General features: G+C 44.7%; 3 protein-coding genes and 2 non-coding genes across 7 annotated transcripts in view; 3 read left to right on the plus strand and 2 right to left on the minus strand.

The window, feature by feature from the left end:
- Positions 1-22,328: 22,328 nt before the first annotated feature.
- On the minus strand, positions 22,329-119,436 carry SLC25A30 (solute carrier family 25 member 30). Of its 3 annotated transcripts, none has more exons than XM_034665198.1 (11): positions 118,975-119,436; positions 118,377-118,475; positions 37,892-38,009; positions 36,108-36,255; positions 33,115-33,209; positions 31,791-31,876; positions 29,865-29,960; positions 29,077-29,201; positions 27,422-27,560; positions 25,987-26,067; positions 22,329-25,049 (listed from the first exon to the last, which is right to left on the minus strand). In XM_034665198.1, exons 3-11 carry the CDS (start codon positions 37,953-37,955, stop codon positions 25,008-25,010), a joined length of 876 nt encoding a protein of 291 aa, XP_034521089.1. In that variant the 5' UTR covers positions 37,956-38,009; positions 118,377-118,475; positions 118,975-119,436; the 3' UTR covers positions 22,329-25,007. The 3 variants fall into 3 exon arrangements, with proteins under 3 accessions (XP_034521089.1, XP_019650482.1, XP_034521088.1); XM_019794923.2 differs by having other exon boundaries at positions 118,771-119,436; XM_034665197.1 differs by lacking the exons at positions 118,377-118,475; positions 118,975-119,436 and adding an exon at positions 44,097-44,241.
- On the plus strand, positions 98,504-102,665 carry TPT1 (tumor protein, translationally-controlled 1). Its single transcript, XM_002914966.4, has 6 exons — positions 98,504-98,666; positions 98,939-99,012; positions 99,556-99,746; positions 100,154-100,259; positions 101,053-101,169; positions 102,129-102,665. The coding sequence occupies exons 1-6, from the start codon at positions 98,639-98,641 to the stop codon at positions 102,129-102,131; spliced, it is 519 nt and encodes a 172-aa protein (XP_002915012.1). The 5' UTR covers positions 98,504-98,638; the 3' UTR covers positions 102,132-102,665.
- LOC117803203 lies at positions 101,929-102,059 on the plus strand. The gene has a single exon (XR_004626895.1). It is a non-coding gene; the product is annotated as a small nucleolar RNA SNORA31 (small nucleolar RNA).
- LOC117803204 lies at positions 103,146-103,279 on the plus strand. Its single transcript, XR_004626897.1, has one exon. It is a non-coding gene; the product is annotated as a small nucleolar RNA SNORA31 (small nucleolar RNA).
- A 21,263-nt stretch (positions 119,437-140,699) lies between the features above and the next one.
- Positions 140,700-144,179, minus strand: part of GTF2F2 (general transcription factor IIF subunit 2) — a 148,457-nt gene continuing 144,977 nt past the window's right edge. Inside the window, exon 8 of the mRNA XM_002914964.4 lies at positions 140,700-141,878. Within this exon, the coding sequence (XP_002915010.1) occupies positions 141,759-141,878 (120 nt within the window). The 3' untranslated portion in view covers positions 140,700-141,758. The remainder of the gene's footprint in view (positions 141,879-144,179) is intronic.

A 144,179-nucleotide genomic window follows, 5' to 3' on the forward strand; every position in this document is an offset into this window, starting at 1 on the left:
ATTGAATAAGTAAATGGGGGAGAAGGGATAATTCTACAGAGAAATTCCAATCAATAAATATAGAACAAGGAAAACAGTAATAGACAGACAAAATCTAAGAATGGATTCTAAAATTAGTGGGTGAAAGTTTGAGGAGAAACAAATTTGCATTGTATCAAATGATCTCTCCCAAGATATCTATTAATAACAAGGAAGGGGACAGATATTAATTTTACAGTGGAGAAACCTAGCAAGTAGCACCTTAACCAAGCCACAGAGGTCCACGTCATCATCATGAAACTCCTGACATGGTAACTCGAGAAGGACACAGAATCACTTCTGTGGTATTCCTGCCAAAAATGCAAAACTACATTCTAATTATGAGAAAACATCAGACAAACTCAAATTGAGGGACACCCTGTAAAGCAACTGACCGGTATTCTTCAAAAGTGTTAAGATCATAAAGGACGAGGAAAACCCATGGAATTGTTACATAAGGAGATGAGGGAGGCACGATAGCTAGATGTAGTGTAGGAATCAGGATTAGATCCAGGGACAGAAAAAGGGAAAACTCTAGAATAAAATACAGATATTTGAATAAGGTCTGCAGTTTAGATTACAAGATTGTACCAATGTTAATTTCGCAGTTTTGACTATTGCGCATAGTTTTGTAAGAGGATATCATTGGGGGAAGCTGTATGAAGGGCACACCTGAAATCTGTACTACTTATGCAACTTTTCTGAAGTCTAAAATTACCTCAAAGTCAAGAGTTAAAACTCTTATGTTGTAGAAAACATTTATCTACATAAACATAGGTCGTTGGGATTACTAATTATGTGTTTTTTTTCTTTTCTTTTCTTTTTATCATTCAACCCAGCTTCAGAGCATTGTTTCCCCATCACACCACTCCACCATTTCCTAAAGAAAGTCATCTTGTGGATACATAGAGACATGTGCATCTACTTGTCAAAGTACCTAAAACACACCTTCTCTTCTTGCCAGACTGCTCTCTAGTTCCGAAAATCTCAGAAATAAAATTAATTCTGTTGAGTTTTGTGATGTCAATTCTTCACCAAACATCATCCTTTTATATTCATTCATCCAAATATAAGCATTTTTTTCTCCCAAATGTGTTTCTATTGCAGATTTTCCTAAATCCATGATCAGTCTACTTTCTTCTAAATATTATATTTAATTCCTTAAAATATGTTTAGTAACTGGTGATTCGTGATGCTCAAGTGTTGGAGGAGGTCATCAAGAAGACATGATCGCCAGTTGACCTGAGAGCTGGACTTGGGCCATCAAAGGCTCCTCACCTCTTCCCCTGTCCTTGGAATATAACTTTTGTCCACCGCTCCCACAGTGGGGGCTGTTTTCAAGGATGCAGCCTTGAGAGAGCAATATGTTTTTGAGACCATCTGGACTGAATACATGACTGAACTCAGTGAAGGCCCCTATATAAACTTTTAAGATTCTGGCAGGCAGGTGCAGAGATCTACTCATGTCACAGCTGCCTAAGACAAGCCTCATATGTAAGTTCCCTTGCTTATTGAGACAGCTACCGACCTGGAGTGGCCCGCCACCCTCTTCGGGCTCTCATTACCCTCCAGGTGTGGGTGCCAGTTTCTAATTTCACCCGCGGAATTTCTTAGGCTTCAAACCGACATAAAGGGATGTAATGCAGGTTATTACCCATGGAAAAGATTTGGGGCAAGGCTGAATGTTTAATCAGTTGCCGTGAGATCAAATGAGGGGAGAGGAAAATAGATATGCAACACAATAATGCCTGGTGTATTCATGAATCAAAGAACTGAGAGAGCTAAGGAAGCAGTGTCCTGGAAGACCCAGCAGTCCCCAGCTGGCCCTGCAAGGGTGGGAGGGAGACAAGAGCAAGGAAATAGAGTAACAGCAGTTTGCATAGGGTGTTTTAATTTTTCAGAGCACTAGCTCAGAAATATACACATGTAAACAAGGCAGTGGTTACTCAAACTATACTAGAAATGTGGTATACAATATTCTGAATTCGTCTGCTTCAGGCGATAGTGTTCTTTTCTGGATGGGCAAATATTGTCTAGGCCCCCACCCCCCAAAAGTATAAATTTCCTAAAATGAATCCACTTTTATACTCTGTATTACAAGTCATTTCCTGTTTTCAGCTGGTGATTAGCTTATTCCCAGAAGCACAAGAGGCCATGACAAATACAATCACAGTTTTAATTTTCTATTACAATTCTTACAATGTATTTAATTCAAGAATTGCTAATTGTTCCCGTAAAATCATTCAAATTGATATAGTGAATGCTCATAGTGCATATACCTGTACCTCTGTACCTATAAGATACACATATGTATTCACAGTGTGTGAGTGTGTGTGTGTGTGTGTGTGTGTGTGCAAGAAAAAAGAAGACAGGATTACATAGGCTTTCTTGGGAAAAGGACAAAGATGAGGTCAGACGAGTTTTACACCCAAAGGATCAAAATCCCATATCACAGTAGATGACATTATGTGTTATTCAGATTTCACTTTTGATCTCTTGATTGAAATCCTATGAATAAGGCAGCATAGGAGTTATTCTCCTTCATTTAGAGATACGCAAGAGAAACACAAGATGGTAAAGAAAGTTGTCAAAGACATTTGGGAGGGTAAAGGGAAAAGGCCACTTTCATATGCTCTTTCTGGAGGGAGATTTGCCAACCGCTATCAAAACAGAGGCTGAAGAAATAGAAAGAGAGAGAGAGAAGAGAACTCTTTTTAATTTTTTTAAAATTTATTTATTTATTTATTTGAGAGAGAGAGAGCACGCAGGTGAGCACAGGTGCCTATGAGTGGGGGAAGGGGCAGACTCCCCACTGAATGTGGAGCCCCATGCAGGGCTAACCCCACAACCCATGGGATCATGACCTGAGCTGAAATCAAGAGTTGGACCTTAACCGACTGAGCCACCCAGGTGCCCCAAGATAGCTCTTTGATCTAGCAATTCTATCTCTGAGAATCCATCCTGGAGAAATTCTTACATATGAAAAAAAAAGTACATATAGAGGATAATTGGTAGTGGAGAAAAAATGGACACAACCTAAATAATTTTCAATAAAGGAGTAGTTTTGTTCCTGTTATCTATAGCTACCTAGCAGACTAAATTTTTTAAAAAATCATACCCTAAAAAAAAAACCCACCATTTTCTAATCTTTCATAAGTGTATGCATCAGAAATGTCTACAGGCACATCAGAAAAGACCTATCTCTGCTCACCATGTCTGGAGCCATAGCTAGGGTGACTCCAATGGCTACGGGCTAGACCGCTGGGGACTGGCTACATGTCGCTACATCCTCATGTGTCTCTCCACAGGCCCTCTCCAGCATGAAGAGTATTTGGACTTCTTACAGCAGCTTGAAGCTTAGAGAGACAGTTCCCAGAGACTTCTGGCCTCACCTTAGAAGTCACAGGTCACTTCTGCTGCACACTGTGTCAGGAGAGTCTCGATGGGCAGGCCAGAGTTTAGGAGGCAAATGGACTCCCGCTTCTCAATGGAAGGAGTAGCAAAGAACAGACAGCATTTTTTAATCTACTACACGGGTCCAAATTTGGTAACCATTAAAAAGAATGAAATGTTTTATCAATTCTGCTTCTATGCAACCTATGGATTACCTAGGCGCATGAGGAAGCTTCTGAAAGTGATGAAAATGTCCTGGTTTAACCAAACGTTATCTTGTTATCTATTGTTAAATGTTCCATCTCTGTTGTGGTTGTGGTCTCACAACTGTATACATATGTCAGAATGGGTCAAATTGCACCATTTAAACGTGTTCTATACATATGCACATGCAATGTATTCATTACGCCTCAATAAAATTGGGGCAAGGGGGAATGAAGCAGATGTGTAAGTAATGACACAGAAGAAGATTCAGCATATATTGTTGAATTAAGAAAGCAAGCTGCTGGGACACCTGGGTGGCTCAGTCGATTAAGCTTCTGACTCTGAATTTCAGCTCAGGCCATGATCTCAAGGTTGTGAGATGGAGCCCCATGTTAGGCTCCACCCTGGGCGTGGAGTCGGCTTAAGATTCTCTCTCTCTCTCCCTCTGCCCCTCCCCACCCACTCTCTCTCTCCCTCTCTAAAAAAGAAAGAACGAATGAAAGAAAGAAAGAAAGAAGCTGAACAATATAAATATAATCTCACATTTAGTTAAAAAAATCACACACATACACACAGAAAAAAAAAAAGGTCTGAAAAGATATGTAGCAAATTCTTAGTAGTAGTCATCCCCTATGAGCTGGATTGGCAGAGCAGACAGAAGGGTATAGAACAAGGGCTTCATTATTTTAAGATTGTTTTTTAAAGATTTTATTTATTTGAGAGAGAGAGATCACAGAGGCAGAGGGAGAGAGAGAGGCAGACTCGCCGCTGAGCAGAGAGCCCAGTGCGGGGCTTGATCCCAGGACTCTGAGATCATGACCTGAGCCAAAGGCAGATGCTTAACCAACCTAGCCACCCAGGTGCCCCTTTAAGATTGTTTTTTGAAAAAGAGTTGTTACAGAATGAACATAGGCTGGGGATGAGACGAAGTGAATTCTAGTCCGAGCTCTGCTGCTAACTAGCTCTGAGTCCATATCTTAATTTCCTAGAACAACACGTACTTGTTCATAGCAATAGTCCATCGAGTCCCTACGCACACCTGCCCAAATCACAACTACTCCTCATGCCTCCAGTCACCGAGCCGGTGAGAGGAGGGCAGCTCTGGGCCAGAGAGCACAAGCAGTCACCCGCAGCTGGCCAGCTTTGAGCTGCTCCAGCCTGAGACAAGCACGCTAGGCAATGTGTGTTTTCCACTCCGCTGCGGCCGCTTTTTCGGCTACCTCATTTGCATTCCGGGGGATTGTTTTCATCCCTAATGTTCTACAAAATGTGTGCCACTATTATTGCAAAACTATCATAAAGAAACTGAAAGGATTCACTTGCTGGCTATTAAAAAATGTATTTTTTAGTGGTTTGAGGAGCCTTTCAGAAAAGGGTGGAGGAAAAGAGATTTATGACTACCCTCTGACATGAAGGACATTGGCAAAGACATCACAGCAGCCTGGGAACCGAGGGACAGCTGGGGAACTGGAGGGGAAAGACAGGAACTGCCGGCATGTTAGGCCTTCAGGGGATTGACGGAGTGCTGGAAACCCATCTCCAGTAGGCCTCTTGCTCCTGTTAATTCTGCACACAGTACTCCCTCAGCTTGCATTTCCACCTCCAGGGAGCCGAGCGGTTAGAGGTGCAAAATCCGTAAAAGTTGTTAACGTGCACCCATGGTAAACCTAAGATAAATGAGTCCCGGTCCAAGGTCTGACATGGGCGCCCTCTTCCCCCAACACTGGGGTGGTAGGTCTTGGTTATCTGTGAAGGATTCCTGTGGGTAGAGATAGGGTTTGGAGTGAAAAACTAACAGCCTGATATGTGAACTTTTCTGTGTGTGAATAAAAACAAAACAACAAAAAAAGCAAAAACATATGTGGTCTTTTTCGAATTCAAGAACTTTCATGATTACAGCATGACATAACATGCAGATACTCAACCAGCCTCATCTATATCCTGCATTTTTACATTTTCATCTGCAAATTTCATTACGTGTGGCGGGCATTTTGTTGTATACAACCGACAACCCTAAGCAGGGAAAGGAGGAGAAAAACATTTTTTAAACTTCTTACATATTTATTTTGACCGCCTTACTGGGATGTGAGCTTGCTGAAGCACAACTGTGGCCATCGGGGCCAGGGATGCGGCAGTTTCTGCGGTGCTGGGTCCTGGCTTCCCTTCCCCGCCCGCTCCTAAGCCCCGCCCGATTCCGCGCACTTGGGGTTCTTGGTCCGGGCAGAGACGGTGGCCGCTGCGCTCAGGGGCGCCCCCAGGTGGCGGCTGCTGGTCGGCGGGAGCCCGTGCTTGCGCGCCCTGGCCCACTGGCGGTTCCACTCGCGGCAGCCGCCGAGAAGGGCCGCGCTCTCCCCGCACCGGGCATGCGACTCCCGCCCAGGGCAACCCCGCCAACACTGGGTGAGGAGCGCCGAGACAGCCCTTGCACATCATTAATGGGCTGCTTGGGGACAGTTCTGTCCTCTCCTGGGGGATTCCAGGCAGCCAGGGCTCAGCTCCCTGCCAGAGAATGCAGGCCTAGGGGCTCTTTATTCCACAGCTGTAGCTTGAGCCCTACCATTCAGAGCTGCCAGCCTACCCCAGGATCTGTGGTCCAGGGTGTTGGTCAGCTTTTGCGTGTCCCTGCTTCTGTGCCCACACCGTGCTCCACAGCCCAGCCACCAACGGGTGTACCCGGATCTCTTGTGCACATGAACATGGGCAACTTGAACCTCTGCACCTCAGTGTCCTGGTAGGAAGATGTGCACTAAATAAAATAATAAAAGTACTTGCTGCATAGGGTGTGTGGTGAGGATAAAACAGAAGCCTTAGAATCAAACATGGGAGGTGCACAGTAAGGTTTAGCTTTTGAAGAAGGGACCGGAGAGGTGAAGGAAGAAGGAAGGAGAAGGAAGAAGAAAGTGGGGAGGAGGAGAGCAGGGAGGAGAAACTTTCAAGTTGTTTAGATTTTAATCCCTCTAAATTCCCCAGGCTGACCTTCCAAAGCCTCCAGGACTTGGTCACAGCTCTACCACTGCCTGTGAGCATCTTCCAGAAATGCATCGAGCACATTCCAAGGATAAATTCTCAGCTGCTTTCTAGCAGCCACACCCCAGAGAGATCTGATGCAGTCCCAACAGCAAAAGAGGGGGTCTCTTTCAACCTGGTTCTCAAGTGGGGTGGGGCTCCAGACAGGGAAGCTCACCGGAATGAGAAGCCCTGATTTTGATGACCACTACTCACCCCTCCCCACAAGTAATCATCGTCATAAACACGGGTGATCCAAGGTGTGTGTCTTGCACCTGAGTCAGCAACAGTCACGGAGGCCTCTTCCTTCCTCCATGGGGGTCGGGGCAGCCAGAAGCAGCCTCCTGGCAGTCTTGACAGTTTCTGGCTAAATGCACAGTGACTTCAGCCTGCATTCTCAGAGTACAAATAGCACCAGCCAGTACTTGGCCGCATTCCTGAATGAGGGGTTTGACCTCTTAAAGAATAGAATATAGAGCCGGAAGAGAGTCTAAAGATCATATCATCAAACCCCTCCATTCCACAGAGGAGCAAACTGAGGCGTACAGAGGAGAGAAGAGCAGCCCAAAGTCCTCCAGGTGATTAACGTCAAAGCCCAACTAGAACCTAGATAACCTGACTTCTGTGGCTGATGCTCTCCATTCTACCTCAGAGCTTCTCCAAGTTGAGCGATGTGCAGAGCCCTTTAAAAAAAATTAGATTCCTAACGTTGACGTAAATATTTGTATGATGTTTCTTAAGTATATAGAAGAAGAAAACATGACATGAGCTTTGTATGTTTACATCAAAAGAGACAAGTTTCTTTTAAAAAAAAAAATATTTCATTTATTTATTAGACAGAGAGAGGCACAGCGAGAGAGGGAACACCAGCAGGAGAAGTGGGAGAGGGAGAAGCAGACTCCCCTCTGAGCAGGGAGCCTAATGCGGGGCTCAATCCCAGGGTCCTGGGATCATGACCTGAGCTGAAGGCAGACACTTGACGACTGAGCCACCCAGGCACCCTGACTTATAAGTTTCATATCAATTAAAGTATAAAACCAGTAACAGTCCAAGTAACAACACTAATGAGATGGATGCTATTGTCTTGCTGGGAAACTAAGTTGCCACTGGCAACATGAAGACGGTGTCGACCGCTGCCACTCAGCTGTTTTGGGGTTCCCTGTGCTTACGTCATACCAGCACCATGCTCCATTCCCCTGCCATTTGAATCACCAAGAAGCCTTCAGTCAGGCTAGATTCCTAATATGTTGCTGTTAACTGTCTTATACCTACCATATGCATATGAAATCAATCCCTGTTCTTTTTTAGTAGTTTTTTAAAGATTTTATTTATTTATTTGAGAGAGAGAGAGCGCGTGTGCGCACAGAGGGAGAGTGAGAGGGTGAAGCTGAGGAGAGATCCCAACATGGTGCCCTATCCCAGGACCCTGAGATCATGACCTGAGCTGAAGGCAGCCGCTTAACCCACTGAGCCACCCGAGTCCCCCCTTTCTTAGTAGCTCAAATGTAATAGTCTATATATACAAACAAGGAGGGTGCAAGCTGAAATCACGTGGCAACACTAAGCTATACAATAGTCACGTTGATGATCCAGAATATGTATATATTTGTTAAAATATATGAAACAAGGGGCGCCTGGGTAGCGCAGTCGTTAAGCATTTGCCTTCGGCTCAGGGCGTGATCCCGGCGTTCCGGGATCGAGTCCCCCATCGGGCTCCTCCGCTGGGAGCCTGCTTCTTCCTCTCCCACTCCCCTGCTGTGTTCCCTCTCTCGTTGGCTGTCTCTCTGTCACATAAATAAATAAAATCTTTAAAAAAAATATGAAACAAAAACATGCATTTTAAACTTTTGTTCACAGGCTCTAGTTTGAGAAATGCTGCACCATGTCCTGCTGCCCTAAAGGCATAGACAGTGATGAAACTTCCCTGTCATCTGCTCCAAGAATCTGAAACTCCACACTCCAGAGCCATGCCTTTGCTTCTTAAGGCTTTTCATCAGTGTCTTAGAGTGGGCCGCTGGTAATGGAAAAACATCTAAGGGACAAGCGGCAGGGTTGTTCCAAGTCAGGGAAGGGGTGAGAAAGCAGAAGAGGTGGACGTAGGGATTCAAAAACCTCCTTAAAGTGGGTACTGTGAAGATCCACCTTGGTCAACCCCACTCAATTACTGAAATCTGAACACTGAAAAGGACCCCTGCTCATAATGCAACATTGCAAAATCAGCCCATGTTCTAGTTACAAAGTACCTCTCATCTGCTGTCACTTCAACTCCAGGAGAAAGTTGGTGGATGTCATCTCCAATGAATGAATGGAGAACGGAACCCCAGGGAGGTTTGTGACCTACTAAGCTGATTATTGGTAGAGGGCAGACCTATCACTGCAGCCAGGGCACCTGACAAGAACTTCTCTCTCCCCTCTACACGAACAGTATGAAAGTGAGTGACACGCGGACATGCATTTGAACTAGTTAGCCCTTTTCTGTAATGGGACATTTTAGCAAGGATGAGTCTTAAGCGTGAGCATTACAAGTTTGAAGAAACGCCTGCAAGAGGAAAAGGCTTGAAGCCTTGGTATGTTCTGTTCTATCTACTACAAGGCAGGACTAGTTCAAGTGCCCAAACACTAAATCATGAAGAGGGGGAGGGATAAAACACCAGGCTTCTCAGATCACGCTCCAGTTGACTTCTTCACTTACAATAAAGTTGCAAAGTGGAATCATTTAAAATAAAATATTCTTGGGGCGCCTGGTGGCACAGCGGTTAAGCGTCTGCCTTCGGCTCAGGGCGTGATCCCGGCGTTATGGGATCGAGCCCCACATCAGGCTCCTCTGCTATGAGCCTGCTTCTTCCTCTCCCACTCCCCCTGCTTGTGTTCCCTCTCTCGCTGGCTGTCTCTATCTCTGTCAAATAAATAAATAAATAAATAAATCTTTAAAAAAAAAATTTAAAAAAATAAAATAAAATAAAAATAAAATAAAATAAAATATTCTTATCATACCGGCAACTCCTTCCTGAATTTTCAGAGCACGTTAATTTGGAATTTCTTCATGTGTAATCCTCCAGCCTATTAGAATCACTTCTCTTGGGATGGTATTTATAGCTTTATCAAGTGTTTGATGATCTGTTTGCTTTTGCAAGTTATTTCTTTGCTTACTCACTTTATCAATTTCTCAGTCACACATCAGTGAACTGTATAAATCACCTCAAACTTTGACAATTTATTTAAACAGTAGCTAAGGCTTTATTTCATGTTAAAAGAAGAATTGCTGTCCTAGACCAGACGAACAATCCCCCAGCTTAGAATTTAGAATCAATAGAGTCAAGTCATATTTGAAGACAGACATAATTGCCTTCCAATATTTCAGCCTCAAAAACCTATAAGCTGCAACTTTGCTAGTCATAAAATTAAAACAAGTGCAATAAAATCATTATCACATGCTGGTGAGGAGAATAAAAATTGATAAAACATCTTTGAAAATATCTATCAGTGGTCTTTAAATTTTTTTAAACTACTTCTTCTGGGCTTTTTATTTTTATTTTTTTAAAAGATTTTATGTATTTATTTGCCAGAGAGAGGGACTGCACAAGCAGGGGGAGTGGCAGGCAGAGGGAGAAGCAGGCTCCCCACCAAGCAGGGAGCCCGGTGTGGGACTCGATCCCAGGACCCCAGGATCACAGCCCCAGACGAAGGCAGACACCCAGCCAACTGAGCCACCCAGGCGTCCCTCTTCTGGTCTTTTTAAAAAATTGGTAGTCTTAAATACTAAAAAAAAAAAATCTTTATGTACAAAGATGTTCATCATGGATACCAACAAACATTTGGTAGTAATTTAAGTCTAGAACCATGGTAAACTTGTTTGATGGCCTATTAGATAGTCATTTTAAATTGTTTCCATTTTACTTGTATTTTCTGTTTTTTAATATTTTTAAAAGAGCCTATATTATTTGTCACAGTGTGCATATATTAATTACTCCTACATACTTTTGTTATGTATGTGTGTTGTGTGTGTGAGTGTGTGTGTATGTGTGTGTGTGTGTGTGTGTTATGGTATTAGGGATCTCAAAACATAGCCAATTCATTCATGAACTCATCCACTTATTAAACATTCAGTGTGCACCTACTGTGTGTCAGGTGTTGTGCTAGCGAGTCTGAGTAGTCAATACTAAGTAAGAACATTCCTGCCTTCAAGGACCTTACACTCTAGTAAGAGAGACAGAGAAGGACTGGAAAGTACAATACAATACATGACTGTATAGACCATATGCTATTCCAGTATATCACTGAAGTAAGCACGAGATGATATTACATAAAGCGCAGAAGAAAAGCACTTAATCCATTCTTGGAAGATAAGGTTTATTTCCTGGAAGAAAGAACATCTAAGCACTGTTCTTGGCATACAGTAGATGCTCGATACATGTGTTTTGAATGAATTGGTATCAGAAGGGCAATGGGGCAAATAGAGAAGGAGAAACCCTTTCAAGACAAAGGAAACATCATGTGCTCATGCCTAGAAGCGAGAATATAGAACACTTTCAGAAGTCAAAAATTGTCCAATATGGCTGGAATTTGGAGGTGAGTTTAGAAAAGTGACAAGAGATGAAGCCCAAGAAGGGTGTAGAGAAAAATCTATGAAACCCTGGGTGCCACGCTAAGGAGTTTGGCCTCTACGCTGAAAAGAATGAGCAGGGAGGACATCGCCAGATGGGCCATGTAGAAAGGCCCTGGACAGAAGGACACATGCAATGACAGGAGGCCAGTCAGGAGGTGGGGACACAGCAGAGACCGTTTCAATTGTCCAGAAGGCCTGAATGCAGGAGAGTCTGCGGAGAAAAGAGGATGCCTGGAGGAGACAGTAGGATAAAATCCACAGGGCTTGAGGTTTAACTGTGAGAAGTAAAATGGACAGGAGGAGGAGGGGTGCCTGGCAGTGGAACGGGGTACGTGGGAGTGCTGTGGCTTATACAGGATCAAGCGCGGGCCCTTGCTGGAGGCATGAGGGGGTGGCTCAGACGCCCGTGCCATGGAGTTCTGCTGCACAGCTGCCTTGCCCTCAAGCCACACCCGTGGCATCGCTAGGATTTCCCTGCAGCCAGAGGACGAAAAGCCCTAGGCCTGTTTATAGATGGTTTTGGACAATACATAGGCACCAGCTAGAAGTGAACAGCTGCAGTGTGACGGTCCCAGTCAGGAGTGGTCCTGGAAAAGAACTGGGCAAGAAACTCTTCTGACCACTCAGACTTCCAACAGCACCCTCGTACTGCCGGGGCGGCAAGACTTGAATCCACGACCGCAGCCAAGGTGGTCTGTCTTTATTTGTGCTTCGTTTGTCCCCCGGATGTTCTCCATTCCTTGTCTCATGCTGTATTTGAAGAAATGTCTTTAAATCTGGTTTCCAGTGGACTAGTTCTCTCTTCAACTGTTTGCCTTCTATTTTAATTCCAATAATATTTTTTTCCATTTTAAGGATTCTATTTTTAAAGATTTATTTTTATTCATTTGAGAGAGAGCATGCACACATGAGCAGGGGTGGGGCACAGGGGAGGGAGAGAGGATTCTCAAGCAGACTCCGCACTGAGCTCAGAGCCCAATGTAGGGCTTGATCCCCTGACCCCAAGATCACGACCTGAGCCAGCTGGACTTCACCCAAGGTGCAGAGAAGCCCTCCTGGGGAAAGACGTCATAGCTGAGCACTGAGGGGCACCCTGTCACTTGGAGCTGTATCCAAACTGCCAGACCCTCTCCAGGCCCAACTGTAGCCCCACGGCATCTTCTGCCACCGCCGGATACAGAACATCTGATTGCCCCCCGCCCCCACCCCCGGTGTCGCTGTGAGGAGTAGAAGCTGCCTCCAGGACTTCGCAGCTCTTTCTACCCTGCTGTCTAACGTTAATAGGGCTTGGGGGTACTCTACGGTTGTTCCATTTTCTCCCACCATACTTAAAAAATGAGAGATTGCTTTCCTCTGTTCTCAGAACTTGCAGGAGCCATCCTCAGCCCTGCCACTTCCGGATGGGCAGCGCAAGCAACATGACCAAACGTTCCGTTTCTGGGGCGCCTGGCTGGCTCAGTCGGTGAAGCGCCTGCCTTCGGCTCAGGTCACAATCCCGGGGTCCTGGGGTCGAGCTCCGCATCGGGCTCCCTGCTCAGTGGAAAGCCCGCTTCTCCCTCTACTGCTCTCCCTGCTCATGCTCTGTCAAAAAAATAAATAAAATCTTTAAAGAAAAAAAAACCAAAACTTGCAGTTTCTGTTGGAGACCAGTAAAAATCAAGAGCTGTTTCACAAAGAAAAAAATAGTTATTTGCAAGAAAGGGTATGGCTTTGCCCCCAGACTCCAGGGGTGTGCACTGCAGTTCTCCTACTGGGGTTTCCTGAAGTCTCCACACAGCACCCCGTCTGCGCCAGACAGTCAGGCGCGTCCATGTGACAGAGCAGCACGTACTAAAGCCCGGACTTGCCGCAGACCTTCTCCTGCTCCGGGCCTCGCTCCAGACTGGCAGCCTTACAAGTTCTTCGGAAATAGGTCAGAGTAGTAAACTCAAATATGCTGGAGTTGCCTCCGAGGAAGCCCATGGTAATGGCCGTAGGTCTCTTGGGGTTTGAGGAAAGATTTCGAGTATATGCTTGGAGCAGTGTCAAAGGGTTCCAGGGCTGAAAACCAGCTCAGACCTTGGAACTGGGGGAGAGGCCATGACTCTACGATTGTGACCCAAATTAGATCTCTGCTTACCTGGCAAGTTCCAATTATGTAAATCAAATTATGTTTTTAGCAGGCTGACCATCTATTTCATTCCTAGGGACTCCATCCCTAGACGATCCTCACAAGTCAAAGCGTTCTATGTGCCACTGTGGGCCCACCGCCATAACCATGTCTAGTGTCTCTTGGCCTCTGAGATCAGAAGTTCGCTTCAGTGGCAGTATGGCTCATCGCCATTCTCAGCCTGCAGCAGAGACGCACTGCGAAGTTTCTGAAGGAAGCGGCTGCTCCCATCAGCACATTTCAGAATACTGCATTGAAGGGAGTATCTTCTGGGCCCTCCTCGGGGGACACAGTCAGGGGAAGTGTTTTTTACAATCTTGGTGTGGAGGCCCGCATAGGATGCAAGAGAACGAGAAGGGCCGCAGTAGATTGCATAAGAATCTCTTCAGCATTCCAGTTTCCTTGCCTACAATGGCCTTGTTTGGATGTTCCCGCCCCGGAAGGATAACACGTGCTTACCCTGTTGAACTCAAGAGTGGCTGTGTGACTTGCTTTGGCCAATAAAATGTGAGAAGCCATGTGTATCACTTCCACGGAGACACTGTGAGCCAGTATGTGCTTCACTATGACCTCTTTTCTCTGGGCCACAAACCAACCATATACCAAAAATAAGGTCCATCAGCTTGGGTCCACGGGAAGGCAATGTAGAGCGGAGCTGTAGTTGATCTCTGATGCGTGTGCGGTGTGTATAAGATCTACATGTTTGTTACAAGCCACTGAGACATTGGGGCTATTACTTACCGCAGCATCACCTCATCTATCCTGACCGATACAACTGCAAACACTTACATGGAGTTTTTCCTATGTGCTCTACCACTTTACATATGTTAACTCTTTTAATTTTCCCAAGGACTCTATGAGTTAAGACCTATTACTACCCAGTTTCCCAGAAGAGGAGATTGAGCACAGAGAGACTGAATAACTTGCCCAGAAACATGCAGCTAGTAAGTGGCAGCACTAAGATTTCAATCTGAGCAGTTGAGCTCCACAATCCATGTTCTTAATCTACTGCATCACAAAAACAGGGGGCCCTGGGTGGCTCAGTCGGTTAAGTGTCTGCCTTTGGCTCAAGTCATGATCTCAGAGTCCTGGGATGGAGCCCCAAGTTGGGCTCCTTGCTTGATGGGGAGTCCGCTTCTCCCTCTGCCCCTCACCCCGCTCATGCACTCACTGTCTCTCTCTCTCTCTCTCAAATAAATAAATAAATAAAGCTTTTAAAAAAATTAACTTGTATTTAATCCTTCTTTCTTATTCTCCAGATAAAAATATTGATTTCTAGCTGTAGAGAGTATGGTATATGGCATTCAACTATAATATCACACTAGTTGTCCTCCAAGTGAGGAATAACTGAAGATATTCCCAGATAAACAAAAACTGAGGGAGCCATGACCACTAGATCTGCCCTGCAAGAAATGCTCAAGAGAGTCCTGCAAGGTGAAATGAAAGGACACTAGACAGTAACTCAAAACCATATGGAAAAATAAAGATCTCAATAAAGGTAAATACATGAACAATAAAAAGTCAAGTGTTATTACTTAAAGAAAAATTTTAAATTATTAGTGTAAGAGCTAGTATTACTGTAACTTTCGTTTATAACTCCATATCATGTTTTACAAATCATTTCAGAAACTAAGGAATTTTTTAAAAGCTTTACTTTGGGATGCCTGGGTGGCTCAGTCAGTTAAGCATCTGCCTTTGGCTCAGGTCCTGGGATCAAGTCCTGCATCGGGCTCCTTGCTCAGCAGGGAACCTGCTTCTCCCTCTGCCTGCCACTCCCTCTGCTTGTGCTCTTTCTCTCCCTCTCTGACAAATAAATAAAATCTTTTTTAAAAATAGATTTTAAAAAAAGCTTTAGTTTGTTTTGGACACACAATGTATAAAGTAATTTGTGACATTAACAACGAAAAGGCTGGGGACAGAGTTGTAAAGAAGCGGATTTTTGTACATTATTGAAGTTAAGCTGGTACAAATTCATATTAAAGTGTTTTAATTTTAGAATGTTAAATGTAATCCTCATGGTAACCACAAAGAAAATTTCTATATACATAAAAGGAAATGAGAAAAGAATTTGAACATACTACTACAAAAAGTCAAGTAAACACAAACGAAGACAGTAAGGTGAGAAATGAGGGACAAAAAATTATAAGGCATAAAGAAAACAAGTAACGTAATGACAGAAGTCCTTCCTTATTAATAATCACTTTAAATGTAAATGGATCAAACTCTCTACTCAAAAGACAAAGATTGGAGAATGGATTAAAAACAAAAGATCTGGGATGCCTGGGTGGCTCAGTCAGTTAAGCATCTGCCTTTGGCTGAGGTCGTGATCCCAGGGTCCTGGGATCCAGCCCTGAATCAGGCTCCCAAGAAGCCTACTTCTCCCTCTGCCGCTCCCTCTGCTTGTACTCTTTCTCTGTCAAATAAATAAATAAAATCTTAAAAAATAAAAATAAAAACACAAGATCCAAATATATGCTGTATATAAGAGATTCATTCGATATCCAAAGACCAAACAAACTGAAAATAAAAGGAAGAAGAGATTCCATAGGAATAGTAACCAAAAGAGAGCAAGAATGGCTATATTAACATCAGACAAAATAGACTTAAGTCAAAAGAGCTTACAAAAGAGAAAGAACATTAAATATTAATAAAAGGTTCAATACAGCAAGATGATATATAACAATTACAAACATTTACACACCTAATGACAAACCATAAAAATTTTTGAAGCAAAAACTGACAGAACTGAAGGGAGAGAGAAACAGTTCTACCCCACTCACAATAATGGATAAAACAACTAAACAGAAGATAAATAAGGAAATAAAGGACTTAACACAAAAAAGCAACTAGATCTAACAGGCATATACAGAACATTCTACCCAACAATAACAGAATACACATTCTGTTTAAGTGCACATGAAACATTTTCCAAGAAAACCATGTGTTAGTTCACAAATTAAGTCTCAATAGATTAAAAAAAAATAAATGTCACACAAAGTATCTTCTCTAGTCACACTGGGATGAAACTAGAAACCAATCACGAGGGGTGCCTGGTTGGCTCAGTCAGTAGACTGTGTGACTCCTGATGTCATGGTTGTGAGTCCAAGCCCCAGGTTGGGTATAGAGATCACTTAAAAATAAAATCTTAAAAAAAAAAAAAAAGGAAAACAAAAATCCACAAAATTATAGAAATTAAGCAACACACTTTTGAGCAACCAATGGATCAAAGAAATCAGAAGGGAAATTAGAAATACTTAGAGACAAATGAGGGGCTCAGTCGGTTAAGCAACTGACTCTTGACTTCCGCTCAGGTCATAATCTCAGGGTCATGGGATCTAGCCCCGTGTAGGGCTCCATGCTGAGGGGGGAGCCTGCTTGGGATTCTCTCTCTCCCTCTCCCTCTGCTCCTCTCCCCCTGCTTGTGCACACATTTACTCTCTTTCTCTCAAAAGGGAGGGAGGGAGGGAGGGAGGGAGGGAAGAACTTAGAGATAAATGAAAGTGAAAACACAACTTGCCAAAATATATGGGATGCAATGAAAACAGTACAAAGGGAGAAATTTATAACTATAAACACATTCAAAAGCAAGAAAAATCTCAATCAACAACCTAACTTTATAACTTAGAGAACTAGAAAAAGAAGAAAGAACTAAACTCAAAGCTAGCAGAATGAAGGAAATAATGAAGACTACAACAGAGATAAATGAAATTGAAACTAGGAAATGGGGCACCTGCCTGGCTCAGTTGTTGGAGCGTGCGACTTGATCTCAAGGTTGTGAGTTTGAGCTCCACCGTGGGTGTAGAGATTGCTTAAAAATAAAATTTAAAAAAATTAATTCAAAATGGACCAAGGGCCTAAATCTAACACAATAAAGACTAAAACAATAAGACTCTTTTTTAAAAAATAGTACAAAATCTTAACCACACTGGATTCAGAAACGATTTCTTAGATAGGAGAGCAAAGGCACAGGTAACAACAATTAAAATGGCCAAATTGGATTTCATGAAAATAGAAAAATTTTGTGTATCAGAAGACACTAGCAACAGAGCAAAAAGGCAACTCACAGAATGGGAGAAAATATTTGCAAATCATATATCTGATAAGAGATTAATATCCAGAGTATATAAAGAACTCCTAAAACTCAACAACAAAAAACAAACTACCTAATTCATAAATGGGTAAAGGACTTGAATAAACATTTCTCCAAAGAGGATATACAAATAGCCAGGAGGCCATGAAAAGAAATTCAATGTCACTAATCAGCAGGGAAATGCAAATCACAACCACAATGAGATATCACCTCATACCCAGTAGGATGGCTTCTCTCAAAAAACACAAAAAATAACAAGTGTTATCCCGGATGTGGAGAAATTAGGACCCTGGTGCACTACTGGTAGGAATGTAAAATGGTACAGTCACCACAGAAAACAATACACAGTTCCTCCAAAAAAACCCAAAATAGAATTACTATATGATCCAGCAATGCCTATTTTTAAAGATTTTATTCATTTATTTGAGAGAAAGTGAGAGAAAGAGAGCGAGCACGAGAGGGGGGAGGGTCAGGGGAGAAGCAGACTCCCCACTGAGCCCCAATGCGGGACTCTATCCTGGTACTCCAGGATCATGACCCGAGCCAAAGGCAGACGCTTAACGGACTGAGCCACCCAGGCGCCCTACTCCAGCAATTCCACATCTGGCTGTATACCCAAAAGAATTGAAAGCGGGGTCTCAAAGAGATATTTGTACACTCACGTTCATAGCCTTATCCACAACAGCTAAAACATGGAAGTAACCCACGTGTTCACTGACAGATGAAAAGATAAACCAAACTGTGGTCTACACACACAATGGAATATTATTCAGCCGTTAAAAGGAAGGAAATTCTGCAATATGCTATGATGTCGATGAAACGTGAAGACATTATGCTAATAAGTTGGTCACAGAAAAACAAATACTGGGGCGCCGGCGTGGGGCAGTCGGTTAAGCAACTGACTCTTGGTTTCGGCTCAGGTCTCGATCTCAGGGCCATGAGATGGAGCCTCGCATCGTCATCGGGCTCTGAGCACAGAGTCAGCTTAAGACTCTCTTTCCTTCTCCCTTTTCCCTCCATGCACAGTCTCTCTCTCAAATAAATAAATTAATCTTCAAAAAAAAGTTGTATAATTTCACTTATATCAGGTGCTTAGAGTCGTCAAAATCACAAAAACAAAGGATAATGGTGTTTGCTGGGGGCATGGGAGGAGAGGAGAATGAGGAGTTTTATTTAATGGGTGTAGAGTGTCAGTTCTTCGAGATGAAAAGAGTTCTGGAGATGGAAGGTGGTGATGGTTGCACGGCAGTGCGAACGTACTTCATGCCACACAGTATCCACTTCTATGGGAAATTCACTTCATGTGTATTTTACTGTAATTTTTAAATATTAATCTCAGTCACCACATAAGAATCCCAGAAGTAATAAAAAAATTTTAGAAGGTTGCTTCCGTGTAACACAACAAGTATTTACCACATTATCTACCATATGCAAATTATCAGGTTGAAAAGGCACAAAGTGGTACAGCAAATTAAAGCAGGGATATAATCAAGGATGTAGTCTGCCAGTGGCCTTAAGCAGTCCTTGGATGTTTGTAACTCTGACTCTAACTGTAAGATGTGGATTCCTTTTAAGTCTAGAGTAACTCACACACACACATTCAGTGGAGACAGGCAGTAACATTCATTCGGCTTCCCTTTCCATTAAGAACAGTGGAATGTTGGAGCGCCCTGGTGGCTTAGTCAGCTGAGTGACTGACTTCTGGCTTGAGCTCAGGTCATCATCTCAGGGTCCAGGGATGAAGCCCCCAGTGGGGCTCAGCGGGTAGTCTCCTTGAGATTTTCTCTCTCCCTCTGCCCCTCCCCCAACTCACACACACTCTCTCTCCCAAATAAAATAAATAGGGGAGCCTGGGTGATGCACGCAGTTAAGCGGCCAACCCTTGGCTTCTGCTCAGGTCATGATCTTGGGGTCATGGGATCCAGCCCTGTGTTGGGCTCTGCACCCAGCATACAGTCTATTCAAGTTTCTCCCTATTCCTCTGCCCCTTCCCACCTCTAAAATGAATAAATAGATATTTTTTAAAATAAAATAAATAAATAAAATCTTTTTTAAAAAAAGAATTGTAGAAATATATTTGCAAGGTTTCAATTAATGAAGGAAAACCTCTTAATGTAGCTGTCTCTACCATATAATGCAATGAAACAGTGTAACTTGAAATTTAGTATGGTCAGAGAAAGACTAAGAATTATATAAAATAACCCAGGAGTTTTGAGGTTAAGCTCACAGCCCACATGATACACTCTTTATACAGGTGTTCCCCCACTGTCAAAAAAAAAAGGCTAAATTGTTTTTTAATCATACAGGTATTAAGTATGTTGAATAAAAAGCATGTAGTTAAAAACTGAAATAAACAGCAAAGTTTCCCATTGTCCTTGTTAGCTCAATTTTAAGTTTGACAGACTTAATATACTTCTAGAAACATTCTATACTTAAAATATAAATCAAATATTACATACACTGCAACTCCCACTTCACCCCACTTACCATAAATAGAACATCTGTATCCCAAGCTAGTCCTTTTTGCATTTTGGGTTAAGATCTTGTTTTAAATTACAAAATACAGGCTTTTGAGAAACCAAAAATTGTAACTATGTATGAGGAAAATATTTCTAATTCTTTCTACCCTATGACGGTCAAATTTTGTGTCAACTTGGCTAGGCTATGTTGTCATTGTATGGCAAACACTAGATGTCGCTGTGAAGGTATTTTGTAGATGTGAGTACCACCCATAATCAGTTAACTTTAAGATAACACCCGATGATATGGTGGGCCCCATCTAATCAGTTGAAGGCTTCAAGAGGTAACAATTGAGGTTTCCTGAAGGAATTCTACTTCAAGACTGTAACAGAAATCCTGTCTGAGTTTTCAGTCGGCTGGCCTGCCCTCCTGATTTCAGACTTGCCAACCCCCCAAAGTTGCACAAAACTATCTCTTAAAATAAATCATGCATGTATACACACAGACACACACACACACACACACACACACCCTGCCAGTTCTGTTTCTCTGGAGAACTCTAGTACATACCCTTAAAATCCATTCCATCCATACGTAAGTTTGCTTTCTCTCTAAGAAATGAGTTCATGGCCTATACAGGAGCCTACATCTTAAATTTCCTACTTAATAACATATCATGGACATCTTTCCAAGTCAGCAGGCTGAGATCTAACTCATTCTTCTCAAGAGCAACATAGTAAACCATTGTATGGATCATTAAAGCAGGGGACATATAGACATATAGGTAGTTTCTAGAGTTTTGTTTTGTTTTTTTTGCTCTTCATTCCATTATTTGCATCAAGCTTTCGAGAAACCTATGTATACACACTGCCCTTGTCTTGTATTCCTATGTTTCCCTTCAGAATGGATCTGGTTATAATCTACCAAAAAATTTAGGGTCTTATTTTCCCAACTGCCAGTTTAGAAATAAATAGCCTGGGGGCGCCTGGGTGGCATAGCGGTTAAGCATCTGCCTTCGGCTCAGGGCGTGATCCTGGCGTTGTGGGATCGAGCCCCACATCAGGCTCCTCTGATATGAGCCTGCTTCTTCCTCTCCCACTCCCCCTGCTTGTGTTCCCTCTCTCGCTGGCTGTCTCTCTCTCTGTCGAATAAATAAATTTAAAAAAAAAATCTAAAAAAAAAAAAAAAAAAAAAAAAAAAAAAAAAGAAATAAACAGCCTGGAAGAAAGCCAAATGTGTCTTAACAAGTACCATAACGCGCATGAGGGTTGTACTGTCCACAGGCCTTTGAGAAACACCAGCAGCCAGTGGTTCTACTAACCTTCATAAGAAGTCAATCATCCTGGTATGAACATGTACATAATTTGAATATCTCTCAGGTGAGAGAACTGAGAAAGCGCCCCTTTTTCCCCGACTCTATTTTTTTCAATAAACTATCATGTTTAATTCAAATGTTAATAAGACAGGCACCTAGAAAAAAAATACACGTTTTTTATAATCTTATGGATGAGGTTTTTTTATTTTATTTTTTAATTTTTATTTTTAAGTAAGCTTTATGCCCAACGTGGGGCCTGAACTCACAACCCCGAGATCAAGAGTCGCATACTCTGGGGCGCCTGGGTGGCACAGCGGTTAAGCGTCTGCCTTCGGCTCAGGGCGTGATCCCGGTGTTATGGGATCGAGCCCCACATCAGGCTCCTCTGCTATGAGCCTGCTTCTTCCTCTCCCACTCCCCCTGCTTGTGTTCCCTCTCTCGCTGGCTGTCTCTATCTCTGTCAAATAAATAAATAAAATCTTTAAAAAAAAAAAGAGTCGCATACTCTGACTGAACCAGCCAGGCACCCCCAAAATATTTTTAAGTGAAAAAAATTAATGACCTAAGTTTGCATTTCATGCCAACCAGGGGTGCCTGTCCCTGATTCACAGTTAACCAAATATCCCAGCCCCTGTCTCCAGCCAACACCAAACACTGGAATGACTGAAGGAACCTGAAGGTGCAAGGCACCCAAGTCATCACCCTGGTGTCCTGCAACTCCAAGGGACCTTGCCAAGCCAGTCCATGAATCAAAGTCACTGGCCTCTACTGGGCTACAGAGGATTTCGTATGGTGGGAGGTCACAAGTGTCCAGGCAATTAAGATGATGATCCTGGGGTGCCTGCCTGGCCCGGGTGGTAGAGCATGAAACTCTTGATCTCAGGTTGTAAGTTCGAGTCCCAAGTTGGGTGTAGAGATTAATTAAAAATACAAAATAAATAAGAAGATGACCCCAACAACTTCTCCCTGAGGAGAAATGACTGTAACCACTTTCACAAGTGCCATTTATTTCTACTCCAACCTTCTGGACTCTTTGGAGCTTGTCTTTGTGTAAAGGTTTCTATTTCTTGAGAATAACCACAAATCATTTGGATTATTATGCATTATTCCAGTTTATTAAACAATGAAACAAGGTTTATGCCACATATTCCAACAATGCTTAAAGAGCTTGAAATATAAAGGCTTATGAAAAATGTATGGTTTTTATTTAATACATACTATTTCTAGCTCATGAATAAATATGGAGAACAGGAGCCATTTTTATATCACAGATCAGCAACATTCAGCATCGATGATTACATAAATCCACAAGCAAACAAAAAAATCCATTATCTTCGTTTTAGTTATAAAAGCTGAAAATCCTTTTGCCACATTTAAGCAATATCCAAGGGGGTTGGGGGACTTGTAGTCACGCCCCTGAAAATAAGGGGACTGAGTCTCCAAGTCCGTAAGTTCTTTCTTGGTGAGAAGCTTAACGATTGCGTGAACTCCTTCAGGAAGCAGAAAACCCAGAACAGGTTAAGATCCTGTTCTATATAACATGTTAGATAAAGCTACACTGGAGAAGTACTCCATTTTTGTCTTAAAAACGTGCTCAAGTTTTATAGTGAGGTTTGAGTTTCTTTTCATCCTGGTATGAACATGTACATAATTTGAATAAATTGACACAATGAACGTTGCAGGATGTTGACTCTTTACATGGTCTTCAAAATGAACTTGCTTCTACTGTTTTAGGAATTATATGTACACTTAAAAAATATAATGTTTTCTTCATTAAAAAAAAAAAGTGGTTCTTAAAAAGTAATCCTTTAAGCTCAAGGAACTCAAAAGTGAAAGCCTTTCTGGGAAAGCCTTTCTCGGAAAAATATAATGTTTTCTTCATTAAAAAAAAAAGTGGTTCTTAAAAAGTAATCCTTTAAGCTCAAGGAACTCAAAAGTGAAAGCCTTTCTGGGAAAACAATGGAATGTTTTGGTAAGAAGAAAAAAATCTCTGTCTAAAGATACGGTTCAGTACCAGGAGTGGAGCCGAGTGAGCTCAGCTCTGCAGTCACGTCCCGAGTGGGCCGGGGGATCTGGCCTTTCAACTAAGGCTTTAACCAATGAGCACCTACACGCCACTCCACCACTTCTTCCTTTCTCTTCTAAATGATTTTGTCTCTCACTGGGAAATAACAATTCTGCCTCACGAAATCTTTTCGAAGTAAACATTAAGAAAGAAGGCAACGTGAAAGTGGTGGGCAGGAAAAGTCCATTCTGGGATCAAGGGAGGTGGTGACCCAGGGCGGGACAAACTGGGAACCTGCCCGCAAATACTGCAGAAGGGTCCACCCCAGGGCCCCCGGCAGTGTGTATTCAATGTTCTCGAATGGTAGAACTGAAGGTATCCAAGTAAATATGTCCCCTTCCCTGGCTGTCTCCTAGAAGTGTAAAGTTCGGGTTCTCAGAGTCACTTTTCATTTTGAAAAGAACAAGATGAAGGCGAGAAAGAAGAGGGAGAATGATTTTTGTTGTCTTTAGAGAAAGAAAGGAAGATACTATATACCTCTTTCAGAAACTGGAAAACAGGTGCAGCACTAAAGAGATAGTTTTTAAAATGTCAAGCGTTTTCCATCCAAACCAAACAGGAAGTCCGAGACAGGACATATCTCAATAAACATAACCTGAACTAAAGTAAAAACTGAGAAATCTGAAAAAATCAACTCTTTGATTCACTCACTACATCTTGCTAAGGAAACCATAATAAAACTGTGACTTAGACTGTGTTCTCTCTTTTCACAAGGCCTTTGGGGAGGGGCTTTGCTGGGGATTCCAGTGAGAACCCCGTCATGAAACCGCTCTCTTCTTTACACCAGCCTGTAGATGCTGGGGTTCCGGAGGGACGACAGCACGGCTGAGGTACACCGCCTACCCTCCAGGCAGATACTAGCAGCTACCCTTGTCTTCATCGGACCCCCGACACCAATACAGATTATCACCCCCATTTTACAGATTGGGAAATAATAAAAATCAGAGCAAACTGCTAACATCACCTAAGACCAAACCCCAGCTGCCTCAAAGATCTTCCATCAACGTGGACCCTGCCATGTTCAAAGCCAACGCCTCACACCATCATGGGTTTAGAGATTAATACTTGTAACAATTCCTCACAAAGGTCAAGCCTTCAAAGGCTGAAAATCACTTATTGTAAGTGAAGGATCCTGCCGAAATAGGAAATCATAAAGCAGTGCAAAATCCCAGGGATCTGTTTCCTGCCCTGTTAACGGCTGGAGTTGAAAGGGCCAGGTCTCCACGTGTGAAATTTCTTCAGCTGACAAGAAGCGACAGTCCCCACACACTCAGGAACAATAACTCCCCCTTGGAGGCTCTATTCCATGGTTCCAATGAGCTCTCTAGAGCAGGCTGGCCTTCTCAGCTGCGAGCGGAGACACAGCAGGTGCTCCTCTGGCCTGAAGAAAACGACACACGGTTCCTCATCTTCCCGCAAGTTTTCTTTAGCAAGAAACATGCGTTCTATACGCGGTCGTTGATGTCGAAGGGCACTTGCATGGTAAGGCCTCGTGCGTGGAGGTTAGTGTCTAGCAGGAAACACTGGAGCGCGGCGCCCACCGCCAGCACACAGCAACCTGAACGAAGCCCGTCTTCACCTGCTGCTCGCGCCTCAGAGTCAGTGATGAACCAAGCAGTGAGAAGCAGCGTGACGCGCGGGAAGCTGTGTCGTCTCAGAAGGGAGCGCTTTCAGAGCGCGGGCTCCTGCAGCCGTGACTTGTCACAAATCCAACTTCTTCAACTGCTCATATGTCACGAAGAACTGCGGTTACTGGTTAAGGCTGACAAAGAAGCTGCCAACTTAACAACCCGGACATATTAAACACAGACTCACAGACATCACCTTCAGCAGACACGTCTGGGCAGGCCACGTGCCACAGACAGGATTGAACATGAGGGGCTCCATCCTTACCCACCCCAAAAGATCTTCCCGGTAGCCTTCTCAGGGTTAGCCTGGGACACAGCCACCTCAGCGGAGATATCTAAATCCCCTAGCACCAGCTCCCAGAGCCTCTTCGAAGATGACATCCACCCTGACTAGCTCTGGTGACCGCTGTGCTGGGCAGACTTTTCAGAACAGTGAATTCCATGGCAGACAGAAAGACAGCAAAGCCCTGGGAAGCTCTCCTCAAGGGTCACGGTGAGGCAGGCTTTCAGCAGGAGGCAGGCGCCGATCAAGAGAAACAGGGGATGGGGAAAACCACCTTCCCTCTTTATAATTCTCCCCTTCCGTGTCTAGCCACTTCTTTCCTGCCTCCCACATCAGCATACAGGAAATCGTGCTAATTGGCCAAATAATTCAGGAGCTAATTCCTGTTTATCCGCAGGCACTCTCTAAAATAAGCATTCTAGAACACTGCTGCCAAACCGCATCCTTCCCAAGGGTGGCTAGGGATATAAAATCAATCCCTGTCTCTTTCTGTACTCATAAATATTCTCAGCTTCTAAAACAGAGTCTGAGTAGAAATTTGTATTGATGTCATTCCCTTTTAATAACACCAGCACTAAACCAAGATTCATATAGCCCAGCCCAGAGATTTTATACCTGCTCAGCTAGAAATGGAATCATTATTTCTTAGAATCAGAGGAACTCAAACGAATAAGAAGCCACTTCTAAATTATCATTAATAACATGACAGTTTATACAATCTTCTTTTCGCTACATCTTTCTTCAGATGTACTGTGACAGAAAAGGATACAATGATATTCCAAGGACCAAGTCTCAACCAATTTGGCCAAAATCCTTTGTAGAGCGCAAAAAACCCTTCATTCTTCCATGTCTGTTACAAGGGCGGGGAGGATTCCAATTAGGTCAAATGCGATAATAATTCATTAGTAGCCAGACTGAATGATCCATTTATCTTAAAAATAAAATCATGCTTGAAAAGACTCTAAAATCTCAGTGCCCTCGGCCTCTTTTTGTTTTTAAAGGGTTCTGCATCGGAGAAGACGACAGCTCCGTGTTGAACCGGCCCATGCCCAGGCAGGCAATCGGCAGCTGAAGCAGCAAGAAAGGAGATTGAATCCTAACTGGGTCTCTTGCCTCCCAGCCACACAGGCTCACAAGCAGGTGGGGAATAAAGAAGCGAAACAACGGTGGCAAAGACCTAATTCAGACCACCACTACCTCACGGCTGGCATCAGGTGGATGAAAACAAGCATCTCGGCTTCGTTGAGCAGTACTTGGAAATCTAGGCTGTGCCAGCACCACGCCAGAGGGCAGGAACAGCAGCGTGGGCCCTGATCCCCAGCTGCTGGCAAGCTAGTCGGGGAGACAGCTGCGAACTTGCATCCCCTCGTGAACAGGAGGCTCCACTGTTTAAACTGAAAATTACAGTGAGAGCTATGTGCTCTTTTGAGAGATGTCTGAATGAAGGATATTCATTCCAGTAGGACTCGAGAGGAGGGAGATGCACTTTGGAAGGAGACACAGTTCTCCTGTGATGGCAGAAAATCTGATGATTTTCTCTCCCTTTACAATAGCGCAGTGGTATAAAGGAAATGAACTTCCATTTCTAAATATTCATCTAGATTTTGTATTTATAAAAATTCGCCCCACTGTGGCCCAAACTGGGTACCATCTCAGGGCTTTAGAGCATCATTCGTGTTAGTTATAATAGCCCTCAAAATTTAGTTACTCCTTCAGTTAAATATATGTATACAAATATGTGGGTGTGTGAATATGTATGTCTATATTCACACACACACACACGCACACACGCATATTTTGGGGGCAGTTTCAATGATTGAAACAAACCACTAGAACATTGAAGATTAAGTAAAATAAACTTGCTTATTTCCTAAGTGTCCCTTATTATTATTAATTATACTAACAAGGCTTATCACACATGAATCCAGGCACTATGCTGTTTTGTAGGCATAGTCTCGATGATTTTTACAGTAACTCTATGACATACGTGCTGTTGTTCTTCCATTTCACTTACGAGGAAACTGAGGTATAGAGTCTGTACCTTAACCAAAGTCACACAATCACAAGTGACAAATCCACGGGTTTGTCTTGCTCTAACCCTTGTGTTTTTCATTGTGATAAGAAAACTCTTCAGAGGGGAACAAGGAAGCTAATGAGCTGTGAAAGGACTTCACCACCCTGCCCAAGAGCACATCCACTCTCACCTGTAACAAGCAGTCCAGGGTTCCTGTGTAGCCAGAGCACCTGCCATCCCGAAGGACTCTCTGATTCATCATACGTGTTCTCACAACATCGACAGGGTTGGAGGCCAGGGCCCCAGCCAGACCACAGGTGAAGCTTGAGCTATGAAAAAAGATACCAATGGAAAAACAAAAAGTTTACCACCACTGAGCTGCAACCACTATCAGAGGAAGGAAACAGTTTCCTCCCAAATGACGCCAAAGTGACACATAAGAAGAGGAAAGGTTTCCAGGAGGATGTCCGTCACTAGAGCGCTGCACGAACTTCTTAAATACAGCACTGATTATAGTGGCTTATAAATTCTGTCCCTGACTAAGAATACCTTTGAGGTTCTGAAATGTCAAAGAATCACAGAAACATGGAGGAATGTCCTCCAACGATTATCTATCGCATCTATTTGATAATAAGCAGGCATCAGAGTAATCTTAGCCCTATCATAACTATACCGTTCTGGGAGAACAGAGAAAACGATGTCCTCACTTTAATGCCCCCCAGAGGTCTCCGGGTCTACGAAACTTTCGGTCTCACAAGACTAAGACCACACTTGGTATCGATTAACTCAGGGCAGGGTTTCTCAACTTCCACACTGCTAAGATTTTGGGACCAGGCAAGTCTCTGTTGTGGGGGGCTGTCCTGTGCACAGTAAGCCAGTGAGCAGCTCCCTGGCCTCTACCCAGCAGGTGCCAACAGGACTCCCCAGTCCTAACAATCAGAACAGTCTCCAGAAACTGCCAAAGGTCCCTCGAGAGGCAAAATCAGCCTTCAGTGGCTGAAACCATAATACATCCATCCTAACCTGCAGCTATTAAAAATTCATGCAGTTTGTTTGTACTGACATGGAAAGATATTTGGAGTATATTATTAAATTTAAAAAAGTAAGAACAGCAAATACTGCATGGTACCACTTATATGTGGAATCTATAAACAAACAAAAACAAAGAACCCATGTTGCAAGGGGCAAAGGATGGGGGAAATATGGAGAGGTTGGTAAAGGGGCATAAATTTTCGCTATAAAATGAACAAGGTCTGAGGATCTAATACACAGTTGATACACTATGTAGTTGATATAGTTGATACATTGAAACTATAGTTGATAACACTATCATATAACTGAAATTTGCTAAGAGAGTAAAAGTTAAATGTCTTCACACTCACAAAGCCACAAAGGATAAACATGTGAGGTGATGGATGTGTTAATGAACCCTGGGGGCAGATCCTTTCACATTCTGTATGCATATCAAATCATGTCATACACTTTAAATAGCTCACAAGTTTGTCAATTACACCTCAATAGAGCTAAACAATTAAAATAATGAAAATAAAAAGCTAGTAAGAGAATGCTAAGCATGATCTTGCTTATGTAATAAATACACATAATATACTTTTATAGACGTATTTGCACGTGCCTAAAAACCAAGCTGTTGACCATGGTAACCTATGTAAACAGATAAAGACTTTTACTTTTTCTTGAGTCTCTTCTGAATTTTAATTTTTCAAATATGAGAATATAATACTTTTATAATAAACCTTCTTTTAAATTTCTATAAATTTATAGCAAATTGCCACCCTGAACTCATGCATCCCTAAAATATCATTTTTTCAAAATCTATAAACATACAGGAAGTGGGTATACACAGTGTCTCCCATTAGACCCGAGAGAATCAGATGCTTCTTGGTGAGGTCATAGACTGGTAGCTCCACGCCGACCACAATGGCAGCCCTCTGGGCCGTAAGGGACACGCCCTGGGTAAAAATACGAACAACCAAGATTCAGACAGCTCTCCACGGAACAGGCCTTTAAAAATCTATAGAGTGACAGAGTAGAAAAGACCAGAGGGTAAAGAAGTCAGCAGCTCCCACGTCCAGGACTGATTCTGGCGCTAACTGTATGACCTTGGCCAGACCCTGGCCAGGCCAAGTCGCCTCACAGAGGCTCCGGTTTCCTAGTACGTACTGAGAGGACTCTACTGGATGACATTTAAGGTCAATTCTGTGAACTGATGGGTCCCTAGAATACCAGGGACCAGCACCCCATACCAGTGCTTGCCTATTAATGGTCTTCATTTAAGGCCCAGGAAACCACACAGATCAAAAAATTCAATGTAACTATAAGCTAGAAAACCCTTCTCCATAAGAATTTTTTTTTAAGTAAAAAAAAAGTGCTCAATTTCTTATACATGAATTATTCAAAAGGTACTTTAAAACTATGACATATTCTTTGTATTCCCATTTTACAGGTAATGAAATTAAGAAAGAAACTAACTTCAAGGGCAGACGTCATTCTTCTTCCCGTATGCCATTTTGCCATTTGGATCAAATAAGAGGATGGAAATAGGAAAAATAAATTCAAAGAAGGGAAACAGGGAAGAACTAAGTAAGGAAGTTGGCTTTGTTTTGCAGACTTACCTTCCACAGTCCTCTTGCTCCCTCCTGCTGGTAAATGTTAATGAAGTTGCCTATCATTCCGCCTTGAATGGTGCTGCTTTGTGCTTGCATCCGTATCTAGAGATTATTGTAAAGACGTACATGAGAAGGAAAGTCTCCCCGAATGTAGACTTCTGAAAATCATTCAATCTGCTGCTTACTAACCATTAAAAGAACTGGGGGATAAACAGGATTATAATACTAGTTTAAAACACCCTTTGTAGGATTTATAAGGATTTTTAATTATAAGGATTTAACATTCATAAGGATTGGTTCTGAGGCACTTTGGAATCAACAAAATGCATCTAGTCGAGTCCAGAGCTCATTAAGTGTCCAAAAAATGGATTTTTAAAAAGTCTTTTGAAAAGGAAAGAAAATGACATATTTCTTTATAAGTTACTGAACAGAAAAGGGAATGTGATGGTATGCGAAGATTTCACATAATTGATAAGAGTAACCAGCATACTTGGCAGCACTAAGCATGGGCAAGCATATTTCTTAAATTAGTTACTTCAAGCCACTACCATTTCCAACCAGCTGAACCAAAAGGTATGCAGGCCAGCTGAGCACAAGATGACCACATGATGCCCGTCACACTCTGTTACACTTGAACTTACAAATAAACTTGACAACGGCCGTGGGTGGAATTCATATGACCAAGATTCCAACATAAAAATAAGGTTTGATGTAGCTCTCTACATTTTTTAAAATTAAAAGGGATTTCTCACTAAAAATTTGTACTTTATTTTTGTTTAGGAAGCAATTATCTCTAACTTCTAAAGGAAAGTGTTACTGCCATGCTAACATGGGAAAATACAGCAAAATACAGGAACTGCCTTTCTATAAGCCCCGACATATGTTTAAGAGATTAAGAGGAGTATGGTTATTTCTCTTCACTTTTCCCCAACAAAATCCTAGCAAAAGCACCCTCCCACGTGCTGCACCTTCACCTGCTGCATAAAACGCTGATGTGTGCCAGAATCTCCTATTACAGTGAAGGCTCTGAGGGCAAGGTCCTTCTCTTACTCAGTTTCGGATTCCAAGCACACAGTACATCAGCTGGTAGAGGGTAAAAGCACAGTGAACACTGGTTAACTAATAGGAACAAAAAAGAAGATAGAGGGACAGAGCCAAACATCCTGAGAGCAATAAAAAAGTAAGTCCTGGGCGCTTGGGTGGCTCAGACAAGCATCTGCCTTTGGCTCAGGTCATGATCCCAGGGTCCAGGGACTGAGTCCCGCATCAGGCTCCCTGCTCAGCGGGGAGTCTGCTTCTCCCTCTCCCCACTGCTCATGCTATCTCTCTCTCTCTCTCTCTCTCAAATAAAAATCTCAGAAAAAAAAAAAAGAAAGAAAAAGTAAGTCCTGCCTAATTTTTATTTTGTTTAATTAATTTATTTCCTTGTCTTATTCCAGGAAGGATCTAGGAGGCTGTATCCCTGGTATTGTCAACAACGTCATCCAATGCATTAGGGCTAACTGTGGTAAGGAAGTATTTCCACTCGTATTTCCTGAAATCAAGTTAACGCACAACATCACGTGTCAGAAATGGTCATTAGTGAGCAGACTTGTGTAGAACTTGCAGTTCATCCATTTTTAATGAACCAATAAAACCTGGAAGATTTTCAATGAAAAATGAAATTCAAACGTATCCAAGCTCAAATTTTTTTTTTCTTCTTAATCACAAAAAACCTTGTCTCTACAATGAGCTCTACTTTGGAGTTCCTCCATATCAGTGAGAAATCCACCCAGTGGATGTGATGTTTCTAAGTTCAAGTCTTCATGGCACTCAAATTATAAACAAGTTCATACATACAGTATATGTTATATTCACAGCTTTTCATTATCTCAATGTTGTCCTCAATAAAATGTGGGATGTGTCTTATAAGATATGGATCTCACTGCTTACTTTCAAAACATCAGTTGGATTAGCGATGGTTGAGGATACAACTCCAGAGAGAATTCCACACACCACATTTATCAGTAGAGTTTCATCTATAAACAAACACAAATTATTCAACTTTTCGTATACAAAAAGCTCTTCGTATCGCTCGCTCAAGTACAGCTGTAACTCACTTACATACCACTTATACATCTTCAGAGAATAGTAAACTTCCTGCTTTAGGAATAAAGCAATTTTTTAAGGTTTTTTTTTTTTTTAATAATCTCTATACCCAATGTGGGTCTTGAACTTACAACCCTAAGGTCAAGAGTCCCATGTTCCACTGACTGAGCCAGCTAGGTGCCCTGAATCAAGCAATTTTTAAAATGGGAGGAATTTTGCTAGCTTAATGGGATTTTGCCTAGCAAAATGACTTGATATCCAAAAAGGAATGTGAATTATCATGCAAAGTGAACAATCATGTACCAATTCACTCTTGTGTGTAAATGCAGACCACTGTAGTAATTAAGATGACGTATATTTCATAGGAGAATAAAAAAAGATACACTCCTGGGGGCCCTGGGGGCTCAGTCGGTTAAGCATCCAACTCTTGATTTCAGCTCAGGTCATGATCTCAGGTTCCTGGGATCAAACCCCGAGTCAGGCTCCATGCTCAGTGGAGAGTCCGCTTGAGATTTTCTCTCCCTCTCCCTCTGCCTCTACCCCCACTCGTGCATGTATGCGCTCTCTCAAATAAATAAATAAATCTTGAAAAAAAAAAAAAAGATACACTCCTAGGAGATCCCAAGAAAATAAAATCTTAAAGCACACTGTATATATTCAATGTGAAGTATACTGAAGTGCTGAGGCATCTTAGCTCCTGCCGACCACTCTCGTGTAACAGCTGACTAGCGCTCGTCCCATTGTAGGAAAAAAGAGAAAGTTACATGGATTAAAGCAAAGTCACGGAGTCAACCCACAATAGAGTATTAGAATTCAGTTTTTAATACTAAGAAGGGTACTGACCGCTTTCCTGAAAAATAGGAGATAATTCCTGATTTAAAAAAATTTTAAGTTGGCTAGAACTAACACACACCTTCTAGTCTGGGTGTTTTGGAGATAAGGATAAGTAAAAATTTGTTAAGATTGCTTCTTTTAATGGTCACTCCCCTAAGTTCAGCTAAGAACGGACTTGCTTTAAGCACCGTTCATTCAGACTTTATATCCAGAGTTCTCCTCAGCAGTAGTAAAGCCACAGTTAGGCTCAAGAAAATCTGATCTCACCTTGACTGAAAAGACACACAACCCACCCAGCTCCTATGCACAAGTGGAAAAAAGATTCCCCACTCACCTTCCGGGTGTTCGACAAACAGTCGCTTCAAGCTCTGGTAAGTGCCTATCTTGATGGTGCCGTAGGAAGCCTGGCGTAACATCGCAGGGGCAATCCTGTCAAACCAATGTACAAAAGGACAAAGAAATCCTAAAAATCACTTTAAATCCTCTAGAAGACACAGACATACACATGCAACAACGTGTTTGCCTTCCACAAACTACGCTAAACCAGACTTCTCACAATTCAAAATCCAACAAAAATATAGTTGGGTTCAGTTAAATTTGTTCAAATACTAGTTCACTAAGTGAAAGCCCCTTGTAGTTATCCTTAATGAAAAGGCAAGTGAACGTGGAGTTCTATTTGCTCACCTTTCTCAGGACAAAGCTCCTGGTGAGGTCTGCCCTCTGCAAGCATCTAGCATTCTTCCACTGCTGCTCTGGAGCTCATCTTCCACCTTGTTGGAGGTCCTATTCCAGTTCTTTCCTTTCCCTCTCTTAGCCTTCTGGACCCCAGAACCACCCTGGGGCAGTTATCGGCCCCAGCTGTTCCTGCACTTCCCACCTCCTTCTCGAAATGCAGTCTGCCTTCCCTCGGCCGCTCCATCAAAACTGCCCTCACTGAGGTGACCAGCTGACATCTCTGTCGCTAAATTAAATGATGTGTTCCACTTAGTACCTTACATAACCTCTCTGCAGTATTTGCTACTGTCCACCCTATCCTCCGTGCAGCTCTCTCCTCCCTGAGCTCCGTAACATCCCCCTCTCCCATTTATCTTCTTTTCTCAACAGCCTCCTACTTCTGTCCTCTGCAGGATTCCCAGAATTCCGTCCTGTGCTTTCTCCTCTCCCCGCTCTACGCACCCCCCGGGTGAACTCATCTACTCCCATGCTTCTGCCACTGTCAGAGACTCAGGACGCCTAATTCCTGCTTCTAACACTGATCCAATGACGCATTTCCAATGACGCATTTCCAACTGCTTTGCAGATTTCTCAGTGTGCATGTCCTACGCCCACCTCTGGGGTCCAGAGTTCCATATGGAACTCATCACCCTCCTGCTCCAACCAATCAGCTCTGTTCTCTGTTTCCCGGACCAGGGAATAGAAGCTCCATCTACACTTTGGCCCAAACCAGAAATCAAGACATCAGCCTTGTCCCCTCTTCCTCCACATCTCTTCATATATTAGGTCCCATAATATGTCGCCTACACCCTAAACAGCCTATCTTCTTTCTCTCTGTCCCCAGGACAACACCTCTGTTCAGATCCTGCTTCTGGCATGACAGCCTGCTTCCAGTGTGGTCAGTCTCTCGTTCTTTCTCCCCAAGGCAGGCTGGCTTCTTTTCACCATGGCAATCCTGTCCTGTCAGTCCCCTACATAAGTCCCCCAGCAGCGTCTGTCCACCACAGGTGGGGCAAACTCAAGTGCTTACTGGTGCCAGGCAGATGCCGTAAGTAAATGACGCAGGCTGGGTCTAACTGCACACACATACACTGTGTGAGAGCGGAGGTTTCAGCAAACCAGAGAAGGCATCCTTGACACCTGCTCCTATTACCCCAAGTAAATGAGTGTGGGCACAGACGCTGACTTTTTGCAAGAAAATGGAATCCCAGGTTTCTATGTGCAATTTTTTATAGTTGAAATATCAGCTCAAGTGAAAAACAAAAACCTTTGGTGACAGGTGGGTGGGAGGGCTGTGAGGCACTGATTTGGGACCTGTGGTGTCCCGGATGAAGTCAGGATGCTTAGCCTGTCCCGAGGCCATCCATGTCCTGACCCCTTATTATGGTTCCAACTCCAGCTCTTGCTACTCACCAACTCCCACACTATACCCATGCTGAATTACTTGCAGTTCCTAGAATGTACCAGGCTTTCTTGCACATTCCACTGGCTCTGTATAAATACAGTTCCCTTCTGACTTCACCCGGTTCACTCACTCTTCTTGATCCTTCAAGCTTAGACCAGGCACTGCCTGGATCAAGTAGCCTTCCTGAAACACACCCTCTTCCCTGTCCTCATAGTCTAGGCTTGACACCCTGCCTCTGCCAGACTCCAGTACTCATTATCAGACTCCCATCGTATCCCGTTTACTCATCTGCAGCCCCAACTACATGACAGCTCCTTCAAGCTGCTGCTGATCCCCATCTGAACTCCCAGATCCAGTCTCAGCCTTCTCTGTGATACTCGGTGCCCTGAGAGGGTGGTGCCCACGGATTATGTCTTTCAGGCTCTCCTGCCAACTGACTTCCAGGTGGATTCCACCAGTAGACAACGGGATGGAGGGAGGGAGGAAGAAGAGGGATTCTCCTCTCCCTGGGCACTGCCGACGCATCCCTCCCCAACTACTGTTTGCTCCTTCAAGGCCCCAGTCCTAACACGCTCTGTTATCACCATTCCTGTCCTTGTCCTTTTGGTCCTAGGGTTAGTAACAACTTCTCACTTTGATAGTTTCTAGGTACCTCAATATCCTTCCTTTGTTCCCTTAGCCCTTAAGTAGCCCCTTCATTGAGGTCTCCTCACTGAAACCACCCAAGTCATTCTGTTTTCTGCAGGGACCCGGGCGACATAGGCACCTGTCTTACTCACTTTCCTATCCAACGCCTTCAGCACATTGTTCACTAAATGTTGGATTAAAGAAAAGTTGTTCACAACCCTTGTGCACAGAGGATACTCTTATCAGTTTCCTTATAGCAAAAACCTTGGTAATTCAGAATAGCCAAGGGGAAGGGCTTTTTCCAGAGTGAAACACTGAATTCGGAATGTTTTTTGAAACAAACATAATTTTTGCATTATTATCTGTATTTGAACATAAAAAAAAAACATACTTTCACCACAACATTCACTACATAAAAGATATACAGAAAATAAAGTTGAAATGAAAAAAGAAAAATCTGCCAAACTTGCTCTTTTCAAATATACCTCAAATTTCTACTTTTTCCTCTATGACATCTTAGTTTTCAGTCTATTCATTTGGAAGGTCAATAGTCAAGTATAAACGCACAAAAGTCTACTTACCCTGAGTACAGGGCTTTCAGCCCTTCTTCTCTGCCTATCCGCACTAATGCATGCAACATTCCTCGATACCGGATTTCTTTAAAGTTTGCATCATTTGTCTGGCCTTGAATCTGGAGCCGTGTCTTGGTTAAGTCAATTGGAAAAGTACCTTAAAATTTTTTTAAAAAGAAATATTCCACTTGATAAAAAGAAATTCCACTAAATAAAGGATACATGATGATCTATTACTGAGGAAACGTTTCGACTATAATGTAAACTAAGAAACGAAATTAAGAAATAGCAGATACGGGGCGCCTGGGTGGCACAGCAGTTAAGCATCTGCCTTTGGCTCAGGGCGTGATCCCAGCGTTATGGGATCGAGCCCCATCGGGCTCTTCTGCTATGAGCCTGCTTCTTCCTCTCCCACTCCCCCTGCCTGTGTTCCCTCTCTCGCTGGCTGTCTCTATCTTTGTCGAATAAATAAATAATATCTTAAAAATAAATAAATAAATAAATAAATAGCAGATACTTTGCGATCTTTTCTCTATTTAAAAAAAATTAGGGGGGCGCCTGGGTGGCACAGTGGTTAAGCGTCTGCCTTCGGCTCAGGGCGTGATCCCGGCGTTATGGGATCGAGCCCCACATCAGGCTCCTCTGCTGTGAGCCTGCTTCTTCCTCTCCCACTCCCCCCTGCTTGTGTTCCCTCTCTCGCTGGCTGTCTCTCTCTCTGTCGAATAAATAAATAAAATCTTTAAAATAAATAAATAAATAAATAAATAGACCCCAAAGATGCATAAATGTATTTTCCTCTCTTTACATTTTTATGTAGTTCCCATCTTACTGTACATAGGATTTGAGAAGCCGCACTGCTGTGAAAGATAAGGTACGTGGAATGATCTACACAAACAAGAATTTTAAAATATGTTACTGTTTTTTGCATCTGAGTAAGCTAAAATCGGGTTCAATAGGAACGAAGAGAGAGTAGTTCATTTTCTGAAGGACTGTCTCACTTTGTGTTCTGTAGTCTGAAAGCAATCTATTTACGCAGGTAAAAATGTTTAATCCGGTGCCCCACAGAGAGTCCACCCAACTACGTAACACTCATTCTCAGCAAACTTGATCCATCGTGGCAATGGGAAAGCCCAGCCACACAGGCAACCAAGTGGGTGGGTGGTTCATGCACCTTCACCCCTCAGCCCTGGTCCTCACTGGCTCCTCAGGGGCAGCCCCTGTTCCAGGACAGCAGGGGCCGAGCCCTGGAAACAAACGACAGTCCAGCACCTGGCACTCGGCAGCCGCTCAATCAGGATTTGTGGAGTGAATCACACCAGGAAACAGACGAAGAGAACTGGGATCTGATGTGGAGCTCCACGGAGGCGGACGACACAAACACCACCCGGCTACTGGGCACGACTAGCAAGTGCCTGCATAATGGCGGGCAATCAAACCCGCCAGCTCCTTAACACTGTCCCCAGCCCCAGGCGCTAACAGTGGCAAAGTGGGGAAAAGGACAAGGAACGCGGAGGGATGTAATCTAAAAATGACTGATAAAACTTCTGTTTGATTAACAGGTTCCACTTTCTCTACACTAAACTTTGAACTCTAAACGGCTGGCAGCCAAAATGACAAGGTGATGGAAAAACATAATCAAAAAAGGCAATTTTGAAATCTGAGATTAATGTTTCATACTCTGTCATGCTGTGTTCGAACTACAGTCACATCAAGCACCAAACAGCGACCCTAACTTTTCTTTGACATCCCGTGTAGCAAGCAAGCGATCTAGGTCATTCCCTTGGGCTCCTTACCGCACTCCGCCGTAATGGAGGCCAGGCCTCCGTACACGAAGGGCTTCCAGTTGAGGGCTGCCATCTTCCCACAGTCCCTTCTTTGATCAGAGAAACATAGCCAACGACAGGGCTTTTCCTGGACACAAAAGGAAGGCATGACAAAGTTATAACTCCGCACACAAGCAGCTTCTTCTTTAAACTGGTGTTCCATTTGGAGAATGCCATCAGATGCGCTCCGTGAACAACGCCCCCCAGCCCACACCCCAATTCCCCAGGGGAGCCTCGCCTTCATAAAGCAAACCTCATTTTATCCGTTGCCTTAAATCTCATTCAGGCCTTAAGTGATGCAATATGCTGGTCCGGTGATATGGCGAATGTATTTAGTGGAGCACAACGAAGGCTATTTTCTGGGTAGTCTATTTTATCTAAAATCCATTCATTTTCACTCAACAAATATTTGCCACTTGTGTGTCACTGTCTTACTGAGTCGGGTGCACTAGAGCAAAAACTGTGGCTACCCCATGTCCTAAGGTAAAATGACAATTACGTAAAAAGTACCAAAATGTACTTCTAGTTCACGCTCTATAAATATTAGTTTTCTTTTCTTATCCATATCGCGTTAATAGCTGGGAGGTAGCCTGGTGTGAAGGAAAGAGGTGGACTCTGGGGTCAGAGCCACACCGCATCCTTCCTAGGGAAATTCCTATTAACCTCTAGGCTTTTTTTATTAGCATCATCACCATGGAAGCAGTCAACACAACCAGTTAGGGGTGGAGTCCATACCTTAACTGGCTAAGTTAAATAAAATCCCTAGCCTTCCATCCTCCTTTCACCTAAAAGGTGCTCACATGCTGTGATGTGTATTCACACACCTGCCATGCCGGGTCCCACATTCATTACACCTTCTGCAGTTTTATGCACTTTCTGTTGGTAAATCTTGCCTCTGTCCATTAGCAGGAGAAACATGCAAATTAACACACATTTGCATATATACTATCAACCATAATTATTGTTGGTTTAAAATAAAGTTTCTAATTTATTGTAGTCATTAGTGGTGAGCAATACGCCCAGGGTTTTTACTCTGACATGTTATAGGAGTTTCCCAGGACTACATTTCTCAGGAAAGGCCTGCCACAAGTCACTGTCACCAAAAATGTCAGTTTGCAACAAGGCCAAAGGGCTGACTTAAACTAAGAAAAAACACAAGGAACCCAAAGGAGATTCTAAATACATCTACCAGTAGCTATTCTCATTTACAGACATTAACCGAATTCAGACTGGTTACAAATGACAATAAGATAAAGGGCTCTATAGGCATGGAACCTGAAAAATCATCATTTGCTTTATGTGTTTCAGGACCAAGAACAAGCCCTGCCCCCAAAAACTCATCTCAGCTCCCTATCATCCTTGAAAACATTTAGTAATATCTGTACATAACTAATTCTTAGCCTTATGAAATTCATAATATAATGATTAATACTATAAATTCTATAGACCGTCAGAACACACTAATAATAAATTCAATAATTAACTGTCCATTAGTACCTTCCTTAATCCATTCTTAGATTCTGCTGAATTCAAGTTAAAAAAAAACAAAGCAATAACTACATAACAGTGACGAGTGGAAGTACTATAATTTGCCATTAGAAAAGTCTCTGATACAAATGATTTCAGTGGATCCCCCAACAAGTTTGGGATAGGAGGACAGAACAGACTAGAAAACTGAGTCTCAGCAAAGCGCCCTGCCCAAGACCACACAGCTGACAGGGCAAAATAGGGCCTCCAACCCCAGTGTCCTGATTCCAAATACAGTGTTCTTTCTGCTACCACCTGAGGCTATGTGCAATCATAAAGGAGTGATGGTGTTTTAATTAAGGAGGAAATACTGCTAAGCAGCTTCAAAAAGGTAGTACTGATATGCTGCATCTTATAAACAACAAAAATATGCTTAATTTAAAAGTCTTAAGAGAGAATATAATATTCAGCAGGTAGACAGTCAATCTAAACACCAATAATTTATTTTACCAACACTGTATATAAAGATAGTGTCCAAATAAATTTTTAGAGTTGTTCACAGTGGTGAAATTCACAGACTATAAAGAAGCCATTTTAGTGAACAATTCAGTGGCACTTCGCACATTCAGGATGTTGTACCACCACCACCTCTACCTAGTCCCAAAATATCTCATCACCAGGAAAGAAAACCATTACCCAGTTGATCCCCACTCCTCCCTCCCTGCAGCTTCCATCTGGTTCTTATTTTCTTGGCTGTGATACTATGTACGCGTTAAGCATCTGTGTAGCACATAGGACTTCTTATTAGTAGTTCCTAACCTGACTACAGAGCTTCTGGAAAGTATAGACATTAGGGCCCCATCTACTGAATGAGCCTCTCAGGGACATCCCAAGCATCTGTGTTGTTACTGAAAATCAGTGCGTTAAATATGTGGTGGCCAATTCACACCTTGGAATACTTACCACTTAAATTCCCATTTTAGGTAGTTAATTCTCAGTGATGATGTTATAGCTGATCCTTCTTCTTACTCATCTTATTTAGTAGTGACTTTTTTTTCTATACATACGTACGTGTGTGTGTCTATATATATATTGAAATATGTGTCTACATATATACAGACACACACACAAGCTATCCTGCAAAATGTCAGCAAAACTTTATGGGAAATGTAATAATATCTGATCTCTAATTTATTTATTTTTTTTAAGATTTTATTTTTATTTATTCGGCAGAGAGAGAGACAGCCAGCGAGAGAGGGAACACAAGCAGGGGGAGTGGGAGAGGAAGAAGCAGGCTCATAGCAGAAGAGCCTGATGTGGGGCTCGATCCCACAACACCGGGATCACGCCCTGAGCTGAAGGCAGAGGCTTAACCACTGTGCCACCCAGGCGCCCCTGATCTCTAATTTAAAAACAAACAAAATATTTTTTTAAAAGACTCTATTGCCATATGGCCTCATGCCATCTCACTGATTAACTTTCTGGTTTCCTACCACTACTTATTTGTTTTACTAGCTTAGTTTTAATGGCTACTTTTGGCGACTTTGTCTTCTGTCAGTTTTGGGGTTTTTTTTTAAAGATTTTATTTGAGAGCGAGAGGGAGTGGGAGCGCACAAGTTGGGGGGAGGGGCAGAGGGAGGAGAAGCAGGCGCCCCGCTGAGCAGATGCCAGGCGAGGACCCTGGGATCATGACCTGAGCCAAACCAGACGCTTAACCAACTGAGCCACCCAGGCGCCCCTGGCTTCTGTCAGTTTTAATATTAACTTCTCCGTTAGAGCAAAATGCAAAAGCTCTGGGTTCAAATGCAAATACTCAACTAGAGCTTAAAACTGCTGTGGAACCGCCTCCCCACGGTTTTGAATCAAGTCAACAGAGCACACACCCATTTGTCCCTATTCAAAGGTACCACCGCCATAAACTCATCTTCCACAAATGAGTGTCCATTCCTGCATCCCTACTAAACTGTAAGAAAGTACTTTCTATTCAATTACAATTTTTAAAAGTTAGCTAGGAATAGGGTAAAAATTACCTTCGGGCTCTTCTCTTCTCCTTTCCCAACACTAGGACTGGATTATTGAGCAGTTAAGCCTACTGCCCCCCTTCCCAGGTTAATGTTTGCTGTGTCAAAGAAAGAATTCTTTAGGGACGCCTAGGTGGCTCAATCTGTAAGCATCTGCCTTCGGCTCAGGTCATGATCTCAGCGTCCTGGGATCAAGTCCTGCATAGGGCTCCTTGCTTAGGGGGAAGCCTGCTTCTCCCTCTGCCTGTTGCTTCCCTTGCTTGTGCTCTCTCAAATAAATAAATGAACTCTTAGAAAAAGAAAGAAAAGAAAGAAAGGGAACTTTAGCTAACAACCAGACAGTATCAGTAGTTGCTCCAACATCCAAACAAGGAAAGGTTCTAGCTAAGGCTGGAACAGGAAACATTATGTCCAGTACGCTGTGCCGGCCGCAGCAGGCTGAAACAGGGCTCCAGCTATCTCAAGCTGAAATCTCTGTTCAGTAACCTGAACCATTTCTTTGTTGTGGAGCGCTCTTTGGAGGGGTTTTTCTCCCACATATTGCTGAACTTCCTAGCACAATTTTTTGGGAAAATCCCAACTCTACTCAAGTCTCAAGACTGACAGGCCAACACACTCAGGGAGACTGGTGTCCTTAGCAGTCACTAGGGTCTGGACGACATCTCAGCCTGAGATCCAGGGAAGGGCTTACAACTTTGCAAAAACTCCAGTGTCAGGCATAGCAGTGCCTGTGGATCACTTCCCACTTTGCACTCCTCTTTAAGCCATACCCTTTAGCCAGACTAAACCTAGGGACCACTTCTCTGCTGCATTATAAACACAATACTAATAACAACAGCCATCATTATTGAATATCTTATATATCAGGCATTGCTATACATTTTCCACATAAATAATTTTATTTAACCCTTACAACTCTATGAACAATCATTAGCCACATTTCACAATTGAGAAAAGAAAGCCTCAGAGAGGAAAAGTGATTTTTCCTAGTCACATGGCTACAAAGTATGCAAACTAAAGTCTCCCTGAAGGAACAAATGATCTTTCCTCTATGTACTACAAAGCCAGACACTATTTTCCAAAGGCTGTTAAAAAATATTAGCAGGTGGTAGTGTAGGAATTCTGCACATTCGGAATAAAAGTATGATTTTCCTGCAAAGGAAATACAAACTTTCCACCTATTTTTTAAGCGTTTTCTGAGTGGAAATAAATGTCTGTAAAATTACGGATTCCAAAGGATTCTCCCAACACTTAAGATATGCACTAAGTGGGGCGCCTGGGTGGCACAGCGGTTAAGCGTCTGCCTTCGGCTCAGGGCGTGATCCCGGCGTTATAGGATCGAGCCCCGTCAGGCTCCTCTACTATGAGCCTGCTTCTTCCTCTCCCACTCCCCCTGCTCGTGTTCCCTCTCTCGCTGGCTGTCTCTATCTCTGTCGAATAAATAAATAAAATCTTAAAAAAAAAAAAAGATATGTACTGTTATCCTCTCTCCTAAGTACTCTTACTTAGTACTTATTTTCTCCTTACCTCCTTTGCACAGCTGCAAAGAGAGGTAAAATATAGTACAGTAATTGCTTCCGGAACTTCTGAAAGCTTTCCAAGTCTCTGTTATATAATTGAGTCTGGATAAGTTCTTTCGAATTTACTTGGGTTTCCTTTTCAGTCTGCAGCCTTAAACGGGAATCACAGTCTCTAAATTTCTGTGCCCTTTTAAATCTTTGTTCCCCATATGTTCGCCTTTCACAGACTCTTCTTATTTCCTCTTCTCTCTAAAGGTACAGTATGGAAAATAAGTTCATCACAGACTTATGAAACGTGGAATTTAAAAGGAATCTCAGAAGTCATGCATACCTCATTTCATATGAATTAATCGAGCCCAAGATCTCAAAACTTCACAGCGGAAAAGCCAAGACCAGAATTCATGCCTTTCACCTTTTTCACTACCTGAGGAAGACGAATCTAGCATCTGTAGGACAGTCCCAACACTGTTCTGGTATTCTTGCGCAGGACTAACAACGCTGAACACTGCAAACGCTTTACATGAACTTACACCGAGAAAGGCGCTAAAATCCAGAAGCTACATCAATCTTCCAAGCAAATGAAGTGCGCCGTCCCTACGAATGAGAGCCAACCTGGCGTGTCCCAGGAGCAATTCAAAGTACAGTGTGCCCTCTCCCAGAGTAGGAAGCTCGCGAGCGCCCGGGCTGCACAGAACCGCGAGTGGGAAGGATGCAGAGGCAGGAGAAACACACCGTAGGGGTCCGGGCGCACACGCTGAGATGCCACACGGCCTCACACTTGGGACCTGTGACGCTGGGACAGAAGTCACCCCACGCCCCCAAGTGATGAGGCCCCGGAGCCGGCGCCCCTGCCGGAAGAAGCGCGGCCCAGCCCCGGAACCTCGAGCCCCAGGGAGCCGGGTTCCGCGCCCGAATCGGGAGCAGCGGCGGCCCTGAGCACGCCCGGCCGCGTCGGCGCTCTCCCGGGCCGCAATCCGACCGCAGTCCCAGATCCGGCCGAGGCCGACCGGGGGGGGGGGGGGGCAGTACCGGCCGCGGCCGGGCAGGGAATTCCCACGTCGACCGGTTCCGGACGCCGGGACGAAAGGGGGGCGGGCCAGTGGAGGGACGACCCGGGGTAGGCACGGAGCGGCCAGCGCAACCGCGGCCCGGTGATCAGACACTTACCGGGCGGCGGCGGCTCCGCCAGTCCAGCTACTTGAGCCCAGCTGCGCCCGGAGACCGCCGGCACTAGAGCTGGAGTAAAAGCTGCGGAGCTGCGGGGGCGGCTCCGAAGCCGGCACGCGGCCCCGCCCACTTCACCTCACTCGACCCCGCCCTCCGCCGTGGCTTCCATTGGCCGCTCCGGCCGCGGCCACGCCCATGGCAGCCGGCGACCGGCTGGCCGCGGAGGGACCCGGGTACTGAGTAGCCCGCTTCCCGCTGACAAGAGTGGGAGCTGTGGGAACTCGGTGACGCCTCCCACGGCCTCGGGTCTCTACTTCGCAGTGAAAGAGAAACTTTGGGGAACGCACCGAGAGCCTCGGAACTGGAGGCTTCTCAGAGGGCTGGTTTCCTATGGCCACGTGAACCTCCGCAGTCAGAGAAAGGAAACTCGCACTTCTTTTTTTTTTTTAATCCCAGATTTTTTTGTTTTGTTTTGTTTTGTTTTTTATTTATTTATTCGACAGAGATAGAGACAGCCAGTGAGAGAGGGAACACAAGCAGGGGGAGTGGTAGAGGAAGAAGCAGGCTCATAGCAGAGGAGCCTGATGTGGGGCTCGATCCCATAACACCGGGATCACGCCCTGAGCCGAAGGCAGACGCTTATCCGCTGTGCCACCCAGGCGCCCCTAATCCCAGATTTTTAGTTTGAAAATTTACGAACCGACTGAAGAGTTGCAAGAAGAGTACTATATACAGCATATACCCTTCACTCAGTACTACCATCACATTTGCGTCCTCTCTCAATATGTAGGTTGCCCCCGCAACCTTTGAAAAGTTGCACACAACGCTGCTTCACCGCTAAATATCTCACTATTATCACATGCAAGAAATTTAATACCATTTCTGTCACATCATTCAACATACTGTCTATATTTAAATTTCCGTTATTGTCTCAAAATGTCATACAATTGCACACGTGCGCACACACGTCTTTGAAAATTCAGGATCTCCCCAAGATTCACCCGTTCGGTTTAACACCATGCCTCTCTAGAAACTCCTTTTATCTACTAGAACTTCCACTTTTTCAAAATCTTTCATGACTTGGACATATTTGAAAAGTCCAGGCCAATTGTCTTGTAGACTGTATAGATTTGGATTTATCAAATTGTTTCCTCATGACTAGATTCAAGTTAAACATTTTAGTAGGAAAAGTGGGAGGTGATGTGTATTTCCATGAGAAGTCACAGTGTTTCCCATTATCCGTGCGGCCAAGTTGGATCATTTGGTCAAGGCATGGGCTGGCCGATCTCTCCACAAAGATACTGTTGGAAGCTCAGAAATGTTAGAAGTTTAACCAATCAATCACCAAACCAGTCATCAGTAAAATTTGCTGTGCACACATCAGAAAGACAGTTTGCAAACTGGGAGCACTCAAACCAAAACACAGAATGAGGCTCAGGAGTATGTTATAAAGCAGCTTATATATCGAGAAAGCAGTGACTGTTCACCTCGATTGGTTATAATATTAGAATTTTCTTAAATGACAGGGAATTCGTCAGCGGTTACCTCATATCAACCTTAAGAAACAGTTCAAGCCTTGCTTATGATTTCCAGAGGCATAAACAAGAAATTACCCGGGGCCAAGTTGGTCTTGCAAATTAAGCTTTGTATATTAAACTGGTTTTTTGTCCGTTCAGAGAATTTTCAAGGCTGATCTCCGTTTTGATTTTTTTTTTTTTTTAACAATACCTCTCTCCCACTGCAGCAGAGGCAATCTGCAGTGGTAGGCTGAACCAGGAGAATACTTTTGCCCAGGAGGTGTAGCACACACTGATGAACGCTTACCAAATTTGTTGTAAAACGGTGATTTTCTAATGCTGTCATTCCTTCTACCTGTCTAATTTTTTTCTCCTTTTCTTTTTTTTCCCCCTGCTTCTCATTCTTCTTCCCTTCCCAGCTCTTCTCCCCCACCTTCTCCTTTTTGAATAACAGTGTGGACTCCTGCATTTTTTAAATTCAATTTAATTCAGTTACTATAAACAAATACCGTTATTACTTTTGGTGCACAAATTGCCCATACTTGGCAGTGGAAGCCCCCTCATTTGGCTCCTTTATTCTTATATATAAAATATGCTATCAATCTGAGCATTTCCTTGTTCTCTGACCCAAGACCTGCCAACACTTCATTGAATCTTCTCTGCCCTAGGCAGGAAAACCCTAGTTTCTTTTAGGAGGAAATGGCACTTAGAAAATTAGATCTGAGTACTTGTGCTCATTGCTACTGGGATGTCATTCTTCCAGGCCCTTACAGTGGACAAAGCACATATATATTTATGGAGATATAGGTGTAATGCAGTAAACAGTATACCCTTTACCCAGACATAGTTTTAAATCACGAATTCATACCTCCAAGTCAAAATCCAACACCATAGGATTCATTTTAGTCTTCCTCTTTCCATTTTATATCTTCCTTCTCCCTCAATGAAAACCCCAGTTCACGACAGCATCAATATATCTGCTCATTTATTCTACGATATACAGAAACTAGTTGAGACTCACATACCAATACGACCACGGGCAATAAACCTTCTAGCTCAAGATTTCTTGGCAGTTCCTTGTGTCTTTATAATGCATCCTTCTAAACGGTGTGCCAGTAGAACACTGTGTTCGAAGTTTACTTGAATTAATTGCTTTTTGCTGTGGTTATGTTCTCTATTTAATATATTGTTAGGTTTGTTATTTGCATCAATTTTAGAGTTTGCATTTTTCATCTTTTTTATTCAATTTCATTTTTTGAATGTATAAAGCATCCACATGGTTCAAAATAAAAGCTTACAAAGCTTAAACTCCCTCCCAATTCCCTGCATTCCAGTCCCACTCACCTCCTAGCAGTAACCACTTTCCTTAGTTTCTAGTTTATTCTTCCACCATCCCCAAGTTAAAAATATATAGAACTATATGTAAGTATTTTGTTAGTTATCTATTGCTGTATAACTAAGCTTACCAGCTTAAAACAACAAACATGTATTAGCTCACAATTTTGGTGGGTCAAAACTCCAGAAGGGCTCTGGTAGGCACCTATAACTCCAGGCCCCCCAAGAATGCAGTCAGGGTGGCCCCTGGGGCTGCAGGCACATCAGGGGAGAACCTGCTCTCGAGTGCACTCAGCCTGGCTGTTGGCAGGCCTTAGGAGATCCTCTTTCAAGCTCACTCACATGGCTATTGGCAGGCCTCAGGTCTCCACTGGCCACTGGCCAATGTATTCGTTTCCTGGGGCTTCCATAACGAATGACCACAAACTGGATCGCTTTGAGAAATAAGAATTCATTTTTTCCCAGTTCTCAAGGCTAGAAGTCCAAAATCGAAATGAAGACGGGGCCGTGTTCTCTCTGCAGTCTCTAAGGGAGAGTCCTTGCTTTCCTCTCTGCTAGCTCTGAGCCATTGCCAGCCACCCTTGGCATTCCCTGGCTTGCAACTGCATGACTTCAATTTCTGTGTCTGCCTTTACATGATGTTCTTCCATCAGTGCATGTGTCCCTGTGTCCCAGTTTCCCTCTTATACTGACGCGAGTCATGTGTAGGGCCCACCCGAATCCAGCATGACCTCATCTTACCTTGATCATATCTGCAAAGACCCTATTTCGAAAATATTCATAGGTACCAGTTGGGTCAGAATTTCAACATATCTTTCTGGTGGACAATATTCATAGGTACCAGTTGGGTCAAAATATTCATAGGTACCAGTTGGGTCAGAATTTCAACATATCTTTCTGGTGGACAAAAATCAATGCACAAGAGCCAGAATTATGTTTCTTGCATTGTGGCCCCTCCATGTAAGTACTCACAACATGGCAGCTTGCTTTGCCCTAGAGAGAGGGAGAGAGCGGGAAGAGACAGGGAAATCGATTCCAAGATGGAAGCCAATCATCTCTTTGTAACCTAATTTAACTCTTCTGTTAGATTCTGTGTACTAGAACCAGTTGATAAGTCCAGCTCAGACTCAAAGGGAAAGGATTACATAAGATTACACGGAAAAGGCAAGGATCATTGGGGCCCCTCTTCAAGGCTGCCTGCCATAATATATGTATTTTTTCTTACTTCCCCTTCTTCCTTACATGAAAGGTAGAACACTTTATTCCACCTTGCTTTTTTCATTAATAGTGTATAATGCATCCCGGAAATCATGCCAGAGCAGTTCATGGAGGCCTCTCTCATTGCTTCTTACTACACCATCGTTCTTCGTCGTGTGGATAGACGCAGCGTATATACTCAGCTTCCTATGTGTGATGGGCAGGGTCCTAAGACGGGCTCCAGGATTCTTGGCCGCTGGTGCACACACACCTTCTCCCAGCCAATCAATCAAACACTCATCTAGGTATGGCAGTGAAAGGATTTCGCATACACGTAATAAAGTCCCAAGTCAGTTGCTCCCATGATAGGGAGATTGTCCAGTAGGCTAACCTAATCACACAGGCCCTTTAAAAGCAGAGTTTCCTCTAGCTGCTCTCAGAAGGGAAGTCAGAGCTTGAAATCACAAGGATCTGATGCACTGGTTTGAAGGTGAAGAGATGCATGGCAAAGAATGCAGGTAGCCTCGAGGAGCTGAGAGTGGCCCCGGCTGACAGCCAGCAAGGAAACAGGACCCTCGGTCCTGCCACCACCAGACACACCTTGATTTCACCCTGTGATACCCTGAGCAGAGAACTCAGCCACCGTGTCAGACTTCTGATGGACAGGGCTGCGAGCTAATACGTAGGTGTGGCTTTCAGCTGCATGTGTAGTCACGTATTAGGCAGCAATAGAAAACTAAAACTTACGGCATGCAGGCTGTTTGTAATACTCTGCTACGGCAAATAATGGCATCGTGAATAAACTTTTGCCTGTTTTGTTTTTATTGGAGGAGATATCACTTCCAGGTAAACTTCTGGGAGAATCATTGGGTCAAAGAGTAAACACGTATGTACAGAAACTACATCTATTGCTGGAAAGAGCCACGGCAGGGATCTTTACATTCGTGGGTTTATTCTGGCCAAAGAGGTGTCACTTCCATTTACAGATGAGGGAATGAGATTCCCGGAGGCAACCGGACTATGCCAGGGCCCAGGGCAACCTCTCTCTCATTCCCTTCTCCTATTTCTCCAGCAGCCCTGGGCTTGGGCTTACACAGTCTTTTCTTTACTCTCCAACTTGAACTCTAAATGAATCCTTGGAGTTTTGTTCACACACTGTTTTGCTATTGATAGAGTTTGGACATGCTTCGGGTATCACCTGAATCCTGACAAAATCAAGCACAGTCCCCAGCTTGTGGAGGAAAGTCATTGAAATGCTTCCTTTCCTAAGGCAGAGAAAGAAGTACACAACGTTTGCTACCCCAACGCTCATCTCACCATGTCTAGTCTTTCCAGACTCATAGCTGTGTGGCATCTGAATACAAAGTTACTGAATTTCCCCCTTCCTATCGATCTTTACACACCCAAACTCCACTGTTACCCTATGCCCCACCAACCTCTGCTAACATACATATAATCCTTAGTAACACACACGTAATATCTGGTAACTTATATTTAGTGTTTAGTGATACACAATTCCCAACCTTTCAAGTAAAAGGATCCCTTTGTAATGTAAATAAATTTTTTAAAACTTTGGAGTCCCTATAAAATAGATGGTAGTATTTTCAGCTTCCATCAAGAAAATGCACACTGAACCTGAGGACTCTCTGAATAATCATGGGTCCCCCAAAGGGTCTTGATCCCCAGGTTGGAAATCACTGCTCTGGGGAATAGTAACTTGGTTATATCATCATAGTTAATTTAGAAACAAGTATATGGTGTTGACAATACTGACTCCATCTTTGGCCCTCCATCTTGTTCATGTCCGTGCGACAACCTCCCTTGGGGCTTCATGTTCTAGACCCCTTGGAGGTTAATGTATGCCCTGAGCAGAATGTGGGAAGGCTTGTTCTGGTCTTCCCTAAAGTTGTTTAGATAACTAATAGAGATGATATATTTCACCCACCCACCCCCACCCCATGCACAGATAATACCATGAGGTCTGTTAAATGTTAATTATCAATTACGAGTATGCAGACCCTTTGACCTCATCACAATGCCCTCTGTACATCCCCTTGCTCTGTACAATCTGTAGATGAAGCTCTGGACTTAGTGGAGAATATCTGCATAGCGTCCGGATTGTCATCTGCCTGATTTCCCCATCAGTAAGTTACCCTGAATAAAACTCTATGTAAACCGCATGGAGCCGCCTGCTTTGTTATTCAATCTCAAAATGCCTTCTCAATTTGGAGGATACTTTACCATCCCTCCTCCACCATCTAAAAACAAGAATAGCAAAAAAAGAAGTAGTAAGCCTCAAAAAAAATCTACTAACTACTCAGTGCCAATCCATGCTGGGCACAACTAACTTTTCTTCTATTCTTTGCCTTCCCTTTCCCTTACCAGCTCTTCACGTGTGGTGTTTCTCTCTCTACAGTAAACATGCCCAGATGGCAGGGTGGAAGTGAAGACCTAGGCTCTACTCACTCCTGGCCACAACTTTATTAGCTGTCTGACCTTGATTAATTAGTAATGTCCCTAAGTCTTCATTTGCCAAATGGAAACAATACCTATCTTACAGAACGTTAAATGAAGCGATGTGTTCACAAATGCATGTTGTGAAATGTAAGTGCTCTAGAAACATATTCTAAATTCATCTGGCTATGTCACTTAGCAGCTTACAACTTTTCATGGGCTTCCCAGAGTCTTCAGGATTAAGGACAAACCTTCAGTCTGGCACAGAGGCCCCTCACTGTGTGGTTCTCACTGCTCCCCAGTCCAGGAATCTGGTTCCCCATCCTCCTCACCTATTCGCCTGCCTCTTGACCAGTCATCTTAAGTAGCTGGACTTCTATTCTGATTTCCAGTTACGACTTTTATTAGCACACCAGCTTTGTACTGTTCAGAGCAGTAAGGTGCTCAGAGCCGCAAGCCACGAGGGGACTATCCCAGCCCACATGAAGAGCCGGGCAGTAGGGTCCATCCCTCACCCACGTCGTGTTTCTCATCATCTCGGTGATTGGGTTTGCATTGTGTCCTAATGAGGAATAAATGCTGTGGAATCAGCTAGAATTTAACAAATGTGTGTGTGACAACATTGAATGACAAGAACGATGCTGATACATTGTTCCGTGGCCCTAGATCTTGTCAGGAAAGAGTCTCTTGGGGTCTTCTGTATGCTTGGTGCCATGCAGAATGAAAGGCCTGAATCAAACCATTTTTAGGGATAGACTTCAGTGGTTGGTGGGGGGCGGAGGAAGAGGAGGAAGGTTGTACCTGAGACATCTTGTTATCTCCCCACCCCCCTTGGCAAAGAGAAGCAGTAATGAGCCTAGCTCCTCCCAACAAGAACACCTGGATAGGCACGCATTCCCAGCTGGGATACTGGGAATGAGCCAATACAATTCTTTACCATTATATCTTATACTAGTGGTTCTCAACCAGATTTTACCAAGGGGACACCTGGCAATGTCTAGAGACATTTTTGGTTGTTACAACTGCACGGTTGCTACTGGCGTCTAGCCTATAGGGACCAGGGATGCTGCCAAACTTCCTACAATGCCCAGGAAAGGTCTCCAGCAACAAAGAATGATCAAAACGGCAACAGTGTTAAAGTTGGAGAAATTCTGTTTTGTGGGACTGTGGCTTTGGGCATGTTTTTCTTGGTCACAGGTGCTTTTCTGAGAACACATCTTTGGGGTTGGTTTACACGGGACTGTTTGTATGAGACCTTTGCAGCTCCCCAAACATGCCAGGGCTCCCTTTCACCTCTGGGGCCTTGTGCGAGCTAAACTCTTCCCCTTGTTAATGCCCTCTCCTCCTTCAGGCCTCAGTTTGGAGGTCACCTCCTCCAGGAAGTCTCTCCTAATCCATCCTTTCTCCAAGAGGACACTGTGGTAGGCAGAACAATGACTCCCAAAAAGGTCTATGTCCTAATCCCTGGAATCTGTGAATGTGTTAGGTTACATGGCAGAGGGGAATTAGATTACGGGTGGAATTAAGGTTGCTGACCAGCTGACTTTTAGGTGGGGGGTTATCTTGGATTATCCAGAAGGCCCAATGTAATCACTGGAGTCCTTACTATGGAAAAAGGAGGCATGAAAGTCAGAGAAGGAGATAGGACTGTGGAGACAGGTCAGAGGGATTTGATGTAAGAACTCAACCCTCCATTGTTGGCTTTGAAGATGGAAGGAGCCATAAGCCAAGAAATGCAGGCAGCCTCTAGAAGCCAGGAAAGACACAGAAACGGATTCTCTCCTAGAGCCTCCAGAAAGGAGCACAGCCCTGCCCAGCACCTTATTTTGGCACAGCAAGTCCCATCTCAGACTTCTGACCTCTAGGGCTACCAGCTAACAAATGTGTGCCGCGTTATGCCACCGAGTCTGTGGTCATTTGTTCTAGCAGCGATAGGACACGATGCACCCCCCGACTCCCGTGCGGCCCCATCTCTCTGCCATCCTAACTGAGTCTGCACCGAATCTTCACTCACACAAGCCCCCTGTTCTCCCCTCACAGATCCACCTCTCAGGCAGGCCTATGCCTGGGTCTTCTGCGGCATTCCCCTGGGAACCTGACCTTCACTTCTCCTGTTCTCCCTGTAAACAGGAATGGTTGAGTTTTCACCCCCCTGCGGTTATTTGCCCCTGATGAGCTGATGGGCAGCACAGTCACCCTGGAGGGGAAACAAAAAAGTACAACCCCCCCCCCCGAAAGTGGCTGACAGGGCTCTTCCCGGCTGACTCCTCTGCCTCCACGGAGAGTCAGCCTGAGGATCAGGCATCTTACCAGTGAGAACTGAAAAAGTCGTGCATCTTCCTTATAACTCTCAGTGTACTTAAAAGTCAAATCAATGTCATACTTTCTTCAGAGTGTTTTGTAATAATTAAAGGAAATAAATGAAATAATGAATATGGTGCCCTGCGTATAATAAACATTGCTATCACCACTGTCCTTAGCGCCATCACCATCGTCATTGGTCTGAACATCCCTTTCAGCTTATACACAAAAGGCCCACTGCCTTTAGGTGAAACCAGTATTGCTAGATAGTTAAGAGCCTAAAAGTCAAGTCTTTAACATTTCTTAGTGGTTTTGTCCTGAGGTTTCTACTCAGTACTTTCGATGAACTTTTATTGCGTAATAGTTTCAAAAGTGCAACGGGAACATGGGACGACCGGCTGGCTCAGTTGGGAGAGCAGAAGACTCTTAGTCTCAGGATCATGGGTCTAAACCCTACGTGGGATAGAGAGATGACTTTAAAAAAAAATTAAAAACACAATAGGAACAGAAACCCAAATGGCTACTTACTTGCTATAATGACTGTGTATATCTATGGACACTAAGAGAATTAACCAATTCAACATGTAAAAAAAAAAATCAAGCTGAGCTTTGATTGGAATTGTCAGCATTTTTTTTTATAGTCATTCATTTGACTAAATATTTTACGTCTAATTATCTGGGTTGCCTTCATGTAGACACTGCCTAAGAAAATGACCAGATTTAAGTTTATCAGAAGCAAAATTAAAAAGGCAAATTACAATCTTCAACAAATGGAAGGGCGCCTGGGTGGCACAGTCGGTTAAGTGTCTGACTCTTGGTTTCGGCTCAGGGTCGTGATCTCAGAGTCCTGAGATCGAGTTCTGTGTCAGGCTCTGCACTCAGCATGGGTTCCTCTCTCCCTCTCCCTCTGCCCCTCCGTCCCACTCTCTAAAATCAATCAGTCTTTAAAAGCACCAAACTCCAGGGGCGCCTGGGTGGCTCAGTCGTTAAGCATCTGCCTTCAGCTCAGGGCAGGATCCCGATGTTCTGGGATTGAGCCCCACATCAGGCTCCTCCACTAGGAGCCTGCTTCTTCCTCTCCCACTCCCCCTGCTTGTGTTCCCTCTCTCACTGGCTGTCTGTCTCTCTGTCGAATAAATAAATAAAATCTTAAAAAAAAAAAAAAAACCCACCAAACTCCAACAGATGGAATAATGGTTTTTTCCATGAAAAAGAATTTGGAACAAGTGATCTGGGACACCTAATGCTGAGAGGCACCAGTATAAAAGGAACTAAACAGGTGGCTTCTGTGGGATAATTTTAGCCAGAGTGCTCTGCAGCATGCTTCTTAGGAGTGTAAGGGAGGTCAGTACCCTGGCCTGTGGCTCTAGAAATGCCCTAGAATGTTCAAGTACATTCACACAGTAACCGGGGACAGCAAAGTCAGGACCGACCCTCTTTTTACAGTAGAAAAGTTATACAACCCTCCGAGGGCTGTGTTCTCAGTTCTTGGAACTTGCTTCCATGCAGGCTGTCATGCTCCATTTTTGCCTCTGATAGAGCGCACACGAACTTAGCACAAGGACTCTGAACACCCCCATTATCATCCTGGTATTTGAAGGGTCAGGGCAGCAGGCGAGGCCTGAGGCTGGTCATGTCCAAATCTGAGCAGATCTGACGGGACCATAGTCATTGGTGTCTGTAGCTTTCAAACTTGCTAAACTATAACCTACATTAGGAAACACATTTTACTTCATGACCCAGTACACACACACACACACACACACACACACACACACACACTACTAAAGTAAACATTCCAGGAGAAAAGACTTACAATGAGCACAGTGTACTCTGACATTTACTGCTCTGTTCTCTCTCATTTGTTCTTCACACTGTTCACAGCCCCCAAAATTGAAAAACATCAGTTTAAAAAACACTGGTGTTAGAAGTCAAAACCAAGCACACTCCTTCGGAGCTATTCTGTAGTCGGAGGACCCTCCGCAGCTCTCCCCTGTATCCTTGTAGAGTTAGAGGGGGTGGGTGGTCAGGAGAGAGGCAGGCAATGCTCTCGGAGTCTCTGGCCTCACATGATGACCATACCTGCCCTGCCTCCTTCATGGGCCTGTTGTGCGGATCCACCGAGCTGATTCTGAGGCAGCGCCAAGGAAGGGGAAAGGGCTTCGCTGTAGGACTTGTCGCTGAGGTTGAATAGTGGCCTGGCCCTCTGGTAATTCATCCTGAGGCCTAACTTTGGAAAATTCCTCTCCCAGTGAGTGAATGGGAGGAGAGATGCTATTTTCATGTCAGAACCAAGCCACCCACGGCCTGGTACCAGACTCCGTTTGGCCATCATTTGTTTGCTTTTGTGTGAATTTAACTGCTATCTAAGCCACCATAAAATGATTAAACAATAAATCCTCTGCCAACAAACAGTGTCTCGCTGTGTCTTCTGCAGCTGGGGGACATCCGAGAGTGGTCAGGCCAGTTTCCGAGAACCCGGAGAGCTGCCTGGTAACACTGGTCAGGAGGGTACCTTCTTATGTGAAGTCTATAAAGAAGTGCAGGTCCATAAACACATAAGTCCTGCGGTCAGTCTGTCTTTCCAGCACGGAGGACCAGGTCAGCCCGACACTCACACACACTTGTTCAAAAATATATCATTTGGGTCTGGACAGAGGCATAGTTGACACAGCGTCGTAAGTGCACGACGGCTACTTTACAATGGTCGGTGTACTCATGCGCTAAAGACAACTTCAAATGACTCGGTCTTAGGTGAATCTTACCTCAATTTCCAAAAAAAAAAAAAAAAACCCCAATATACTGGAACACATTCCACCAGAACAATGAAAATGTAGGGTGGTTTTGGTTTTTTTTTTTTATTCTAGTTTTCGGCTCTCTGGATAGTCAAAGCAAAAGACTTTTAGGGCTTTAACTTTGAGCAAATGAGAGAGAGCACTTGATAAAGAGTCAAACAGCTGCAATCCCCCCAAAATGGCCAGTTTGACACAGCGCAGCAGATACCCTAGAATGAGGGGTCCAGGCTGGACACTGTTTCATTACCTCCTCTGTCGCCTCAGGGACCCTCCCTCACCCGCTCTCCCGCCCTTCTGAGTGTGCTCAAGGTGACCAAAAGCGAGAGTCCATGACCCACCACCCTGTTCACACTAATAGGCCAAGAAAGCCACGGATCGGCCAGCCAGAGGCCGGAGTGGCTGTGAGCTGCCGCCGCGCCCCATGGGAGCGCCTCCAGTTGACAGGGAAGGCTGTGCAACAGACACTCTCCCAGGACATGTGCCATAGGACGCAAGGTAGAGGTGGGAGCAGTGCGTTTAGATCTCAGTCACGGGATCCACAAGTGCCCAATTCTGAAGAGCCACCGACCACTGTTGTGATGGTGTCCCCAGAGCTGGAGCACTGACCACAGTCCAGACTGTCCCACATGGCCTGACCACAAAGGTCGGACCATGCGGCCTGAGACAACCTCCTGTCTCCTTTATTTCCTTCTGTAGCCTCATATCAGCCCTCCTGATAGTGGAAGAACCAGAGAGGGTGTCTGCATCTGGAAACCCAGAGGAATCTAATTCGAGTATAAGCACCACAAAAGGAAGCCATCAGGTGGATTGGGACCGCTCCTTGCTTCCCTAAAGGACGACTGGTAGCTACTCTTCTGTTATTGGTAGGGTGGTTTATTCCCAACTCTCCTCTGCTTTGCCGGCCTCCATTACGGAAGCTGAGCAAGCCCGATACTCCTTGGCCTGTCCCTCTGCAGCAAAGCGCGACCCCATGACAGGTTCTGGCCAATGAGACAAAGGGGCAACTCTTGGGGGGGCAGGAGGGGTACCGTCTGGGGAAGCTTTTATTTCTGTGTAAAAGGACCAGGTCCAGGAGTAGTGGCCACTGGCCCTGCCCCTTCCCGTCCTCATACCTACAGTACAGACGGGGTACCTGGAGCTGGGACAGCCATGTCACCATCACGAACGGGCCAGCCTGATAACGAAAGCCCCGCATGCTAAGAAGGGAGGGACCAAAAGACAAAGACAGAAAGGGTCCTTAAGGCATAGTGGGGCAGCTAAACCAAGGCCAGCAGCTCCCCTCCCTAGACTTCTTCTTCTTCTTCTTTTTTTTAAGATTGTATGTATTTATTTGAGAGAGAGAGAGAACGGGCCTGGGAAGAGGGGAGAGTGAGGGGCAGAGGGAGAAGCAGGCTCCCCGCTGAGCAGGGAGCCCAACTCCGGTCTTGATCCCAGGACTCTGGGATTGTGACCTGAGCTGAAAGCAGACACTTAGGGGCACCTGGGTGGCACAGCGGTTAAGCGTCTGCCTTCGGCTCAGGGCGTGATCCCAGCGTTGTGGGATCGAGCCCCACATCAGGCTCCTCTGCTGTGAGCCTGCTTCTTCCTCTCCCACTCCCCCTGCTTGTGTTCCCTCTCTCACTGGCTGTCTCTATCTCTGTCGAATAAATAAATAAAATCTTTAAAAAAAAAAAAAAAGAAAGCAGACACTTAACCAACTGAGCCATCCAGGCGCCCCTAGACTTCATGTTCTATGAAAAAAATACCACTTTGGCTGAGTATTGTTACTTGCAGTTTTCCTAACTGATAACCCCATGTAAATGGACCACAAAATAAGGCTTACAGATCTATCATTTCCCTAAGTAAACTTGCCAGCAAGCCTCACACTATTCATTCCACAGTAGAATCCTGTCGCTCCAACTACTCATAAAATCTCCAGTTTAAAAAAATCACGTTGGGTTTTGTTAAGGAGAGAAACTCAAGCGACCCAACCTCCACAGGGGTCCGTGCCCCGCCCTGCGGCTGCACCTGAAAGAGAAGGCTTCACACTGCAGTGTGGCTCCGCTCACACAGACACTGCTGCTGAACGCAGTTTCATGCACGAAGAACGTGGAAAACTGAATTGCGCCCACAATTAAGCGTCCTTCATCACTGTTTCTGGGAAAGCTATTAGAGAACCGATGCAGCCCTACACAAAATAATCAGGGCATGGTTCTTGGAGAAATACACCACCATACACATAGTAAACGTTTTCCCCAAATGCTTAATAAATTCTTGAGCTAAGGAGCACACGCTTAGCTAACTCACATAACACCAGCTTCTAATCGGACACTCAACGAATACGGGTTAACTAACGAATTCCTTGGCAGAAGGAAAAACAAGTGGCAGCCATATTTCAGCCCCGTGCTTTTGTTGGAACTGGTAACAATGTCCCGACGGGTTTCTTTTATCACCGCTGTCTTTCTCCTCAGGTCAAGGCCAGTTCTCACTTAATGGCTTGAGTCACATGAACACGCATTCCTCTCGGAGGGGAAAAATGCCAACCTCCTTCTACTGACACCACAGAAGGGTTTTGAACTGACAGAGGTCTCTATATGACCAGGAGCCCTGTCCTTAATTTGGATTTTCCAGCACCCTGGGAAAAATGCTGCAGCCAGAGTTATAAGGACTCGCACTACCACCATCACCCTTTCACCTACTTACCTAAAAAGGGATAACTAGACTTTGGCTGGGGCATATTGATCTATTCAGGAGAATGCCCCCCACACTTGGACACGGTATCTCTCCCAAATTAAGAAAAAAAGTCCTGCACAAACAAACAGGATGACCCTTTCCCCAAATATGTTTTCTTTAATCAGAGTTCACAGAAAAATTAAAACTTAAGATAATTTGACAAATTGGTTTGCATGTGGTATTCATTATCCTCTTTCCATTTAGGCTATAAAGAAAAAAGTCTTGATGAATGGCCAGATGGCTCTTCCCGTTGTGAATATATCATACACCCATGACGTGAGTGCTTAATAAGTGTTAGGTAATATTTTTTAATTGAAGTGCAATTGACAGGCAATTATATTAGTTTCAGGTGTACAGCATAATGATTCTAATTATATATATTGTGAAATGATCACCACAATAAGTCTAGTTACCATCTGTCACCCTATGAAGTTACAAAAAAAAATTTTTTTTATGTTAGGTAAATTATAATCAGTGAATACAATCTGGAAATTTATAAGATTAGGCTGAGAATTATTCCCTGTCCTTCATTTTCTGTGAGAATGCCATGATGACTGTCTCCAAGCTTGCACTTCCTCACTTGCTCTTCACCTGCTAACACCACTTTGCCTTAAAATGAACTACACAGCTGACTCTCCAGCAAGACCAGAGGGGAGATAAGGTGTCTAATTGCGGTGTTTCCACAGCCAGCCATGGGCGGGTTGTAAGGTGACTCCCATGCAGGACAATGCAATTTCCAATGGCTAATTTTGTCCGACTGTAGTTTATAAATTTAACTTCCTTTGAAGACGCTTTTTCACTTAATTTTCTGGTCCAGGAAACCAGATTGAATTTCCAGCCACTAGTGTGTATCCTGAGTCTTGAGTCTTGTTTCTTTTTGTGTTTAGTAGAGAATGAAACAGAACAAGAGAAAATATGCCTAGAAAAAACCTGATAAAATCTGTGGAGCGTGGTAGGTTAAATGGGAACACCCATATTTGACCACGAATCCCGCATGTGGAAAATAAATATTATTACTTCACTTCGTTCATTTGTATATTTATGCATTCATGCGATTAACAGTCACTGATTAAGTGCCATGCTGGGTACAAGGAGGGGAGAGTGTCTTTGCCTTTAGAGATTTATGGTCTGATGGAAGAGGGGGAAAAAAAAAGATAACCCATCAATTACATAATAGTCTGAACAGACTTTTGGAAGGCTTCCTGGGGGAGAGGACACTTGAGCTGAACAAGTCTTGAAGCATGAGTGTAGGTTATCAGGCGAAGAGCTAAATTGAGATGGCGATAGAGGGAGTGGGGAGAGTAGAATCAAGAGAGACAAGGCAGTAGAATCCAGAGCACCTGACTGACCTGCCGTGGGGGTGGAGGTGAAGTGGCTGAGGCAGACATCTGGTTCCCAGGCTTATACCAAGAGCCCTCACGGCACAGAGACTGTTGGAAAGGGAGTGAGTTAGACATTAAGGTGGTAACTCTGAGATATGCTGGTTTAAAGTGTCTGAGAGCCTTCACGTGCAAGTGTCTAAGAGTCAGTTTGTTACGTGGGTCTAGAGCCCTGGAAATAGGGAGGCGCTGGAAATGAATGCAGAATCATTGAAGTTATATGAGCAGTAGGCGGGTCCATAGATCTGGCTGAGGTCTCTGGGGGCAGGGAGGGGAGCAGCGGCTAAGGACCCACCTCAGGATTTGCCAGCTGGAAGGCAGGAGCCAGAGAGCAGGAGAGGGGGTGGTGGCCGAAATGTCACTTGCCAAAGGGACAAATGAGATAAACTTAGGGGTGGGGGATACTACCTTTTCTTCTGTGAAAGAAGTGAAGGACCAAAGGAGGCATGATTTGAAGAGGAGGAAAAAGGCAAATTATCGTGTCAGTGACACATGGAAGTTGAGATCACTTAGAACTGTCCATAGGATACACTAGCTTAGGAGTTAAACAGCATCACATTTCCACAAAAGGCAAAAGGTGTGGTAGAGACCTGGGCTGGCTCTGTCACTAATAAGCCAGGTGATCTTGTGTGTTCCACCACCTTTTAGCAAAGAGGTGAACCTGGGTAGCCCCTAAGTTTCCTTCTTCCTCGAGGATGGGCTCCCTTAACTCAAATGGTGCCAGGCCCTCTCTCTAGTCCCTTCTCAAAGGCTCCTTAAGCCCCAGGAATGGAATCATACCAGGTATGGTGGGGGGTGCAATAAGCCTATTCACAGGGGTCTCCCACCCCTAAGGAGAGCTGGTGCTCCTGGCATCCTGGTTAGAACAGGATGCACCGGGACGCCTGGGTGGCTCAGTTGGTTAAGCATCTGCCTCCGGCTCAGGTCATAATCCCAGAATCCTGGGATCAAGTCCCACATCGGGCTCCTTGTTCAGCAGGGAGCCTCTTCTCCCTCTGCCTGCTGTTCCCTTGCTTGTGCTCTCTCTCTCTCTCTGACAAATAAATAAATAAAATCTTTATTAAAAAAAAAAAAAAAGAGGGGCGCCTGGGTGGCACAGCGGTTAAGCGTCTGCCTTCGGCTCAGGGCGTGATCCCAGCATTGTGGGATCGAGCCCCACATCAGGCTCCTCTGCTATGAGCCTGCTTCTTCCTCTCCCACTCCCCCTGCTTGTGTTCCCTTTCTCGCTGGCTGTCTCTGTCACTGTCGAATAAATAAATAAAATCTTTTTTAAAAAAATAAAAAGAAAAACAGGAAGTGCCAGCTCAGCAGGGCCACTGCGGCTTTGGAGCCTGACACATTGCTGACACAGGTCCCATGCCTGTGGGTCTGCAAAGCTGCAGAGGGGCCTCGTTCAAGCAGAGACACATCCGCTCCCACAGTCCTCTCGGCTTTTCATAACTGTGCCCCAAATTGTCCTAGACCTTTATCCCCTATGCCGTGCCAGGTTCCAGCACCACAGGGGCCTTTCCGACCAGAAAGTGAAAGTGACAGGCCTCATTTTGGAGACCTCAGAGCTGCTCTATCAAAAATGAAGCCTCAGGGTGCCTGTGTGGCTCAGTCAGTTGAGCGGCCCACTCTTGATTCCGGTTCAGGTCAGGATCTCAGAGCCTCTCTGGGTCTCCACGCTCAGTGGGGAGTCTGCTTGAGATTCTCTCCCTCGCCCTCGCCCTCCACCCCTCCCCCCACTTTCTCTCTCTCTCAAATAGATAAATAAATCTTTAAAAAATTAAGCCTCTTAACAATTTCATGTCAGTTACTGAAGAGACCCAGGTCCAGCTGATCGCTTTGGAAGAAATAATTCCAATGATTTCCTCACGGCTCCACAAATCTCTCCTGGATTTTGGTGTCCCTGTTCACACCATCATTTCGTCTTTCCTCTCTTAAGTTAGAATTGAAAGCCAGGTCCTCTAAGAAGCCTAAGTGACTTGTTCACTGCTACATCCCAGTGGCCTGGACCATGCACCTTATGAATGAATGACTCTGACTTCATAAAAGGTTCTGTTGATGCTATGACTTCACTCATTAACAGCATCCACAATCAACATTTACTGGCATTTCTGTTGTGGTATGCAACTTCTCACAAGTTTATAGCTGATCTCCCAAATCCAGTGTTAACGCCGTGTCTTCATGCTTCTCGTTGGCATCAGTGTGCAGGGTAGCTGCTCAGTAGTCGTTTGACAATCTAGAATTTCCCCACAGGGCTTCCTTCCCCTCGGCTCCCTCCAGGCTCCTCCTTACTCTGCACCTTTTTATCCTCTGACTTTACACACTGCCCTCTAATACAATTTCTCCTCTCCAGAAAAACCCAGAACAGTCAAGAGAAAACAGCAAGATTCATGGAGGGCAATTAAATGGAGTTAAGGTCCCTGGGAAAACATTCCGTATGACTGAAGAAAACATGCTGAGAATAATTCTTCCAAGCTGAGAAAGTCCTGAGGCCAAATAACTGCTTTGTACTATGAACTGAATCATGAGGCTCTATTAATTGGGAGGTGACCTTGACATGGGACGTAGTTAGAGCTGACAACGGCAGTAAAATGCAAAAGCTACAGTGGGAGTCATGTAATCAAGCTATTCTGTTATTTCTTTTAAAGATTTTATTTATTTATTCATGAGAGACAGAGAGGCAGAGGGAGAAGCAGACTCCCCGTGGAGCAGGGAGCCCGACACAGGACTTGATCCCAAGACCCCGAGATCATGACCTGAGCCAAAGGCAGATGCTTAACCCACCAATGAGCCACCCAGGTGTCCCAGAACATGCATTTTTAAAGGCTGGAGACCGAGAATACAAACACTACACCAAGTAAAAATATCCCTCAGAGGAGGATTTTCCAGGACAGCTTTGATTGACAGCATTTACCATCCTGCGTTTTAGGTGTGACCTTTGTTAGCTACTTCAGAGTTCACCTGGTTAAGTGTCTTGGTCAGTGTGGGCCGCGATCACAAAACACCGCAGACTAGGGGGCTTACAACAGAAATTCGTTTCTCACAGTTCTGGAGGCTGGAAGACCAAGACCAGGGTGCTGGTAAAGCCGTCTTTCGCGGGGTCCTCACATGGCAGGGAGAGGCAAACAGCTCTGCGGGGTCCCTTTTAGAAGGGCACTCATCTTTTTCACGAGGGCTCCATCTTCATGCCCTGATCACCTCCCAAAGGCCTGCCCAGGTGACCTCATCTATCCTCCATATCCCAGTCAGTAGGGCTTTCAAAACGGAAAGCCTGCCCACCTCCCTCTCCTGTGGCTCCCTGCTGCCTTCGGAACAAAATCCAAACGCCTGGGTTTGGCACCAAAGCCCTTCTTGATCCGGCTGTTGGCTTCAGCCCCTCTCTTCCACGCCAAGGCATACTGAGCTTGGGCTCTGGTGAAGGAGAAGAGGTTTGTCATTGTGCAGGACTTATGCCACCCCGTCTTGGTGCTCATGGGTGCTCAGTGCTCCTTCTGCTTTGTCCTGCTAATGACCTGTGGTAGATTATTTGCAAAAACTGCCCCAATCATTCCCCTCTCAACATCCATTTTCCCTGCAAGATACCCCTGCAGCAACTCTTATCAAGAGATAGCATCTATTTCCACAACCACTGAAGCTGAACTGGCCTGTGACTTGCTTTGACCATCCGAATGTTCTGGAAGTACGCTGTGTGGCTTCTGAGCCTGAACCTCAAGAGGCCTCCAGCTTGTGTTCACTCTCTTGGATCCCTACTCAACCACTCTGTGAACCTGAACTTCATTTTTGGTTTTAAATGAAACAACACAAACCGACTCTTTGGGGTATGATTTCCTAAGCCGCCTCTGAGGAACTGGATGGAACAAACCAGAAGTTCAGGGCATTAACCCCCCACCCTGGATGAACCTCAACTAGTTGGAAATGAGAAACAGGACGGAGCCAGATGGGTACATCCTCCCTCCTTTCTGTCTCCGTGGAGCACTCTGAAGTAGGGCCCCTCTTTGCAACCCTCTACCTGAGCAATGTGCCATGGACCGAGTGTCTTCACAGCTCACTGCAACAGCCTATCTCAGAGCAAATCTATGCACCTTTCCTTGCTTGGTGTCCCTTTTCTTTCACCCTCCTTGCCCCAGGCTTGCATACCTAAAGAAGGAGTGAGCATTCTAACCTTTATCTCAGGTTCTGTTTTCTAGAAGATAAGGCTGAGACAGCAGCCAAGGTGCCCACGTCATAGCTAGGATGCTCTGGGCAAGAAGCTATGAATTCCCAGAAAGCACAGGTTGTCATTTCCGGTTGCTGCTCTAATAAGTCATCACCAACTCAGTGGCTTAGAGGAACACAAAATTTTTCTCAAATGTTCTCTAGGTCATAAGTCTGAAAGCAGTTTCACTGAGCCGAAATCGAGTTGTTTGCAGGGCTGGTTCCTTTTGGAGGCTCGGAGAGCTGAATCTGCTTCCCTGCCTTTTTCAGCTTCTAGAGGTGGCCTCTGTTCTTCGGCCCACAGCCCCTCCTCCACCTTCAAAGCCCTTCACTCTTATCTCTGCTTCTATGGTCACGTCACCTTCAAATCTCCCTCAGCCTCCCTCTTACGAGGACCCTGTGATTACATCGAGGGCCCATCCAGGTAATCCAGGATAACTGTCCATCTCAGGATCTTTAATCATACTTGTAAAGTCTCTTTTGCCATGTAAGTTAACATTACAAGTTCTGGGGACTCGGACCAGGATATCAACCTAGCACCGCACATAGAGTCCCTCTGCCCCATATATTCACCCCCGAGTGTGACAAAGCAGTTACCTCTCAGAGTCCTCAGGTGTTAGTTTCTACCACAGTTCCAGGCCCTTATTTCATTTTTAAACGAAAGGCCAGGTTTATAACATAATTCATCATTAATTTGGGCAGATATTCTATCCCATTTTCTCACTGCTTAAATAAATGATGCCTTTGAGAGTTTCATTGCATTTGGTTGTCAAAACATGAAACAGACACTTGGCAAATACCTAAATAATTTGGCCAGTTTGGATGTCGGATGCCCCCTAATTTCATCTGGATAGGTGCTGAATCTCGACTTCCCTTTGTGCAGGCTAGACCCAACTGGTTTTGAAGCAATAACTTCCCATAGTTCCTCATGAGAAATTGGAGCTTAATCCATCAACTGATATCATACTTAATCTCCTTCATGGCCTGTGTCTATGACTTATAGGAAATTGACTAGGCACCAAGACAAGAAATGGATGCGGATGAGTAGATCACCCGATTGTCCAGGCCTCATTTCCTTAATGCTTTATTCCCATAAAACCTTATTCTTGGTTTAAACCAATTTAGATATGTAGAATAGGGAAAAATTGTGATGACAGCCTACTTTTAAGACTTTCATTTGGCTGTGTTTTAAAAAAGCATATTCTGGGGCGCCTGGGTGGCACAGCAGTTAAGCGTCAGCCTTCGGCTCAGGGCGTGATCCCGGCGTTATGGGATCGAGCCCCACGTCAGGCTCTTCCGCTATGAGCCTGCTTCTTCCTCTCCCACTCCCCCTGCTTGTGTTCCCTCTCTCGCTGGCTGTCTCTATCTCTGTCAAATAAATAAATAAAATCTTTAAAAAAATAAAAATAAAAATAAAAAAGTATATTCTTTCAGACAGATCATGTGTTTGTCCGTTCTGCCAATAAAGACTAATTTCATTGATATGCCAGATGCTGTACCGGGCACAGCACTTGCAGCCAGGAGCAAATCAGAGTCCCCACCCTCTTAGACCTTGCACTATGCTTAGAGGGGGCAGATAATAAACACACATGCAAGTACACAATGTCAGGTGAGATGTCTTACCAAGAAAAACAAAGCAGGGCAAAGAGAAAGAGAGTGTCGGGTGCCATGTCAGATGGGTGGCCACGTCTGAGAGACTTAATGACACGAGGCCACAAGCTTGCACACATCTGACATAAATGCAGAAGGAACAATGCATGTAAGAATTTGAGACATGAGCAGCAGGAAAGGCAGCGGTCCTGAGGCCAGTGCAACCAGCTTCTTTGAGGAACAGCATGGGCTCTGGGGTGGCTGGAAATGGAATCTTGGTGGATGTTTGAATGTTTGTGTCCCCTAAATTCGTATGTTGAAATCTCATCCCCAGTGTGATGGTATTAGTTAGATAGGGCCTTTGGGAGACTCTATGAATGGGACAAGAAAGGAAAAGAAACCCTAGACTAATGTAACATCATGTGTCAAGCATACGCAAATAAAAAAATTCAATGAAAAAAAAAGAAAGAAAAGAAAAGAACACCAGAAAGTTCCCTCACCCCTTCTGCTATGTTAAGACACAGTAAGAAGACATCTGTGAACCAGGACGTGGGCTCTCCGCAGACACTGAGTCTGCCAGGGCCTCGTCTGAGAATTCCCAGCCTCCAGAACTGTAAGCTGTAAATTTCTGTGGTTTATAAGCCTCCCGGTCTGTGCTTTTCTACACAGCAGCTCGAAGGGACTAAGCCTGGAGATAAGATCAGATAGATAAGCTCGGGGAAGAGCAGGGAGGCACTCTTATCTCCTAGCCTAATACCATCCTGCGCCCTCTGCTTTTAAATTATTTAACTTTGCTAAGACTTCCTTGATCACACTTCACAAGTTCAAGAGCAGGAAATGTGTAGGGACCATGGTTGGTCACTGGTCACCATATGGCTCGGAGAAGCGTCGGCCCTACCATCATTATCACACGTCTCACTGCTTTCCGTGTGCGCTGCGGGTGTGCGCATGTGCAGCACCTCTGCTCAGCTGGCGAGGCCTGGGGGGCTCCTGCAGGCGGGGCCACGTGTGCTCAGGTGCGTATCCTCCCCATCCCGCACCACACCTGCCCACATCAAGCCTCCATAACTGGTCTACTAAACGGAGAAAGACGCTGCTCCGTTTCTCCGGGCTGTGTGTTTCCACGAACCAAATGGCAACTCAGAAATTGTAGGTCTTGTGGCCTGAGGGCAGTGCAGGGCACACTTCTCCCATCAGGCCCTTGACTGGGGAGGGGGGCTGCTGTAGGGGGTGTGGAAGGGGTCTCTTCAGAAGGTGCTTCCAGCAGCCTCTGCCTAGGATATGTTCAGAAGGTCTGGTCCACCAGAAAAGTCCAGTGTGATGGTTAATTTTGTGTGTCAATCTGACAGAGCTAAGGGATGCCCAGATAGCTGGTAGAACGTTATTTCTGGGTGTCTGTGGAAGGCGTTTCTGGAAGAGAGTAGTACTTGAATCAGTTTGCTCAGTAAAGAAGTTCGCCCTCACCAATGTGGATGGGCATCATCTAATCCACTCAGGGCCTGAATAGAACAAAAAGGCAGAGGGAGGGTGAATTTGCCCTCTTGCATGAGCTGAGACATCCATCTTCTGCTCTCAGACGTTGGTGTTCCTGGTTCTCTGGCCTTCGGACTGGGACTGAATTACAGTGGCTTTCCTGGTTCTCCAGCTTATAGAAGACAGACTAGATCTCCTCAACCTCCATAATCACGTGAGCCAATTCCTATAACCAATCTCCTCCTATATACATCTACATATATAACCTGTTGGTTTATATGGTTCTTCTCTGGAGAACCCTGACTAATGCATCCATATATGACTAATGCTACCTTGATCTTCTAGACTCCTTTCCATCTGACTGCCTCTAATCTAATAGTAGGCTTCGAGGATCCTCTCTGGCCTTCTGGTCTCTGGACGGGAAATTATATCCTTGATCCTAAATTACTACTTTCAGAGACCAATAACCAGAATTAAGTGTTGCGCACATGTCTGGTTACAGAAAATAACATAGAATTCACTTTGGATCCCACAATTTAAGGGCTGAACTTGAGTTGGGTTTTTACATTATTAGAAAGCCATGACTGAATAGGTAGCTTTTTTATGTTCACATTGAAGGGGGAAAAAAAGAAGTTAGAACTGAATTTCTGAGCCTTATTTATCACTTTTAAATTTACCTCACATTGCACGTTGAGTGGATCAAGAGGAACATTCTATCAGATATATTTGCCATGGCTATTTCAGAGATACGTCAACATGCAACTGCGAGTCTCCCAGCGTGAGAAGACACAACTCAAGTTTAGCTCTGCCAGAAGGGAAAGGGAGGTCCCGTACAATGAGCATCGCACCCATGTCCTCCTTCCTGGGCACATGTGGCTTGGTCAGTCCAATCTCCCTGAGTTGGCAGGTGCCAGAGCTGTCTTTGGATCATTGCTTCTCTGTGACAGTCTCTGCTGGCCTGCAGCCTTTCTTCCAGATTGATTCCTGGGCATTCTGGTGGTGGCAATCTGGGCCCAGTGTGAGCCTCCTGGGCATGGGATCCCCAAGGTCAGAGAAGCAGAAGGAGAGCTTTAAGCAAGGGGGTGGGTTCCTCAGCGGCCGCAAGTTAAAAGCATCACTTCTATTTTTGTTTGGTATTTTTGTGAAACTGGATTTGTGACAATGGCTGATAACAAAAAATAACTGAACAATTAAATCATCCGTATCGATTGTCATATATAGACTCCCAAACTGACAAATGTGCAGTGAGAGAACAAATACAGCCAACATTAAGAGCAAACTATAAAATGCAGTATGTCCCTGGAAGATGTCTGCTGTCCTGCTGTGACTGAATGTTTGCGTCCCCCCACAATCCACATGTCAGAAGCTCTAATCCCCAGTGTGATGGTATTTGGGGGTGGGGCCTTGGAGAGGTAACTAGGTCATGAGAGTAGTGCCCTCTTTAAAATTTTTAAAGGGCCCAAACAGACAGCCTGTGCTTTTCAGTCATAGCGAAGCAGTTTTTGTTGTTCTCATTTGGGGATGAATAAAGCCATCATTTTTCACCTCCTTGTCCAATTTCCACCCCAGGCCTTGGCACAAGTATCCAGAAAGTAGGCTGGGGGTTCAGGGTCCAGGGATCAATATATGAACGGGATTGCTACACACTCAAAATGGTGTCTTCCTCTGACCTCCATCCAGGGTCTGGTCCGTTCCAGTGCACCCAAGTCTCTACCCCTCGGGGTGAGCTTCCTGCCCATGCAGAGGTCTGCCGAGGATGCTTTCCTCACCCACACATTCGCCAAGCTGCTCTTCATGTCTTCCTGAGGATCCGAGCTCCTGTCTGGCATCATCTTCCTTCAGCCTGAAAAACTTCCATTAGCCCGTCTTGGAGTGCAAGCCTGCTGGTGAGAGATACTCTCCATTTTCTTTTCTCTGAAAATGTCTTTATTTCACTTTTATTCTGAAAAGTTAGTTTCTCTGGATATAAAATTCCAGGTTGACAGGGGTTTTTTTCTTCTTCTTTTTTTTTTTTCCTCTCAGCACTTTAAAGATGTTCTACTGCTTTCTGGTCTCTGTGGTTTCAATGAGAAGTCAGAGAACTTTGGAATTATTGTTTTCCTGTATGTAAAGTGACATTTTTGGTCTGGCTGCTTTCAGATTTTTTGAGTTTGGTTCTTCGCAGTCTGGACGCCATGTGCCTAGGCATGGTTTACTTTCTATTTATTCTGTTTCACCGATCTTCTGGTATCAACAAATGGCTTTCACCAAATGTGGGAAAACTTCAACCATAATTTCAAATATTTTTTTCTTATTCTTTTTTTTTTAAGATTTTATTTATTTATTTGACAGAGAGAGAGAGCCAAGGAGAGAGGGAACACAAGCAGGGGGAGTGGGAGGGAAGAAGCAGGCTCCCAGCAGAGAAGCCTGATGCAGGGCTCAATCCCAGAACCCCGGGATCATGCCCTGAGCTGAAGGCAAGATGCTTAACGACTAAGCCACCCAGGCACCCCTCAAATATTTTTTTCTGTCCCGCTTTCTCTGCTCTTCTTCTGGGATTCCTATTACCATATGTAGTCATGTGTCCTCATGATAGGAGCCCTAAAAACAGGAAACTCCCCCCAGTGCCAATCCCTCCTTCCGAGTATTGACTTCTATAGAATCTTCCTGATTTTGACCTCACTCAGCACCCCCAGGTAGTTTTCCTGGCCCCCAGGGTTCGTGGTTGTTGTCTATGGGAGGGACAGTCCTTGGCTATTCCCAGAAGTGAATCCTGTTCAGGATGTTTAGAGAAAGTCACTTGATAGCCCGTGTTCACTCCCCCTCTCGCCCTTCTGACCTCCCGGGAAGTTCATCCTGTCAGTGTGAAAACAAAACTTCTCCAGTCCCAACCCCAGCAGTGGTCATCCAGAAAAGGACTCCTTCTGTTATTCTCATGCAAACATGATTTTAAAAATTAATGGAACAGTTTCTAAAATAGCCCAGTCCTGAATTCATCCATTCTAAGTCAAAAGGATTATGATTCCAGAGGAATAAATACCGAGAGAAAAGGCTTAGGTGAGGCCCAGTTCTTCCAGGCCCCAGGCATGTGATCTTGACTGGTGACTTGCCTTCTCTCAGCCCGTTACATACCAGAAGACCATAGTACCGGCCCCACCCCAGCCTCAGAGGCTGCTTCTAGAGATCAAATGAGGTAACACATGGGAACAATATAACAGACTATGTCTGACATGGTTACTCTACTGTGACACCCTGATGTTCCAAGACTGACTTTTAATCCCTGGGCGGCAGCCCACAGAGGGCCTTGTGGAAATGTGTGAACAAATGCCGTAGGTCTGACCACATTCTTCGCAGGCAGTGCCTAACGAGCAAGGCGAGGGAAATGACCCCTCAACCAAGTCCCAAGGACAGGAGGGCCAGCTTTCCTTCTTTCAAAAACACAAATCTGAGGTTATTTATTTGTAAACTCCAGACAAAATACAATCCTAATGGACTAGTGTTACTAGCTAGGCTGCTGAGGATGCCCCCTGCCCCTCCCACAGCCCCTTGGGAAGCAGGAGCCCAGAGACCACTAGCCAGGAAACTGGATGGTGTCACTTAATCAACAGGAAAGAGAAAGGGACTCTGCCTACACTATGAGAGCCATTCACATGAAAGGAAACTTTTAATTTTGATCGGAATAGGGACCTGAGAATTAGGGATGATACGAGAGCCCCATTGTGAGGCCAGCACTGAGCTAGGAGAGGTGGTGGGGCCGGATGGATGACACCCAGGGAAGGCGGAGTTGGGCTGGGGGGAAGGTAAGCCGCAGGTATAAATAAAGGCAGGAAAACTAGAGGCATGGTCTGGAAGGAAGTGAGACCCAAGCCACCATTCAATTTCCCTTGGCTCAGTGCATTATGTATGCAATGAGTGAATTATACCCACCCCTTAAAGTTATACAACTGTTTTCCAAAAGTCTCCCCCATTCTCCTCCCCAAAGGCCTTCCTGCCTCCATGACATTTTGCCCAAGAGAAGGGAAGAGTGGCTAGTGGCTTTAAGGTAAGCGGCAGGGTAGGAGCCGGAAGCGCACACTGGCCAAGCCCGGAGCTGCCTTCTCCACCTTCCCCAGATGCATGCCTTCCAGCTGCTGCCACCGTCTGTTCCTGCTCACCTGCCTCCTTCCAGGTCTTTGAACACACGGAACTCACTCTGGGCAGCTCTCCACACCTGGCTCTGTGGTTGGCTCTTTGTCATTGCCCAGGTCTCTGCTCAAACATCACCTCCTGGGAGAGGCCTTTCTGGACCCCAGGCCTCAGGTCCTTTGTGGGCCAGTCACTTCCTACCAACTGCGTCTTGTTTTTCTCAAAACCCTGGACGCAATCTGAAATTATCTTGTTGACTTGTGTGATTAGCAGTCTGCCATTCTCAGCAGAATGCAGGCGGCATGGGAGCAGGGGCCTGTTTGCCCATTGCAGCATCCACAGTGCCCGGAATCCTTTGAAGTCTTGACAAATATTTGATGAATGAATGATCAGGATAAGTTGAGGATTACGCATAGTAATGTGCCTAAGCATTTGGAGAATGCCCACCAGCTTCACGATGGTATTACCATTTTTTTGCTCTTTTGTTGCAAATATGTTTTGTTGGATAAGGCAGTAATAATGACCCCAGCATGGGAGTGCAGCAAGCACTGAGTTTTCAAAAAAACCACCCTTCTTTTTTCTGGAAGAAAGTCGAAGACCCAAAGAGATTCACCACTAACCTTCCAGAGGCAACACTGAGTGCTGGGGACAGCACAGGCCCATGGCTTTGTGCTAATCAGCTGTGTGACCTTGGGTAAGCCTCAACCTCTCTGAACCTGTTTTCCCATCTGAGAAATAAAAGGGATTGACCAGGTGCCGCCTACGATCCCTTCTCACTAGAACCCTCCCTCATCTCCTTATACTGTTTTTTAGTGCCTACCAGAAGAAAAGTGAATGAACTAAAGACAGGCAGAGATTCTAGAACTAAATACTGTAGTCAATTCTCAAATGGTTGGAGCAGACCGTCTCCTTTCTAGGGAGAGAGAGGAGACCCAGGAGAGATCTCAGAACACCTCCTCCACCTCTGATTCAGCCTGGAGGCTACCTTGTGTTGAACACTTACTATTAGCTGCTTTACTCACCCGGATGTCCTTTGAGCTTTAAAACAACCTTACAAGATAGGCATCACAGTTCCATTCTACGAGGGGAGTGGATGTTCCCAAAGGTCACACAGCTAAAAAGCAGCAAGCTTGGGGGTGAGAACCAGGTTTGTCTTCTCACTCTTTGGGCTCCCCGAATTGGTGGGTGTTCCACCAACGGGTCCCAAAGCTCTTGGTCATTAAATCAGCGGGGAACATCTTCAAGGGGGTCGTACTAGACCAGAAACTTCAGGGGTGCTGCCGAGAAATCTGTATTTTTCAAAAGCTCTCCATGTCCCAGTGATACAACCAGACTAGGAAACCACTGCGTTATACGGGGCTATGAAGCCACCTAGCAGTTGGAAATTGTCCCGGGAATGGGCTAATACTTCTCGCCGCTGCCACTTACAACGTCATTCTACTCTCCGCGCCCCTCCCTTGCGGAGCTGCGCCTGCGCCCGCGGCAGCTATGTCTCCGCAGCGCCCTCTGCTGGACACGTAGTCACGTCTCAACTGCAACCAACTTTCTCCGCGGGGAGCTATAGGGGGCGTCAGGCAGAGCTCCCCAACCCCTTCGTAATATCAAAACATGTAATACAGTAGCCCACCCTACTGTGAAGGTGAGTACTACTAATACCTGCTGACTGAGAAAATAATTAATTAAAAATTAGAACAGTGCTGGCTGCACATACTGGGGCGGGAGGAGCGTATGGTTTATTCAGTTTGGGGCAGAGTAGGTAAAGAGTTGCTGCCCTAGCAGTTACCCAAACTTTCTTTATCCACGTACTCTTTCATTTCTTTCCAACAAGTATTCATTGAATAATAAATACTACCAAACACCAAGCATTCTTCGAGCACAGAACAAGGCAAAACGCCCTCTCCTCAACCATGGAGACAGGAATTAAATAAACAGATAAATACCTACTTACACATGGTGATGAATCCTGTGAAAGAAAAGAACTAGGTTTGGACGCTGGGCTGGCTCGGTCCGTGGAGTCTGCGACTGTTGATCTGGGGGTTGAGTCCAAGCCCCAGGTTGGGTGTAGAGATTACTTCAAATAAAATCTTTTAAAAAAAACCCAAAAACAAGATTTTGAGAGCCCTATTATAGGAAGGAAGGCCAAGGAAGGCCTCTCTCTGGAGCTGACTTGAAGCTGAGATCTGACATGTGAGATAGAATGAGCCAAGCAAAGCAGGGGGAGGATTCCAGGTGGTGTAAGGAGTTCTCACTTAAGGCGCTCGAAGGAAGCAGGAGTACTGAGTGAGGGGCTTGTGAAGTGAGGTGAGGCTAGGGTCTGGTTAACAATAAGCACCTACTAGGTGCCAGCACTGTTTCACTTTGCTTTCCACGCATTGTCCCATTTGATCCCCACCAGTCTTAAGAAGTAAATAACAGTCTCATCTTTTGAATTTTGTAGATGAGAAAATAGAGGCACAGAGAGATGAAATACTTTGCCCCAAGTCCTGTAGATAGTAGGGAGCAAAACTAGGATTGAAACTCATGCATTTCGGCTTCAGCCCCCAGATTCCACACTCGTCCATCACCCTACACTGCCCTCTAGGCATCGCTAAGGAGTTTGTGGTTTTATTCAAAGCGCTGCGAGACATGTCCATCGGCTTTAAGCAGGGGCTCTGAGCGATCTCTCTTATGTGTTAACAAAACTGTGCTAAATGGATAACAGATCATAGGAGGGCAAGAGTAGAGGGACAAGGCGGAAGGCAGGTGCAGAGGTCCAGGCAAGGAATGACGGTGGCTCAGACAAGGTGGGGCGCAGAGGAGATGGGGGAGAAGAGGATACATTTAATACAGAAGCGACAGGATTGGGGACAGATCAGGTGTGGGGTGCGGGAGAGGAAGCTGTGAAAGATGGCACCAGGCTCAGGAAACTGAATATGGACCACTGATGGGGATGGAGGTGGGAGCAAATGTAGGACAGTGAATACAGTTCAGTTTTGCACACATTCGGTTTGAGATACCAGTGCTACATCTAAGTGAAAAATCAAGTGGCCTGTCGGAGACTTCCAGGCATCTCAACCGTTGTGTGTGTAAAGGTAAACTCGTCATTTACCTCATTCTGAAATTCAGAGGAGACATCTAGGTTAGAAATGGAAATGTGTTGTTCTTAGCATAATAGGTGCTATTTAGAAACAGTGCTGTCTAGGGAGAGGAGAGTTCCAAGGACCAAGCCCTCTGGAACTCATGCATTTGGAGGTTGGACCTGGGAAGAGGAGGTGGAAGGAGGGAGATAAGTCCATGATTGAGGAGAGCCAAAAGGAGGGAAGAAATGACAAAAGCAGCCTAAGACTGCCCTCATAATGTCCTCTGAAAAAGAAAGAGACACCTCCTTTCTGTTTCCTTACACGTGGGGAAGATTTGACCCACACCCAGAGACAGTCAGCGTCAGAGTGTAGGCCAACTTGTAGGGAGCCCATATGCTGGGGTAAGTCCAGGCACCAGTCTACACTAGGAAGCAGTAGGCACAACCTGAAATAGAACCAGTGTCACTTTCCCTGTAACCCCTCAGTCTCCCGTTGGGCTCACGGGGCCACACAGAGCAATGGACAGGGTGTCAGCTCAGGGGCAGATGCCCACAGACCACTGGGATTGGGATTCCACCTTGAGGATGGGCGGGGCTCAGGCATTCTTAGTCATATTCCCGTTGTCATTTCCTGTGGTGGTTTGCTTTTTTTTTTTTTATCTTTCCCTGCCACTGCCCCAGATTTCACCCACTTCTCTTTCTACTTTATTATCTTCACCCAGGAAGCATTATAATTTTAGCAATCATTTTATCCCCATAATCCCACGATCATAATTTCATCATTAATCAATACGGTGATTAAAATTTTCTTTTTTATCTCCCTTTTGGGTGCTGAGAATTGCTGCCATACGTGTTTAAGAGATCCTTGTCTCTAGTAGGAAGAAAGGCAAGATCAATCTTCACCCTGAGGCCTCACCCTGTATAGGAAATACAATACTACACTGAGTGCTCTCCAGTATCTAGCCTGACAGCCCAGAAACAGGGGAACTAAGAGCCATTGCGGAAGCTCTACCATTTTTTTAAAAAAACCTGTCATTTTCTTAATTACAGGAGTATATTTTACCTGCACAACTGGGCTTCTCAAAATTTAATGAGCCTATGAATCACCTGGGGACCTTGCTAGACGGCAGCTTCCGGTTTGGGAGGTCTGGTGGGATGGAGCTGCTACCTTTCTTTCTTTTTTTTTTTTTTTAAAGATTTTATTTACTTATTTGACAGACAGAGACAGCCAGCGAGAGAGAGAACACAAGCAGGGGGAGTGGGAGAGGAAGAAGCAGGCTCACAGCGGAGGAGCCTGATGTGGGGCTTCATCCCATAACGCCGGGATCGCGCCCTGAGCCGAAGGCAGACGCTTAACGACTGCGCCACCCAGGCGCCCTGGAGTTGATACCTTTCTAACAAGATCCACGGGACACTGAGTGCTGGCAGATGGACCACATGGAGTAGCCAGGATTTGCCAAATAAACAACCAGAAAGTAGGAAAGCACAAATGAACTGTGAATGTGTCTCCTTGGATGAGACATTCTGCTTCCCATTCATGCCCCTCCCCGCCAGTGCTGAAATAGTGCAGGGCCCCCGGCTCCCTCCCCAACATCACCCTGGGAACCTAGAGAGGGGACAGATCAAGAGGAGGCCAGGAGCCCCTGGGGAGGAAGGAGGCTGTTTGGAAGGTGGCTACAGGGTGGGGGGAGGGTGGCCAGGAAGGAGTCTAGTCCTGCCACGGCGGAGAGGACTGACGCCTTGGCCTCCTTGCCAGCTGAGTCAGATGCAGGGATCCTCAGCTTCAAGAGGAAAGTCCGTGAAGGGCACAAAGCTGGGTAAACAGGTGGGACTGACCACACCCAGGGACTGTTTCCCACCTCCTCTCCCAGACCCAAGTGAGGCTGGAAGGCTCGATTCTGAGGGATGCTGCCCCTAAGACTGTCAGCACTCGGGGTGGGGCGGGGGGGGGGGTGCTGGGGAGAGCCTTCCTTGATCCTGACTCAGCAGTGAGAAACCCTGGTCCTCAGGGCCTGGGATTTTCCACTCCAGGGTATATGTGCCCTCATTTATCTCCTCACCCCCCACTCCGCTCGAAACCCCCAACAAAAACGAAAAAGCACACCAAAGATTCAAGTGGAGAGGTTAGAATGAAACGTAGTGCCAGAAAGAAGAGAATCATGGGATCCGGGGAAAAACTGCTACAGCTGAGAACAGAATGGGTGAAAATGAAAGGCCAGCTTGCGAATGTGCTGCGGAAGGAAAAAGGAAAGGAGGAAGATCTTGAAAATACTGAAGAAAAGTTAGATACGACGGAGGACAGAAATAGAAGTCTCAGGAAATAGGAGGCTTACAAAGAAAAAGTCTGGAGAGGAGGTGATGTTTGACGAAACCATGGAGATGATTTTTGCACAGTTAGAGATGTGGGACCTCAGACTGAGAGGCCCACACAGGCCAAAGGGGAGAGAAGGAACACCTGACACCTGGGCATATTCCACAGAATTCTAGAATATCAAACACAAGGAGAAATTCCTAAAAGTTTTCAGACAGAGCAGACCACTGGCAAAGAGCCACTCTCAAAGCAAGCATAATGGAGTATCTTACACACGTATGTGCATGTGTGTGCACACACACGTGGCCTCCGGGAGCCAACAGATCCTAGATTACAGCAGGAGAAGGACCACATCCTTACACACCAGGAACTCTTTTTCTTAGTCACTCTTAAGGTTAGCCTCCTGGGAGGGGTTGGTGCTCAGCTCCTTGAACTTGGAGAGCATCAATCCAGAGATCTCGGGTGTCAGATGCTCAGACAAGGGCCCCACTGATGGGTTCCCACAGCTGGGAGCTGGTTCTCAGCTGTTTGGGGTAGTGCCCAGAGAGAGGAGCTGCCTCTGGCAACTGGCACCCATGGGGAGGGCTTAAGACTGAGCCCCCGCCCCGGGAGAGCCCCAGACACTGGTGGCCAGGAGACACATTTGTCCCTCCTCTGCCTCCCAGCCACTGCTAACTGGGGTGGGGGCGGGGAGGATGGAAAACAGAGTAAGTAAGGCAGCTTCCCTCCGGAAGGTGGGAGGGTTAAGCTAGTTGACTGCTTTGAGCTCAGCTCACAGTCCTATAGAGATGAGACAAGCTGAGAGCAAATCAAGGGCTAAGAGCAAACCATTAGACAGGAGAGAGTTGAGCAGATGCACGGCGGGGAAATCAGTATGGAAGAGTTGGTACAGCTCTGTGGGGCAGGCGGCAGGAGCGCCCCCAGCTTCTGGTTCGTTCATTCATCAGGAAGGAGGTTTCCCTCTCACATCAAGATGCCGGGTGCCATTCTAGGCTCTGGAAATGCAGTGCAAGACTAGGTAGCCAGTGACTCTGTCCTCTTGGAGCTCCCCTTCCAGGGGAGCCAGAGAAGTGAACACACAAGCAAACCGGTGAGGTCACGACAGGCTGTCTTAATAGGCCAGGGAGCAGCCTCAGTGGACAGGGTGGACAGGCAGGCCGCTCAGAACAGGGAGCGTAAGCACTGTGAGCTGGTGGTGAGAGGAAGCCCAGGGAAGGAGGCTGCAGACAGAAGGTACAGTGGATGCCATGGTCTGGGGGGAATAAGAATGTTGTGTGTTTGGCAAACAGATAGGAAGCGATGAGGCAGGGAGAGGAGCAGCTGGAGGAGAAATGAGGAAAAACACTCACTTATATAAGTGATTCAAGAAGATCCAAGACCAAGAGGGGCTTGGAGAGAAAGAGCAGCTCACTGACACAGAGGTAATGTTGGAGAGGTTGGTCAGGGTCCCATCAGAAGGGACCTGTGAGGCCACGTAAGGAAGCTGGCTCTTACTGTAAATGCCATGTGAGCCTTCGAAGGAATTTATTTTTTTTTAAGTTTACATTCAATTCTCAATTCAATGGGAAGTCGCTTGGAAAGCTGTGAGTAGAAAAGTGACTTGGTCACACTCTGATTTACTGAACAAGCAGCAGCTACCATGCAACGCCTGACACGGACAGCAGTGAGGGACCGCGGAGCGGCAGCGAGGGGATGCTGGGCTCCAGGGAGCGGCGGGGACTCACCTGCGGCAGAAGGCAGTGTGAGCACAGAAGAGGATGGCCTTCCGATATGCATCCCTCCAAGGCACAAGCAGTAGGACATGCTGAAGCTCGGATGTGGAGGCAAGAGACAGAGTCCGTCCAAGGACGACTCCTCATTTAGGGCCGGTGCAACAGGGGGACTGTGATGACACTGACTGAGATGGGTTAGTTTGGGGGTCCCCGTTTTGAGCCATTCTGTGCTGCTTATTGGTGGTATCGTTTCTCATCAAGCGGCAGTTATCTCCTGGACTGCATGCTGGGCTCATTGCTATGCCATTAGGCTTCCAGCCACACTCCTTGGAGAATTTATAAAGAAAAACTTGGCCGACAGAAAGCATTGTTTGCGGGTGCCTGGGTGGCTCAGTCAGTTAAGCGTCTGCCTTTGGCTCAGGTCATGATCCCGGGGTCCTGGGATCAAGCCCTGCATTGGGCTCCCTGCTCAGCGGGGAGTCTGCTTCTCCCTCTGCCTGCTGCTTTCTAACAAATAAATAAATAAGAAAAATTTTTTAAAAAGATAATTTGCTGTTGTAATTGTAGACTTATTCATCCCTTTGAGTCTTTTTTTAAATTAATAGCCCTCCAATAAGAAAACTTCAAAAAAAAACATAAAGTGAAGTGAAGCAAGTTTATTTCAGAAACTAGCATTTTAGCCTGTCCTGCCGAACACTGGAAGCCAGGTGCCTCCTTCTGATGTGCTTGTGGGATGGCTTAGCTGTTTATTCATCAGGACACTCACAGCACAGATGGGCGGGGATGCTTCTAGGACACAGCTTCAGGCTTGCACCTCAGACCTGCTGATGCCCACCTGACCTTGGACTTACATCTTCCGTGACTTACAGTGAGCCTTTGTGTGCCTCTTTCCACCTCTGTGGGACTTAGCCGTGGAAATGCCAAGGCTACAAAGTGGATGAAGAGGACTTTGGTTCCTTTTAACGACTGAATCTGGAAAGTGCCAGGCAGGGAAAGCCGGAGGATAAGCAGGCTACCTCCACGTGTCAGCAGCCAGAACTGTGGGGCTCTTTGAGCGGAGCGTTCCACTCCCACCACGGCCCAGAGCCTGGTAGGACGTCAAGCCCGTGTACCCACAGTTGCCAGCTTGGCCTGCCGTGGGAACGAACGGAACCTCCCTGCACTGTGATTCAGAGTTGCATGTTTAGCGAGACTCCGGGAGACTTGACAGCAATCGGAGAGAGGGCACCTTACTTGCTCTCTCTTGTGAGCATCCCACCAATCAGAGGAAGGCATGTGCTTTTGACAAATGTGTCAGCACAGGAATTCTAAACATAGGAGTGAGTCATGGTTAAGATAGTCCGTAAACATTTCATGTTATGTGCAAAATGTGTGGGTATGTGCACTTTTCTGGGGGAAAGGATCTATATCTTTTTTTTTAAAGATTTTATTTATTTATTTGACAGAGATAGAAACAGCCAGCGAGAGAGGGAACACAAGCAGGGGGAGTGGGAGAGGAAGAAGCAGGCTCCCAGCAGAGGAGCCTGATGTGGGGCTCGATCCCATAACGCCAGGATCACGCCCTGAGCAGAAGGCAGATGCTTAACCGCTGTGCCACCCAGACGCCCCAAGATCTATATCTTGAATCAGATTCTCACAGTGGGCCAGGATCCAAAATTTCATGAACCATGAAAGGAACATGTCCTAGTGTACTTGGCTGCTCCAAGAAAAATCCTGAAGACCAGGGGGCTTACACAACATTTCTTTCTGACAGTTCTACTGGCTGGGAAGTCTAAGATCAAAGCACTGGCAGGTTTAGGGTCTGGTCGTTGTCAACTTTCTGGTTCACAGATGGCCTTCTCCTGGCTGTGTCCTCACCTGGCAAAAGGGCCAAGGGAGCTCCCTCGGGTCTCTTTCATGAGGACACTAGTCCCATTCACCCTTGTGACCTAATCATTTCCCAAAGACCCCACCTCCTAACACCATCACATTGGGGGTTAGGATTTCAACATATGAATTTTCAACACAAACATTTAGTCTGTGACAGAATCAATTCCTGAAGAGTATGACACAGGGCTCATTTAACTGAACATCATGCATTTCCTGAGTGAATAAATTCTCTTCTACCTGCACCTTGAGCCTCTGTTCCCCAAAAGAAGCACATCATTTTAGGAAGATACTTGTTCACTAATTCAGGAGTCGAGACCATGTACCATGTGTTTAAAGTTTGCACATTAAGCCTCGCTCACCAGCCCTGAGGATCCAAACACTTGCACAGCACACCAGAGCAGAGGTCCTCTCCAGACTGCCCCTGGACACCTAGGTGAGGGCCCCAGAGTGTTAAGTCAGGACATTTTGATAATAAGATATGTCGTAGACATCACTGGTAGAGAAAACCAAATGAGATACTCTGAGAAATTATTTTTTTTTACAATTTTTTAAAAAGATTTTATTTATTTATTTGAGAGACAAAGAATGAGCAATGGAGACAGGCAGAGGGAGAGAGGAGAGAGAGAAGCAGGTTCCCTGCTAAGCAAGAAGCCTGATGATGCGGGTCTCGATCCAAAGATCTGGGGATCACGACCTGAGCCGAAGGCAGACGCTTAACTGACTGAGCCACCCAGGTGCCCCTACTCTGAGAAATTAAAGCCTATACCTTAGATTTAACCAAGTAAACCACATAAACGCATGAACCGAAGAAGCCTTTGATATACCCTTCAACGAGCAGCCGAACTGGTATGTGAGTATGTGTGTGTGTCCCCTTCATTGAAGTCAATAAGGAGGATTCTGGGAAAATGGCAGCGGGGGTGGGGTAGTTTTTTAATCTCTCTGAATCCCCAAGTGAAAAAATAGAGCAACTATAACAAAACCAAAATCTTATAAATGACACAACAAAATTAGGAATAAGAAATCTTCAAGACAATCAAAATAGAGGCAGATAAGAGCAAACCTTGGCAAGCCATCAGACAGCATGGTTTTGACATCTGGGCAGGATAAGGCAGAGGGTGCCAACGGGGTGTCTGACAGACCTGAGAACAGTGAGCGACAAGTACTCATGGGGAAGCAGGGAACTGGGAGAGGCTCTGCCCCGCTAATGGTGAGGGAATGCGAGAAGTCTGCAGTAAGCTTGAAGACGCTGGACAGCCTAGCTCCTGTGAACCCTAGGAATTAGTAACAAAAGAAATAGGAAGGCCACAGAAAAGTGGGGGAGGGGAGGGGCACCTGGGTGGCTCAGTGGGTTAAGAGTCTGCCTTCAGCTCCGGTTATGATCCCAGGGTCCTTGGATCCCAGGTCACTGGATTGAGCCACAGGTCAGGTCCCCTGCTCAGCGGGGAGCCTGCTTCTGCCCCACCCCCTGCGTGTGTGTGTGTGTGTGTGTGTGTGTGTGTGTGTGTGCGCGCGCGCGCGCGCGCGCTCTCTCTCTCTGTCAAATAAATAAGTAAAATTTTTTTTTAAAAAGTAGGGGAGGGGAACAGAACCAGGGAACCCCAGAGAGGAAGGTACCATGTATTTGAACCCTATCCAAAGATACCAGGAGAGGGAACTCTGTGACGACAGACAAGGCACTCTAGAGCACCCCTCGTTCCAAAGGCTCAGGGAAACGAACTTTCACATAATAATAGACAATAGCAAAGCACCGAGGTAAGATTCAATACGTTATTTGATGATATCAGAAAATATAGAAATTTTAAAAAGAGCAAAGGCCAGACAGTATGGGACCCCTGATGAGAGAATTCAACCCCACTATGGTCTCCCCAAAGGGATTGAGTCTTCTTAAGCCCCTGAATCTAGCAAGACGACTTTGCGGGAAATACAGAGGCCAGAGGAACATGAACCACACAAAATCCAGACCATGAGAAACAGGTCAAATGATGTGAATTCTCCAACAGATGAAATTGAGGGAAAGAACTGAGAGGAGCCGTGTGGACTAAAAATAAACTTAGAAGACCAATCAAATTCTTCAAGAAGGCAACACTAAACTCTTATGTCTAAGGATGCTATTTGGCTGATAAAGCTATATAAAAAAAAAAGTAAGGAAGTGATCAGTATAAAATCAGGAGAATATTTACTTTAAGGAAAGTGTAGGGCTGAGATGGCATGGGATTCGTGTGAGGGCTACAAAATGGCTCTACTCTAATTATACCATTCCTTTTTTTTTATAGTGCTAAAATATACATAGATAAGAATTAATCCTTTTAACCATTTTTAAGTGCATAATTCAGTAGCATTAAGCACATTCACAATGCTGTACAGCCATCACCACTCTCCACCTCCAGAATTTTTGTATCATCCCAAACAGAAACCCTGTTATGGACCACTTCTTTTTAAAAATGTATTTTTACATTTCTAAAAAGATGCTTTCCTGCTACTATGATTTGGTTACCCAGGGCTAGGGTTCAGATGGAAAGGCAGGAAAAAGGCTTGATGGGGATGGGGCACAAGGGGCAGCTTCTGGGGTGGCCCCAACCTGTTCTGTTTGTTGTCCTGGGAAGTGATGACAAGCGTGTTTGCAGGGCACTGAGATCACTATATAAGTCAAGGGAGGAGGAGAGGGAGATGGGAGAGCCAGGCAAAAGGAGGGAAATTTTCTGCTACCACGAAAATGTACATACAATATGATAACATTTATGCATTTCCTCAAATGAATTATGTGTGGTTCTGTACACCTAGAAATAAATAAAATAAAAAGGAGAGTATCCATCTATTGGGTGGATTAAGGCATAGGCCTACTTATGGGCAGACGGATGTATAAAATAACTTCTTAGAGGCCGTTCTGGGAGCAAAAGAGGCCTCTGGGGTGCTGGCCATGATCTGATTATAGATCTGGATGTGGCTGCACATGTGTGATCAGTTTGTGAAAAATTATTGGGCTGTACACTCACAATACGCACATTTTTCAGTATGTGTATTTTCATAAAACCTTTTCGAAAAAAACACAAAAACCTTTTCTTATAGTCCTAAGATTCTACTTTAGGGAAATACCCAATCTTTATTTAGGTTGTTAGAATTAAAATTACACATTCTCACGTGTAGAACTGGAATTGTAGTCCTTTCTACTCATTAATTATCCACAAAAAGGAAATTAGACCTGACCCATCAGCCTGCTTGTTCTTGACTGACGGAGGGAGTCTACACCTCTGGTCACTGGGCCTAGGAGTGGCTTGGCAGCACCCACATTTTGGTCTACCACATAGGACCCATGGCTGCTGATGGCTGAGTCTGATGCCAATGAATGGGTCCAAGATGGGACTGAAAAATGTCTCACCACTGGCAGACTCTGAGAAGAAATGGAGGGAGGCTGAGGAGGGGAGAATGAAGAGAATCTAAATAAAAGTGTTTCTGCCTCATGCTGTAATAACGATCTTTGAGCCATAGGCTATGATATTCCTACGAAGCATAGATCACCCTGTGTTTTATACCTGATGGAAATGAAAACTAGCACTTGAATGAGATTTCCTCTTAAATTCTCTGGTCCCATTAGTTCTGACATTCCAGATTCTCTTGAAGAAGTGCTTACCTAATGGGATTTGCTGTAACTACCATCCTTGATTTCTAAAGACTAGGAAGACTGCCTGGAAGGAAATGGTGATTCTTGTTACCTGAGAACATTGATTGGTACAGTCATTTGAGCTCCTTGGCCAGAAAGTACTTTGGAAATACCAAGTGTCTTAAACAAATGACATGTAAGAAGATGATGTCCCCTTACTGTGAAAACCGGACTGTTGTTTTCCTACAGCTGTGAGGTATTATTCTACCACAAAGCTCTAGACACGATGTTCTGGGAAATCATTCTGCTATAGGAGAGGACAGTGTTGGCAATTTAAAGGGAGAAAGACATAAAAATGTACAGGACCCAAGGCACCTCAGAGCTTGTCACTTTACAAATGAGCTTCACAGAAGTTCCTTTTGGATGACATGCACTTTTCTGTATGTATATTAGTCAATAAAGCAAAACAGGGGATGATCCCAGATGTAAACTCACTCACAAAAGCATGGAGGGAGCCAGCATTTGATGAGTGCATAGAATAAGTCACGCAGTGTGGTAGTTGCGGGGATTTTTTGTTTGTTTGTTTTACTTTGGTAAAGTATACATTTCATAAAAATCACCACTCACCACCACCCATCTCCAGAACTCTGCGTCATCCCAAACTGAAATTCCATACCCATTAAACAAGAATGAGGCAGAATGTGTGCCTTAGAGCCCCCGGGCAGGGTCACAGAGGTAAGTATTAGCAATTTTAGGTCCCTGCTAAAAGGACAGTTATTGAAGGTGGTTTACAAGTTATAAAACTTGCTTTGGGTATTATCTTCAGAAACTTTTGCTAGCCTTTAAGGAAATGAACTGATGTTTTGATTGACTTATCTGAGTTAGGCGCTACCTACGGCATTCCGAGATTCCCCTGGGTGAGGCTTATCACTGTATTGCAATTTGCATGTTTAATCTCACATCTGTTCCACTTTCCTTCCGGGGAAGGGCTCCGTCCTGCTCCTGAGGACATCTAGCAGCTGCTGGTGTGCCTGCCACATATTAATTGTTCCATACACCTGTGCTGAATGAATGAATACAAAATTAATACTACCTCATTCTTACCAAAAGCTCAGGTGCAAATAAAATTTTTTTCCCTTTTGGGAAAGAACTGCCTTTGGGAAAATAATAAATCACCTTGTAATAGAAGTGAGAGACGTTGAAGGCAAGAAAAAGAGATGGTTAAGCTGCTTCTGTACGACAAAACAAGGGATTTGTCATTTTTTTTCTCCCGATGGGGAAGGCGGGGAGCAGATCCAGGAAGGGAGAAAAGAGAGGAGCCAGCAAGTGGATGAGAGATGGGGGATCATGCAAAGTCGTGGTGGGTGGTTAAGGGGACTTTAAGAACAGGGACACCCAGACTTCACTCGGAAAAGTTGCACTGCTGTGATGTAATACACTCTCTTCCTTCCCATGTATTGTCAGTGACTAAAATAAACATCAACAGAAATCTTGGAAAGGGTTTTGGATTTCCTCAGAAGGTATGTGCCAACCTTATCTGGATTTCATGGGGACAGGACAGCCCAGCAGACACCGGTGTTACAGAAACAATACTTGTGCTAGATTGCGGAAGAGTTCTAGCCATTCCAGATCACAAGAAAATAATTTTATCTTTGGATTGCTCCTGACCTTGGAAAAGGCAGGATCCCTTTGTTCTGCCGAGTACTAGAATCATTTTTACTGAGTTGAATTTGAAGATTAGGCCTACACGGAAGGAGGTCACACAAAACAAGCCACAGGAGGCCCATTACTGAGTTTACTGTGCGGTATTTGCTGATGAGGGCTTGTGTGTCTCATTATCAGACTCTAGGTAAAAAAAAAACAAGAAAAAGTTTTCTCTAGGAAAAACACAGAAACGATGGCGAATCTTAGAACTAATTATATTCTCCCTTCTCTTTGATTGTGAAAAGCTCCTGACCAATTTGGGGCCCACCTCTAAGGACTGTGCAGGACTCGACACACCCAGGTTGATACCATCGCGACCCCTGGCTTCATAGTCTTATTCTCATTTTCAGTTTGTATCTATTGCTTCATTAATTTTTGAGGGTGCGACGAAGACCTTCATAAGTTGCTACCAATAATTTTTTAAGCAAGGCAAAGGGGAAAGTAAGGAAATTAATATACTCTCCAAATTATATTCTGTCTAGTTCCCACCCCATTGCATCGGCACTTGAAAGAGTGGAAAGCAGAAGATAAGCTATCTTTCTGCTGCAGGCTGATGGCAGGCTTGGCCCATCCCTCTCCATTCCTCCCTTGAAAGTACTAGCTGCCATTTCTAGCAAAATTATTTATGGGTCAGTTTTTTGGATCAAAATCATGCTCTCTCGCTCTCTCACGCTGTCTCTCACACACACACACCCTGTGCCTATTAAGTGACCAGAAAACTCACTGCCTCCCAGCCACACAATCTAGAGATAGAACTCCCTTAGCTCTCCTCAGGTGTAATATGCTTCTTATTTCTTTAGGGCATTTTCCTTATAAATTGTCTACATACAACAGAAATATTTCCCCCACACTTAACTTGTGTTACTATAATACAATGTTAGGTATCTATGAGAAAAAGAGCTTTAGAACCTAAATGTGAAATTGCACGTGAAACATCATTAGGGGGACTCCTGGGTGGCTCAGTCAGTCAAGGGTCTGCCTTTGACTCAGGTCATGATCTCGGGGTTGTGGGATCGAGTCCTGCATCAGGCTCCTTGCTCAGCGGGGAGCGCTTCTCCCTCTGCCTGCTGTTCCCCCTACTTGTGTGCTCTCTGTCTCTCTCCCTGACAAATAAATAAATAAAATCTTAAAAAGAAGGAAAGAAAGAAAGAAACAAACAAACAAACATCACTGGGATAAATTACAAGGCAAGTGATAACAGCACTAAAGTTCCCCTTGATCATGCTTTTCCTCAGCCCCGCTGCTGCCCAGAGTTAGCCGCTGTTACCAAACTGATGCACGTCCTTCTAGATTGTTGTCTATGCTTTTGCAAATACACACACGTTATCCATTGCAATATACTGCTTTTATTATGTGTGTCTCTGTGTTAAATGGATGGTATGCTGTACATGTTACGCAGCTCTACGACTTGTTCTTTTCACTTAACGATACGTCTTAGAGCCCATCTCCTGCTCTGAGGGAAGAGCTCTTGTCTCTGTTAACTAAGGCAAACAGCCTCTTCTAGTCACTAGCTGCTGGTCTTCCATCTTTACTTTTCAGTCACCAGCACGGCCAAAGACCTAAGTTGCAGGTCATAAAGGAATTCAGAAAATCTGAATATACAAGGAGGACTACCTCATAGGCTGCTGGGCTGGGATATGGTGCTAACCCTATAATTTGTCTCAGTCATAAGTTCATTCATTTAACAATTTTTGACCGGCAGTCCACTACCCACACTGTCGCAGGCACTAGGGATTCATCTGTGAGCAAAAAGACAATCTCTACCTCTCTGGTGCTTACAAAAGATGAAATAATAAGTAAAAGAAATAGTATGTTGGGGCACCTGGGTGGCTTAGTTGGTTAAGCATCCGACTCTTGGTTTCGGCTCAGGTCAAATCTCAGGGTTGTGAGATCGAGTTCCGCCTCAGGCTCCATGCTCAGTGAGGAGTCTGCTTTGTATTCTTTCTCCCTCTGCCCTCCCCCCACCACTCTCTCTCTCTCAAATAAATAAATAAGTCTTTTTTTTCTTCAGATTTTACTTACTTATTTTACAGAGAGAGAGCGCGCATGCACACAAGCAGGGGGAGTGGCAGGCAGAAAGAGAAGCAGGCTCCTAGCTGAGCAAGGAGCCCCATGAAGGACTCGATCCCAGGACCCTGGGATCATGACCTGAGCTGAAGGCAGATGCTTAACCAACTGCACCACCCAGGGGTTCCGATAAATAAATCCTAAAAAAAAAAAAAAGAAAGAAAGAAAAGGAAAAGAAATAATGTGTTGGTTGCTGATAAGTGCCACAGAGAAAAATTAGGGAGAAAGAAAAGAATAGGGATTTCCAAGAGGAGACCAGTGACTGTGATTTTAAACATGGTGGCCGTGGAGGGCCTATGGAGAAGGTAACAATCTGAGCCAAATTGTACCTTTAATTTGTGCAGACAGGAGCTTCTTTTTCAGAGAGAGAGAAAAGACCTAAATGAGGCATTTTCAGCAATATCTTTCCCATCATTCAGCCCTCCCACAGCTGGCTCACCTTCTAAAACTTGACTATTGAGCAATGCCCTTCTAAGAGGGGTCAGGAAGATCACACTTCTGTCAGCCTACAGGCAGCACGCCAGAAAACAACGCGGCTGTTTTCTCTTTCTGGCTTCCTTTATCAGGCATCTGCACTTTTAAAAGGTATCAAATTGCAGGGCACCTGGCTGACTCAGTCCTTGGAGCCTGCAACTCTTGATCTCCAGGTCATGAATTGGGCCCCATGTTGAATGTACAGATTACTTAAACAAAATGTTTAAAAGGCATCAAATTGCTTCTCTCAGCTACTATTTTGGAAAATCCTCTTCTTGTTAATCCCTTAAAACAGGGATTCTCGGGGCGTCTCGTGGCTCAGTCGGTTGAGCGTTCCACTCTTGGTTTCAGCTCCTGTCATAGTCTCAGGGTTATGGGATTGAGCCCGGATTCGGCTCTGTGCTCAGCAGGGAGATTCTCTCCCTCTACCCCTCCCCCAGCCCCACATGCGCTCTCTCCCAAATAAATAAATAAATCTTAAAAAAAAAAAAAAGAGAGAGAGAGAGAGAGATTCTCAATCTTGACTGCATATTGGCATGACCTGGAAAGCTTTAACAATTTCTGCTGCCTGTGTCCCACCCAAGAGGTCCTAATTTCTTTGATAAGGAGTATGCCTGAGCATCAGGATTTTTAAATAGTTTTCTGAGTAATTCTAATGTACTGCTAGGGATGAGAACCACTGTCTTACAGGCCACTAGCCCTAGTGATAACGTGTTCAACAAACGACCACAGGTTTCCAACTGAAGGCCAGTTCAGCCAGAAATGAAGACCAGGAGATCCTGTCATTAGCCAGACGTTGCTACTACCAATTAATTATTCCTTACTTCCCTATACATAACTTCACACTTTTGCAAAGAGTTTTCCAATATATTATCTTTTTTGAAATACGTGTTGTCATCCTTAGCTCCTAAGATCTTTGCAATTTCTTGAGTGAGAGGAGCATCTGGCACAGAGCTCTGAAATCCCTTAGAATTTCCTGGGTGAGGCGCCTGGGTGGCTCAGTGGGTTAATCGACCAACTAACTCTTGGTTTCAGCTTAGGTCATGATCTTGAGGTTGTGGGTTCAAGCCCCAAGTTAGGCTCCCAACTCAGTACAGACTCTGTTTCAGAGTCTCTCTTCCTCCCCCCCTCCCCCACTCTTGCACTCATGTGCTCTCTCTCCAAAATAAATAAGTAAAAAAAAACCTAAAAAAAAAAAAACAAACGGGGGGGGGGGGCGGTGCCCCTGGGGGGCTCAGTCGGTTAAGCATCTGCCTTTGGCTCAGGTCATGATCCCAGGGTCCTGGGATGGAGCCCCGCGTCAGGCTCCCTGCTCAGTGGGGAGTCTGCTTCTCTCTCCCTCTGCTGCTACCCCTGCTTGCACGCTCTCTCTCTGACAATAAGTAAATGAAATCTTAAAAGAAAAAGAAAAAAATAATTTCCTGGGTGATTAGGAATGTCTTCTGAGCTAAAGAGGCAGCTCTTGGTGGGCTGCTGGAGAGCTTCAGCATGGAGGCTGGTCATCGGAAAGACCGAGCTGTGATGAACCATGGAGCTTTCAGCCCCACACCTCATCCCCCAGGAAGAAAAGCGATGATGTGCTGGGAGAGTGCCACACCGCAAATGCACAGGGACAGAAGCGCCTGCGAGGGGCCCTTCCGGATCTTAATCTTATGGATCTCTTCATCTGGAAGCTCATTTGAATCCTTTACAATAAATCAGTAATAGCAAGTGAACTGTTTTCCTGGGTTCTATGAGCTGTTCCAGCAAATGATTAAATGTGAGGAGGGGGTTGTAAGAACCTCCAGTTTACAGCCAAGTCAGATGGAAGGGGTGGGTAACCTGGGGACCTACTACTTCCAGGTGGCTTCTAAAGGGTTGAGGGGGTTAGGTTGTGTGACAGAGCTCTTAACCTGCGGGAGCTGAGTACTTAGTATCAGAACTGAACTGAATTGTAGGCCATGCCGCTGGTGTTGGAGCATTGCCTTGCTGTGTGGGGAATCTGGTGTCAGAAGTATTGTGAGAGTAAATGAAAACACAGTCTGTTTTTCCCTAGGCACCTTCACAGAACTATGAAGAGCAAGGTTACTTGGAAGTATATTTCCTTATCAACATAGAAGTATTTGTTTCAAATCTAATTCTCATCATATGGACAATTTTTGAAAATGGTAGCAACCTCTATACCTATAGTAGAAGTAATATACAATACAGGGTAGGACAAAAGTGGGCCAATCAAAAAATGTTTGCATGTTCATATGTATTCCTATAAATATATTTATGTTACATATATGATGTGTATAGGAATATACATGATATATTTATATTTTATTTTTATATTTCACATATTTATATANCCCAGGCGCCCCTCAGATTATATTTTTAAATATATTTTATATTTATATTGATATCATATATACTCCTATATCCCTTTCTATAATTTTATTTTTTAAGATTTATATATTTATTTTAGGGGCACCTGAGTGGCTCAGTTGATGAATGTGTCTGCCTTCGGCTCTGGTTATGATCCCAGGGTCCTAGGATCGAGCCCCGCATTGGGCTCCCTGCTCTGCCGGAAGCCTGTTTCTCCTCCTCGCATTCCCCCTGCTTGTGTTCCCTCTCTCACTGTCCCTCTCTCTATGTCAAATAAATGAATAAAATCTTTTAAAAAAAAGAGATTTATTTATTTTAGAGAGAGAGCAAGAGAGCAGGGGGAGGAGCAGAGGGAGAGGAGAGAATCTCAAGCAAACACCCTCCCCCCACCCCGCCCCACCTCCATGGAGCGCAGAGGCCAGCTTGGGCTTGATGCCAGGACTCTGAGATCATGACCTGAGTGCAAATCAAAAGAGTGGGTTGTTCAACCCACTAAGCCATTCAGGCGCCCCTCCATTTCTATAATTTGGTTCTTGCACTTGTGAACAAATGTTTACACATCTGACGTTTCAAATAGAATTAAAACTTTGCTCCAAAAGCAGTAACAAGTTACTGTGCACTAGTGTGCCCCATGAGATCTGAGAAAAAATTACTTCCTTTTCCATAGTTAACATTCCAGTGACCCCTGCTAAGGCAGCCCTGAAAAATAACTGTTGCCATACCAACAGCTTAATGAAGAAGTCTGCCATTGTTTTCTTCCCTGTTTGTCCTCAACTATGTGATAAATTTCAAAGATGAATTAGAGCAATTAAATTCTGCCTCCAAAGAGTACTACTGGTTTTAAAACTAAAACTAAGAATCTTTCTAATTCCTTTCTCCACATTAACCCCAATCACTATTCCCACAGTAATCACTGTGAATAATTTATGAAACTTTGGAAAAATTTTTATACAGATACAAACGGATGTATATTCTTTTCCTAAAAGGAATACTGATTCTATCTACATGACTCTACTTGCTCTGTTCTCATAACAAAATTTAATTATCTTCAGGCTTTACATTTCAAATTCTAAATTTTCTTTGATATTCTGAAATTGCATTCAGTTTCTACGATAAGCTAATTTCCACGACTGTTATGGGGAATGGTCGGCAGCCTGGCAAGATGCACTAGGAAAGGAGAAGTCACGGAGAAAAGGAGTAAGACAACCAAGAAGTTAGTAATCTGGAAGGGAGATAAAAATAAGTATGGAAATAAACTCTAATATTTATTTATTCATTTGCTCACTTATTCATTCATTCATCCATGATAATGAAGTATTTATACATCCAATAATAATTCCATAGGCAAGGTGGAGAAACTGAGGCTAAAGTCAGTCCCTACTTCACAGTCATTCAATTTTCTTCTGACTCAATTCTGTGCTTTCTCTCCTCCCCTATGCCACAGAGCCTGGAAGAACTAGTATAGCTGTGACTGAGATTGCTCACACTTCCAACTCCCTACCCATCTGCCACCCTGAATAAAGAATATACTTCCCAGCCACCCACGGAGCTAAAGGCTCTCTGATTAGGTTCTGGCAATAAGAGACAAGAAGTGATAGGCGTGACTGCTAGTGCCTGCCCTCCAATTTCTGCTTATTCCTTCCTTACTGGAATGTGGACATGGGTGGTGCGGTTACCTGAGTGGGTGCTGGGTAGGGTGGATGCACCTCTGGATGTCCATAAAGGAGGATAAAGTAGACCTCAATGTGATCAGTCATATTTTTCCATTCATTGAAAAAAAAAAAAAAAGCTTGAAGCAAGTATGCAAATGTTAGCAGTTATTTATTGTGATTGGTGGGTACCTAAATATTTTTAAAATGTTTGTGTGTCTCTGTATTTTCCAATGTTTTGGATCTATGATTTAAAAATAAATTCCAACATTCATCAGTTGGAATATTTATAATAATTTTTTTTTTAAAGAAGGTTCCATGCCCAATGGGGGGCTTGCACTCATGACCCTGAGATCAAGAGTTGTGTGCTTTACTGACTGAGCCAGCCAGGCATCCTGGAATATTTATAGTAATTTTTATTTTTTATTTATTTATTTGTCAGAGAGAGAGAGTGCAAGTGGGGGGGAGCAGCAGGCAGAGGGAGAAGCAGGCTCCCCGCTGAGCAAGATGCCCAGGACCCCGGGATCATGACCTGAGCCAAAGGCAGACACTTACCTGACTGAGCCACCCAGGGGTCCCTATTTATAATAATTTTAAATGACATTTTAGATGAATGGTTAATGACACGGGAAAATATTCATGATAAAGGAAAAAAATACTTGAACAATTTTCTGAGATTAAGAACTGGAGAGCTGGAGTTGCCCACCTAGCTGATTAGTCTAATAATCTTGTACTCATTTTTTAAAATACAGTCTAAAAATGATTAAAAGTAGTTCCAACCAAGAAATCTTCTAATTGGCTTGTTCATAGATCCTTTAGAGCAGGCTTAAAATAAAAGTAACCTACTGCTTTAAAGTCATCTGATGCAGAAGTCACTTAAACATTAGGATTCCTTCCACTCTGTTTTTTTGGTTTTTGTTTTTTAATATAGGTAATGCGTTTATTTATTTTTTTAAAGTAACCTATGCCCAACGTGGGGCTTGAACTCAAGACCTAGAGATCAAGAGTTGTATGCTTTACTGACTGAGCCAGCCAGGCACCCCTCCCTTGACCCTGCTTTTTAAAAAATTTACAAACATTGATGGGGAGAGCATTAACGTCAAGACTAGTTATCTGTGGTTTTCTCTATGGTTTATAAATGCTCTATTATGTGTATTATGATATTTTTAAATCAGAAAAAAGCCCTATTTTTCAAAGCTAAAAGAAATATTGAAATATCTAAAAATATCTTAGAGTCTAACGATCATTTCACATTCATCAAAGACACTCCTGGAAGTTATATTAGTTATGTTGCTTGGTTTCACTTTGGAGAAAGGGAAAACGTACCCTCAGCTAGACCTAGATATTGCCAACAACTGGCCTGGCACCCCCAGCTGGGCCTTGGTAGTCTGTTGAGCATAATCAAACTCATAGGACATTAACACCAGAGAAGACTACTCTATGACAAAAACATGAACCTCATCCAAAAGGGCTAGAGTCAAAAGCAGATACTGACCAAATCTTGGGGCACATTAAAAAAAAAAAAAATCGTCCACTGAAAACAACCGGTTCATGCTGCCAAGAAATATTATTTGAAGAGAAAACTTGCCTCAGTCAATGGCTTTCAAACCTTTTTGACCTAAATCCACATGAATATGTCTCATGTTGGGATCCAGTACATATAAAAGTGTAAATTTAAAACATAAGTTTCATGGAACAATATTCACTTTTACTACATGTGATTCTATTTTCTTTTTATTCTGTTTCATTTTTAATTAAGTTGGTCACTATTCACTAAGCTCAGCTCTCAGTTTGAAAAGCACTCTTAACCAGGTCTTGAGTATGTGCTGAATCCTATTAACTGAGATGGGATTTGACTTAATTAAGAGAAATGTGAATTTTTTTCATCCATTCATTTATCAACAATTATTGAGTCAGGCCCTGTTCTGACCCCTGAGGACCAGCAATGAACAAAACAAAGTCCCCCACTCATAGAGTTTACATTATCGGGCTCTGGGGTCCAAAAAAGTTACTAGCCATGGATATTTAAATTAAAATTAAAAAGAAGTACATACTCGGTTCCATTTCCATTGCCACACTAGCCACATTTCAGGTACTCAGTAGCTGCTTGTGGCCTAGTGGCTACCGTACTGGAGCAGATACAGAATATTTCCATTATCAAAGTAAGCTCTTTGGAACAGCTCTACTCTAAAGGAAAGAATTTGCCTTGTAACTTGACTAAAGTAATGATTTGTCAGCAGAGTATGCAAAGTCTGGGTAAAAGGAGCAAGAGGATTCATTAACAGATCTCAGAATGAAGGGATTCAGACCACGCACCAGGAATAGTCCAGCTGGACTGGTTCATTTCTTTTCTTTTTTTTAAAAGATTTTATTTATTTGACACAGAGAGACAGCAAGAGAGGGAACACAAGCAAGGGGAGTGTGAGAGGGAGAAGCAGGCTTCCTGCTGAGCAAGAAGCCCAATGGGGGGCTTGATGGGGAGCTCCATGGGGGGGCTCGATCCCAGGACCCTGGGATCATGACCTGAGCCAAAGGCAGACGCTTAAGGGATGAGCCACCCAGGCACCCCGGGACTGGTTCATTTCTAAGTAACCTTCTGTCAATGATCATAAAACTGCATTCTAACCTCCCTGCCCAATTCCCTCTTAACTACATTTTCTGCAATTTGACTGTCTACACTATATGTAACCAACTAGGAATTTCTCATTCTACATTAATGGTATTCTCGTTTTACAAATCAATCTGAGTTCGGTAAATACTAATCCATTTCCCCGAACCTGACCCCCAGTGAGTAAAAGTGAAAAAAGTCTAAACTGAGAACCAGACCCTTTGCACTGTGAATACAAGGACTACTAGCTGCCTCCATTCTTAAGAACAAAATGCTGATTTTATTTCAGGCGGCAGTGAACCAGGGTCCATGAGCTGGAAGACTAGTTTCTGGCCTTCACTGCAACTAGATGCATCCATATAATTGTTCAGTGGCATTGCAGCCAGGGGTAAAGAGCACCTGGCTCTGGGGGTTCCAAACAGTCCAGGTTCGGCCATTCACCACTGACAAAATCCGAAGGCAGAGAAATGAATGGTGGTGAAACAAGAAAGGAGTTTATTTCAGTGAGGCCAGCATGGGGAAGACAGAGGACTGCAGTCTCAAAGACAGTCTCCAAAGTGGTGAAAATACCTCCAGGTGTGTGTGTGTGTGTGTGTGTGTATATACATATATATATGTGTATATATATATACACATATATATATGGAAATGTGGGGCAAAGGTGGGTGGGTAAGTGCAGGTGCGCAGTGAAGGTCAAATCCATCACTGTCTTGGAGTCAATTAAGGGCCGTGTCTTGCCGGCTCAGGGCAGTCCTTATTGCTTGAAGGGGTAGTTGTGATTTCCCATCAGGGGCTGCTTTGCTCTCAGGTTCTTCCGGCTGAGCTGAGACAAGCTGGAAAGAAGGCAACTAGAGAAGTTTGAGGTAAAAATGGAGGCCAACTAAGTCCCCTTTTAGGACTTACAGAATTGCTCCTTAGGAGGAAACACACAGCTGGAATGTACCTCTTTTGTCCTCCCCCCCCCTTTTTTAAAGATTTTTACTTGACACAGAGAGACACAACGAGAGAGGGAACACAAGTAGGGGAGTGGGAGAGGGAGAAGCAGGCTTTCCGTTGAGCAGGGAGCCTGATGCGATGTGGGGCTCAATCCCAGAACCCTGGCATCATGGCCTGAACCGAAGGCAGACGCTTAACAACTGAGCCATCCAGGCGCCCCTCCTTCCCCTTTTCTTGCAGCCTGCAAGGTGGATGTGATGGTTGGAGTTCTAGCATCTATTGCAGACCGTATAGGTGGTGGAGGAGAAAGGAAAATCCTAAGCCCCTGATGCCCATGAAGCCACCGCATGAGTGTGGACTGCATATCCCTGAATTTCATTTATGTGAGAGAATGAATAAACCCATGTGTGTTTAAGCTATTGTAGTCAATCCCTAAGAGATATAAGGGGGAACTCTTCTGAGGTGCTTTTCTCAAGTGAGGACTTGTGTGAAGAGGCCAGAAGACATTGTCTCTGCGATCTCTTTAATTGCAAGAGATACCAAGTCATATTCAGCTGTAAAATTTAGGACAATCTTAGACTTTGTTAGCAATCACTCAATAAATCATTGTAAGAAATAAACTGTTATAAAAAATTTCAGGGGCACCTTGGTGACTCAGTTGGTTAAGCATCTGACTTTTGATCTCAGCTCAGGCCTTAATCTCAGGGTTATGAGTTCAAGCCTCGCATTGGGCTCCACCCTGGGCGTGGAGCCAATTTAAAAAAAAATTCAAATGATGCCAAAATAAAAGCTAATTAGCTAAAGACCAAATCCTTCCAATTTTGTCAGTGGCTTACAATTAGTGAATAATTTTCCCTATTTGCATTACTAGTGTTCTAAGTAGGTATTTTCAAGATATGGCACACATTTTTTTAGCTGACAGGGTGAAGCTTACAAAATATCCTAAAGTTCAAATCAGATTTTCCTAATATTTTTTTTTAGGATTTCTGGTTTCTGAATTACCATGGGTTATCAAACATGAACCTGAGATAGAAATCTTATGACACAAGTTGAATTCTTTCAGTGAACAATTAGTGTTATGATTAAATAGAACGTCTTTAATACAACACATATCCATTAAATCCCTAAAAATTTCCAAATAACATAATTAGAGGATTAATGAAGTTTCAGGAACGTTTTGTAAAGTAATAAAATTTGAGGGGAAAAAAGTAGTAAGATTTGAAAAGAATTATGCATCCAAATTCAACCATAATTTATTAACAACCTATTGAGGACACCAGGCATTTTTTCATTGCCTTATTTAATACCCCTGAAACTTTTCAACTCACAAAAATTCTATTTCATGCTTAGGCTTCAGGAGGCTGACTTTCCTAAGGTTGTAGGACTAGTAACAAAGCCAAGATTTCAACCTAAGTACTTTGACTCTTACTTAAGTACTCTTTTTTCACTGTGGCTTTTATAAAACTTGAAAAAATGTTTTTAATTGAACCTAAAGCTGAAGGGGAGTGGAGAGGGCAGTTTAGGGGTATGGTATCAGTAAATGGTAGTATTTCTTATAAATTTGAAAATGTGAAAGCTAAGGAAAATAATTGAACATCTGCCTGGGAGAGTCTGTTCCACTCATACTTCCCAGAAATAATCAAGGTTTGAGAGATCCTTCACAGATATTCTGTCAGAAGATGCCCATTTGTTTTCCAACTCCTTTCATGCCACTTTTTAGCTTCCTCCCAGTTACCTGGGGTCGTCCGTGGTGTCCAGTGCAGTCCCCGACCACAACTTTTTGGGAGGGTACTATCTCCTGGCCCTTTTCCATTTTGACTTCTCCATCATCTCAATTCAGCTTTGTGCTCTGCTCTTCCCCAAGTTGCTTATACCGTGCAGAATGCTTCATTATTGGAGTTAGGGGAAAAAAATATTGGATGTATTATCATCGCCTGATTCTTTGATTTACTAGAACAAAATCTCTGTGAGGACAGGACTGGTTTTAACTTGTTCACGGTTGGGAGATTCGTGCAATACCCGGTGCTAGGGGCCCCGCAGAGCATAAAAATATTTGTAGAATGTCACAAGCTCTCCGATTTCACACAAAAAGGGAAATTGTTTCCTTGAGTGTTTGTTTTGGTCCTAATAACCGAGTCTAAAGTCCACATAACATTTGGGCAAAAGGGAAGCTCCCTACTTTTAACTCTCTAGCACTTAGCATATAATTCCTATGTCATTTTTAAAGTGACAATATATCCCTTTTTTCAGAGGACGTAATTCAAGACCAAGTGCAAAACATAAAGTTCTTCAGCTGTTTGCCTGAGGAACCCGCAAGCTTTCAAATACGGAACCCAACTGGGAGATGGGAAAGCTGTGCAAACTCCAGGGACACCTTACCTCCTCCCCACAGACCCAGCGCCCCCCACAACTAATCCCAGAGGGCGGCGGGACGACCTGTAGCCCAGTCCCCGGACTCGGCTCTGCTCCACGAAGGTATCCGAAAGCTACAGCTGAGGCAGCGTCTGGGCCAAACGCTAGAAGTTCTCCGAGGCCTCCCGAGAACCTAGAGCGAAGCCAAAAGCCCAGCCCCTAACCCCAGAGCCTCGCGGTTCCCCCAGGCCCCGACACTCCGTCAACGCAAAGTCCTCTACAGCAGTTGACATTTTTGTTCCCAGAAAGGGGTGGGAGCTGCGCGGGGCAAGGCGTAGGGCGGAAGCTTGAAGAGATTTCATCTAAGCCCCACCCACGCCCAGCACCTCCCTGGGCGGCCGGGCAGGGTAGGGACGGGGCAGGGAGCTTCCCCCCTTTCCCCACGCTCCCCACGAGGGGCCCGGGAATCCCGTCCTTCGCCTCTCCCAGCTACCGCCCCACCGCTAGCACCGCGGACCGCGGCATTGTGTCCCCGGCCCAAGTCCCCGGATGCTCGCCTCCCCTCACCGGCCCGCGCCGTGGCTCCACCCCTCGCGCGGCTCTGCGTGCCACGTCACCGCTTGCGGCGCTTCCGGAGGCGCAGCGGGCGATGACGTAGGGGGACGTGCCCTCTATATGAGGTTGGGGAGCGGCTGAGTCGGCCTTTTCCGCCCGCTCCCCCCTCCCCCCGAGTGCCGTTCCGGCTGCACCGCGCTCGCTCAGAGCTCCCGGCTCCTGCTGAGGTAGTGCCGCCGTCGTCTCTCTCCAGCCGTCGTCATGATCATCTACCGGGACCTCATCAGCCGTGAGTCGTGACTGCACTACCCCTACTGCCGCGCGCAGGGGACAGGGGTGCGGGTGGGGGCGGGGAAGAAGGACGCCGCCGCTGTCGTGGGCCTAGGGGACGCCGGTGGCCTTTCCGGGAGCGAGGAGGGGTCGGTGCCTGGGGCACGCCTCGGGGTCTGGAGCGCCCGGGGAGGCGCGGGAGCCGCGTGCTCCTGGCCCGCGCGGGAAATGGCGGCGCCGGTTCCAGACCTCCGGGCGCAGCGTGACGGGCGGGTCTGTGTCCCCGAGCAGATGATGAGATGTTCTCCGACATCTACAAAATCCGGGAGATCGCGGACGGGCTGTGCCTGGAGGTGGAGGGGAAGGTGAGTCGGTCGGGCCGCGCGGCGCGGGGGAGGCAAGGCCGGGCAGGCTCGGGTTTCCGCCGCTCCCCCGCCCGAAGTTGTGCAATCCTCTCCGCTGCCTCCTGGCGGAGGAGACGCTCTTTCCGGGCTCGGGTTTTTCTAGAAAAGTGGAGGCGGAGCTGAGCCTGGAAATAGGTCCGCCGCCTTGGCGCCCATCCTCCTCCCGGGCAGTCCGGGACAGGTAGCCACCGGTTAGGGAGCCCCAAGCCCTTCAACGTTTGCTCTACGTACTTGTTCATCAGCCCAAAAGCCCACACAGAACTTCTACTTGGGTGTAAATGACCCCGCTTTCCTTCTGGTCAACAGAGAATTCTTACTGAGTTACGATGTTCCAGGAATTTCAGACGGCTTCAGTTTTTTTTCTCCATAACAATGTTTTAGTGGTTTTTGGCAAGAGTCAAAAGTGGTGGGAGAATGATGAATATGTGAACTGACACAGAAGATTCGGGGGATGCTTTTAGCTAAAGTCAGAAACGTCTGAAACCAAACTTTTTTTAAATACAGATGGTCAGTAGGACAGAGGGTAACATTGATGATTCGCTCATTGGTGGAAATGCCTCCGCTGAAGGCCCGGAGGGCGAAGGTACCGAAAGCACGGTAATCACTGGTGTTGATATCGTCATGAACCATCACTTGCAGGAAACCAGCTTCACAAAAGAAGCCTACAAGAAGTACATCAAAGATTATATGAAATCGTAAGTGCTACTGGCGCAGCCCACCTACTGTCTGGAATCCTGTAGGACTCAGGGATAAGCTGACTTGGAGGTTCTTTAGCAGCAGACATACTTGTGAAAAAGGCCTTAACCTTTCTGTTGCGAGCTCCCAAGGATAGTTGCTTTTCTATAAATAAACTAATGTGAACACACTGGAGCATGCAGTGTAGTTCTAGCTTTTTAGAAGTGTACTTTGGGAATAACATGAAGTCCAAAATTGTGAACAGTCTGGAAACTTCATTCTGTGAGCTCGTGGTTTCTTGATGGTGCCATGTTAATCTGGCGCAGTGATAACGAGCTGCCGTTTTCAGTGCTTGTCTTAGTTTGGATCTTTTTTTTCCCCCCCTAAGAACTGAGTACTTTAACCTATTAATAAAATACTGTTTTAGAATCAAAGGCAAACTTGAAGAACAGAGGCCAGAAAGAGTAAAGCCTTTTATGACAGGGGCTGCAGAACAAATCAAGCACATCCTCGCTAATTTCAAAAACTACCAGGTAAATACCATAAATGTTTGTGTCAAAGAGTTGTGCCATTTTAGCTGCCAGAGGAGCAAATTACTTGATGAATCGTGGATGTAACCTGGCGGTCTTCTGGGTCTTTTGAGCAGTTTAAATAATAAATAACTTCATAGATGGAATTCCAGTAGTCCAGGCTGTGGAAAGTAGCCTTCCCTGCTCCCAAGTGTGTTTCTAGATCTTGTCTGCTTGATTCCAGAATTTGGTCCCTACTCACTTCCCAGAGGACGTTTTTCATTTCTCCCTGTCTAGAATTGCTTGTTAACCTCCTCAGTGGTCTTCCAATCTTTTTATTTCCAGCTTCAGTGTCTTGCCACTAGAGTTCTTTCTACACTTGTTCTGTTGGGAAACTCAGTGACTTCCCCTTATAAGGAGTAAGGAAAAAACTCATTACAGCCTGGCTCTTTGATTTTCCAGCTTTCACATGTCCTCTGGCCATAAGATAACTTTATCCCTATAATGTGCTTCTCTCATATGTTCCTTAATGCTTGATGATTGTAAACAGGCTTTTACAGAGTTTGGAATTGTATATGTGGGGTTGAGAGAGTGTATTTCCAGAAAGTATGAAGTGTTCTGGATTGCTGCGTACTTTGGTCACTTGTTAGTGTTTTCATTTGGTGAACAGAAATTTGATCCTATTTTTTTTTCTTCTGGTGAAAATCTCTTAAATTGTGGTGATTTGAATCCTCCTTTGATTGTTTTATTGTAATTTGTTTCGATATGATCCGTATATAATGGTCTAATTCTGGGTATTTGTTGTTTGCTTCCTAAGTTCTTTATTGGTGAAAACATGAATCCAGATGGCATGGTTGCTCTGCTGGACTACCGTGAGGATGGTGTGACCCCATATATGATTTTCTTTAAGGATGGTTTAGAAATGGAGAAATGTGTAAGTATAAGGAAGTGGGTTTAAATCAGTAATGTAAAAATGGAGACATCTTTGGTGTGATTCCTTGTTTCCTGCCCCCGGGATAGTTAGAATGGGTTTTACAGCAGTCTTTGTAAAATGTAGGTCTAGCTCTTGTTTCTTTTTGGGAGTCTAATAGGGTTGTGTTTCACATGTAAAAGATTTTTTATATACAGAAAGCTTGTCTTGTAGGTGGCTTAAATCACTAAGCTGGAGATCAGAAACAGCACCTTGGGTTGATCTTACCGCATAGAAACGGCCCTTCATATTTTGCCACGCATATGTGAGTGGCACGTATGGTGTGAAACCTTTTTCACTTTGGTTTACTGGTAATTGGCAGCTGGTCATTGAAAACCTTGATGTTAACTAGCTTTTAGTAAATAAAGTTAGAGCTGACTGCTTACCCAATATGCAAAATCCTTTAGTAAAATTAAATGAATGTCTACTATGCGCGGCATTGCTGGAGGCAGCATAGAAATGAAAGCATTCATTATCCCAGCTTTTGGAGGCTTCCATATAAATTAGGGACAAGATCAATTTTAGGCTACCCTAAATAATATGAGAGGCAACAGTGGACCAAAAAAAATGTCTTAGGATGGGACAGATGACTTGCTAAGGGGATTATTCCAGGAATAACTGCGGTTTTTGTCGGTAGAACAAAAAGTGTGTGTATGTGAATGGGACTTGCTTTAAAATGAGATTTCTAGAAAATGTGCTACCCCTGCTTTGGTAAGGATGGTTCTGCATCCACTGATAGACCTTGAACAGTTGGCTGTTGTTCTTTTGGTTTGCACTAGGATGCGAGAGAAAAAAAATCCCTGCGCTTTCTGTCTGTCTCTGTGGCAGCCCAGATTGAAGAGGGGAATACATCTGCAGCGTAGAAATGTTAATTGTTTTCATACTGGATGAAAGTGTTAATACAGTTGTTCTTGTTTTCACAGTAACGAATTTGGCCATTACTTTGGATGTATCACCTGTCGTCATAACTGGCTGCTGCTCTTCATCCACACGACACCAGGACTTAGACAAATGGGACTGAGGTCATCTTGAGCTCTTCATTTATTTTGACCCTGATTTATTTGGAGCGGAGGCATTGTTTTTAAGAAAAAAACATGTCATGTAGGTTGTCTAAAAATAAAATGCATTTAAACTCATTTGAGAGAATGCCTCTTAGTTTAACATATTAAATCCATCCTGTGTAGTGTCCTGGAGAAGCTAGAGCCTGGTTGTAGACTACTGCTAGGAAGCATAAGACTGCCTGCAGATCACTTCTACAGTGAAAACTACTTCTGGGACTGGAATATAAAAAACAAGAACCAAAAGTCTTAATTCTGAGTTCAAGTAAAGGGAAAGACCATGCTCCTAGGTGGGCCAACATTTGAAGTGGATTCCTTACACATTTCATCACCTACAAATGGAATTAGTTAACTCTGGAGGAGAGTACCAAAAGAATAAAAAGAGACTAATAACAGTTGGAAGCAAAGTATTGTGTGATCTTATTTGTCATAAGTAGAGCCAAGTTCTAGAGAAATCTAGATGTCTCCTGGAATGTTTATGTCAAACTCTGTGGAATGGGGTTGGCAAACTGGCTTGTCCTGCCACCTATTTTTGTGACTTTAAGGAGGTGTTTACATTTTTAAATGGGAGAAAATAGGTGGTGGGATGTGAAAAACATGAAACCTAAAATTTGTGAAAATTTTGGTTTTTTGAGCACTACCGTGCTCATGTGTTTATGTACTGAGTGGCTCTTAACTGTTAAGAGCAGAGTATGACAGACCTTAAGGCCTACAAATCCTAAAACAGCCATGTGACCCCTCACAAGAAAGGTTTGCCAGCCCCTGCTTTAAAAGATGAAGTTCTAGATGGAATGTGGGCTAGGTGGTGGGCTGAGGAAAATACTGCTGTTATGTCCTATTGTACCCGAAAGGGCTGTGGGTGGCGGAAGGAGAATAAGGAAAATGCATCCATTTGACAGACCTGGAGCAGTTCCTGTCTGCTGCTAAGGTTTCCACTAGAGATGCAAGAAAAAAGGGTCCTCGCGCTTTCTGTCTGTCTCATTGTGGCAGTCAAGATTGAATGGGGGAGTACAGGGGGAAGAAATGGAGAATTAATGCAACTCAGAAGTAAACCTTAACGAAGATCCTGTTTTATTCCAAAGTACCTAAAATTTGAGTTTACGAGAAGTATTGGAAAAGGATTTCCCAGACTCTTGCCTTTTGATTAATTCCACTTTTAAAAGCTTAAAGGTTAAAACTAAATTGAGGGTAAGCCAGTGACTCATCTGGTCCTGTGACACGTGAACCCAGGGCGAATCCAGTGATTTAGCCGTCTGGGATTTGCCCAAGAGATTTCAGAGTTCATAACCTGGTTCAGAACCTGAGACGGGTTAAGGTTGATAGTGCCCCCTGGTGATGAGTGGAAGCAAACGCAAATACTAGAAACTAGTCAAGCTGGTGGCAATTTTAAGCATTCTGATCTAACGTTAAAGTAGAAAAAGTGCCAGTTGCTGATCTAGGAGGCCACTTGGCCCTCTGCAACATAAGTGGGGAAAAGATTTTGGGGCAGTAGTTAGTGCTATGAACATAACCACGTGGTTGTGTGAAAGGTTTTGTACCATCTAACCTGAAACGTGATGTGAGTGAGCCATGGAAAAGCAGAAAATGAGATGCAGAGGCTTTCTAGGAAGTGAAGAGTCCAGATCAGTCCAGCCTTAGGAATGCTTATTTTCAGTTTCTGGTTACTCCCAGTTAATAGTTTAAGATACTTTGTGCAAGAGTAACAGGTGATGTGTACTTTGTCAGCATGTCATTTTATGTCCTTATTGTTATTAAGCTTGATAAAGTCATGTTCCTAGTGTTAAGTCCTAGGCTTGGTTACACGTTTGGAGACAAATTGTAAAAGGATTTAGTAGTGTTGTCCAGGAAGGCCTTTGTAAAGTGATTTGAATAGGAAAGCAAATAAATAGGCATGTGGATATCTGCGGGCAGAACAGTCCAGGCAAAGAATAGCAAATTCAGAGTCTGAAGTGGAGTGTATAGACATGGTCTGGGGACAAGGTGGCCAGTCTGCTGGACCCCCGGTGACAAGAGAAAGGGTTAAGGCACAGAAGAGAGTATCCAGGAAAAGAGGAAACCAAGTCACCTGGGAAGGCCACAGGGTTTTGAGCAGAAGAGTGATATGATCTGACCTAATGAACTGGGTAAGCAGTTGAGTATTTTACCTGGGAGGAGAGGTCTAAAGATTTAAAGAGCTACTGGGGAGATCTCAGTGCATGACATTCGAAGCAAAAACACTGGGTGAGAAAACCTAGAAAGGAGAGACTCAGCTCTCCAACTTCGAGCTTGAGATGGTCAGCATGATGAACTGGCAAAGTGATTCAGAGGAACTGTCCCTGAGGTAGGAAAGTCACGGGAGTGGTCTGGAGGTCAAGTGGACAGTGTTTCAGGGTTAGTCAAGGTGAGGACCAAGAAGGAAACTTCACAAGTCTGTGAATAGTGGGGGAAGAAAGCCTGATTAAAATGGGCAGCATATTGCCTGTGAAATGTCAGTTCAGTTGACCCTCGAACCATGTGGCTTTGAACTGTGCAGGTCCCCTTACACGTGGATCTTTCACAGTACTGTAAGTGTATTATGATTTTTCTCTAGCTTTATGGTAAGCCTACAGTCTACAACGTACAGAATATGTTAATATGCTGTCCATTGGCTTCTGGCCAACAGGCTATTAAAAGTGGGGAGCGGAAAGGTAAGTGCAGATTTTTTACTCTGGGGAGTTTGCAGATAAAGTTAAAAATCATAGTGATGGTAGTTGATAGTTGTCCCAGTGAATTCCTCCAGATCCATCCCTTAGTGCGGCAATGGTATGTCTGATCATAATGCTTGTTGGCAGGCTAAAGCAGTTTTTTTTTTTTTTTAACTATTGTGGGGGCATGTTTTAACTACTGGAACATTCTAGTATACTTTCTGAGAGTGTGTAGATTGTGGATTTGTACTATTTGTACATGGTTCCCTATAACAGCCTGGTATTGGCATATAAGATTCCTCCGTACACTGGGCGATGAGAACCTCAAGTGGATGTGGTTTTAACAGGAGTCCACACAATTCAGTAGAACAATGTCAGTTATGAGCCTAGGGGAAGATTCTTTCCAAAGTAATTACCTGTTCCATGAGGTTTCCTTCAATTACTGACGCCTCTCAATCCTCCCCCTCCAGGATACACTTGACCTCTCCCTTTGTTCACAGGTACATTGTACTCTTCTGAGCTAGTGTAAAGCAGGAAGCATGGAGATGGGGGGATACTATCCTTACGGAGTGCTTTTGCATGAATGCACCACAGTTTGAGGTGAAATGAGAATTCAGGCCTCAGGTGACTCACTAGAGGGGTCCTCTGTGGGGAGGGGGGACACAGCCCACAACTGGCTGGCCGGGAGTGCAATACTATCAGTAGTATCGTACAGCTACTAGACAGTCCGGAGTTTCTAACAGTTTGGGCTAGAAATCTAGTCTTGTATGTGGTGATTTTCTTATGTAAAGACAGCAGATAAGTTCTTGTTTAGTCTCAATGCTACTTGCACATGACCTCACCCAGAGCACAGAACAATAAAATCACTACCCAGAGTATTAACTACCTACCATTCCCTAAGCAGCTGGTAGAGAGCTCAGAAATCCCATAGAAAGTTTTGAGGACAAGTATTCAAAAGAGCTATACATGTAATTTCCTTTTTACTAATACATTAATTTGGAAGTCTCCCTCAAGAACTGCCAATTTGTCCCGTAAGTCAAATAGCCAAACTCCTGGCAACCTTGGGGCCGGCGGGGGCGGGGGGGGGGATGATTGGCGGGTGAAAGGAGGAAGATTACTACACATGAAATTAAGAACATGAACCTGTCGTTTTGACTACCTTACTGAGGTGGAATAATGCCTATCAACAGATGGCCAGTATAAAACTGGAAGCCGAACACCCCTCGGTGGGCTGCAATCAGTGTTTCTGCCCATCGCTTTCCTAGGTTTCCATCCTTCCGAAGTGTCTCCCCATTGAATCATTGTGAGGGCAAACCACATTAATGGATTTCGTCAGGTGGAACATGGGCTGGTGTCACTACCCTTGGTGAGTGCCATCATACTGGCAGGACGGTAAATACCAACTGCTGGCATCTATTAAAAGCTCAAGTGACTAAGCCTTTGAAAACTGGTTAAGTAATGGGCAAACTGTCCCACTCTGCTCTACAGACAAAGGAGGAGGGCTGGGTGTGAATGTGAGAGCAGCTGAGTTTAGCATCCCAAGAGCGATGTGGAGGCTTCCTTTTCTAAGGCAGCTACTAAACCCTCTGGTTTATGGGATGTGAGAGTTGTGCAAAACTGCCAACTACCGCTTAGCTTCCCTATCACTAGCCTGTGGTCGTTTTGCAGAATCTTCTTTTTTTTTTAAAGATTTTTTTATTTATTTTTGTTGACAGACAGCCAGCGAGAGAGGGAACACAGCAGGGGAGAGGGAGAGAAAGAAGCAGGCTCCCAGAGTAGGAGCCTGATATGGGACTCGATCCCGAAACGCTGGGATCACGCCCCGAGCCGAAGGCAGATGCTTAACGACTGCGCCACCCAGGCGCCCCTGCAGAATGTTTTCTAACCCCTCGGGTTGCCTGCACCTGAAGCCCCTTCCTACACCTGCCTTTCACCTGGCAGCCCTAACCACGCAGGCTTCTGCTTCACAGCCTTTGCTTTTCCCAGACAGCCATGTGGCTCGCTCTGACGACCAAGCCTGCTCAAAGGCCATGTTTTCAAAATCAGGGAGGCCTTTTCTGACCATGCCATTGAAAACGCCACCCAGCCCCCTTCTGTGCTTTTTCTCTCCATGGTACTTCTCACCATCTAACATACCATGTATTTATCTGTCTGGCTTATTTGTCTCCACTCCACACAGGTTGCAAAAAGCTTTGAAGCTCAGTGCTGTACCCTGACTGTTTAGAACGAGGCCAGGCGCTTGGCGCACATGTGCTCGAGGTGTGCTGCCACAGGATTAAAGGAAGGGCGGGACACACTACACACACTGCTGAGTTTGACCTGGATGTGCTGCTTTTGAAAAAGTATTTCATATCCTAGTCTGAACTGCAGAGTTTAGTGCTTATAGCAAGCTCCTCGGTCCCTTGCCCTACCTCATTCCTGCCAGGCTTTCTTTACTCTTCCAAGACACATTCTGCGTATTTGCTCTTTCTTTTTTTAAATCCTTATTTCTAAATAACTTGCTTCAACTATTATTTCTTGTTTTTTCAGTTTCAGAGTTTAGAAATTACCTTCTGACTTTCTCTATGGAAGATGAAGATTATGCTTTCTTGGCGCTGGTAACTCCCCCCAGCCCTGTCACTTCTCTTTCCCCGTCCTCCCATATGTTATCTCCCAAATTTAAGTTAATAATTATGGTATGTCTACGTATTTTTTCCAAATTGAGCCATATAATACGATTTCTATTCCTTGACTATTTTACATTTTGCTGGAGTTAGTTCATTCCCCACTGCTTAGTTTTCTGGGTATTCATTAATTTAACCCCTAAACTCTAGAAAATGTAACAATTCTCCTAATTCCAATGAGTGGAAGTTTCCCCCACACCAAGCAGCTGGTTGTATTACAATTTAACTCAGTTCTGACACTATCTGGAGACAGCATCAGATTGCGCACGTGAAGGAATCCACCCTCCTGGACTGCCCCCTTCTCCCCACTTCAGACGCCAATCACAAGTCCAGGTTACCTGTGCTTCTAGAAATTGGAGATTCCCACACCCTTTCCTCAGGTTGGATTAGTTTGCTAGAGCGGCTCACAGACCTCAGGAAAACATTCTACTTACTAGCTGACCAGTTTGCCATGAAAGGCTAGGACTCAGGACCAGCCAGATGGAAGAGGTGCACAGGGCAAGGTATGGGGAGGGGGTACGGAGCTTCCGTACCCTCTCCAAGCTCGTCAGCCTCCTAGCAGGTAGATGTGTTCCCAACCTAGAAGCTCTCTGGACCCTGTCCTGAATTTTTACAGAGGCTTCAATTCCTAGGCTTGATTAAATCACTGGCCATTGGTGATTGGTTGGATTCAATCTCCAGCCCCTCCCCTCCAGGGAGGGGTGGAGTAAGACTGAAAGTTCAACCCTTAAACACACCTTTGGCTCCACTGGCAATCAGCCTCCATCCTTTGGAGCTTTCCAAAAATCACCTCAAAACAAAAGCCACCTTTATTGCTCTCATCACAGGAAATCCCAAAGGTTTAGGACCTCTGCCAGAAACAGGGACAAAGACCAAATATATATGTCTTATTATGAATCACAACATTGCAAAATGTAAATTTTTTTTCAAAACTTGAAGTGTTCCAGGAATCTATTGGACCAACTTTATGTTTTCTTGAAGAGCTTCCTCATGGAGGCCTTTGCCATCTTGCTGCCCTGTGGCACATGGAGCTTCTCTCCCCCTCAGTCTGGGATTCCCTTCACCACTTACCTAAATCCCAAATTTCCTTTCTGTCTTGGTGAAGCAGCTCTCTAATTGCTTATTGAGAAGTTAAATTTTTTTGGGGGGGGAAGGACTTGGCTTGTATAAAATATCCTTATTCTCCTTTTACATATGATTGATAATTTGGCTAAGTATGGACTTGTAGATTAGGAATAATATCTGTCGGGGCGCCTGGGTGGCACAGCGGTTAAGCGTCTGCCTTCGGCTCAGGGCGTGATCCCGGCATTATGGGATCGAGCCCCACATCAGGCTCTTCCGCTATGAGCCTGCTTCTTCCTCTCCCACTCCCCCTGCCTGTGTTCCCTCTCTCGCTGGCTGTCTCTATCTCTGTCGAATGAATAAATAAAAATCTTTATAAAAAAAAAAAAAAAAGGAATAATATCTGTCAAATTTAGACATTGTCCAAAACCCATTCTCTTCCAGCTTCCATGTTACTATTGAGAAGTTTGCTATTCTAATTGTCAGTTCTTTGTATGGTGACATGCTTTTTTTCCCCCCCTTTCTGGAAGTTTTTAGAATCTTCTTTGTTCCTGAGGTTCTGATAGTTCATAATGCTATTCTTTGGTATTGTGTCTTTAAACATTTCACTTGGTGAGTCATTTCAAACATGGTTTATATTTCTTGGAAATTTTCCAAGAGACACTTGGTGAGTCATTTCAAACATGGTTTATATTTCTTGGAAATTTTCTTGAAATGTGTGTATACACAAACACACATTTATGTGTTTTCCTTCCATCTCCACAGTTCTTTCTGGATTTCCTGTTAGTCGCATGTTGGGTCTCCGGGGCCTGCTTCTCGAGGGAGATCTTCAGTGTAATCTGGGCACCACGCAGCTATTCCTTGGCCACCAAGGAGGCCAGTTCATGTACAAGGCATTTGGAGGCAAGACTGCAGCTCATGTCAGTTCCTCTCTGCTTCTATTTCAGGACTTGAAGGTGAAGAGCCCACCTTGTTAGCATGTGACTGTGTGTTAAGGGCCTGCCAGGAACACGGGAAGAGTCGTGGAAAAGTACACACAGCAGCTTCTCGGGTTAGGGAGAATCAGAATACTTTCCTCATATTTGTACCGTGTTTTATAGATTGAAACACATTTTTTTATAATTTGTTTCATTTAACGTGGGTCCCAATCTTAGGAGTTTCCTTGGCTGTCCCCATGGAGTAGTGAGCCTGGGCCCTGGCAAACTGGAGACCTGAGTCCTCAGCATGAGTCCCCAAGTAGGTAACCTGCTTGCTACATTTAAAAGACCATTTTCGGTTTGTTTTTACTGATAGCCTTTTTGCCTTCAAGATATGTCTGTATTCCTATTTCTCGATGTGTTTGCCCTGTCACAGTAGGCTGTATACTGCTGTGTCAGGCGGGGAGGCCTGGAAGGAGGCAGTACTTATTCTCTAACAGCATGGTGCATTGTTAGGCACGAAGCCCAAATCTGTCACCCACCCCATATGGGAGTTATTACACAGTGACATTTCCCTGCAGTGTCTTGTAACATTAGACTTTTCCTTTTCTTTCATAGATTTCTTTATAACACTTCCCTTATGTATAAATAACATCTTTTAAAAATGTGAAGTAGCTATAAGCTCCCAGGTTATAGGAGGTTAGCATAAGAAGAAAGCTTCCATTTCCCTCTGCACCCCTCCCATTATTTTGTTCTCCGTTTATTTAATAGCCGCCTAGACTGAAATCTGAATATAGTACAAGCGCTCCCAGTACAAGGTTCTGGGAGCGCTCTAGAAGTCTGAAACCAATAGTGCTGTCGTTGAATTGCCACTAAATCCTGCCGGCCACGGCAGCTCACACTGCTTCCACACTTCCGTGCCTGGGCAAACCACAAGTTCCTTAATAGCCAACTTTTAATTAGCGCGCGCGTAATCTAACTGAAACTGTCAGAGAAAAATCTCACCTCGTATTGTTCTGACTCTACTGCAGTTCTGCCCAAACCATCCGTAGAAAAGGGATGATTTTCTTTAAACTGCATTCTGTTGTGGACTGGCAACTTTCGTAAACTACAATAAACATGAATTACTAGAAAAGTGAGCTAGGAAATCTAAAGGAAAAACACTCCCGTGTGTCACTCTATATACTCTTCACTTCTGACGCCCCACACGTGTTATGTTTTTCCAATCACCAAGCAATTCTGTGACACCAGCTGCGTGTCCCACAATTTAACTCCATTCTGACACTGTCTGGAGACAGCACCAGATTGCGCAGGTGAAGGAATCAGCCCTCCTGGACTGCCCCCTCCTCCCCACTTCAGACACCAATCACAAGTCCAGGTTACCTGTGCTTCTAGAAATTGGAGATTCCCACACCCTTTCCTCAGGTTGGATTAGTTTGCTAGAGCGGCTCACGGACCTCAGGAAAACATTTTACTTACTAGCTGACCGGTTTGCCATGAAAGGCTAGGCCTCAGGACCAGCCAGATGGAAGAGGTGCACAGGGCAAGGTATGGGGAGGGGGTACGGAGCTTCCGTACCCTCTCCAAGCTTGTCAGCCTCCCAGCAGGTAGATGTGTTCCCAACCTAGAAACTCGCCGAAACTGGAGACTTGACTAAATCATTAAGCTTTGGTAACTGAACTCAACTTCCAGCCCCTCGCCCCTCCCAGGGGGTATGGAACTGAAAGTTCCAACCCTTTAATCACGTGATTGGTTCCCCTGGTTCCCCTGGCAGCCTGCGCCTATACTGCGGGGACTTTCCAAAAGTCACTCCATTAACATAAATCAGTTGCGGTTGAAAGGAACTTGTTAGGAATACAAAAAAACACATTTCACTTTTATCTTCTGGAGCTATTTCAGGAGCTGGGAACAAAAGAAGCCCTTATAGCGCTTATCACTTAGGAAATTATAAAGTTTTAAAGTGCTAAGTGCTGGGAACCCAGGATAAAGACAAAAATATCTTTTTTTTTTAAGTTTTATTTATTTATGTAATCTCTACACCCAGGGGCGCCTGGGTGGCTCAGTCTTTAAGCGTCTGCCTTCGGCTCAGGTCCATGATCCCAGGGTCCTGGGATCAAGCCCTGCATCGGGCTCCCTGCTCAGTGGGAAGCCTGCTTCTCCCTCTCCCACTCCCCCTGCTTGTGTTCTCTCTGTGTCAAATAAAATCTTAAAAAAAAAAAAAAGTAATCTCTACACCCAACATGGGGCTCAAACAAGAGTCAAGAGATCAAGAGTCACAAGCTCTTCTGACCGAGCCAGCTAGGCGCACCCCCCTTTTTAAAAAATACCTATTTCTTATTATGAACCACAGTATCACAGGAAAAAAATATACATACTACAGTTCTAAACTCTTGTTTACTAGATTTTTAGATTATATTTGTGTACACAACAAACAATTATTCTGTTAAATCACCTTTAAAGGTTTCTAAGTCCTTTTAAGTTAACTAAACAATGAGACCAGTAGACCGGGTGGCTCTAACACCTTAGCAGCCTGTAGAAGCAACTCGAAGCCTACCACCTGTCAATGCCTCAAGGCTAGCAAATCAAAACCTAAGGCCACCCAATCACAAACAACCACCTAGGCTTTCCCAGAGCACGCAACCCTTGACACTACAGCCAATCAAATAATGTCCTTGCTTCATTTCCCCGAGTGCCTGTTGGTGGAATGCTGCCACCCGCTTCTGGTTTGGCAGGGCCCAACTCAAGTCATTTCTTGCTCAACTAGACTCTAAATTTTTTTTTAATATGCCTCAGTTTATCTTTTATTAACTCTCAGTTTCTGCCCCAGGCTGTGGACCACTGGTTGAGTAACTTTGCTCGAGCAGTACTGGCCTGAACTTGACCTGGTTTTGAATTCAGAACACTGCAATCCAAGGGTTTCACCCTTTCTTTTCAAAATCTTGCAACACTTTTTAGCCTGTCTTTCAAAAACCTCCACGGTGTGTCCCAAACGTACTTTTAAAACACCAAATTTTATCGAGGTATAATTTATGCACAAGCAACGGTATCTTCTCGGGTGTACAATTTGATGAATTGTGATAGATATGTGTACCCTTGAAACCACCACCACACTCATGACACAAAGCGTCTCTTACCTCAGAGAGATTCCTGTGTCTCTCTGTAGTCCATTTGGCCCCAGTTCTAGGGCCACTGCTTATGTCACTAGAGTTTTGTTTTGCATTTTCCTTTCATTCGTTGTAATGGTTCGGAAATTTGTCCACGCTGTGGACATATCAGTAATTTTTTCCTTTATATGGCAGTGTGGTGCCCCACTTGGATCCTACTGGTGTCTCTAGTTTGGGGTTACTGTCAATAAGGCTAATGTGAACATTTGTGTATTAGCCTGTGAGTGGACATGTTTCATTTCTCTTGGGTAAACACCTAGCATGGAGTGGCCGGGCTGTATGATAGAGAGGTCAGTGTTGAACTCCACACCTATTTTTCTCACTATTTCAATTTTCTACCATTCCTCCTAGCCACCCTGGAGCCAAAATGACCATTTTCTCTTTCTCAGATGTGTCCTAAGATCTCCTGCCTCCACACCTTTCTTCAGGTTAATCCTATGGCCTCCAATGGCCCTTTCCAGATCATTCCATCTACCTTAGCTGGGTTCAACCACTAACTCCACAAAGGTCTCTTTCTTCCTCTCGGTTAGAGGTAACTGCTCCCCCTTGGAAAGCCCGCAGACCTATACCATTCTTTTCATCTTAGAGCTTGTCTTCTCTACTAGATCTGAAGTGTCCTTGATGGCAGGGTCCAGTTTGGAGGCTCCCCACCCTCAGGGCCTATTCAGTTCTCCGCATAGGGTAGGCACTCAGTAATCATCTGTTAAATTAAGGAACGTAATTTTTAAGGCAGGGAAGGTGAGTGTATATGGTGGTTGAGAGAAGGGAATAGGTAAATTACTTGGAGAGAAGAAAGCTAATGGTGGTTACAGCAGCTCCTTTGCAGTAACCTTATTTGAAAACAGACTAAGAACTTGTCTACCTTATGTGATGTGAGGTGTTATTCAAAGGGTGGCAAGATATCTTGGTTCTCTGTACCCCAAAATTGCCCTCCTCCAGTTGACCTGTTTGCATATCTGAAATTCCATCATTAAATATCCACTCCTATCTAGGAATTGAGTATCAACAATTGGTAATATCACAAAAAAAAAGACAATCGGGCATTAAGTGCCTCCTGACGGAAGGACACAATACCACCTACAAAATGGTTTTGTGAAAAAGATCAAACCTGAATCTAGGTGGCAAGCAACTACCAAAGTACCACCACTCCAGGCACAGAGGATGTAGTAAACTCCATTATGGTGATGCCATCACCAAAATCCTGACTGGTGGTGGTGGTGGTGGTGGTGGTGGAGAGGGGGACAGAACAAATAATTTTTTTTTTAAACAAAGAAATTGAAAGAAAAAAGAAAGAGGCAAACTATAGATTAAGAGACTAAAAAGATCAGCTCATTGCAATTTATGGACCTTTTTTGGGTCCTGATTGAAATAAATTGTAAAAAAAAATGACACTGATGATATTATGGGATTTTTTTTTGAGTCTTAATCTTTTAGAAATATTACAGAGCAAGAGAGAAGTGGGTGGTGATATAGGTGAAACCAGATTGGTAATGAGTTGATAATTCTTAAGGTTGGATGATGGGTACGTGAAGATTCATTATATTATTGAAATTTCCATTAAAAAAAAAGACTGCATTTGGGTCAAATTTTGGGGGCTCAAAAAGGCCTTTTTTTTTTAAAGATTTTATTTATTTATTTGACAGAGATAGAGACAGCCAGCAAGAGAGGGAACACAAGCAGGGGGTGGGAGAGGAAGAAGCAGGCTCATAGCGGAAGAGCCTGATGTGGGGCTCGATCCCATAACGCCAGGATCACACCCTGAGCTGAAGGCAGACGCTTAACCGCTGTGCCACCCAGGCGCCCCTCAAAAAGGCCTTTTTAAAAATGTAAGCCTTGGGACACCTGGGTGGCTCAGTCAGTTGAGCGTCTGCCTTCGGCTCAGGTCATGATCTCGGGGTCCTGGGATTGAGTCCCTCATTGGGCTCCTTGCTCCGCAGGGAGTCTGCTTTTTCCTCTCCCTCTGCCCCTCCCCCTGCTTGTGCTTGCTCTCTCTCTCTCTCTCTCTGACAAATAAATGAATAAAATCTTTAAAAAAAAAGAATATGGATTTTTAAAAAATGTAAGCCTTCCCAGTAGGTTACCACATAAACAAATGATAATCATTAACATTTTAGCCTGTAATGGTTTCCAGTAGCTGACATGAAATGTTCACCTTCCTCAACCCAGCCTTTTAGCACCTCGGCCCCCACCTTCTCTAGCTTCTCCCTCACTAAACCCCAGCCAGCACCCCCCACACACACACACCCTCCACTTTCCTGCATCCATCCCCTTTTGTTTGTCTCCTGGAATGCTTCCTCTTCTATCCTCTACTTGGCCAACATCTCCCCCCAGCCATCTTGAAAGATCCAGATCAATGTTGCTTTCCCAGAGTGCCTCTCATCCTCCTCAGTCAGAACATATCACTGCACCCCTTGATGCACAGCCAAGAGCTTTGACGAAACTGCCGCTTCCAAACACTGTGCACATTGTGTTCAATTGTAGTGGGGAATTCTGGGTTCTTCCCCAATTCACATCAAGATAGACGCTTTTGGTGGATTAACTATTTTGGTTCATCTCTTCTACCAATTCTAATCCTAGTCAGGGCTGGACAACCTTCACTGAGAGGCCCCCTTAAGGCCTGTCCTTTAGCCAGAGGTAAGCAGGCCGTACTCAGGTGTGACGCTGGGCACAGCAGCAAATTCACATAGCTACAGGTACTGACAGGTCAGAGGTCTGAAGGGAGCAGGCTGCGGAGAGACTGGCAAAATGGAAAGCGCGTGCCTGGTTGAAACGTGTTTGAAACGTGTTTACCGCCTACCTCCAATGGACTGTGGTCCCCAGGGCATGAGGGCCCAATATTATCAGGTCTTCTGATTTGTCAAGAAAATCTAGGAATCTTCTCTTGCATAGGCTCCTTCCATGGCCCACATGTTTTTGTTTGTTGGGTTTTTTAAAAAAGATTTTATTTTTAAGTTATCTCTGTACCCAACATGGGGCTCGAACTTACAGCCCTGAGATTGAGTCGCATGTTCTACCAATTGAGCCAGCCAGGCACCCCCCAAGGTCCAACTGTTTTTATAAAATTTGCAAAAATAAGACATTGTATCTGTAATCAGTTAGGACTGCTGTCTCTTTCCACTTTGATTTCCTTTCTGTCACTCTCCTAAAATTGGGTGGCACTGGAGTGACTATAGACATTTTTGGAATCCAAGTACAGTAGAGGGACGCTGACTCGGCACTATATACGGTGTGTGTTTAGTGGGATGCTGGCATAGGAATAACTTCCAGAAATTCTTCTACCACCCACTGGACAATTCACCTGGAATCGTGATGTGTGACTTAAAGATGGAAAGTCAGAGGTGATATGCTATAACCTCTGAGTGACCAACATTAGAATATATAGGTGGTAGAAAAGAAACAAGGTATCAAATGAATAGAGCCAGAAGCTCGTCTAAGGAAAAGTCATCCACTCCTTAGATGAATAAAACTCTTTATAAAATTATGTTATAAAGCCATTTTGTGCCAATAGTGGGATGAGAGTCCAGCACTGACAGATCTTTTCCCTTTTTTCAAGAATAATCAGATGGCCCATATATTTTTGTAAATCATCTGCAGAATGAAGAGGTGGCCAATGAAAAATATATTTTGTTGCAATATATACATATATATTGCAAAAAACATACTGGGAAAAATATTGAAATTGATAGGCAATTAATAAAATATGTTATTTTTCTGAATATCTGTCAGCTTTTTAATATTTTTATTTTTTAAAAGATGTTATTTATTTATTTAGAGAGAGAACATTCATGAAAGTGGCGAGAGCGCACAGGGAGAGGGAGAGAGAGAATCTCAAGCAGACTCTGCTGAGACCAGAGTCCGAGGCAGGGCTTGATCCCACAGCCCCGAGATCACGACCTGAGCCAAAATCAAGAGTCAGACGCTTAACTGACTGAGCCACCCAGGCACCCCTGTCAGCTTTTAAAAATTAGAAAGTTTTAAATTTATTTTTTCATTCTTTTTTTTTTTTTTTAAAGATTTTATTTATTTATTCGACAGAGATAGAGACAGCCTGCGAGAGAGGGAACATAAGCAGGGGGAGTGGGAGAGGAAGAAGCAGGCTCCTAGCGGAGGAGCCTGATGTGGGGCTCGATCCCATAACGTCGGGATCATGCCCTGAGCCGAAGGCAGACGCTTAACCGCTGTGCCACCCAGGCGCCCCTATTTTTTCATTCTAAATCATGGTTTTTTAGACTTTTTTTTCTATGGCCCTCCGTAGCAGTCTGGTAAAGCCTATGAACCTCTTCTCAAAATAATGTTTTTAAATGTATAAAATAAAGTACATATGATTACAAAGGACACCACTGAAATATAGTTATCACAATATTAAAGAAACAAATTTATAATATAGTCATATTTGCTTCTTAATGCGTTGAATAAGATTCACTGGCAGGCCTAATAACTACCAAAATATTAAAGCGATGCTGAGTGTAAAGGCTATTCTGAGCTATCTGTACAACTGCATTGTTATATGTAACTTCTCTTAGTAACAAAGTCATGGGTATTGCTCTTATGGTGTGTTGCTTGCATTTATAATTGAAAAAAACACTAATTTTCAGGTAGAGGTTAATGAAAATAAAGATGTATTTTTTTTTCTACCCAAGTAGATTTTATCCAAAGTAGGTGGGAAGGGGTGTTCATGGACCCCAGAGTCATAGTTTTATATTTATTTCCTTAAATAGGGCCTCTGCAATTATATCAGCTTTAGGCCCTATAAAACCTGGATCTTTCTTCCAAATATACTCAGGCAATGACCACTTGTCACCATCATCACAGCCCACAGGGGTGGGCGGGGACAAGCCACTGCCATCTTCCACCTGTCACTCTCCACCAGCTGGTGGAGGGCTCCGCCCTGGGCCGGGTCTGCTCTGTGCTCAACCTGCTCGAGCCTTGACCACCTCAGGCCCTGCACGTCACTCCTCTGTCACCCCCTCCCACAGCTTCCCTTCTCCCCGGAAGAGGCCCCATGTGATGTGGTCCCCTCCCCTGTGATTTCGTCTCCAGCACCCCTCTCACTCACACATCCCACACATACTCCTGGCTTTCTGCCTGCTGCTCCCCTGGATTTCCACGTGCCTTACACTCATTTCTTAATGTCTCGGCTCTCCTGTCACAGAGGAAGGCCTTTCCTAACCAGCACCTAACCGAGGAATCCTGCTAGACTTAGTATCACCTCCTGACAGGTTATACATTTACCTGCTGCTGTTTAACTGCCTCCGTGTGCCCATTAGAATGGCAGTTCCATGAAAACAGGCACATGTATTTTTTTTCCAGTTTTAGTGTTCTAGACCACTCTCCGGTGGGCACTTCATAAATATTTGCTGAATAAACTACAAAACAAGAACTCAGATCAGAAAAGACGGGCTTAACATCTAACAAGAGTGTTGACATTGAGCAAAATTTTGTCTGGAAGGAAGGAATGCCAGGAAAAGACCTAAAATTCCCATTTCTGTAAAGCAGATGTTCTCCCCCAGTCTCTGACTTTTGAAACAGCAAAGGCCCCAAGGACCATTTGCTTACCCATGGGTGCTTGCCCCTGGGAGCGACACATTTCAAGAGCTTTGTGGGGAAAATAACCATCATTATGGTGATATGTAAAGGTGTTTACCTGTCTGCTTTTGGTGCAGTGCCAAATCTTCTGGACACATTCAGTGGACACACAGACTTTTCAGAGTGACTCGAGGTTTGGACCCCCCTGCAGATCATCCTAGGGAAAGATCAAAGACCACTGCTCAGAAGCACAGCTCCAGCCCTAGAGAGGACAGACTCATGTGTGCCTGAGTGCCCCACCCAGATCCCCACGACCCGCGCCCCCCCCCCAGCCTCTGTCGCGGTCCGGGGGGTCCAGGAGTCCCCCAGAACGCCGCCGCCCTGCCTGCTCCGGGACCCCCACCCGTGTCCCCTCTGCCCACCGCGGGGAGCACAGGGACCGGCTCCAGGAGCAGGGGCCCGGAGGGATCGGGCTTTGCCCGGGAGATGAGACGGTTCGGCTCCGGGCTCACCTCGCCCTGAAAGGCCGGGAGCGCGAGGCCGCCGGGGACGGGGACGCGGCAGGAATCCCGGGGGACGGCCGCTCGCTCCGCGCCGTGACTTTTAACCGGACGGCGACTGCCGCTCGGGAGGCGCCTGCATCTCTTCAGCCTCTTCCGATCTGCCTTTTCCTAGCAAAATGCACTCGAACTTGCCCAAATTAAGCAACAACGAACCGCGTCCACTCAGCGGCATGACCCATCTCCCCCTCAGTCCCGTTTTCCGGGGACGGCGGCGAGAAGCGGCATTTCCTGGTGACACAGTGCGGCCTCGCGGTTGCAGCGACTGGGGGAGCCGAGAGGCTCTCGCCTTAGCTCGGGAAAGTGAGAGCGGAGCCTAACAGACTGCTCTTTGGCCACACACCCCAAGGGCCTTGCCTTCCGGCCTCACGGCGCGACCACGGGAGGGAGATGTCGCCGGGAGGGGGCGCCTGCTGCGCGGCTGGGACTCCGCGTGGTGAAGTGTCAGCGTGCCCGCACTGGGAGCGGGCCAAGCAAAGAAACAGCGGGTCAGGAGAACCCATGAAGAGTGTGTCTTTGCTATGGTGAGCTTCCCTTCGGAACCAGGACTAAGCAGGCATCTCTATAGCCTCGTGGAGAAGAGCCCAGACTCGGCTCATTGCTTAGCAACATGAAGTGCTACTAAAAATGCAGAATAAAAGGCAGGTGGTACAAAAGTACACGGATACTGTTGAAATCTTGATGGCTAAGTGGGGGGGGGGGGAGTAGTTTTGCTTCTTGATATGTCTTTGCAGAAAGGTACCAAACGTCCACTTGGGAACGAATGGAAATGATGCTGTTGGTATATTAAGTTCAGTCTAATTTTGTTATTAATTAATGCTGTGGGCATTCTAAGATGGCCAAAATGGTTAGCCTGAGCTTTTATGAATTTATTCTTTCCGAAGATAGTTAAGTACTACTGTGCAAAATTCACGTGCATCACCATGGAGTTCGATTTACAGAAAGCTCTTCATATACAAATCTGCTATCACACGTTTGCATCTTTTTGTGACTATTTTGTCATCTCTATTCCTGCCTTTTCCTAACCCAAAGAAAGGCAAAGGCAGGTAAAATGATGACATGGTGGGGGTGCAGAGTGGGAAGGGTAAACAAACTGATAGTTAATATCTGAAATCTTGCCCCAGGGTCTTCTGGAACCAATAGAAATGAAAATATAAGAGCAGCTGTCAGTCAGTATTATTCTAGCTCTCAAAAATTTAACAAACTTTGCAAGCACTTTTCCAAGACTTGCCAGGGGAGCTAGACTGGGTGGTGAGATTGCTACGATTTTATCAAAATTTGTATAACCAATAACCATAACTCATTAGTTGCACCACTAACGTATAGATAAAGGAGAGAATGAAAAATATCTGCAACAGGTTAAAAAAAAGGTTATGTAGGTAAAGTGTTTCTTTTTGGAGATCACACTGCCCAGCCGCTGCATCCATAGTATATGTATAGAAAAGGGACTTCGCAAGTAATGAATCATGGAACTTTACATCAAAGACTAGGGATGTACTGTATGGTAAAAAAAAAAAAAAAAAAGAAAAGAAAAAAAAAGAAAGAAAAGGGACTTCACTAAATTGAACTCCTATATGGCCAACGTACTTAAAGAGCCTTGATGTTTGGGCAGTGTAATTCCTCGGAAAGCCACCCGAGGGCGCCCAAGTTTGCTTCCTACAAAACTCCCAAGTTGTAGTTCAGAAGCGTGAGACAGCCCGATTGTTTCGACATCGCCTTCCTGGAAAGTGGTGTGGGATGCAGGGCTGGTAACCCTAGACCCACTGGTGTGAACTGGAAGATGTCTGGGCTAATGCCCGCTGTTGGATTAGAAAGTCTTGGACCTAGTTTTCTGTTGTGGTTTGCTGCAGAGGAGGAGGAAGTTCCTTCTCCCCTCTCTCTCAACTTGTCCACTTCCAAGGGCTCTTACAATGCTGGTAATCAGCAGTGGTCCCTGGAACAGTGTAATTACAGCCTAATGACTAGGTAGGTGTGAATGGCAGGGGGCTGTATATCCACAAAGGAGTGAAATAAGCTCTGCATAATCAAAAGAACTTTGTCATATGCTCTAAAAGTTAAAAGTTCTGAATAAATACTGAGATTCTTTTATTTTCAAAAACCTCTCTGAATCTCTTTAGCCTTGTTTACTGTGACTCACTGTATTTAATATTTACTGCTGTTACAAATAATACCCAAACGTAGTGCTTTAAAACAACAATAAACACTTATTATTTTGCAGCTTCTATAGGTTAAGAATTGGGGGGGGGGGTGACTCTTGGGGCCTCTCTCACGAAGTTGTCAAAATGTTAGCTGGGTCTGCAATCCTCTGAGTCTGGCTGGGCTGGAGGGTCCACTTCCAAGAAGCTCATTCACATGGCTGTTGGTAGGAAGCCTCAATTCCTCACCCCATGGACTTCATCATAGGGCTGTTTGAGTGTCCCCATGATAGGCAGCTGGTTTTCCCCAGAGTGAGAGATCCAACAGACAGTAAGGTAGAAACCACAATATCTTTTATGGCCCAGCTTTGGAAGTCACACACCATCATTCTCTCAACATCCTAATGGTTACACAGGTCAGCCATATTGAATATGGGAGGGGACAGACTACCCAAGAGTGTGAATACCAGGAGGGAGGGATCATCCAAGACCCCCTTGGAGGGTGTCTATCACTTGCCTTGTTTTCAGGATGCACTTTTAAGGGGAACCTGGGTGGCTCAGTTGGTTAAGCATCTGCCTTCAGCTCAGTCATGATCTCAGGGTCCTGGCATCGAGCCCGTGTCGGGCTCCCTGCTCCTCCTCTCTTGCTCTGTGCCCCCCCAACACCCACTCGTGCTCTCTCTCTCTCAAATAAATAAAATCTTTTTTAAAAAGTGCACATTTAAATATCTTTTCAAATGTACATTTTTCCTTGTTTAATGTTACTGAAAATGTATATTCGAACGACTTTTTTTAAAGATTTTATTTATTTATTTCACAGAGAGAGACAGCCAGTGAGAGAGGGAACACAAGCAGGGGGAGTGGGAGAGGAAGAAGCAGGCTCCCAGCGGAGGAGCCTGATGTGGGGCTCGATCCCAGGACTCTGGGATCATGCCCTGAGCCGAAGGCAGACGCTTAACGACTGAGCCACCCAGGCGCCCCTCGAACCACTTTTTAAATGTATACCAGAAAGTTTATTTTCCTATGAGTACAAAGGCTCCCCTCTTCCACAGGTCAGAAAACAATTTCTGAAGAGGTGTGTGTTGGGGATGTGTGTGTCCCATCTTAAATAATATATAATATATGCTGTCTCACAACTACAAAAACTGATGGGTTAGGGAGAAGTTGTCTGCTTTCTGGTTGGGAACGTTCTCATTTTTTCTGCATTCAGACTTTCTAGCAAATGACAAGTTATACTAATAAAATTCAATTCAAGTCATTCAGGGAGTTACTGGATCACTTTGCTTCATAATTAACAATCCCAAGACTTTTTTTGTTTGACCTGACACTAGCTATTCCTGAATGGTACCTGGAACGATTCTTATATTCTCTTCTCCAAAAATAAGGGCTCTGAAGCAGAGAGGTTTCAAATAACCTCAGAATTGGAGAATGGCTGAGAACTTATAGCTTCAATTCACAGTGAGCCTGGATGCCATTAAAAAGTCAAGAGGAGGGGCGCCTGGGTGGCACAGCGGTTAAGCGTCTGCCTTCAGCTCAGGGCGTGATCCCGGCGTTATGGGATCGAGCCCCACATCAGGCTCCTCTGCTATGAGCCTGCTTCTTCCTCTCCCACTCCCCCTGCTTGTGTTCCCTCTCTCGCTGGCTGTCTGTATCTCTGTCAAATAAATAAATAAAAAATCTTTAAAAAAAAAAAAAAAAAAAAAAAAAAAAAAAAAAAAAAAAAGTCAAGAGGAGAATGACCCTCACTCAGCAGAGAGCGTCCATTTCTGCCAACAGCAGAGGCTGTGCGCAGGCATCAAATAGCTCTGTCACCGACCCTCACACGATGTGGACGCTGCAACAGTCCCAACAGAGCGTCGCTTGGCTTTAGAAACACACCTGTGTGCAATGCCCCTTGCAACAACCTTTAGTGGGAAACGGCCTGAAAGGGTAATCCAAGAGCTTTTATGTGTGTCAGGAAAATCCAGCTTAACAAACATCCAGGGAATCTGGTGGTTTCTTCTGAGGACAAAGAATAGGGCTGAATAAAAGCTAAAAACAAAGGACTGTCTCAATACTAGGTCCCTAGACTTTCTATACAGGAGTGTCTGGCTGGCTCAGTCAGTAGAGCACGTGACTCGTCTCGGGGTTGTGAATTCAAGCCCCATGTTGGGAGTAGAGTTTACTTAAAAAAAAAAAAAAAGAAAGACTAGTAACAAAGATCCTTCTGTGGGGGTTGGGGGGAAGCCTTTGTACCCACTTTACTGGATTATCCAGGACAGTTTATCATGGTGGTTAGAAGCATATGGCTTTTGCAGTTAGACCTAAGTTTAAATTCTCCTGTCACTTTTCACTGGCTGCGTGACCTAGGGCACTTTGTTTAGTAGAGGGTTCAATTCATTCCTCTGGAATACGGAGATAATTGTATTTACCTTCCTGGGTAGTTGAGAGTTGACCAACTGATTGGTCAATTGATCTCTCTAAAACATAACATGACATTACACAGGATTTTTCTCTTTAAAAAACGGAATAAACTCTGGGGGAAAATTAGAGCAGTGAGAATATGTGATGTCCCAAATTTAGGTCCTTCACATGCTGGCATTTCAGGATCCCCAGAAACATGGCCAGGTTTCCACCTGCTCACCACAAAGCAAAGTCTGTTAGTTGACAAGTCCTGCCCACGCATAGAGCTCCTAATTAAACATCCAATTCCCTCATGTAAAAAATGTGAAAAAAGAGGCAAGAATCATCAAGAAAGCCTTCAGCACAAAAGAGAGAGAATTCACAACAAACAGAGACCAGAAATAATTCAGGGGACAGAAAAGAACAACAAAAAACAATACCCTCTAATTAGTATCCTCAGAGAAGAGAAATTCACACAGGTAGAGCATCTATGAAGGATGCCATGAAATAAAAAATCAAAGAGCAGAGCTTTTGGAGATGGAATAATTTTAATTCAAAATCTTAACTGGGGGTGGCTGGCTAGCTCAGTTGGTAGAGCACGTGACTCTTGATCTCAGGATCGTGAATTCAAGCCCCGTGTTGGGCCTAGAGCTTATTAAAACAAAATTTTTTTAATCTTCTTAATTGAAGGGCTGGAAAATAAAAACGGGGCCATTTTTTGGAACAAATTTTATTATAAGGCAAAATGAAAAATTGAAAGAAAAGATTAGACACTTAAAGAATCAGCTAGGAACCAACCTCTTGATCGATAGTAGCTCAAAAGGTTTGAAAGAAATATAACAAAGAATTTTCCTGAGACGAAGGGACAGACGTCTTTAGACTGAACGCCATATTGAGTGCTAAGCCCAGGAAATGTGAAAAGCCCCACTCTTGGACACGTCAGGTATTTCACTATTACATATCAGATATGACGATGTGTCCTAGCACGGGTCACACTTAGTAAAACGTCAGAACGCTGAAGAAAAATGAAAAGCTCCAATGAAGAAAAATATTAATACCAGTCCCAGGAAGTATACATTATGTAACAGGAATCCTTTGAAGCACTATTCTATTAAGTCATGGAATCATTAACCACAGCCCTGTGAGGAGGTGTTATCATCATTCCTACTTCACAGACAAGGAAACGGAAGTCCCAGAGCCAGCAAATAGCAATAGACCCAGGCTGGAAACTCGGGCAGTCTGTGGGTAGAGCCCGCACCCTTACCCATGACCCACACTGTCTCGAAACACTTCGCCCACAAGGGAGGAGGTGCGGCCCTCTCCCGCAATACTGGATGCTGAAACAAAATGGCTCACTGCCTCAGTGTTTCTGAAGAAAATGATTTCAACCTGGAATTCTATCCCCAGCCAAATTATCAATGAAATATGAGGCAGAAAAAAAGATTATCTTCAGGCATTTTAGAGGGGAAACACTTACTTCCTATATATCCTTTCTTTTTTTTTTTTTTTTTAAAGATTTTATTTATTTATTTGACAGAGATAGAGACAGCCAGTGAGAGAGGGAACACAAGCAGGGGGAGTGGGAGAGGAAGAAGCAGGCTCATAGCAGAGGAGCCTGATGTGGGGCTCGATCCCATAACGCCGGAATCACACCCTGAGCCGAAGGCAGACGCTTAACCGCTGTGCCACCCAGGCGCCCCTATATATCCTTTCTTAGGAAGTTATTTGGGGGCGCCTGGGTGGCTCAGTCCGCTAAGCATCTGCCTTTGGCTCAGGGCATGATCTCAGGTTCCTGGGATCACGCCCCACATTGGGCTCCCTGCTCAGCGGGAAGTCTGCTTCTCCCTCTCCCTCTGCCCCTCCCCCCTGCTTGTGCTCTCACTCTCTCAAATAAATAAAATCTGAGGATATAATCCTCAAAAATAAAAAGAGTAGTAAGAGAACTCCCAGAATGACAGACACGCAATCCAGTTTAAAGCAAGAAGACTGAAGTTTCCAGAGGGGAAACAGGAACTCTACAGAATTGCTAGCATTATTGAGAACTTCAGAAAACTTGAGTGTATGTATGGACAGCTATGGACAGCCGGCAAATATAGGTATGCCTAGATAAATGTATAAATAAGCGTATGGATACATAAAGACACAGAGAGGAAGAAAAAGGTATATTTAAGCAGGAGGGACACCTGGCTGGCTTAGTCAGTGAAGTGTGTGACTCTTGATCTGGGGGTTGTGATTTTGAGCACCATACTGGGTGTAGATTAAAGATTTTTTAAAAATCTTAAAAAAAAAATGCTCCAGGAAAACAAAAAGTACTATAAGAGAGTCATGGTCTAGATGAAAAGAGACTGGAAAGGAGGAGGTGGACATGGCATAGGCACTGTTTTTGCTTTTCCTCCAAAGTCCTCTGTGCTGGTTGACCTGTTAGCCACAGACATGGCGCTTTGATGTCAATACTCATATCTATATGCAGGTATAAGCTTTCAAAGGAGTTCAGCGTTCATAGTTGTGTGGGTTGAAACAGGGAGAGGCTGATTTCCTCATGCAGAAATTGATTCTACAGCAAGATCCTAAAGCAAAACAGAAACGGCAACCAAGAACACGAAGACTTGGAGCACATTTAAACTCCGAGAAGAATACTTACAAAGTAGAAATCTGACCTTGAGGGGGCAGAAATAAACCCGTTATCAGAAAAAAAAATCTTTAAAGGCAGAGGAAGTTCACTGCATGTGTATTTGAAACAAAGGTGGGCACACAGGAGGTAGAGGGGCTGACGATCCCCCGTGTTTCTGGAAGCCTGGCTCCTCATGGGTTTTCATGGATCTGCCCACTGTATACGCACCAGCTCCCGAAGTACGAGTGGAACCAGGTGGACGTCAGGCCTGGACACACCGTGACTGCTACCGCCCGATGTTCATGAAGACGCCGGCCCCTCCCTCAAGGCCAGGGCCCCTAACCAGGTGTGGCCACACGGAGCACGGGGATCACTGGGCAAGGATGCTCAGGACAGCACTGTGTATAAAGTACAGCAGAAGAAAACAAAACCCAAGGGAACACCCTGAAGGTAGGTCAGTAGTGGAACATTCCAGTAAAATGATGGTACATCCATAAGTCCTCTGAAGCTGTTAAAAGGAGGAGCCTGGGCAGTATCAGCTTATTCACTTAACAAATATTTATCGAACGTCCCTTGTGTGCCAAGCGCTGTGCTAGTTAGAGTCAAACACGAATTCCAAATTCCAACTTGGCAGGAGGAGCGGCAGACGCGTGGCCTTCACACGCAGCATGCTGTCTCCGCCCCCAGCGCCCCGCCTCCCCACCGCCGCGGACCAGCCAGGCCAGCAGCCTGGCTTCGCGAGCAGTCCCCACCGCACACTCGTTCCCCAGGCTCTAGGAGCTCCAACGGTGCGTAATCTTCACGTTCCCCACGAATGGTTGCTCCAGCACCTTTCTTGAAAGAGGAAACGCAAAATATCAGCAAAGGGACTCTCACAAGTCCCCTTAGAGCCTGTTTGCTGGCAGACTGACACCACTGGACACGGGGCTCCTGGAGCACGGAGACTGGAGAAAGGCAACAAAAGGGACACAATCGTCACCGAGTCTGCTGGTTTCGTAAACTCAAGACTTGGACTGAGTCGGTCTCAGAACGCGGTGTTCTGCAGAGCCGGAGCTTAGTCCCTGGCTGATAAGCCTCAATACATCCTAACGTCGTGGAATGAGTGCTCAAGAAAGGGGCCTCTAAGCCACATCGTCGCACCACTGCACGCTTACCCCTTGTATTCGGGTCCACGGGGCAGTTTCATTCAATTTTTTGCCTGGCCAGGCTGTTTCTGTCACTTGCAACTCCGAGGGCCCACAGTAATAAAATAACATTTGCATATTATTTTACGGATTGTTAAGTAGTGTTTACCTTTACAATAAACAATGCAAGGCAGGCACTTTGGTCTTACCCTCTATCAGGAAGAAGAAATGAAACTGCAAAGAAATAGAGGCTGTCCCCAAACAGCTGACGTGTGAGCCCATGTCACTGTCACAGAACTTTTGCTCCTTCCAGTCAAACTCCCTTCCTCTGCACAGGAAGCGTTCAGTGAGTGATCCCGAACGAACGGTCTGAGAACGGGTGTGGTTCACGTTGTTTACACGTGATACAAGGAAGTACTGTGACTAGGAGTTATGTTTTCAGCAATCATTAATTTGAATACTTCTATTGTCCGATTTCTTTTGGTCCTTCTAACTTCTTTCACATTCTAGACGACGGGGCCTGAAGAAATTTTGCAAGACCTCAGCCTTCTCTTCAGGCGAGTGGTCAAAAGCCTTAAGGTAATGGCTAACTTCTCAGCTCGGCACATCCCTCCCTCCCTCCTCTCCTTTCTCCTTCCCCACTCTAAGGAATGAGCTGTTTCTTCACCCATTATCAAGTCTCTCTGCAGCCAAGGGAGGGGACAGTGCCAGGAGAACTAGCTGACATTCCCGCAGGTCTGACTGACAGAACTTCTAAATTTCCTTTGTCAGTTCCTTGGAAAATACGCTTAAAAAGACAACCCCCAGGCTGACCCCACTGCTTGCTTTCAACTGTATAAAGCTATTTTTCACCGACCGGGCTCTGAGGTCAGTCCCAGTGCGCTCAGCCAGCATGCCAGAAGTGCTACTCAGCCCAGTTTAAATGAACTTGGCGAGGGAGCCTCCATGAGCCTCCATGAGAAGTGCTACTCAGCCCAGTTTAAATGAACTTGGCGAGGGAGCCTCCATGAGCTGTGGCATCACCACCCTCTGCGAGCCCAAAGTAGATCTCGTGTGGGTGTAGTCTCCACTTTGATAATGACAGAGTGGTGCACTCATTTTATCTGAGGATGGAAGGTGCTGAATAGTTGTTTTCAAAATAAGGTTTGTTCATCATTTAAAGAAATCTGGAACAAGTTCTCCTATCAAGCTGGCTCAAGGTCTGAGAAACCAACTGTTGCACCAAAACAAAAATGTGCCCAGACTCCTCGTTACACAACGGGGTGACGGTCTCACTGGCTCAGAGAGGACTACATCTCGTGTCATGAACGCTAATTAAGGCACAAACCCAGTCAGAAGCGTCACACACCCTTCTACTTTACAGCACTCTGTACCCCAGAGCATGTAGGTAGGACTTAAAGATGTGACTGGGAGGGGCTGCTTTCTGGGGAGGGACCATGAAGAGGCACTGCCTCCATCCATTCTTAGCGCTCTTACCTCCTCAGATGCAGGAACCAGACCTCTCAGGGCAAGGAAATCAGGAGTAGATACCGTAAGAGAAGAAACCAAGGGGCCTAAAATCCCAACTGACACACACTGGGGTAACAAGTGCTTGCTTCCTCCCCTCATTGTTTACGCCAGGACACTCACCCCAAGGATTGAACCTCATCAGGAAAACTGACAGGAAGTGGGGGGGATCTAGGGCTGGTGGGCGGGCGGTGGACAGCACTGCTTGCCAGCTCCGGTGACCCTGGGGGTGAGAGACCTGGTCGTGGGTCTGATCCCACAGCTCTGAAACAGTTCAAGGGCTCTAGGACCAGCCAATAGTTACCTTTTTTTTCCCCCAAACTGGAGTTACTATTTGGTCTATTTGATAAAAACAACTGCCATTATTCAGTATCGGTTTTTCTCTGTCTCAGCTTTTCATCCCTGTTAACAGCTTTGGCCCTTTCCCGTGAAATGGCTAGCAATGAAAGGCGAGAAAGTCAGGCTGCTTTTTTCAGTCAGCGACAGCAGCTCTGGAAACACAGTCAACAAGAAGCATTTATTGAACATGTACTATGTGGCAGGCATGGAGCCGCTTTACAAACGCTTCTCACTTAACCCTCCAGGCCCTGTTGGGAACGTGTGTCCTCATCTTCAGGCTTCAGGGAACACAGGGAGGCCTCACCAGGTGTCCGGTCACACTGTCGGCATGGACTCATTCTCGGGTTCTCTGGGTAGGCTGTGGGGTGCTATGCGGGATGGGTAGATACCACTGTGTATCAGGGAAAGCCTGAAACCTTCCTACACGCTCTTCATGGCTAAGAAAACACCATCACTCGTCTTAATTGCTTTTGTGGCTGAAAATTTTGATGAGTGCAATTGTTTCCAGACCTGGTTGATCATCAGAAATACCTTGGAGCTTTTGAGGCGCCTGAGGGGTTCAGTCGGTTAAGTACCTGACTCTTGATTTTGGCTCAGGTCATGATCTTGGGTCATGGGATCAAGCCCCACGCCAGGCTGCTCGCTCAGCAGGGAGTCTGCTGGAGATGCCTTCTCCCTCTGCCCCTCCCCCATGTGTTCTCTAATAAATACAGCTTTAAAGGGGGGGGCACCTGAGTGGGTCAGTTGGTTAATCGTCTGCCCTTGGCTCAGGTCATGATCTCAGGGTCCTGAGATCGAGCCCTGCTTCAGGCTCCCTGCTCCCTGGCTGTGGATCAGCGAGCCTACTTCTCCCTCTCCCTCTGCCTGCTGCCTCCCCTGCTTATGCGATCAAATAAATAACATCTTAAAAAAAATAACTTGGAGCTTTATAAAAATACAGAGCTAGGGCTCCCTCCCAAGGGCTATGCTTCAGTTTTCCCAGGTAGTGCCTAGCAATCTGCTTTTTACCGTGTCTGCCTGCCCCCCTCTGCCCCCATCCCCTTGACTCTGATGACTAGGTGGGTTTGAGAATCCTGAGAATCCCAGGGCTGGAGAGAGGGTGTGGCGCTGGCAATGAGTGCACACTGGCCCCAGCTCAGCCACTATCAGGCCGTGCGGTGAACGTTTCCCTTTCTGGGCCTTTGTTTCTGTGTAGAATGGGAACAGAAATCGCTGTTGAATTCCTGGAGATGCTAAAAGTGCTTTTTCAGTGCTCACTAGCAACATGGAAGCATAAGCACCACGTCAACTTTCTCAGAACTGGAGACTGAAGCTCTCTGAACTGTTGCTGATGGTTTGTGTAAAATGGAAGCTCGTGCTGCTCCCACTGCGGTGCAGGTTCTCTCCCATCACGCACCCAATAGAGGGGTCCTTCATACAGCTGGGTCTGTGCGGATGGACGCCGGCCTTTCTCCTATAGGCGCAGTATTCCATCTTTCCATGGGAATCCTAGGAATGTTAGAACTGGAAGGGCCTTTTCCTCCTAATTTTCACCATTACCTTGAAATCCTTTGGTGGGGCTTTTCCCAGTGCTCTATTTCTTTAGTTGTGGAACTCGAGGCACAGAATCTTACAGAAATAACAATGAAACGATGGCCTCAGGATCTTATATTCCCAGATGTGCATTCATGAGTAACTGACCCAGTTGGAGGGTACTGTGGCTGCTTCCTGGACATCAGCGCTTCCACTGGAACCCACCTGTCCCTGCAACTATGGCCGCCATTCATGCTTCTCCACACTGATCAGATTAGGAGTGGACGCCTGATCAAAAGGCAATCATCAGATTTTCTAGGAAATCTGGAGACAGGACCCAGAATTAGAGTCAGTCAGTTGTGAGAAGCTGAGGTGGAAAGTCATGTCAAATTGACGCCAGAGCTGGCACTGTGTTAAGACAGAGCAAAACGCATGCTGAAGTTCTAGGGGGAACATGACCTTGTGAAGCCAGGGAAGCCAATCTGCAGAGAAGAGGGTGGAGTAGAGCCACAGAGGCAGGCCAACAGCAGAGACCATGTGGCTTCTGAGAGAGGAAGGGAAGAAGCGCCAGTCCCTGGGAGCGCTGTCCTTTCTGCCTTTGAGCAGACTTAAGTGGCTTTCTCCTTCCTACCACTGGAAGAGCCTTTAGTAGGAGGGAGCCGGGTAAGAACTGGGTGACAGACAAGTATTTCCAGGTGTGGGCAAGAGCGTGTGTAGAAGAAGGTGGGCCTGCAGCAGGGGGCAGGTGATGCTGGGAAGCCAAGCAGTGAATGGTCTTTCCCCAGAACACACACGCCTGTCTAGTGCCTGCTGGCCTGTCCACAGCGGATGCTTCTGCGTACAACTCAGTGTATGAGCTGTAGCTGGGGCTGTGCCAGGTGCAGAAGCTCCAAGTGAGAATTATTTTTTTTTTTAAAGATATTTATTTATTTGACAGAGAGAGCAAGCCAGCAAGAGAGGGAACACAAGCAGGGGGAGTGGGAGAGGAAGAAGTAGGCTCCCAGCGGAAGAGCCTGATGTGGGGCTCAATCCCAGAACGCTGGGATCACGCCCTGAGCCGAAGGCAGACCCTTAACGACTGACCCAGTCAGCCCCCCAAGTCAGAATTAAAGCACACCTCTCTCCAGTCTTGGGATATGGGCAAGACGGACAGGCAAGCCTACCCAGGCCCCTGGCTTAGAATTACAGAATCTTAAAACCAGAATGGACATCAGGGTTCATCCTTGCCAACCTCTCACCTAGTGCAGATACTCTCTTTTCTGCTGACCAGCTCTCTGCAGCCATCACCCCTACACCGCAACAAATTTCTCCACCCTAGATTACTGGTGACAACAACTGCTTACAAAGATGTGGCAAAAACAAGTATTAGATGTGCTGGAGAATGTGGAACCCAGTTCTAACATGCTAACTCGTATTTTTCGTATATATGTGATGCCCTTGCTGATCGACATACTCAATTGTTTTCACGAGGAAATCAACCAACCTGGCCCAACTGAAGGTTTATCTATTTTATTTATTAAGTAATCTCTACCCCCAACGCAGGGCTCAAATTCATGACCCCGAGATCAAGAGTTGCACACTCTTCTGAGCCAGCCAGGCACCCCAACTGATTGTGGTTTTGTTTCAATGTGATTTGAAATAATCCTGTTTTTCTTTTCTGTCCTCTCAGTTGATTACCTGGTATCCACCTGCAACCGCATGCAACTTGACATCCACAGTCCGAGGTCCTTTCACTTCATCCCACTAAGCTTGCAGGCTAAGGTCTGTGGGCTTACAGGCGAGTCTCTGTGTAGGTGGTTAACAGAATGTGACCTCAGAGTTGACTGACGCGTTGAGGTCTCACTTGACAGTGCTGTCTGAAGGTGATTACGAATTTTATTTTCTAAGAGGATATAAAGGCTTGGTGAATAATGACTCCCTACATATAGAAGCTTCCACTGAAGGTCCCGAGTTCAGCACAGCACACAGCACAGGAAAGGCACACTCGCTCTCCCCTCTGATCTCCGCTCCATGAGGAATAAGACTCCTCATCCAAGGGCAGGAGAGTGAGACAAGAAATGTTGTGGGCCTAGGGACATTAGCAAAAGCTATAGCTCAGGCTGACTTGAGTCGTAGCCACAGTTCCATTGCGACAGTTAAGAACTTACCTTGGTTTTCTCTGCTTTAAAAAATAGATCTCTTACCTCCCCTACTACAGTAGGAAATCATTTTTCAAACTTGCTTTCTCAAACATTTAGCAAATCAGTGGTGGGTTTCTCACTCCTCAGGGATACTCATTTCCCAAGTTTGTTGTTGTGGGCATATAAATGATGCAGTCCATTGTTGGCTTTTTGGGGCCCTTCTGCCAATGGACTTAATTCAAGGCCTCCAATGCTTGTATACACCAGGAATTTTCCTCTTTTTCGGAGATGGAATTTACCTCTGTTAATGCTTGGAGAATTCGTCAGGGCAACAGAGCAGGCCTCTAGCACTGTCGGCAGGCCCTGACCACATCCCCACCTTTCCCCGATGGGAGCAAGCTGCGGACTCCTGGGCTGTCCGGTGCAGGCAGCCCATCTTCCCTGGCAACCGGACCCCGGTGCCTAGGGTGCTGCCCCGGATGCAGCAGGGTGACATTCGTTACGGCCCGATGCAGTCTATCCTCTCCTACATGGCATCCTCTAGGGAGAGGCTTTTCCTTGACAGCGGGACTGAAGGCGTTTCCTAACACTAGTGCCCAGGGGGTAGAACTAGAGCATTACGTATCTTTGGAGTGGCCTCAAGTTTTAACTTCATAAAAGGCACACTCTCCTTTTAGGGTTGATTTTCATATATATGTGTGTGTGTGTGTGTATGTGTGTATATATATCATATATATAAAAATTTGATATATAAACATTTATAATATATAAACATTTGAAACATTAACATACTGCCATTGTAAAAATACGCACATAAGGAGACATCCCCCCTTGCCTTGCCTCCCTATCCTGGTCTCCTCCCCAGAGGCAGCACTATTACAAGACTGGTGTTTCCTGATGTTTCCTGTGTGTTTATCGATGCAGGTGCTCATGTAGAAATATGTATTTTGTGGGGCGCCCAGCTGCCTCAGTCAGTAGAGCATACAACTTTTGATCTCAAGGTTGTGAGTTCAAGACCCACACTGGGCATGGAACCTACTTAAAAATGTACTTTGTTTCATTAATATAAATAGGACCTTAAGTTTTGAAACTTGCTTTTTATATTTAATGAAACCTTTCCAGTCAATATATTCATGTAATTTTTTAACTGTTGCAGACATTCCATAATACAGATGAGTCATAATTTACCTTTCCCTGTTAGACATTTATTTCCAGTACTCATTCCATTTATTTTTTTAAGCTAGGCTTATTGATGTATACTTTGTATGCAGAAGTCATTTTTTTAAAAGATTTTATTTATATGAGATAGCGAGTGCGCGCTGGAAGGAGGGGGGGAGAATTCTCAAGCAGACTCCCTGCTGTGTGAAGCCTGACTCGGGGCTCGATCTCATGATTGTGAGATCATGACCTGAAATCAAGAGTCGGCTGCTTAACCGTGTAAGTCACCCAGGTGCCCCGAAGGCAACTTTTTATTTTTTTAAAGATTTTATTTATTTATTTGACAGAGAGAGAGACAGCCAGCAAGAGAGGGAACACAAGCAGGGGGAGTGGGAGAGGAAGAAGCAGGCTCCCAGCGGAGGAGCCTGATGTGGGGCTCGATCCCATAACGCCGGGATCACGCCCTGAGCCGAAGGCAGACGCTTAACGACTGAGCCACCCAGGCGCCCCCTGAAGGCAACTTTTTAAATGTGCAAGTTTCAACACACACACACACACGCACGCACACACACACACACACACCTGTAACCACCACCAGAGTCAGGACTGCCATCGCCCAAAACGTTCCCTTGTGTCTATAGTCAATCCCTCCACACACCCTCCACCCCAGGCAAGTATTGACCTGTATTTTTAATCCTCTAGTTTTGCCATTTCTGTAATGTCCTGTAGATGGAAGCATATGGTATGGAACCCCAGGAGTCTGGCTTCTTTCACTTGGCATAGTGCAGAGGCCGTTCATCCAAATGGCCGTAGCAGCAGGCCCTCCATTCTCATGGCCGAGGAGCATTCCAGTGCAGGACTGCACCACTGGTTATCTGCTCACAAGCTGGTGGACATGGCAGGGTGGTGGGGGGCGCGTCCAGTTTTGGGCTGTAATGATTAAAGCTGCTATAGACATCTGTGTACAGGTTTTTGTGTGCACATTGGATTTTCATTTCTCTGGGGAGAAATAGGAGTGGGATTCCTGGGTTGTATGGTGGGAGAAGTTTACAAAACACGGCCCAGCTGGTTTGCAAGGTACTTGTATGATTCTGCATTCCTGTGAGCAACGTGAAAGAGTTCTGGTCGTTCTGCCTGCTCACCAGCACTTGGGACTGTCAGGCTTCGGAAACCGTAGCCATCCTGATAGGTATGTAACATTATCTGTGGTTTTATTTGCATTTCCCTCAACCAGTGATGCTGAGTAGCTTTTCCCGAGCTTATGTGACCATCCGTATCTTCTTGATGAGGTGCACGTGTACATTTACTGACCATTTTTAAACTGGCTTGTTCTATTTTGTTCTGTTATTGAACTTTGAGAGATCTTTATACAGTCTAGATACAAGTCCTTCGTACGTGTTTTATAAATATTTTCTGTTCTGTAGGATTTTTTTTTTTTTTAAGATTCTATTTGACAGAGAGATAGAGAGCACAAGTAGGCAGAGCGGCAGGTAGAAGCAGGCTCTCCACTGAGCAGGGAGCCCGACATGGGGCTAGATCCCAGGGTTCCGGGATCGTGACCTGAGCTGAAAGCAGATGCTTAACCGACTGAGCCACCTAGGCGCCCCTTCTGTAGAATTTTTAAAGGCTCCTTTTCAACATCACTGATGATTGTTATTTCTGAAGTGCTATCAGTAGTTTCATGCTACCCTGGTATCTCTAGAGATCCACATTTGACTATTTATTTATATCTAACATCCTGTTAATTCAGGTATACAACATGTTGATTTGATACATTTATATAAGGTGAGATGACTGTCATTGTAGGAACAGTTAGAACCTCTTACATCACAGAATTATTTTTTGTGGTTGGATTATGATTTAGTGTCTTAGCAAATGTGATGATTATAATACTGTTGTCTACATTCATTACACTACGCGTTAACTCTAGGACTTATTTACTACTACTTGCAACCTCCGTATTGTTTTCCATAGTGACTACAGCAATTACATTCCACCAATAGTGTACGAAAGCTCCCTTTTCTCCACAGCCTTGCCAACGCTTGTTATCTCGTCTTCTTGAGCTTGGCCATTCTAACAGGTGTGAGGTGCTATCTCCTTGTCATTTTGATTTGCATTTCCCTGATGATTAGTGATATTTAGTATCTTTTATGTACCTGCTGGCCATTTGGATGTCTTCTTCCAGCTGTTCCAGATTTTTCACCTGCAAATGGTAAGTCAGGCCAACTGCCTACCAGTGGACAGCCAGTCATCACCAACTGAGGAGAAGGATAAGGAACTCTCTCTTCAGCCTCAGCTCTTAGCTAAGTCCTCTAGTCCAGCTAGGAGTTACTAGGCCTCCATTAGTAAAGTGCATCTGACCTCATTTAGCTCCTGCTCCCTATTTACCTTTATTAATTAGTTTGCTGCAGTGGAAGGATAAAGGATTGGGACTTCGAACCTCTAACACGTAATTCACTAAGGCTGGTTTCCACTGTCACTTCAGTTGGACTATATTAAAGAAATGTGTTCACAGATGAATCAAAGTGGGAAAGGAGGCTGCAAATTCGGGAACGATTAGGTTATCTGCATCATTTTGACCTTGTGTGTATGACTGAAGGAGGCTAGTCCTGCCTAGCTGCTCATCCATTCCATCTGGTCCCAGGCAGTGATGACTTGCCCTCCAGGTGCTTCCATCAGACCGAGACTGGACGCGACATGTCGGGCCACACTCCTATACCACGCCAAGCTGCATCCATAAGCACACGGAAGGTGTGTGCGGGCTCTCACTCCAACCACCCTGTCAAGTAATACCCATGCGCTTGTTCTTTCTGTACTTCCTGCCCCCCTGAATCTTGCTGAACTCTTAGACCCCGTTCAAAATCCACTTCAGTGGCTCGAGGAACGCTTTCCTGACTCCCCAAAGATGTAACCGATCATTTTATTCTCTGCGCTACTTCTATATTTCACATATTTTGTATATGAGTAAGAACTTTGGACATGTCACACAGTGTTCTAAGTGCTTTACATACATTGACTTTTAAAAAATATACATATAGTTATGATCCTTAACCCCACACAGCACCAGCAGAATGGCACAAAGTCAGCTGTGCAACAGAAAGAGCCAGCGATTCTTCTGCACTACAGCATCGCCAAGAAAACTCCCTCCCCAGGTCTACATACAATGCTGACATACCGACTCATTTACCTTTCACTACAGTTCTGTGAAGCAGATACTTTTATCTATTTCACAGATGAGGAAACTAAGAGGCACACAAAGCAAACAGCTTGCTCTAAGTGACCTGCTTTGAATCCAGTAGCTCTTAAAACATTCTCCCGCGTATTTCTACCACGGCACTTCATACACCATGTTGGCTGGCTGTTTGCTTCCAAGTCCTCTTCAATACCGTGAGTGTCTGAAAGCAAGGACCTGTTCGTACTGAGCTCTGTATCCCTATGCCTTTGCAGTCCCAAACCGATCAGCTTCCTTTGTGCTTACAAGGCAGAGACCCTCAACTGTGACCAGACAAATCACCAACTTTCTCATAAGCCTAGGTGATCTAGAAGGTAAGTAAATCAAGTACATTGGCCATCTGCAGTCATTCCTGGGCAATAATCTTATCTGAATCTAGAGCCAAAAAAAAACCAAAGGAACATCATTCCGTAAGAAACTCCAGAACCTCAACAAAAACCGGAAACTAACCTCTAAGGGCAATACAACTCAGGTAGAATCCAGAATTAACTCTCTGCGGATTCAAGAACGATAACTTGAGACTTTGCTACCCATTAGTAAGAAGTCAAATACAAAAGAGTTATAGGTCAATTACACCTCAATAATGTTAATAACAACAACATACAAACAACAAAAATCCAAACAGGAGACTCTGGGCAGGTGAACTGCAGCTAAGAGCAACCAGCAGCATGGGACCCATAACAGCACACTTAATACACATAATAGTAACTAAGAGCCTGTGCTGCCAGAGCTATTCTGGGATTTGGATCTGGCTCTGCCCCTGACTACCTCGGTTATGACCCTGGATAGGTTCTTCAACCTTTCAGTACCTGATGTTCCACATCTATAAAATAAAGGTAAAAAGAGACCCATGTTTTAGTGTTGTTGTGAGGATTAAATGAGTAATAGGAGTCAAATGCTTAGCGCAGTGCCTGACATACAGCAAGGGTCCAATAAACAAAAGCTACTGTTCTTCCCGCTTATTTAGTAACACAGGCAGAGAACTGTTGGCATGTAAGGCACGTTATTACAAACGCCCATCAACCTTTGCTCATGGTGCCTGGCACACAGGGGGCATTTAGTGGGCTTTCGTGGAATGCATGAATGAATGTTCAAAGTGCTTCTCAGGCTTTTGTTCAAGGAGAGAAACTAGAATGGCAATCAGAAATAAGGCTTACACGTCACAAGGACTAGCCCAGTGAGTCCTTCAATTTAGCATTCTGTTAACGAGATCGATATATTACAGACAACCACTGTATGTGTTCATAATAATAATCCTTAGGCATTGTATAAATCCTCTTGTGTTTTAGGAATTTTCAATGGTTAAATTATATTCAAAGAATTATAATTAAGTATATATTACTGCATTCAAATGCTTTAAAAATTGGAAATCCATGTAGAGCATAAATGGCAACAATGAATTAACTGGAATATTCTGATTGATTGCAGCACTCAGTTCACACTTCTCTACCCACACAGTGTTGTATCTGTCTACATTCTCTATTTCCCACTAGACTGTGAACGCCTCTTATGTCTAGCACTTTAGTATCCACGGTGCCTGGGATATAATCACGGTCAGTAAATACTTGCCAATAAACCGCGCTGTGCTCCATGACCACGCCACACTACAGTGTTTAGTCCAGCAACCTATTCTTTTGGTGTACTTACATTTTCACAAGACAAAAATCTTAAGATTTTTAAATACCAATTTCAACATTAAAAAATAAGGTACACTTCTAAGAAAATCATTCTTTAAAACCCTAAAATTTAAGACGAACTGATCTGACAGAATCTAAACTGGAAGTTAAAGCATCTAAAATGTCCTTGTTAATTTAGATGATTTCTAACAAAGTCAGATAAAAGCTGTTGATTTTCTTATAATAAACTATTAAAGGCTTATACTGCCGTCTGTTAGATTTACATGGTACTACTGTACTACGGATGGTTGTACTTGCTCAAAGACCAGGAAGTAGGAAGAAGAAAAAATGGAAGTATGTAAAGAAAAGGAAGATTAAAAAGCAATCTCTGATTCCTATTCTTACACATGGAAATATTAGGCTCAGGAACCTGTTCTCGACTCACGTTAGAAAGAAAACTAAGTTGAAAAGAAAACCAGCTTATCACCTCCTGGACTCTGACACAAATGCTAAGGAAAATGGCCAATGTACTGGGACGAGAGGTGGGTGTCCAGCCCAGCAAGTGCCCCTTCAGCCCAGTGCCCAGCCTCCTATCACATTCCACAGGAGTCCTTAACTCCTGAAGAGGTCAAAGAAAGGCCACTGTAAAGCTGTGCACCTTACCTGGGTACTTCAAGTGTAGCAGGGATGAACATTTTAGCAAGAGGATCTTGACTTTAAAGAAGGGAGCTCAGTTTTCATCCTCTCAATAGGGAGGTTTGGGTGTTTGTATTAGAGATGCCAAAGACAAACTCCCTCACTCTCACAACTTCTTCTGGGGTCTGCACCATTTTCCTGGAGGGGAGGATTTGTGTGTGAGTGGGGGGGAAGGTTTCTGGAAAAGTGCACTCTGGTATACACTTTGGCCCAAAAGTAGAACAACAGTGATGAAAATAAGCTCCAAAGAAAATTTGTTCAGAGACCGTTAGGAACAACTGCAACTTTGCTGAACTCCAAAAGGGCTGCTTATGATACAACAGAGCAAAAACCGTTTTCTTTTTTAAGATCTATCATTTTAGAAGTTACTGTGGCAACATGTAATTTCAAATCTTCCCAATGCCCAGCAACCATAATATATTTATTACAGTTTGTTGGTCAAAACGTCCCTTAAGTGTGTGTAACTAGCGGAGTTTAACTAAATCACCTATGAAACATGGCCCTCCTGTGCTCTTATGATGTGACATCTTACCAGATGTGTATCTCTCTTACTAGCTTTCCTGTCTCTCAGTCTCACAGTGGCTATGAGGGCTTAGGACTCCTACTTCCTGATAGCTGGATGGGGAAAGAAAGCATGTTTACGGAGCAAGAGAGTGCTGAAATAAAAGAATAAAGGAACCTGGAGAGAGTCTCCTTCATTACCAGTTGCCGTATTTTAGTATTAAGTAAGAAAGCAATTTCAAAAAATCTAATCAGGAATGGTACCAGTCTACCGCCTAGATTAGCTTTGCCACTGAACCGATAACAAGTGTTTAAGAGACTCGAGCAGATACTGTCAGGTGTGATGAGGTAAAAGAAAACGAAAATAAGCTGCAGAAAGCAGATCTGCAGAAAGACCAGAGCAGAGCTTCAGACGAGACACTATTCTGCCCTGGAAGCGCTGCCAGTGGCTACACAGTTCAATCTGGCAGGGCTGTCACCATAAAAACTAAAGGCAGAAGTAGAGGACACAGAGGTCTGTTTCAGAACAGGACCAAACATCAAAAAAAGACAAGGTCTGGGGGGAAGATCTATGCTGTGAACCAAGCACATGACAGTTACCCAGAATTCTCAATTCTGTACAGATTTGTCACACCATTACCCATCTGTTTCCTGACACTGAGTCTCCGCCAGAAACCGAAAGGTAAGGGGGATACATTTGGTTCCTGCACCAGAACAGAGGAAGACCACCCTCCCTCATCAGAATTTTATCTTACAGTGGGAATGCAAAGATAAACATTTTCCCAATGCAGTAGTACTCAACCTCAATGCTGAAAATCAAATCATACAGAAAAATATTTTATCTCAATGGATGGGTTTCTCCTTGATTGGCTTTAATTATATAACATTTTCCTAAATTTTTAGCATTTGCTACTTCTTGGTTGCAAGCACACAGAAGCAGCTGACAAAATGAACAAATAAAAAGCAACTTTTTCTTGTGTTTAATTTGTTAAAGCTTCTTGGGTCTTGGTGGTCTTTTTTGTGAGGATGTTTGTTTTTGCGACTGCCTAACACATATCAGCTTCACCCCTACAACCCTCCATTATGTTTGTCAACATCATTTGTCAGGTGATAGTTGGTACCTGCCTGATGAATATGCAGCAAAATTCTGGAGCGAAGTCAGTTTCTGAGAAGCTTATAATCTGGACGGGGGAGATATATCTTGAATTATTGGAAAAACACTTAATTTCTAATTCTTTTATAAGCAAAATAAAAGAGGGGCACCAGGTTGGCTCAGTCGGTAGACCACATGACTCTTGATTGTGGGGTCATGGGTTCGAGTCCCATGTTGGGCATAGAGATTACTTAAACAAATAAATCTTTAAAAAAAAGGCAAATAAAAGAAATATCTATTCGACAAAATTTTTTCCATTTCTCATGTCACTAACACTAGGGTAATATGCAAGCTAATGATGAAAACTATCCTAGGTACAAACATAAACGCTCTCTTATTAGTGGGTGTGAATGTGAAACATGATCACCTGTAAAAATAAATAAATAAAGACAGCTTTGTTCTTGGACAATTTCAGAATAAGGAACTTTGGCTTTTTATTCCTTTTAAGACTTTCTGTAATTGACTACTTTTTGCTTGCTTTGCCATTCACTTCGGACTTGTATCACCTCTGATCCTCAGAGATAAAACAAGGACAGAGAGTCCTCATTTAGAGAACATTTCCTAATTTTACATTTTAAAACTCAATATTTAAAAAGAAAAACCTTCTTAACTCCCCCAGCCCCTCACCCCATTCTGAATAATCTAGTTTAATACAAGCCTATAAATAATTTTTTTCCTCAAAAAAAACACTTAAGTAGCTTTACAAGAATTATTGTTTAAAAAATTTACCTAGGGAAATTAAAGTTCCAGTCATTTCACCCCTACAACAGGCGGTACTCAAGTATTTGAGTATCAGTGGTGTTTCTTCAGCACATCACCCTTTAGTTGTTCTGTTAGCATGCTGGGTAAGTCTTCTTAATCACTCTTTTCTTCTCCTTGATAATGTCTATACTCTGGCTTCAGCTCCCATGTGTTTTTGTGGGTCCCTTTTACATTCTGAACGCCAATTTCTTTCAATATTTCCTTTAGGTACCCCTAAAAACAAAAACAACCCAAGATGAGACTATGAAGGCAGGAAACAAAATTTAAAATAAAACCGTACACCAAACCACGCTCACAAGTAATACAAATTATGATCTTGAAAGCTCAACAAGATTTCTCTATAAAGATGTTCAATAAACTGCGTCTTGGTTCTACACATGCAGTACATGATAACTGTGTTAAATATACACTCATTTGCATTAAAGGGATTGGAAGTCTGGCATGCCAATGACCTGAGAGCTTTAAAAAAAAAAGCCTAGATGAAAATACACTAGAAAGTTGCTGGTGTTCACTGTTTACTAAGATGACGCAGTATACCACGTGTAATCTTCCCTTGAGTTCAGTGGCCTCACTCAGTTCACAGTTGGGTAGGGTTATTCTTGGATTGGAGCCAGTCGTTTCAGAAGCAGGAGCATATATAAAAAAAAATAACAAATATTTTTGGGACGATAATATTCTAGAAAGCAAGCACAGGACAGGCATCCAGAATAATCAATTCTAAGGTGACTTTTCAAATTTGCTATCAGGCCACTTGTTTTTCCTGTGTAATAAGGAAAGTTATTACTCATCTTTAGTATTGTTTTGATCTTGGCCAAGCTTGCCAAGACAGGGTAAGAAGTGATAATAAGACATGCTAAAAGCCATGGGGCCTGCAGTTTTCTCATGCTTGGCTATTCCAGAGGAAAGAGGTGAGCAATGACTTAGGGCAGAACTGTTCTATGTTATTTTAGGTCCCTCAAAATTCAAAATTCAATACACATTAACCAATGATTACTGTATTCGGGGAAGTGATGGCTGTGATAAATATAATACCAAATCCTACCTTTACTTGCCAACGCCCAACGCCAAAAAGCATTCCACTGTACACTGACCAATTAAATTATACTACTTCCTTCTTGGCAACAGAGAGAAAAGTTAATTATTTATAAGTGTTTTCTGGGGTGTCTGGGTGGCTCAGTCAGTTAAGTGTCTGCCTTCAGCTCAGGTCATGATCTTGGGGCCCTGGGATCGAACCCCACATCCTTATGGCTGGGAATCTCTGCTCAGTGGGGAGTCTGCTTCTTTCTTTCCATCTGCCCCGCCCCTGCTTATGCCCTCCCTCTCTCCCTCTCTCTCGTGCACTCTTTCTCAAATGAATAAATAAAATCTTTTTTTAAAAAGTGTTTTTTCCTCTGCAGAACCAGTAATATTTTGTGTATATGCTTCAAAGAACCAGTTATAGTACTAGTGACTCACCCTGTTGATAGAAGATGTAATTTTTTTTTTTTATTTATTGAAATGAGGCACTGATTAGAAAAATGGTTGAGAAGCTCTTCCAGAGATAATGTTTAAGGCAGTGCCTTTCCTGGGGCTTGACTGCCTCGGAACCTCATGGGAAACTTATTAAATAAACCTCTCAAATCAGGCCTAGTTAATCAAAATCTCTGGGGCTAGGCCTGGGAATCTGCATTTTCACAAGCCTCTAGGAGACTCTGATTTAACTACACTAAAGCTCCAAGGCATCTGTTTTAAGGGTTCGTCCACCTCTAATACTCTAGGATCTTGAGTCCTTGACGTTTGCTTAGTTCTCTCAGCCTCACAATTTCTGGAGATTGTCTGACAACAAACACAATCGAATACCACTTTACACTGATGTATAATGCTCTACTGTTTAGGTCCTTTCATTTAGGAGTTGGGTTGTCACCTAGAAACAATGGTTGATTAACACCGGAACTACATGGCCCTGGATGGCTTAGCTGGACTACTGGTGTGGCCTTCCCATTCCAGCAGCCAGGGCCCAGCAGGTGGCAGCAATGAATCAAATGAGGCCTGGGTTTCCCCCAGGAAGAAGCCTGCTTGCCTCCCACACTTTCTGCAGTTGCTTTCACTAAGGGATCTGTGCCAATGAGTAAGCATAAAGGCTTGAGACATCCAGGTAATACGAACATCTGCTCTGCTACTTCAAATCACATTTTTAAAATGGGACACTATTCATAAGCTACTAATTAAACAGTATTCATAAAGGGAAAATGATGTGCTGGACATAAAGGATTTTCAGTTTAGATGCCAAGAATGACATCTTTGTAAAATTCCAAAGGATGATTTATTGTGAGGCTGGCTACAAACCTGGACACAAACAATCAAACAACTGGCTGCACTGCTCTGGGTCAAAACTGGAAAGAGCAATCGCTGGGGGCGCTGTGATTGTGAGACAGCAGCTCTCTGGACTTCAAGGTTAGCGTGCCCATTCAGAAGCCAGATACAGGACACGAAAAGCCTCAAAAGGGTTAAACACAAGATAGTAAAGTCTCAAGT

The sequence above is a fragment of the Ailuropoda melanoleuca genome, chromosome 7, assembly GCF_002007445.2.
Source record: "Ailuropoda melanoleuca isolate Jingjing chromosome 7, ASM200744v2, whole genome shotgun sequence".
NCBI classification, from domain to species: Eukaryota; Metazoa; Chordata; class Mammalia; order Carnivora; family Ursidae; genus Ailuropoda; species Ailuropoda melanoleuca.

Coding starts and splice junctions, on each gene's coding strand:
- TPT1 (XM_002914966.4), top strand. CDS start 98,639: ATGATCATCTACCGGGACCTCATCAGCC. Junction 98,667..98,938: donor CTACCGGGACCTCATCAGCC/GTGAGTCGTGAC, acceptor GTCCCCGAGCAG/ATGATGAGATGTTCTCCGAC. Junction 99,013..99,555: donor GCCTGGAGGTGGAGGGGAAG/GTGAGTCGGTCG, acceptor TTTTAAATACAG/ATGGTCAGTAGGACAGAGGG.
- SLC25A30 (XM_034665198.1), bottom strand. CDS start 37,955: ATGGCAGCCCTCAACTGGAAGCCCTTCGTGTACGGAGGCCTGGCCTCC. Junction 36,256..37,891: donor CTCCATTACGGCGGAGTGCG/GTAAGGAGCCCA, acceptor AAAAATTTTAAG/GTACTTTTCCAATTGACTTA. Junction 31,877..33,114: donor GTTTGTCGAACACCCGGAAG/GTGAGTGGGGAA, acceptor GTTTGTTTATAG/ATGAAACTCTACTGATAAAT.